This window comes from Macrosteles quadrilineatus, unplaced genomic scaffold, assembly GCF_028750875.1.
Source record: "Macrosteles quadrilineatus isolate MER2022 unplaced genomic scaffold, UCM_ALF_1.0 Scaffold_1__1_contigs__length_201487025, whole genome shotgun sequence".
In the NCBI taxonomy this organism is placed as follows: Eukaryota; Metazoa; Arthropoda; class Insecta; order Hemiptera; family Cicadellidae; genus Macrosteles; species Macrosteles quadrilineatus.
Genome location: NW_026542594.1, coordinates 190,450,335 through 190,594,513, shown reverse-complemented (window position 1 = coordinate 190,594,513; position 144,179 = coordinate 190,450,335). Strand labels below are relative to the sequence as shown.

Genomic DNA, 144,179 nt, shown 5'->3' with positions numbered 1-144,179 from the left:
TGTACCCTGCCCTGCTTGCCCCCGGCTGTACCCTACCCAGCCCTACTGGCCCTAGCTGTACCCTACGCTGCCCTGCTTGCACTGGCTATACCCTTCGCTGCCCTGCTAGCCCTAGCTGTACCCTACCCTGTCCTGCTGGCCCTGGCTATACCCTACCCTGCCCTACTGGCCCTAGCTGTACCCTACCCTGCCCTGCTCGACCCCGGCTGTACCCTACCCTGCTCTACTGGCCCTAGCTGTACCCTAGCCTGCTATACTGGCCCTGGCTGTACCCTACCCTGCCCTACTGGCCCTAGCTGTATCCTACCCTGCCCTGCTCGCCCCCGGCTGTACCCTACCCTGCTCTACTGGCCCTAGCTGTACCCTAGCCTGCTATACTGGCCCTGGCTGTACCCTACCCTGCCCTACTGACCCTAGCTGTACCCTAGCCTGCTATACTGGCCCTGGCTGTACCCTACCCTGCCCTACTGACCCTAGCTGTACCCTACCCTGTCCTGCTGGCCCTGGCTGTACCCTGCCCTGCTTGCCCCCGGCTGTACCCTACCCAGCCCTACTGGCCCTAGCTGTACCCTACGCTGCCCTGCTTGCACTGGCTATACCCTTCGCTGCCCTGCTAGCCCTAGCTGTACCCTACCCTGTCCTGCTGGCCCTGGCTATACCCTACCCTGCCCTACTGGCCCTAGCTGTACCCTACCCTGCCCTGCTCGACCCCGGCTGTACCCTACCCTGCTCTACTGGCCCTAGCTGTACCCTAGCCTGCTATACTGGCCCTGGCTGTACCCTACCCTGCCCTGCTAGCCCTAGCTGTACCCTACCCTGTCCTGCTGGCCCTGGCTATACCCTACCCTGCCCTACTGGCCCTAGCTGTACCCTACCCTGCCCTGCTCGACCCCGGCTGTACCCTACCCTGCCCTACTGGCCCTAGCTGTACCCTACCCTGCCGTGCTCGCCTCCGGCTGTACCCTACCCAGCCCTACTGGCCCTGGCTGTACCCTACCCTACTGACCCTAGCTGTACAATTAATAACTAGCTGATTTTTGGTGTGGTGTTAGTATGTCATTAGGTAAGTATTTTCTGAAAGTTCCCCTCAGTTCCTCCGCTTGCTTCACCCAGTAAAGGGCTAGAAAGGGTCTAAGTGACGTAAAAATACAAAAATCCTTATTGAGAGACACCAGTGTCACCGATTTTAGTGGTTTTAGTCTTAAATCATTCAGAATGAAAGTGGTCATGCTAAATAATTGCCGCAACAATAATTCATAACACTTTAAGGCGTTTTATTTGATATATTTTATTTTTTGTTAAAAAAATATGTAAAAAAATAAATAAAACTCTTGCATCATTTGTCAGATATGTAATATTGGACTTGAATGAATGAATGAATGAATGAATGAATGTTTTTTATTTCTGAAAAATTACAGTTACAACAATACATAGCACAGTTTTTAATACACTGTCATCAACGTAAAGTATAATATATTACACTATTATAAGTAATCTAAGGTTTTTACATTAATAACTTTTTAGTAATAATAGCTGAATATACAGGTTATGAAAATCACTATTAAATAAACTTAGAATAAAAACCATAATTTAAACTATAAGCCTCAATGTAAAAAAGGGCCCTGTTCAAAAATTGAAAGTGATACTTTACTCTAATAACACAAATAAACTAAAAATTTTAACTGTACACACATGTTAATATTTCAGAAATATCTAGGGCCTCCAAGGCAAAGCCTGTGCGTGGAGGTTCCATCAATAATTTCAATAACTTAATCAATAACTTTCTTTACATTAGTTTTTTCAAATCTTATATACAACTAATACTCACATATCAACAAATTAAAAAATAGCTAAGATAAGTTAATAATTTTTCCTGCACATTTCAGAAAAGTACGGATCAGTTTCTTGGGGCGAATTTCAACCCGTCCAAAATAAAGCATATTCTTTACCTACATACAATCTTTCTTGTAACTACAATCCCGCATCAACATCTTCATCATCCTACAGAGATGTGGGAGGTCCATTGGCGCAGCCTCCAAAACAGCGGCTACACATGGCAGAACAAGTTGAGTTTAGATGCCTCTTCTCGTGATAAACAATCTGGCGATGGATGAACAGATGAGTCATATACTAATTTTCTAATGTCTTCCCTAATAATCTGGGCAGCTTCTTCAACTTTTTTCTTGCGCTTGGTCTCCAAATCCGTCATTCTATCAACGTTCCATGACCCCCGTAATAGTTTGTGAGAAATATCACTCAACGTTACAACTGTTACATTTCCCCTTTCCCACCTAAGTTGAAAATGTAATTTTCTCCCCAAAATGCTCGGACAGCTTCCTAACTAAGTATTATGAACTGTAAATTTCCTTTCCTGGTAACAATTCTTCCAATTTTTCTAATAGCTCAGTGACGCTAAACTGGGATTCGTAATTATTTTCAATGTAACAACATAATTTAAAAAATGCATCTTGTAGTGACGTCTTCCGGTCTACCTACACCTTTTTCTGATGGGTTACTAAAAAATGTTGAATAACAGTCACGGCAATACTTTGCTTGGGCGGCTAGTAAATCTCCAACACCGGCTATTCACGATAAAATTAACTGACCCCATTCACCTTTACGTTCTATAGCAGGTTTCTTGACTGAGTTAAATATTGGTAGGGTACGCACTTCATGCACAACCTTTCTATATTTTTGTGGGAGTTTTGTACTGGCACGGTTCAAGGCATCTTTGCCACAAAACAAACAGTGAACTTTAATGTCAAACACCAAATCGATGCTTGAACGAGAGAGAGAGACGACTAGGGCCCTCCTCTGCATCCGAACAGGACGAATCAGATGACTGACGCTACGACGCAATTAGCTGCATCAATGGACGATGGTCGTGTATACTATGTTTGACACTTTTCATGGACCTTTAAGTATGTTTTACCTTCCTAAATATGTCGAACGTTGTCCCCACGCTCTTCACTGGCATGTAAAATAGCAGGAATACCTCGGGTGACGACATTTTGTCAGGTTCCCTGCTTCGAGAAGGCTCTCTCCACCCAAGATGCAGCTTTCCATGACACCAAGCGAAAAATGCGTAGCTTCAAAACTGTATTTTAATTCAAGTCCATTTATTATGAAGTTTGTGTGAAAAAATAGACTTAAGTGATGATCCACGCCATTTTCCACTTGTCAACAATCACAACACCTATATAAAGCAAAATTGTTCTACTACTTATTCACATCAAAAATTGTAAATGAACAATTGTACCACGAGTCTTCTAAAACAACTTCAAACATAATTATGTTTTAGCGAATTTCCCCTATAGGAAATAAGCTATTACCGTAGTACTCATGGTAAGCAAAAACTGGGTTTTCCCAGTTTTGACCCTAAAAACTTAAAATTTAGCATTTTCTTTCCAAAACATTTTGTAGAGCTTAAATTAACAAATAATTTAGTATAAGTTATAGAAGCGTTATTATGCGCCTAATGGTTACGGAGAAAATTCCAAAAAACTGTAAATTTAAAATTCTCATGTTATTCTTATGAAGAATAAGTAAACTGTTGTAGTTTGCTTGAGGCAAATGGAAATTTGCTTAGTCTGCAGGTTTGCTTCGGCAGGGGTATTTTACGTATAAAGCTGTGTACGTACATAATAACAGGTGTGAAAGCATTGTTGGGCAAACATTTTTTTTTCAGAGCTGCCAACCCAAAATATCCAAACTTAAATTTCTCAACACCCTGTAGTTTTTATGATTTATTTTTTCGTATCCATGGATATGAGGGTTTTTAATATTATTATTTACTAGCATTCTTTATGTGAGTTTATTTATTAATTAGACCATTTTAAGTTAATAAATGAGAAATTAAATAGTCAAAAATGCGCGAAGGATTTATACGCTGCGGATCGGTGCTCTTAACTTTACATCTATATTTTGGTCTAACTACGCCCATCCAAAATCACTCTAATGATTTATATAATTGTTTCCTTGATTTTAAAATTGTCTTGAATATATTTTAGGACAAATAACAAATAATAAGTTGGGGTAGTAGCTGTCAAAACTGAAATTCTCAGCAAAAACGCTTTAAATAACCTAAAATTTACTATAAAAATTAAAATATATAAAATAAAACGCCCTAAAGTGCTATGAATTATTGTTGCGATGATTATTTAGCATGACTACTTTCATTCTGAATGATTTAAGACTAAAACCACTAAAATTGGTGACATTGGTGTCACTCAATAATTTTTTTTGTATTTTTATGTCACTTAGACCCTTTCTAGCCCTTTACTGGGTGAAGCAAGTGGAGGAACTGAGGGGAACTTTCAGAAAATACTTACCTAATGACATACTAACACCACACCAAAAATCAGCTAGTTATTAATTTGTTCTATTTTAGGGCATTATTTTTTCTAAAATTCCTGGGCTATACTGGCTCCATCTGCACCTAACGCTGCTCTACCTAACTTTCTTTATCCCCCACTGCCCTCCTTAGTAATTATTTCCTACTGACATACCGCTTTATCCTTGATCTGGTTTTCAGGTTACGCCAGCGTGATCTTGTTTTACGGGACTCCAGGCCAGGAATGGTCTACACATTGCTGGAAGATAGACCCAATCCAAGGTTGCGCCGCTGATGCTTTTCCCTCTTCACCTCTTCATTGAAGATGTTTATTTGGCACAACATGATTGTTCCCATCCTTATGTTGTTATTAATTTTCTGTCAAATAAAACCTTTAAGTTAGATTGATCTTTTGCTTTCCTTGACTCACATTTACTTTTCATGTGAAAATAAACAAATCTATAATATTAAAACGAAAGTGTGTTTTTTTATTTCACGATTCTGAATCAACCACTCGACGGATTTTCATGATTTTTGTGTTGAAAGAAAGATAATTTTGAGAACTAGGGAATGTCGAAGCCATAATTTTAGTTTAGGGTCCCAGTTTTTTAGAAATTAAGTTTAAATTTTTAAAAAGTCTAGCAGCCGACGATAAGATTCTAAACTAGCTTTTGGCATAAAATAATTTGCTTAACATAACAGATGTAAACATTCAGCTTTTGTGTCACAAATTCAGCATTTGGATAAAAATGTAAAAACATACTTAGGGTTGACTTATTTATACTATGTGTAATGCTAATCATTGATACGTTCAATTCTTCTGTAAGAGGATGGCAGATTAATTAAATATACATAGTAAAATACTAGGATGTTCAAATTATTTTTTAAAGCAATCTTTGTAATCTTCGATTTGTTTTAGAGCAATATAATTTGTTTTAACTAACAGCTGGTTAAATATAAACTATGGAACTATGAGGTTATTTTATTTTTGTCATTGATTATAAGAAATATATAAGATTAGTAGATATAATTAGACCACAGTTTAAACCAATATTAATTAAACCACAGTACAAATCGAGGCTCTGTACACGAGTCTTAATAAAAAAGGATAAATGCAAATTATTTTACTGCTCCACTTTTCAAGGAAAGATTAGAAAAATAACAATGTTTACATGTTTTAATTCTTCATGGTAGCTTTTTGTTTACAATTAATGTTTGTCTGCTTTAACTTTGTATGGATTAGGCCCGGAAATATTGATGTCATAAAAAGAAGATCAAGAATAATCAGGAATCACGATTTTAAATTACCACCACAACCTCAGCCGGGTTTTATACAAAGATAAACAGATGGATGACATAGATTGAACACAACGTCAACATTGACCTAGGATACTGCAATTAGACAAACCATCCTTACATAAAATCGTGTTCAGTTGTGGTTACGTTTGGGGGCACCTATATCAGCGCCCCCAAACGTGAAAATAATATCACTTTTATTTCAACTATGAATATATTGCAGTTTAAATTAACTAATATGGGAAATAAAGATGTACATTTATTCAATGAGGGTTTGTAATTATCAAGGATAGAACTGAAAACGGTATAGATAATAAACATTGACAATTACGTCATTAGCTTTACTAGCGTGTTTACTTTTTATATTCCTGCTACATGTGACCAGTTCTTATTTTCAAATGAATGTTATATTTGAACCAAACAGCTGTTTCAAAACAAACTGTTATTGTTTTTACTTTTCTTTGTTTACGCTTATTTATTTAGCAATTAATGCAGTGAAATTGATATAAAGGATAGGTGTGACGATTAGTTTTGATGTTAGGACACCAAAGTTAAATTATGTGTACTGTGAATTTTATCGGATACTATCGTTTTATCTTAGGTCGTTTCTATTCAGACCTACTGGAAATTGTGTATAGTAGTTGTATTGTGGTGATAATAATTATGGAAGAGGCAGATATGCTATGAAAGGTGGTATCGTTGACTAGGTCTATGTCTATACACTTCTCAATTTTGACTATTACTCTCTCTACAATAGGCTACTTATAATCAGTGTGCGTCTGTGCGAATCAGCTGCAAATCTTACTTCAACGCTTTTCACATCGTAAAAATTGCAGAATTGCTGTTTTATTTTAAAATTAACGGATTTAAAATGCATATCGTATAGGCCTATGATGGAATAAAAACATATTTGGTCACACAACATTTGTTTACTAGATGATTTTTTACATTAAAACTGCAAGAAACTTTGTCTTTATATGTGTAAACTAGCTGATCTGAATTGTACACGGTTTTAACTGACTATTGAATTCCCGTACGTAGGACGGGCTAACATCTCGTGTTTATTTAAATAGATTTGAAAAAATGAAACAAAAAATTTACTCCACACCACCATCACATCACAATCTTATTACCCTTGCTGCAGACTAAGCAAATTAAAATTTCCACTAAAATGTTTTCTTAAAACTCTTAGATTTATTACGTATTTAATAATAGGTACATAGTTTAATGAATAAATAGGTTTGCTTCTACAGGCAAGGTAATAAGGTGTGTTACTTAATGAAATATTATTCGCTCAGGATGAAATAAATTTGCCTAATTTTATTAATATACATCCTGCAACCTAGGAAACATACAATAATTTACTGAATGTCCATAAGGGAAATTTAGATATTTGAAATATATGCAGTTTTAGAACTTTTCTATGTAGGCCTAATCGTTTGACGTAAAACATATTATTTTTCCAGCTCTAAGAAACGGTATTGAATCAAATTGCATAGATTTCTGCATTGAGGGTCAAAAATAAAAAGCTCCATTTTACGCCATACAACCCTGCAAATCCCCTTTACTAACGTCTGGTTCAAATTAGTGATGTGCGTATTAATACGTATCGATACAAGGACCGCAAAATATCGATATTTTGTATCGATATGTGGGAGTGTATCGATATGCCCGTATCGATACACCTATAGCCAATATCGTATCGAATATCGTATTGCTTATTTATTGATATAAATCTTATTTTTATGGTAAGAAATTTGTCTTCCCATCTTCCTCCCCTCAAAAGAAGTATTGGAAATGTGATATTTTACCCTAATCTTCAAAAACACTGATAAAACATGTATTTTCAGTGCAAATAACCTCAAAACTAGGGCCACCATTAATGGAAGTGGGGACCCTCATTGTCCATATTATCACGGCCGCCTTTAACTCCACACTATTTAATGTGTAAGTGGCATACCCACCATCATTATTAGTACTTTTTGGTCCAATTAATTATCCCTGTGTAAAAACTAGGAAAACAATAACAAAATGTTTTCCAATTTGAGGGTTTACCGGAATTTGGAGGTTATGTATGTATGTTTGATACAAATAAAAAGACACAGGAAGGTCTTATAATATAATAAGTTATTAATAACCTATTATAACCCTCTTTACAAGCTTGTAAGTAACATAGTATTTGTCTATGCAGCTTGTATATTTGAGATATTTAATTTTTTTTATATAAATTATAAATAAACAATACGATACGATATTTTATCCGATACAGATAAAAATCTATACGTGAGGATACGATACGATACACGTATCGATACACCACGTTCCGATACACAGTATCGATACATTGACCCGTATCGCCCATCACTAGTTCAAATAGCCTAAAAGTAGGTTTACATATTTGTAACAAATTTCATCAAAACCAGCTCATTATCCTGCTATCGGACACATGCTGTATATTATAAAAATGAATTTGAAAGAATGTTTTTTTTTTTTTTAATCTGGGAACCTTGAAACAAAAAAGTCTGGTGTGTCTTACCATGAGACCTACGGAATTGCTTATTCCTTAGAATGGGACGATAAGCCAAATTCTATAAACGGGGTAAAATATGAATGTTCAACAAAGTAAATAAGAGGTTAATTGACCTTGGACGTGTATGAATTTGGTGGAATGGTGTTTTTGGTCTCTGATAAAATGGGAAATAGGTACTTGTACGCTAATATTCCATACATGGAAAATTCGCTAGTTTATATGGTTTTGAAGAAATTGGGTAGAAATGTGTAAATCCGATCATTCATTCTTAAAACGAGTTTGCTAACCAACATGGCCGGAATATGGCAACAGGGTTTTATGGGGTTAAGTGGGTTTTTTTTCAATTTTTCACACTCAAAAGATTAAATTTCACAATTTCTTTACAAACTTTTGTCGAGTCTAGAAAAAAAATAATTATGTATATCTAAGCGTTTTATAAGCTTAATGAGGGAAGTCTGCTTAGGAAAATATTTAGTGAAAATCCAATCGGGCAAATGGAAATTTGCTTAGACTGCAGGATTGCTGTTGCAGGGGTTTTCTTTACCCTTAGAACAGTTCAGTACAACCAAAAGCGAAAAGGGGCATTTTAGAGCACACCATTAAAAAATAAATAATACCTTGTTTAAGCTGTATTTACAATTTACAGTAAATAGTGAAAGTGAATAAACACACTACTGACAATCCAGTGGTATGTCTAGATGTAGCCCTATGATATGTATACATTATTTCAGTTCAATAGTAATCATATTGCTGTGACTTGACTACACAACAGTCACACATTAGCTGGTACAACAAGTCTAGTAACTAAGTTATTAAGTAGCAAACATACCTATGGCGTGTATTCCATTGGCCATTGCAGACTTGATATATAATGAGAGATTGTCTTCAAACGCTAAAGTTGCGAGCCATCCACGCGATGAAGTTGGCCACCTTCTGTATCTTGACTGGGTCTCGCTTTCCCTGGGCAAATTGAATGTTATTTCCAAACATCTTATAATAAAGAATAATTTATTTTATTGGTCATCTGGATACATAACCTATATTTGACAAACAACATTGTGGTTTAAATAAATGTTGAGGAAGTCGAATTACAAAATAATTGTAAGGACTCAAATGAAGACTTTACAAAGTTATTTATGTGAAAATATATAATTTCGAAGTCGTTATTTCTTATATTCAACTCAAATTTAAAAAATAATAAATTTCACCACACAAAGATGTTTTTAGCGGTTTTACAAAACGTTAATTGGAGGCTGGAAGCTATGTAATTGCTGTCCATGACCGAAATGGCAGCTGTCATCGTCATTGGGGACCGATTTGGTTTTTACGGCCCTAGGGTCACAAAACCAGTTGTTCGTTTACTTACTTAAAACATCAATGTATATAAAATAAAATATACAAGCAATATCCATATGCATTTTATGTCATCACTGCCTAGCAACTATTTATTAGTATATTTTTGCTGGTTCCTCTAGATTATTGGTATTTACTCAGGGGAGGTATAGAATAGGCTACGATGAGAGATGTGGGCTTCTTATTAGCTGAGGGAACGCCATTACCGTAACAAAACGATTTGTAGCCATCGGCCTCGGTGGTCTAATGGTTAGGGTGCCGGGCTGATATGCTGAAGGTCCCGGGTTCGAATCTCGCTGGTAGCATTAACTTTTTGTCCAAGATTTTTTTATTATCAGCAAGTTTGGTTGGTTTGGTTCGGTTATGACAGTTTAATTTTATTATTAAGTCATTATATTTTAATTGAGCAATTTCTAGTTTTATTTAATAAACAGAATTATTTTTTCTATTACTAAACTTTTGTTATATTATTTCATTATCAGCAAGTTTGGTTAGTTCGGTTAGGTTATGATAGTTTAATTTTATAATTAAAAAATAATAAAATTGAATTTGAGGCATTTATAATTTTATTTTATGAACAGAACTATTTTTGCGATTAGTAAACCTTCATTGCTAAAGTGCTCTCTACTACAGCACTGTTCACGGAGGAATTTTGAACTAATGCCTCAATCGTACCTCCCCTAAGTCAGACCCTAGATTATTTCTTCACATAACCTTTAAGTTGTAGTTGTGTTAACTGTTTATATGCATTTATAGTGTGAAAATGACAACTTAAGACCCTCAATTTTTGTACAGTGTGGTGAAAAATGGTGTTCGTACCACGGGCCGAAAGGATTTTGCAGCTCTTGACTTGGTCCCGAACTGGTCCTAGGTACGAAACATACTATGAAGGGGGGCGGCACTAAGGATAGTGCCTAGGGGGGAAATATTTATAAATCCGCCTCTGGTCGGGAAGCAGGGTATATGAAGGTGTATTTATTTATGCATAGGTAAGATAGTCATAAATGCCAAAATCAGACGACCATTTAGATAATGGATTTTGTGGTGTTTACTAATAAATACTGAGACAACATGTCGAATAAGCAAATTTATATTTGCCTGATTTGATTTCCACTTAAATCTAGAGATTTAAGTTAGCTTTAATTTCAGATTTGGTTTCCTTCAATTAGTAAACGTCAAACAGGCGATTTATTAGGTTCTGGAATCACACTTGAACTTCAAATTTTTCTTGGCATAAAACAAATTATTCACTTTAGATTGGGAAAATGCCACGTTGTGTATTATTTACAATAAATTCCCAATAACACCAAACCTCATTGATTACAACAATGCATATTAGCTGATCAGCGATGTAGTAAAGTATACAGGAATATCAAAAAATAACTTTGTTTTTGTCATTCAAATGTCTCACAGCACATTTAATTTAGGCTGCACATTAAAAAAACACTCTTTATAAAGGTTTTGTGAAAATGAGAACCTAATTTTAATCCAAACCAATTGATTTTAAAATACATTAATTATTGCTATAGTGTTATGCGTAGCAAATTATTTTTCACTTGTGTTATATGTAGGCCTTTTACTAAATTCCAGGTAATGGTTACGCTACCTATATCAAGTCCAATTTGAATAAATTCAGTTATGATCACTTAAAATTGGACAAAAAATTTAAGAGCACGGCTACCAGTTATGGTTGAGAGTTGTGCATTTGACAGTTTTTTATTATAGCCAGGTCCGAACCATAGATGAAGTAATATAATGAGATAGGCAGCCGCGTGTATAAAACCGTGGGAGTTTTTAGATGGGCCTGCACGATGTATTGCGCGGGCCGTCCGCGGCTCGCAGCACTGTCGTGGGTTAAACGCAGTACGTTGTCTCAAACCGCACTGCGTTACCGACACGCTAACTTATACAGTAACCACGACATTTGCTATTGAATAATGAAAGTATATACTTTAATATGACGTATTATGTTATTACAATAACGGGGCCGATAAGTGCTCGGTTATGGTTAATTATTGGACTTAATAGTTAAACAATATCACAAAGAGACACAATTTATCGATTACGAAAAATGTTTTTATTACAAACAATAAACATTTAATCGCTTAAATAATGACAACCATCTAATTTAAAAGTGTGCAATAAAACATAATTATCAAAAATTAATATGACCTTACTTTAACATAGTTATTCACATGTACATAATTACTTACGTACATAATAGTTATTTACACAAATAAATCCTAAAACCGTTATTTTCGTTCGCCAAGAAATCGTCCACTTATATTTTAACTAAAGAAGCAAAGGTAAAATGTAAAAGCATTAAATAAAAGTTTAAAAGTGAAATTTCCAATATTATGAAGTAATAGAATTAGTTAAATTAGTTTATATCATATGAAATAAAATTTTACGCCTCCTGATCGCGAAAATAACAACTATTTCGACATGTTAATTACGCCAATCTCAAAAGAATTATTATAGGTATAGTTCGGACACACTAAAATTTAGTTATTGAAACCAAATTTAAAGACAATTCTAGACAAAAAGAATAAATGAAATGTATAGGCATTCCGTAAAACCTAACTAAACGTAAACAAAGCAATAAGTAACACATTCAAACACACTCCAATCAAACTAAGCTACTGAACAAAAATAACTTTTTAATATTATAGACAATAACAACAAACCTACAACAATAATATGCAACAAATCGGAAATATAAAAACAGTTAAATGTACTTACTGTGACAACTACATTGGGCAAACAAATTGAAATTTAAAAGTCATATTCAATAACGAACACATTCCAGGATACAATTCGAAAACAAGACATCTATGAAATACAATTTTGCAAAACATCTCTTAAATATAGAAAAATTACCAATTTTGAAGATTACATAATCTACGAAATAGAGAAAGATTGAATGTGAAAGAAGAAATTAATATTAATACGCACTGCAAGAACAACAACAACACAGGAATTTTAAACACATTGATACAAAAAAATTTTTAACGCTTAAAACAATAGCAAACACAACTAAGGAAAGATAAAAAACAAATCAAATAATATATAAATAATATCAATCAAGAATAAACTATTTAACAAGTTGAAAATTTTGCTATAATACGTTATTATTTATTTACCAATTTTAATTTGACTATTGACTCTTGTAGGCCTATATTTAACAGTTAGAATGAGTATTGTTGCATTTTCAATGTGTTTGCTACAGCAATTACATGTGTTGAACTTGTTTTAGCTTATCTTGGTACGATGAACACTGTGGGCGTCTTGACTTTGGTATTCGAAGGTCTTTTGACACCCACAAAACAGTTTTCATTAGTTTTAATCGTACCAAGAAACTTAAAATAAACTGACGATGGATACGACACGGGTTATCATGGTCCAACAAAAGCCATCCTCCCTCAATTTCTTTAGAGGCTAAATCAATTAGTCCACTCTTAACATTACACTTAAACATCATTTTTTGAAAATGTTTCTGGAAGGACAAGAGTATGTCCCGAGTAAAATTCACCATGTCCTGGGAAGGCGCAATTAAGCTTGATATCCCTTCTTTGGTGCCGTAAGACTTGTAAAGTATCAACAATTGGTTCGGCTCTGACAACACTGAGTTCACTGTCAAGTCAACCTTACACGTGGCGCAATGGTACTTGTCCAACACAACCTTGGCGACGTATCCCGCAACGTATCTGTAATATACAGAAGTATACCTGAATGAATTATATAGATAGGCCTAAGCATTGCTCTATTACAAATAATCAACAGGTATTGGCTAAGCATAAAATCAACCTAACCAATAAATATAATGCAAATTAATTAGTAAAAAACAACAAATAATTTTTGGTTTCAATTTCACAATGTGATGCGAAGTTTAGCACAGCGTTTTTGCACTACCCAAAGTCAATGATAAAAGAAAGTTTAAATAATATTATCTGCAGCTGCCTTTGGGCTAAAACCCTCAGAATTTTTACTGCCGCAATAAAAAAGTAGGATTAAAAAAAATTAACAAAAATAGAGTGCATATATACCTCTCTTTATTTATGTTTTAGAATTTCGTTAGAAAAAAATTCGAATTTGATTCACTAGGACAATTAAGCTGACAAACATAACATATGCATTTTAAACCTTACTCTAACTCAAGACAAGGAGTTCAAAGCTTAAAAATTATACCAATATTGTAAAACTAAAACATGTAAGCAGTGCAATTTATCGTTTCCACAAAACTCTAATAATTAAGCATAGTTCTTTTAAGCTTAACTTTAAAAAAATAGGTTCAAAGGCTGGATTAATCATGGTTAGAATCTTAGGTATTTCTCAAATCAATGACAACATTTTTGAACAAATAAATCTACCATACAGTTGTACATATACGTATTAACTATTGAGTTTGTTTAAACCAGCTGTGTGGAATGTGGAAAACAATGGATTTGACGGTTCTGCTTCTTAACATTTTAAATACAATTTGCCTACGTTACAAACATTGCGAGTTTTCTTTTAGTTGCCATGGAGACCAATCAATTTACTTTTAAATCTCTCACCTCATAAAACCTTTGAAAGCCACCGGGGTGGAGCCCTATCCCTATGTCAATATCAAAACACGAATAGCTCTAAACAAATCTCTGGAGCTCTAAGAAAACATTCGTGTATTTCAAAACATATACATCGGTGTATTGTCGTTGTCGTAGTCTTAAGAAAACATTTAAGACTAATTGGTTCAGAGACATACTGCCGGACAGTACCACAGACACCTCTTCTTCTTTATACAGTAACTAGCTGTGTGCCCGTTCTACGCACGGGGATCTTATAGTAGTCAGTTGAAACCTTCTTAAGATTAAGAGCAGCAATTAGTTTGCATATTTGCAGATATGCTGGCAAAACTAGTTATTTAATTTCATTTACGGTTACACTATTAGACTATATTATTGCACTTGCGATTAATTAAATCCGTTATGTAAGAAAAACGTTTTTAATCTCACTTGGTTGGGATTTGCTTTCAAAACGTGATTCGAAATAGTTGCGGTATTTGTAAACAGCATTTGTAAACATGTCATTGACAGCTAGAAAAAATAATCTTGATCCGAACAGCTGTTCGTTATTTCATAGACGATTCTGTGATAAAAATTGAACGAAAATTTGACAAAAATCGCACAAAACTGCATTTTTGAACGTCCATAATTTTATTTACAAAGTATTGAGGCTATATTTAAATCACTAAAGACACTCTCGCCAATCCAGTGAATACATTAAAATGGCTTGGATCTTGATATGTACTCTGGTTTTCACGGAGAAGATTGTCATAATATTGTGAGTTTACTATCAACAATTTCATAATTACTTTGATTATTAAGATCATAAGAAGCTAAGTAACTTTAAAAGATATTGTACGATGATTTCAGATAACGTAAACGTAAATTATAATGATAGGTACGAAACTGAAGCTATGGTGAGTGTACTTACTCAATTGAACAAGTCTCCAGAGTAGGGACGGTCAGGCTTGTGACGGTAACTGCTGGGTCCGCGGAGACAACGATGACGTCCTCTTCGACATCCGAGCCGTCTGCGTCGTCGTGGTCCAAGGGCTGCGTCTGGTCCTCGCTGTCGGCGACATCACAGGGGTCGTCAGGGTCGTCCTCTGTGTCAGTTGGCGGAGTAGCTTCAACTTCCACCGTAGCTTGCTCCAACAAAACTGGGACCATTTCCTCGTCGTCCATCTCGCAATTAGTGGTTGATGGAGGCTTCATCAGCGACACTTGGATCCGGTGCCTCAGATTCTGGCGAAACTTTGTAGCTGACGGATTTCGGTCGAACCCCCCTCTTTGTCGGCACATCGAAAACTCGTTCTCAATTGCATCTTGGGAGAGACGATTTGTCATCAGAAACGTGATTCCCTCGGCATGCAAGATTTCCCAGAGCTTTAACACTGCATTTATTGTCTGCGCAAAGCCATGAAAACTAGGTGGTTTACTAAGTTTTCGGACTGTGCTCCCTCTGACTTTCTTAAACTTCTCTACTTGTAAGTTCTCGATCCATCTTAAAGCACTGAGAAGCTTTTCTTTTACCAACTGTCCTTGTTTGGTTGTTTCAGAAAGCGCACACCGAAGAGGAGTGTTGTCAAACAGTAGTTTGCTGTTCAAACAGTCGAAAACATCGTTAAAATTGCCAATAAATTCTGCTGTTTCCATGGCTTCCTTGGGGAGTTGATTTGTCTGTACAGCGGTTGTCATGGCGGCCTTCACCGAACGACTGAAAATTTGTGTCGCCAGTTTAACTTTCATTTTATCAAATGCATTTGGTGAAATGTGCTTTGATGTTAGCTTGACTAGTGCACGAGCAGTAGTTGACGCTGAATCTATCTCATACAGCTCTTTGATGTGCTGCCACGAGGCCCTTCCATTTTCAAAAAGTATATTGTTTTTCATCAAATTATTCCTAATGGATTTAATCAGATGTGGAGGGTCATAAACAACAAAGATCTGTTTATTTTCGTTTAAGAAAAAAGGCTTTTCTTTACTAACTCCCAGGAGATTTGCAGCTTTCACATTGTTGTTTCCCTGGTCACAAACAAGAGCACGTATATTTAATCCTGTTCTGCCCACCTCTCGAACCACGTCAACAATTATCTTTGACAGCAAACTACCTTCAGTTGGTGATCCACTCAGGTAGTACGCAATGGGCATTTTCCATTTGTGGAATATGCCGCGTACCATAAACATTAGTACATGTGTTGCGACGCGTCGAGATCGCCCGTGGGGTCCTAGGTCTTCAAACCCCTCTACCAAATCACGCTTTTCATTAAACGTCAGGTGTTTTTTGATGACCATTTCGTCGTATATTAAAACCACTTGTTTTTCATTGTCGTTCATGGTCGTTGCTTTGAACTTCATTTTATCTATAAGATCTTGGGAAATTCCAGGCATAAGGTCGATGACATTAACCCAACTTGATATTGTACGACGACTTGGCAAAATAAATTGTTTGTCGGTTATCAAGTTGGTGTATAGTGCTGGTGATCTGTAGTGGAGTTCTACAGCAAGCTGCTTCTCCTTTTCTGACCATTGCGTACCCCTTGTATGCAACATTTGCATTTTCAGTAAAGTTTTAAAAGGTTCGCTTGATATATAACCACAAGCGGTAGAATAAGCCTTATGTTTTGATATACGTTTTAGCTTTTGTCGCCGGGACTTTTCAGAAATTTGGTGAAGTTTACGTTTGCTTTTAAATAGTCTTTTTTTAAGTTTTATTTTCCTGGGCGTATCTGGAGATGCGTGACTTATCAACTTACTTCTTGTGACCGGGGTGTGAACGGCTGTGGGCGCTGATTCTGTCATCGAGCACAGCTTCATTCTTTTGGCAAGGGATGTCGGTGGCGGAGGCAAGAACTGGGGTTCTTGAGACAGAGGCGATGATGACTGTGGTGGTGACGTAGGCAGGAACGGAGATTGTCCAGGCAGAGGTAGCTGTGGCGGAGGCTGTAACGCGAGTGATGATGGACCAGCCCCAACGTGCATCTGTCGTTGTCGGTCGATCCAAGACAACGGCGGTTGACTGTCGGGATCATCAGCTGTTGTTGAGGCTGAGGTTGTTCTGACGACCGTTTGGTGTACTCCGAGGTCTGGATGCACTTCGGTGTCTTGAATAAACAAAGTAGGCACTGCGTCTTTTCTCAATTTACTACTCTTAGACGGGTTGTTGAAGCATAATGGCTCAAAATGTTTCTCGCAAACAACCCGAGACCTGAGAGCAGATAGGGGCAAATCTATAAGCTGGCTGTTAGCACAATTGATAACCCAACGATCACATACTTCCGGATTTCTTACAGGGAATTTAAAAAATCGCAATCCATCTTTTGGTTGAGATGACGTACATGATAAAAACGCACACTTTTTGCTTCCGCCTGACATATCTAAAAGCACATTGCAACTAGTTCACTAAAATCCTGTACAGAACTTAAAAAACTAATAACGATACGTATTTAAAAAAAACTATCACGAGGCACATGTATACTAATAAAAACTAATGTTTAATGAAACTACTGCGACTACATAGAGGCTAACTGAATTGAACCTCTTCAGTCCACGTCCGGCACAACACTAACACAAGAATCACCAAAAAAATGCCCTAGGAGTGGCCAAACTCGTGCAGAAGTGTGAATTGACTTGGTTGATTTACAACATGCCATATAGTTGTATCGGTGTGTCATCCCCATGGACGGTGGCGAGTCACGTACTCCGAACCACCCCGACCGAGGCGGGTTGGTGAAGTGAAAACTCGTCTCGCCTTTGATGCCGCCGGTCGTTTAACAATGGACGGAGGTTAACAAACCCCGTAAACATTATGGATGAAAAAGTTAAATACAGGATCTGTTTATGTGCACATCCTGAGTACGGAATCAACGTTTAGTAAAATGACAATTCCACATTCATTTCTAGATAATTATAACCGATTTTGTCTTACTTTCACTCATTTTTAACTTGTCTTATAACTTGTCACTCTGCACTTGTATGATACCACTAAAGTATATTTGTTATAAGTACCACTAATATAAATACTATTGATAAATTTAGTTTTTAATTATAAACCACGTGCAAAAACATAATGTTGCTAGTTTAAAAACCCCGATATAGTGTCCGTAGTCACAATGTTACTTATGTTTAATTAGTTAAAATTTATCTGTTCAATGAAAAGGAATGTCTTGGCAGGTGGGTGGTGACATTCCATAATTTAAAAAAAAATTTCTGTACCAGATTTTGTGTCATATTTATTCAAATCTTCAAAATAAAACATTTCTACTTTTACTCCAAACTCTTACCCTTTTTTGTGTTAAAATGCGCACAGTTTTAATTTAAAATACCCCTATCGCAGCAAACCTGCTGACGAAGCAAAATTTAATTTTCCCTAATTGGATTCGCACTAAAAAATTTCCATAAACAAAACAAATTTATTTCCCAGTTCGAATAACATAAGATTTACGATTTAAGTGATTAGGTTTGCTGGTATGGGATAAGTAACAATTGTTTCTCTACAAAATTTTTAGTACAGGATGAAATAAATAAGATTTTCAAAATGTTGGGCAACATATTATATCCATAAACAAGCAAACTGCAACAGTTTACTTAATGACATACGAATTTTAAATTTACAATTTTTGGAATTGAAACTCAATCTCATTGAGTTTCTCACGCCCTAAACCTTTAACCCAAATTCCATGAAAGTCAGGACAAAATTAATCGCGTTCACGTACAAAGAAATGCATATAACAATTTGAATCAATAGTGTTTTTAGCCTCTGTGGACATAAAAATTAAAATGTTAATCGGTCCCGGGCCTAAGTCCTACCGTGCTACCTCAATAGCTACTGTACTTCCTTATAGGGAAATTCGCTAGAAATCTAAATTTGGTTAGGTGGAAATGAAAATAAAACGTATGGACATTCTGAATTTTTAACTAGAAAAGTAAACAAACAAAGGTAAACAGAGTTTTGTTGCGTCTCAACCAAGTAAATAATTAAATGTTATTATAACATTATTATTAATACAGTATTATAAATTATAACAGAATATCAAATAAATTGTATATACTGTAGTTCGTTAACATTTCATGCGTACAATAAATATAGCATACTAATTCAGTTAGGCCTAATATTAAAATTAATTAATTAGGTCTAACATTAAAATAATACTTCATTCACATAATATCCACTAGTATAGGTATTAAATATTTATTAATTTAATAATATAAATGGAGTAATAACATTTTTAACGCTAACACGCACACTGCGAGGTTAAAAAATCAAGCAACAGACACAGTAAACTTTATCCATGAGCCGGGAAGCGGGCTCTCGAAGTTGCGTTGGGCATGTACAATGGGAAACAATGCCATTGTTTGCGCTTCCGTTGGTAACGCAGATTGTAGGGCTCGATATTGCCGCTAGGAGCAGCACACTACTAGGCTATAAAAACGCCCACGATAAACTCCATATGGCTGCCTATCTCATTATATTACTTCATCTATGTCCGAACATCCATTTAGCTTAGCCGTGTAGTCAAACAGCCACTGCATTATTTTATATCCCCATTGACAATAATTGCTTTTGTATAAACCTTTTTTCAAGTACAATTTAACATTTCTATGGCTAACCTGGTCAGGAAGGTTGTCAAATACTCCGTCTGTGGCGACCAGAATAACATCTCCATCTACCACTGGGTAATTTCATGTGTCTACTTCCTCCTGGCCTATAACACATTGTGTTTTGAAATAGATTTCAACAATGTTTTATTGTGTTAGCCCAAGATAGGCTAAACAATTATAGAACTAAGATTCAGTTAACATCTTTATTACTACTAACTTCCTAACAAGTGTCACATGAAATAAGACATCCTAATAATCTGGGCAGAATAAGATGTGTTTCTAAGTTCTTGGGTTTTCTGTCCTTATTTTACTGTCGCGTAGGAAATGGGGCATGTCGGCATGTCTTTATGAAAGTAATTTTTATTTTATTTTCATTTATCTTGAAGTAAAATCAATTAAAATAATAATTACAATTTATCGAGGAGATTAAATGTTTTTAAATGTTGGGTGTACAAACCATAAAAAAATTAACAAACAAGATATTAAAATTAGGTAGACTCACCTGGTTACTCTGAGTTTGCGGGTTGGAATCCAGCCTGTGGCTCCTAGGGAGCTGGTGTCAGTGCACTGCACAGGCATGTGATATCGCCATCCTCGAGATAGGCTCCTAGCTGCCAGGAAACCCAAGAAAGGCTTCGGTTTGGCAAGCCTATGCCTTTATAATATGGAAGATCTAATATTATTAATATGTCCTTGTGCACTGCCAGTAAACACCTGTTTTGCTTTATAAGAAAGTCAAAACAAAGTCACTTTAAGCGATTTTAGTTTTTCTTGTCTCCTGAAAAGTACAGTTTTTTACACACAACTTTTTTCACAAACGTCAACGAAACGACAAAAAGTTTCAGTGTGCTATTCTTAATGAGCTATAAGTATACCCATTGTCTAATTACTAGTGTCAGACCATATGACCGTATCAAAATCAATATATTCACTCACCCAATAAGTTATGGACTGCTTATTCTCTAACAGCTCGTAGTAGCTGCGCGCTAGTAGACTAGCAGGTGCAGTGGTGCTGAAACGCCCCGTGGACGCAAGGCATTTACACGTCCTCATCAGGAGACTAGAGACTTTCCAGGGTCGATGCCGTATCTCCTCCAACCAACAACACCGTCCGCCACACCTGAAACACAACACAAGTTGGTTAGTATCATCTTTCACTATTGATAGTACTAGACACAAATGTTAGGTAATGTTGTTGTTAGTTTTTAAAAATAAAAATGAACGTTGTTGAATGGTACCAAGGGTAGTGTGTTTGTCAATAACTAATTTCCATGGTTTACATCAACCTTTTAAACAAGCCAATCTAAAAAGGCATCTTACTGAACACTGCAGGATCTTTTAAATCACAAAAATTATTAAAGAATCAACAACTAAAAGGCAAAATAAAATTTTGCCACTAGTGCACTCTCTGAAAGACTTATTCAACTATTTTCATACAATAAAAATAAAACTGGCAACTAACGGATGAGATGTATATTTTATTTATTTCATTTCAGTATTTAAAGTCAATTGTATCATATAAACAGTGATTTGATACATGTTGCAGTATGTTGGTATGAACAGTCTAACGTATTTTAAATTAAGTTAAATACTCAAATGCAAGAAGGGTAACAATGTAAATTTTGGCTTTTGTCACTACAAAAAATACTATTAGGCTACTGATAAGAGGGTTAGCCATTTGTATAATCATCTGGGCCGTGACATATAAAATGAGAACCGTACAAAAATGAAGTTTTATAAACTTTCTAGGTAAATAGGGAACATTAGCTGGTTTTGTTTCCAGTACCTACCTAGATACTAGGTATAAATTATCGGATCATTACAATAGGACATTTCTTCAAGCCCTCCTTATAAAAATAGGTACCCGTCATAATTAAAAAAGCACTGTTATCCTAGTTTTAGGTAGGTCTAAATAAGCTAAGGAATGACCAAAAATATTTAGAGATGATAATTTTACTAACTTGAAAAATGAAATAGCCTTTTAACAGTCCTAAACACAAAACATTACACACAAAATTGTGTTGAAAAAACAAAAAAAAATTGTGAATTCGGGTCACCGAAATTTTATCCTTCTGGAATTTACCCCCTGGGCAAAGCTGACGTCACTATGACATAGTGACCTGAGTGCTCAAAAATCCCCGCGGATTTGGAAGTCTAATGAAAATAGACAGAGCGTGATTAACAATAAAAACCGGAATTTTACCCCCTGGCCGGATATAGAAATTATTATATTTAAATATTACATTTAACCTAAAGCCACAACACAAATCTTATACTTTTATTAAGAAACAGCTTTGGCACGATAACAATGTTTTGCTCAAAGAAAACGGGTTTTCAAGATATTAAATCGTTAGGCCCCCTTCACACTGGGCCACCATGGTGGTGACACTGGTGGTGACACCATGGTGGCTACGTTACATTAGCATTGATTTAAATGGGACATCTTCACACTGAGCTTTGGTGGCGCGTCTGGCCGCGCGACCAGAAATGCGGTGGCTCGGGGTTGCCATTTTCAGAGACACCAGTCTGGTGGCGCCACCACGTCGTACCATGGTTTCTTATCGGACTGTTCACATTGGAGCGACTGGCAGCGCCACCAGTCACTACCAGCAGGCATTACTCAGTATACTAGTTTACTAATCTTTTGAAGTTGTTAAGGTAATAAATATGGGGAAACGATTTTATTGATATAACAAAATGTATAGGTACTCTATTTCATTTACATCTTTTTGTCATTGCAATGTATACATTGAGTCAAGGTATTACAGTGTTATTAATAAATGGTATATTAACTATGTTTTTATTTAATTTTCCACAACGTTAGTAGCAGTTTCTCTTCTGGAGATATTTTATCTTTCAGACGTCCCAGAAGCTCATCAAAACTTAAAACACTCATTCTTGATAGTGGTCTTGGTAGTGAATTAAAAAAGTCTCTCTGGTATTTATATCTCATAAAAACAGATGAACAAAAAATATGTTTTTTTCTTATGTTTTCACAATTTCAAAAAAAAAAAAACGCTAAGCACCTGCCTCTTCGACGTCCAACTGTGAGCTTTGTGGCTGCAGCTGCACTGGTGGCTGAGCTGGTGGTCCATGCGCATTTTGACCGGCCACCAGTGACGCCACCGGTGTCGCCACCATGGTGGCCCAGTGTGAAGAGGCCCTTACAAGAAATCAAACTGCCAAATAATCAAATTACAGTACTCTCATGAGCAAAAAGCTTTTAGATCCCTTTGTAGAGAAAAGAAACAATTGTACCAAAATAATTTAGTTATCAATTTAAGTCAAACATCAGATTCAAGGAGATTTTGGCAAGTAGTCAGTGTAATTAAAAAAAAGGAAGAGAAGAAGATTGGGAAAATTGCATCGTCAGAGTGGGTTAAACATTTTCACACCCTACTCAACCCACCTTTACTAGTAGATAAGATAAGTTACGCAGAACCTTTTATCGTAGATGCATACCTTGATAGTGATTTCACTCTCGCTGAGTTAACAACCGTCTTGTCCAGTGCTAAACAAAACAAAGCACAGGGTCGCGATAGAATTCCGTAAGGTTTTTCAAAAATGCGCCTCAGGTTTTACTAATTAAACTACTTAAAATCTACAATAATTGTTATAAAACGGGAATAATACCAGAGTCCTTTAAAATTTCAATTGTGTTTCCATTGCATGAAAAAAATATATTAACGGAGTTTCAGGCTGGGTTTAGGAGGGGGTACTCAACAATAGGTAATATTTTTAACCTAACCTGTATGGGACACTTAAGATTAGAGGAAAATAAGGGGAAACTATTTTGTTTTTTTATTGATTTTTCATCAGCTTTTGATTTAATAGACAGAGATGCCCTTACGTTCAATTATCGTGTTTAGGCTTATTAACAAAATTACTAACTATATTTAAGAACTATTACTCGGGAACCACGGCGTCAATATGGGTTCCTGGAGGAATAACCAACAGCTTTAATACCTCCATGGGTTTAAGACAGGGATGTCTAATCAGCCCTATTAATTTCACATTATTCATTAATGATCTGCCAGTGTTAGAAGGTGGGTGCAACTTTGGTGGTCAGAGGGTCAATATGCTGATGTATGCAGACGATATAGTGATTATATCTCCGACAGCTACAGGTCTGCAGCACATGATAAATAGGCTAGAAAACTACTGTGAAATATGGAACCTCAACCTCAATTTAAATAAATCAAAAGTCAAGGTATTTAGGAAAGGAGGGAGGCTTGGAACAAATTGTCAATGGTGGTACAAAGGCAAAACAATAGAGGTAGTAAACAGTTATAAATGTCTAGGGGTCGATTTTACTCCATCTTTGTTGTGGAATTTATATTTCCATAAAAAGAATATTATGACAAAACTAGCAATTAATTCAATATGGGCTAGTTTCATCAGGGGCAGTTAGATTCCGCTAAGCTCTAAAATAGTTTGTTATAACACAGTTTTAAGATCGATTTTATGTTATGGGGTACAAGTGTGGGGCTTTTTGGAATCAAGAACAATAGAGAACGCACAAAACTTTTTTCTTAAAAAATGATTTCGTCTACCTAGAAACACTTCCAATTAAGTGTTATATTTAGAAACAGGTTTCGATAAATTGCGTATTTATACATTAGCGCTACATATCAAGACAATATTAAAAGTTTTATTACTCCCAGAAAATAGACTCCCACATATTCTTGCCAAACAAATTATTTCAAAAAATATTTTCTGGTGCAAGCAATTAAAATCGATTGGGTGCAAAAGAGGAATGACGATAGATTTCAATATTGATGATATAGACTCACATAAGACACGGCTGTTTGGTCTGGTAGAGGTAGAGCGGCGCGCATGGAAGGGGGAGTGCGAGGGGAGAGCGATAACGTCTTTGTACCACCAACAATATCTCTCTCTTGACCTTGAGCTCGGCGACAGACCCTTGCTCACTGATAACTTGGACATTTCCCTTATATCCTGGATTATTAAGGCCAGAGCAGGGCTATTTTCATTAAATTATCAACCTTGGATAGAGAATAAAAATTACATTTGCTCTTTTGCTCTCATATGCGATAATAGGCAAATTGAATTGGTGTTTCATTACGTAGCAGTTTTCCCAATTCTAAAGAATATCAGATATTTTTAGCTAAAAGCAGAGTTTTTGAGTGAACACGAATTCTTTGATTATTTAAATGGAAGAGATTGGAGGGCTTTGATTGGTTTTTTAAGAGATGCTTGGAGTGTAAGATGGGATCTAATACAGGAGTTTAACTTTTAGACAACTGAAAAAAGCAATTAATCTCAAAAAGTATTTTTTTCCTTGTTTGTGACTTTTGTTTATAGATAGATCTTTTAATGTAAAAATGTATTTTATGTTAAGTTTATTATTTTATTTTCAGTCATTTTGTCAAGGAGTTAAAACTTTCTGTTATTTATTTATAACATAAATTAATGTGTCAACCAAACAGACGGTTTAGTAACCATTGTTTTTTGTGTGCACATAAGTATGTATCATTGTGTAATGTTTCCAAATTGTACAATAAAGCACATTTCATTTCATTTCAAGTTAAAGAATGACCAAAAATATTTAGAGAAATGATAATTTTACTAGCTTGAAAAATGAAATAGGCTAACAGTCCTAAACGCAAGACATTACACACAAAATTGTGTCGAAAAAACCAAATAAAAATTGTGAATTCAAGTTTAATTGAGTGATTAGGATGGTGGTTTGGGTAAGTCCAAGTTCTACTGAAGGGGAGGAAGATTATTAGAGAGCAAACAGCAGTTTATGATGCAAAACAAACAAGAACACTTAACAACGTGTAAATAAAAAATTAGTAATGATTTACAACTACCGTTACTGTAATAGCTTCATCCATTTGGATACATTTATCTAATAGGTGATAACTTACAGTATTCAATTTTAAGTTCGCCACTTTTATAAATAGGATAAAAGAATAATATATGTTTCCTGTTAGAAATAGAGACAAATAAATTCTTGCTAAGCCGGGATATAGTGTAGGCCTGTTATAAAATTAAAACTGTCCTAACCTAGCTTAGAACCTGACCTAAAAAAAAACTGAACTATTACTTTCAAAATCCCATTTGATAACAGAAAATGGAGGCAAGGAGGATAGGTCATGTCTTTACAGCTGTGTCACTGCATTAAATCCTTTGAAGTTACCTAGGTTGAATAAGGGAAGGCAAAGTTTAGGTTGTAATTTGTAATGAACCTAGAATATCTCATTTCCAATTATTGGTTTGAGCCGACCAGAATATCGCCTACAGGCTTGAATGCTTAGTCAGAAAATCAAGCTCGAGCCAAGCTTTTGACTATGGCAACGTAATCAAGATTGCAGGACTTGTCTGCAAAGATGCCATGGTAAAAAAATTCATGTTTTCACCGCTATTGGAAATCGTTGAGGTTCATGCAAAAAGTTTTATGTAAAACAACCGTACTTTTCAAGAAAAAAAAAAAACTAAAATCGCCTAAAGGCTAAGCTTTGTTTTGTTGACGTTCTAAAAAAGCAAAAGTCTTACAGTAGGTACATTGTCAGTGGTTGTAATACTGTAATTCCAGGCCTCTCCGCTGCACTGCAGTGCTAAACACAGTTCACTGGTTAAATCCAGCCTGAGGCTCCTAGGGAGTTGGTGTCAGTGGACTGCACAGGCATATGATATCAACATCCTCAAGATAGGCTCCTAGCTGCCAGGAAACCCAAGAAAGGCTCCGGAGTGGCAAGCCTATGCCTTTATAATATGGAAGATCTGATACTATAATATGTTCTTGTGCACTGTCAGTAAACACTCGTTTTGCTTTTGTAGAACGTCAAAACAAATCCTAGCCTTTAGGCGATTTTAGTGTCCCCTTAAGTGGCTTAAATTTAGGGGTCGATTTGTCCCCTAAAAAGTACAGTTTTTTACATACAACTTTTTGCATGAACGTCAACCTAATGACAAAAAAGTTTCAGTATCCTCTTCTTAATCAGCATAAAGTATATCCATCGTTTAGTTACTTGTTTAAGACCATATGGCCAAATATCTAGATCAAATATTAACTCACTCAATACGGACTGCTTGTTCTCTAACAGCTTGTAGTTACTGCGCGCGAGTAGACTAGCAGGTTCAGTCGTGCTGAAACGCCCCGTGGACACAAGGCGATCACACGTCCTCATCAGGAAACTAGAGAACTCTCCGGGGTCGATGTTGTATCTCCTGCAACCACCAACACCAATTGCCACATCTGAAACATGCCACAAGTTAGTGTAGGCCTACTTTTTAGGAGGAAAAAAACTCAAATTTTTTTAAGCTAAGCTTGGTTTTGATGTTCTAAAAATGCAGAAGTCTTACAGTACCTTTTGTCAATGGTTGTAATGGTTCCAGGCCTCTCCGCTGCACTGCAGTCAGTGCAGAGCTTAACACAGTTCACGGGTTCGAATCCCGCCATGATTCTCCTAGGGAGCTGGTGTCAGTGAACAGGCATATGATCGGCATCCTCCGGATAGGCTATGGGCACTTAACACGTTTGCTGTGAGAATATCTTTGGCAGTACCGGTACGGTCGGAAATGTGACACAGCCTCGGCGCGCCAGTGAATCAGCGAACGCATTAGCATTAAAATAATTCAGTCTTGACAGCGGCAAAACAGCGGTGGTGATGGTGCTGGGTTACCCCGAGAGTGGACGTAGTTCATTGCAAAACTCACAAATAGCAGCACTGCCTGGATCCGTAGCCAGTGTCTTTGAAATGGCTTGAAGAGAGAAAATCCCTGAAAACAGGACTAAAAGCGTTGCCAGACGGGATTTTACGGGAAATGTTACCACCAACCTAAACCCAACCGACACTAAATTAAAGTATAGGACCAACACAACATGCTGACATAGTTTGACATAGTTGATCCCCGATAAATGCGGAGGTCACAATAGACCAACTAGTTACACACTGCATTGTTACTCCGACTGTGCCAGTACGGCATGACTCTGATCGGAGTCGTCAGCAGCTAATGTGTTAAGCTGCAAGAAAACCTTAAAAGGCTTAGGTGTGGCGAAACTATGCCTTTATAATAGGGAAGATCCCTATATTATAATATGTTATTGTGAACTGCCACTAAACACTGGTTTAGCTTTTTAGAATGTAAAAACAAAGCTTAGCCTTTAGGTGATTTTAGTTATTTTTTTCCTCCTGAAAAGTACAGTATGACTTTTTGCATGAACGTCATTACATCAACATATCTATGTACGTTCTTATCTACATTCTTTATGAATATAAAGTATATCATATCGTCAAATGACTAATTTCAGATATAATATGACCCAACCAAACAAGAGCAATATTATTATTTAATCAATGCTGAAAATTCACTCACCCAATATGGGCAGCTTGTTCTCTAACAGCTCGTAGTAGAATACACAAGAGTAGACAAGCAGGTGCTGTGGTACTGAAACGCCCCGTGGACACAAGACGATCCACAAGTCCTCATCAGGAAACTAGAGAACTTTCCAGAGTCGATGCTATATCTCCTCCAACCACCAACACTGTCCACCACACCTGAAACATAACACAAGTTGGTTAGTATCATCTTTGACTATTGATAGTACACTAGACACAAATTTTAGGTAATGTTGTTAGTTTTTAAAAATAAAAATGATCGTTGTTGAATGGAACCAACGACAGTGTGTCAATAACTGATTTCTGTGGTACCGTTGGTACCTATTCACTAACTTACCTATCCTCTTAACAGCCAATCTAATAAGATATCTTACAACAATTTAGAGGAACTTTTAAATTGCATTAATGATTAAAACATCAAAAACATTAAAGGGAAAATATTGTTTTGCCACTAGTGCACTCTGTAAAAGACTCATTCAACTATTTTCATCCAATAAAATAACACTGTTAACTAACACAAGAGATGTCTTATTTATTTCATTTCAGTATTTAAAGCCAATTGTATCATGTAACGGTGATTTGATACATGTTACAGTATGTTGGTATGAACAGTCTAGAACCTATTTTAAATTAAGTTAAATACCGTACTCACTCAAATGCAAGAAGGGTAGCAACGTAAATTTTGGCTTTTGTCACTAGGCCTACAAAAAAATACCCAGTTATTAGGCTACCGATAAGAGGGTCAGCCATTTGTATAATCATCTGGACCGTGACAGATAAAATGAGAATTATAGGCTACAAAAATGAAGTTTGATAGGTAAATAGGGAACACTAGCTGGTTTTGTTTCCAGTACCTAGATACTAGGTATAAATTATCGGATCATTACAATAGGACATTTCTTCAAGCCCTCCTTATAAAAATAGGTACCCATCATAATTTAAAAAGCACTGTTATTCTAGTTTTAGATAAGCCTAAATAAGTTAAGGAATGACCAAAAATATTTAGAGATGATAATTATATATTTAAAACAGAGCCATACACCTACCGATATAAAATATAGGCCTATAGCCTAAACATGAGAGTAGGCTTGTATTAACCACAACAAAAACAAATTCAGTCCATCACAGTCTCTAATCTAATCAAATTGTCTATTGGAATTGGATACTAGCATATACTAGGAAGGACAAATTGGGGAAATAACTCCAGAGAAACTGAAAGTACTATGATTAATGTATTCAAATCAAATCAAATCATTTTATTTAGCTAAAATTGACAATACTTACTTACTTACTTGATACTTGTGTGCTGCGTCGTTGACCGACAATGTCGGATAGACTGCGTTATTATATACATTTAAAAATAAACACTACTATTTACATACATATACAAAACAACTTAAACAGGCTGTGGCGGTAAATAAAACGTTTTCCCCATTTGTAATGAAGGCTTTTATGTGACTTTTAGGGGTTCTTTACTCAGCTCCTCCAGTGAGTACAGTGGCCTATCCACCAAGCTATCTCTGATGGCAGCTTTGAAGGAGGTGATTTCCATATCCCGCACCTTATCCGGCAAGGTATTAAAAAGCCGTATGGCATAGCAGGGATAGCTCTTGAGGGTGCGGGCTAATAGGCTACATATATTGCATAAGTCATGGTACAAACAAACAGTATGAAAATTATAGTATTAAGTTAGTATTAACCTATTAACCTATTCGGAATTTGTGGGTGAATGGTGTGCTTGTGTTAGGTGGCTCCTTTAAAGGGCCACACGCCTGAACAGGCAAATAGTGCGTGAGTGTTTAGCTTATTTATTAATTAATTAATTTATTTATTTATTTTTGTTTGTTTATCTTCAATATCCTTGTTGGTAATAATCATTATTTACACTTGTTTTTTTTCCTAGTTTCTTTTCAAAATCACATTCATTAAACTGCATGTTCCTTGTCAATATTATACAAAGTTTTTCATAATTGCTCTAGTCATAATCTGTTATACTTACTTAAGCTAATATTTATTCTCCCAAACATGCCTGTTTTCCTTGTTATTTATGGTTATTATGTAATACGATCGTCTTTGTTATGTTTTTGCTATAATTTATTGTTGTTAATTACTACATTATTGTTGTTAATTACTATATTATTGTTATTTGTTTTGTTGCCTATGTCTAAGTGTTAAAAGTTCACAGTTGTTATTAAATATTAGTCATCTTGAACTGTACAATGTTTCTTTAGTACCACATCAAACAAAATGGAATGTCCGTTGAAATAAAATAAAAATAAAATATAGTAATTAAGTAATTTGTATATCACCAGACACTAGATTTTACCTTAAAATAATGGTGCAAATGTTTCTCTGCAGAGAAAAATTCTAGATAAACTACAATCGTTTGAAATTCGTAATTCTTGTCTGCTTATCTATCTATGTCGTCTGTCACCATCTAAACATTCTAAACATAAACAATGATAATACAGAATTGAATGGAAGTGGATGGATGGTGTAGGAGGAGAAGAAGAAGAAACCAGACAAACTCTTAATATGCAAAGACTACAAAGCGATAAAAGGATTTTCACAACAGAGCGTTGATTATTGTAAACTAATAAGCTATTTTCTAGCCATGCTAGGAAGTTTGATCGGGTTTTATCACGGCCACCTTTAACTACAGACCGCGGCCTGGTAGAATTGGCAACGTCGCAAGTGGTGTTGTTTAGTGACAGACGTTCAATAAGATAACATGGCAGACAGGTGACATCAGCTCATTAATTCGCACACTATTGGTTTAAATTTAAATTTATGAACAAATTTATTGAAATATTGAAAATAAAACATACAGAATCTATATATCTAATTCCGTAAGCCCAAAATTTTACAATGAAATTGTGAGCGAACCGGAGGGCGTAGAAAGCTGGGAGGGGTCTCATTTTAAAGGTCTGGGCATGAAATTTTGGGGAAAATTATTCATTTTTCTTAATTATGCACCAAAAGGTTGTGACAGAATAAAATAATTCACATTTAAATAACATGGGAATCTAGGTCATGTTTGCTTTGTTTACATTAAAACATGTGGTTTAACTTTATTTAAAGCATATGGTAATATGTAATATGCACTGTAATATGTATACTAACCCTTAAGAGAGGTTGAACCTACAAATTGACTATATTAATTTAATTGCACGATCTGGAATGCCACCACACAAATTAGTTTTAAAAGTTGGTTCAATAGTGATGCTCATTAGAAATATGAAGCTAGGGTCTGGATTAGTTAATGGAGTACGATTGGTTGTGTTAGGTATTACTGGAAAAAGTGTAAAGTTAGTAGTAATTACTGGAGTAGGCAAAGGAAACGTATTCCATGCCAAAAATAATACTAATATCCACAGATCCTAATATGCCGTTTAAGTTTACAAGGAAAATTTTCACAAAAATTGGCATTTATTTGAAAAATTTATCTCCATGTATTTTATCTAAGTGAATTTGTCTATATTCAAAGAAATGTATATACATTTAATTAATAGTCATGAAGATTATCATTGAAAATTATCCTTAGTTGTATTATGATTAGAAAGTTTATACTATAAACACACCGCATGAAAAATCCTTTGTAATTTTTATTTTTAACAGAGCAGACCTCAAAGTGCATTATGCAGGTATGTAATAACTATTATACATATTATAATATACAATAATGTTAAACGATAATCAAGGTAGGGTAACCCATGGGACTAATAATTTGTACAAAATAATTACTACAATATATACATAGGGGCTACTGCCCCTACAAGCCACTAGTTGAAAACCTAAACAGTTTGAATTAAAAATCTATATCTGTACATTTTAAGCGAAGTCAATATTGTGATAGTCCAGTACCAAGCTTTCGTAAAGACACAAATTACCACTAGCTGCTTCCAAACAAAACAGCTGTTACAACCCTACTTTTGACGTTGCCACTTCGAAGGCCACGGCCGCCTGGAGTTAAAGGCGGCCGTGGTTTTATCCACGGCTGTTTTGTTTGGAGGCAGCTATTAATGGTTTATATCGTTTTGGTTTTCAGTTGTATATGTTTTATTTTCAATCTTTCATCGGCCCAAAGTTAAAGGTGGCCATGGCTTTATACGCACTAGTGACTTTAAGTGTTTTTGTTTGATAAGGAAGGTAAAGTCAATGTTATAATGAACCGAGGTGTTACCAGCAGTTACTTCCAGCCAGAGTTTGTTGTTGTACTCATAGGCGGATCTAGGCCCAAAAATGTGGGGGAGGGCTAAGCCGGGCTGCCAGGGGTCCGGAATACCCCTTAGTTAACTTATTATTTATCGCTGTTTATATTAAACTAGTGCACCTGTTGCTCGAATTCGAGCAATTTCAATGTATTACAGGCATTATAGCAACCACATTGCAACACTTCTAACAGCCATTAGTATGGCCATACTTTCCGATGACTTAAAGAGACAACTCATAGATAATGTAATCAATCACTCCACTCCAGCTATCGAAACCGAAAACGAACGCTTTTGTTTGTATTATGTGTTTACTTTGACCAGCTGTGTTTTAGTATGCAATTAACACAAATTATTCGTCTGCTTAAGTAAACAAAATCTTTTCTTCATAAGAAATACACTGGGATTTAGATGGCCTGAGGGGCAAAGACCGAGGACTTTTATTGCAGGAATTGGTGAAAGGGGCGCCTACACAAAAAATACTTAATTTTGAGACATCTTTTGTAAAAATCCGTCCATTATTAACGGAGGAATAGTGTTTTGTAGAAATCGCCTTCACGTATTATACAGGGTTAGGCAAAAGTCTGAAACCCCCCAGTTAACTTTTTAACGCGTTGGAGTAGGAAAACCAAACTCTGCACATATTTACAACACAAGAAATCTCACTTTTTCATCAAAGTTACAACTTTGCACCAGCCCCCAAAATGGGGTATTTTTGGGGCAGCCCCAAATTTTAAAATATAAACACCTATCATGTGACCCCTCATTTTAAAGGGTTTCTCAAGACAAATTAAATGGCGCAAACTAGAGGTCAATATCACACCCCTAATCAAAATGGCAGTCATTTTAAAATATCCCCTATTAACTTTATAACAGGTTATAGCAGGAAAACTAAACTCAGGATACCGTTATGAAAAAAGAGAATTCACCTTTTAACAGTATTAAAATATTAAAAGTTAACTGGAGATGTCCAGACGTTATCTTGCTTGCTCATCTTAAAAAATAAAAATGGCTGCCGTTTTGATTAGGGGTTTGATATCGACCTTCGGTTTTCACCATTCAATTTCTCTTGATAAACCCTTTGGGCAATAAGAAAGTACTATAAGTAGACTTCTCATCCCATTGTAAATTTTGAAGCACGTTTTTCGTGTCTAGTTCATGTACGTGACACAAAGGCGCTAGTGTCGATGAGACTTTGTTTCCATTATTTTAGGGTTAATTTCTTGATTTGTGCTTTACTGTTTGGTTATATAACCAGGGGACAAGTTATTGTTTATGATTAGATCGTATTATTTGGTTAAACAAGATTTTAAATGGCTGTAATAACGGGAAACAAATTGTAAACAAAACACGACCTCTACATAAACCGTACATGAACTAACAATAAAATTGTCTTCAGCTGTTCCATAAGGATGAGAAATCTACTAAGGGAGTATGTTTTATCTATGGTACTATATGATCTATTGTCTGTGTACTACAGTACTACTTAACACTTTGATAATTCGGACGGGGACAAGCCTTCATATAGTACTGTAGTGTATAGTAGTTGGTACAGCAAGGGTTGCGGAATCTTATACTCAACTCCATAATCAATTACACAGTCTATATATCTATATCTAAAAAGGAAAGTATGTATGTATATTGTATATACCTTATGGACTCCTTTGACATAAATTGTAATGAAACTTTCAGGCATTTAAGCATTGTTTAAGGATGGTTTTGTGAAGTTTGATGCAGATCCATCAAAAGGCTCTTCGGCCAAGAGGGTTTTAAGAGGTCCAATGTCAGAATTTTGGAACTACGTTTACAAATAAATATAATTTAAAAACAGATGTGCCACAATGTTTCCACAGAATGCAGCACAGAAAACTATTTTACTTTGGATATGTCAAAATATATTTAAGCCCAATCGCAGCACACCTGTGCACTCAAAATTTACATTCTCCACTATTAAATATGTCAACATAAAGAGTAAAAACATTTATCAAAGTATTTCAAACAATAAAAGGGAAGGCAATGCCTTAATATTTTATCTTTTGTTATATACCCCCACAATCTAACATAAGTCATTCAGAGAATAATAATCGTGTATTCGTGTGTGCTATCTCAGGTATTCAAATGCCTCCTAATTTTTCATTAACCCACCACATTACTGTCATTAAAAGAAGGAAATCCAATAATACTATTGTGAAACTCAAATCCACCCAAGCTATGCAACGGAACCAGACTGACAATTTAAAATACACCAAACTTGATCGCAGCAACGATCATCAGTGGTAAGTTTAAAGGAGAATTATTTCATCCAAATTACCCTTTGAATTCAAGTGACTACAATTTCCTTGCATCTTGCTTTTACAATCACCGTTTAAGGCACAAGGGCAATCCCTGACTATCGCCGGTTTAAATTTAGAAAATGCATGCTTTTCACACGGGCAGCTATATATTGCGTGCTCACGTGGTGGTAGGTGCGCCTTAAAACTTAAACATTACACCTAATGAAAAAAATATTGTTTATCTACTGATAACTTAAGCGTTAGAGGAATTGACACTTTCCAGTTACGAGTTGTACATACCTAATACAAAAATCTGCATTAAACTATAACAGCGGATATTATAGAGTAAGTTACAACAGATGAAAACAAACAAACGTTTCTATACAATATTCTCTCGTTGCAGGGCACAGCACAGCAGCTAGTTCCGAACCTATATGTTGATAACAGTAAAGTACAAGACCTTAAAACCCTTTCAGCCCCCTCGGTCATGTTTACTTATAGTTGTACAAATGTTGCAAAAGTTGACTAAGTTTGAAAAGAGGGACATTTTAAATTCATTAGATAATTCACCAAAGTAGATGTTTATTGTTTCAGGTTTTACATCCGCTCTTAATAGTTTAATAATTCTGGTGTATTCTCACAGCCAAATGGTCCTTGTATTGTAAAAACTACTCCACAAATTCCCGACCAGGTAGATTATCTTTGAATTGCTTTATTTTTTTCCTTTTTTCAGCCTTTGACAAACATAATTATTCTCTTCTTTGGTTGATGTTGTTTGTCCATGTCCAGGTTTCTTGATGGTAGGACTTTTTTTCCTATAAATAATACCATGTTTTTTCAGCATTTTCATGAAGGCTCATTCTGTTTTCTATGTCAGAGACAGTATTTCTAATTGTTTCCGCGTTGCGCCTCTTATAGCCCCCTCCGGCCATAAATTTGTATTTCCTCGGCATATTAACAGACACCTGAAAAACACAGCTATGTCAGGTAAACACAGGAAACTGTATATGTATGTATATAACCAAGCATTTAGTGGGGTGAACAACACCGCAATGTTGTTACTATTCACCCCACAAATTCATAAAACCTAATCTTCAAAATAAGAAAATTTGCAGAACTCACTATATTTAAATTATAGTAATAAACAATCCTTTAGCTTTAAACTACTATCAAAGGTATTATTTTTATGACTTCTCACTTATTTATATAGTATACATATTCTATATTCGCTCACCTGAAACGTTCAGGGTTGATGTAAAATATCACATTGACAAAAAAAAATTAAAAAATAACTGAGCAGAGAATAATTCCGGATCCAGTGATGCCAACAAAACTAAACACAATTTCCTAGATGACTGTATAGGAGTTGATTATGTAGTTCAAATAGTTATAAGATTACATATAATTACAAGAATATCAAAGTTATACACAAGTACGAAGTTTTGTTCCTATTCAACCCGTTTTACGGTATCCATAATTTTTCACAATTTTATTTTCCGTTGGTGCACACTTTCTTTAGTTGTGGACAATAGACCGCATCAGGTGTCTGAAAAAGTGGGTGTTAATTATTATACTAGTGGTCGTCCAGTGGTCGAAACTCGACCAAAAATATGTAATGTACTCACTTCTCTATTTTCACCCCACACTGTAAATAAAACATGTGATTGGAGTTTCTTCCATTTGTTTTGATTTTCTGTTTATATTTCGTTGTTATTTCGTCACCAGCATGGCAACGCATAAAATCCATGTTATTTTTTTCAAATTTTCAATCTCATTTTTTGTGCTTATCTTTGAGCCTATTTAAATTTATAAAGGGATTCTGCACACCTACAGGAAAATTGCTTTCTAACGGTATGCGCAGATTTACCCCACGATGCACACAAGCTGAGAAAAAAGGTTTTAAAGAAACATGCTTGCCTATTAATATATAGATAGATAGTGTTTTTATACTACTAAACTAACAACTAGTAGTCTGAAAAATAACAAAACCTACTTGAAACGAAAGACAATGGGAAATAACAAAAAAACGTTAGTAGAAAAGTTTTTTTTTTATTTTGTGTACACTGAAAAATTTGTGATAAAGATTTTTTGCATGTATATTTACATCAAAATGATTTTTACAATTTTACTTGCTGGTGATAAGCGTTATTTACAATACATTGGCAAATAATTACAACACATGAGCTGTACAAAAATACGTATCTGCAACAATACAAACCACGAGGGCAACTAAAGATTACTATAAGCGTAAAAGACGTATTGTCAGGAATATACATTTCAGCAAAAATTGACAAAATACATGTAATTAATGGTTTTGAAACTACAATACAAACTAAGTGCTTACAACAGCACGATTCTACAACATGTACTACGAAAGCACATTTTATATAGTAACTTTAAAGCAATGAGCCACTGTTAATATAACAGTGAAAAATGATCAGTACATATACCACAATACATCCAATAATCCACAAAACATTTATTCTAAGCTCTTGTCACTTAGAGAAAAGTAAATGAAAAAAATATGGAAATGGAAGGAATTCCAAGCAAACGGCCAATACCAATGCTTCACATTGCTTTCTAATTGCTTTTTTTGATGACTGCTAAAATTATTACAAACGTAATACGCTTAGCAGCCACCAAATCTGTTGAAAACTAGACAACAGTCTAATTTATAGAGTAAAGAAGATATTTTGAAACAAAGAAACAATAAATTAATGAATAAAATATGTTAGAATAATTTGATTGTTACTAAAATATATTAGACAAAAATAATCTTGATGATTAACAACATGAGTAGGCCTATCATAGAAGAGAAATATAGTCAAGATGTATTCATGGAGAGAACTGGGACGGGTGACGTCGTCCTGTAATCCAGCTACTAGGTTACGAATTGTGGATATTTATAGGAATGCACTGTGGATGCGATACTCCCTGGTGTGGATTAACGTCCGCACAAGTGAGTACTACGACTATCTGCAGTACTATCCTGAAAATTAGACCAATTCGTAAGGCAAAAATGTGGTTCGGACTCTACTATAAACTGTGGGTCCCTTAGTTGCCATTAGCTATATGGGCTAACAGCTTTGTCTAAGGAATAAGTCGGCCTTAGTCACTATCAAGAATACAAGATCATGCTACTCATCCTACACTCATCTCCATTCATACTTGGCTTAAAATACCTACTTTGTATGGTCGCCATTTCCTTAAAAAGTATTAAAATGTTAACAAATGTATTTAAAAAATAAAACTAACTAAGAATTAGATATAATTATTATAAGAAAATATATTGCTTTAAATAATTTTCAAAATAGTTTCCATAGCTAAAAATGATTGCTTTGCTTAGCATTGAAACAATGATTTATACAGTTTACCAATATTGTACACTAAAAATGTAAATATAATTTTTATAATAAAAAAAATAATAACATAAAGGTTGTGAAAGAAATCTACTCAACTTTCACTATAATATGATATGATATAACAACAATAACAAATACAAAATAAACTTTTCACGGCGTAGGTAACATTTTTCATTTTTGCAACTTTTTTAGTCTAAAAGAAAAAAGATCTGATTTTTTGGCAAGCAAAACCCACATTACTTAAATACCATGGTTGGTTGGAGCTTATGTTAGTTTACCGTTTCCCCAAAATTTCATCACAATCAGATAATTTGTATAGCAGTTATCAAGTGAAGGGATAAAAATACAACAAAGAAAGTTTCCTGAGACATAAAAGTAAAATGGCTCCAGACAATAACTACACTACTATCTAATTCACATAGAAATTTGCTAATACTTCCATATACTTATTAAAATGTATAAACTTAAAAGTAAAGTACACAATATAATGGAAGTTTTGTTTTATTATACTTGAAAAAATACAAAAATTATAAACATCATTTGTACAATCGCTAAGAGCAAAAATCTAAAATCAGAAATGAAAATAAACACTGTAACAACAATTAACTTAAAGTTAATTAGAGGTTTAAAAGTAAAAAAAAAAATAATAATCTAAAAAATCCTCAACCTAACATGATTATCGTGTCACTATGTTTATCAATTAAAGCTAAAAATTACCAACACACTAAACATAATCTTATCCCATAATACAACATAACAATTTTAAGGACATGCCTAGAAATATAAATATACACATAGTCTTGTAAGTACTGTAAATAAATAATCTCAAATATTGTGGTAGTTCAATACTCAACAAAACGTGACAAAACATACATTTAAAATGATTATAAACAAATCAGAACAATATTGATTCAATGAAAAAAAAAATAGTCCAAATAGAATTAGCAACTCTAACATACATGCATGATGTCAGAAAGTGTAATAATACTTGACATCGTCGATTTTGTAGAAACAGATGCAATATTTCCAACAAGAACATATGATTGACATGATTATTTTAAGGACTGATTAAATCGTAAAACATAATGATTTTAAACATTCAATAATGTCATGATAAAAATCAGATTTGGTAATTAAAATGATAGTAGGCCTATAGCACTATTACATTGATTTCATAAGTTATTTCTAGTACAAAACACAAGTACTGTAAGATCTACATTATATGTCATAATAAACATAAATTGTAGATGACGACAACTTAAGTTTTGACAGTTTAAGGCTGTTCAGCCTCTTCCTTCTGCTATTGATTCTGTGTCTGAAAAGAACAAAGGAAACATTAATAACCTTCTGTATCAGGGTGGGAAAAAATCCCGGGACAGATAAATATTTCAAAAAAATATTTAATATAGCTACAAAACTAGGCAGAAAGTTATTGGGCATTAAAATCATTTTAACACATTAATCAGTGATACGCTACCTCCTCAGGGGGACGGACGGCCCACTAGGAACAAATCTCAAATGTATACACAGATTGATATGCACATAAAATTAAAGGTCTTTGTTAGTAAAATACAATGCCGCAAACCCAAACTCGAACGAACATCCGAGTAAAAAATTACAGCTATGCAAAGACTGCTTTTTTCCAAACTTTCGCAGGCGTAGGCCTTTTAGTGGACTTCCACTATTTATCTTGAGGTCATGACACAAGCTCACGATTTTGCCACATCGATGATGATGACTTCGGGAACGCAGAAGCGAGGAAGATGATTGCTAAAGATGTTTACAATTTCACAGCAAAAACTAGGGCCCCTCACTGTTTCAACAAAACCAAGGAAACTGTTCATGATTCTTGTTGGGTTTGTTTAAGGTTTTTAAATTCTGAGGAGGATAATCAATTTTTTAGGGAACGCTAACAATTTCGTCACGATCACAGATGTTAGCGATTTCATTAGGACGACAGGAGATTTGCAAATAATCTGCAACCACAGGAGACGCTCACAATTTTAACGCAATGGCAGAAGACGTTGGTGTACCTGCGAATATGGACAACTTTGAGTAAAGATGGCGGCCATAGGGTGGATTCCCCACAGGAGATGTATCTGATTTGACTACTCACAATGGTTAGCCAATTCCATTGTGTATTCTCAAGTTAACAAATTACATTGTTCAAAAGTGAATTGAATCAATTTAAATGGCTGAACCATCTATACCCTCAGTAAAAAATAAACATTTTTGTTACAATAAAATTTGATTTGACTTGAAATTCAAAATGTTCATCCAATGTTCTTGGATGGGAAAAGAAATAATTTTGAAATAAAATTTGTGAAACTTACATTGTCTGTGTTGTGTTGTTGTGGATGTGCCAGAGTAAGCAACGTGGGCGCCTGAGACACAGTGACGTTGGTGCCTGATGTTTGTATTCTCACTGGAGCTTGTCTCACAGCAATCTGCTGACCCTGCTGTAGCACTGCTGTCACCTGAGCACAAAACAACTGTTAGTTTTTAATTTGATTTTTTTAATTAAAATTTTAAATTCATCTTTCTTGACCTAAGATGTAGGCTCTAGCCAGGAGCTGATTTACAAATACTTCAGTCTAGGCCTAGTGAGCGACATTATCACTTCGGTAAAATCCATTGATGACTGGCGGTATGTGAACCAGAGACCTCAGGGATTGAAGCCCTGCGCTTTACCACTAGACCAGCTTGGTTCCAAGGGAAAATAGCCTAAGCACAGGCGGAAAAGAAATATCTGCATTGTTCAGTTGACATCCGTCAGGCCCAGAGCCAATAATGATACACAATGAATAAAAAATAAGGGGTTTAATAGTAACTGGGTTTATAGGAAATATTGCATATCATTATAATCCTCCCTGCCGACAAAGGTCCCACAACAGTGTAATGAATAAATCAGAATACCTCAGTGAAGCCAACAAGCAACTTTAATTATCTGACCGAAGTACCTATAACCCACAAGATAAGCCGCCGATTAAACCGATTGCCCCTTACTGGAAGTTCCCCAAAAAAATCTCTAAAGAAACCCCCAATTTTCTTATTAATCCCTCAGTTCTAGGGTCTGACTTACGTGAGGTATAAATGAGGCAACAATGACATCATAGTTTAATTCAAAATTCCTCCGTGCACAGCGCTGTAGTAGAGAGCACAGCGCTTAATTTTTTTATAAAATTTATCTGTCATAACCTAACCAAACTTGCTGATGATGAAAAATTTTAATGAAGGTTTACTAATAAAAAAATACTTCTGTTCATAAAATAAAATTATAAACGCCTTAAATTCTAACAAAAGATGTACAGTTAAGAAGTATTCTAAGCAAAATCAAAAAGTTAACGGCTCCGGTGGGATTCAAACCGGCTACCATCAGTTTATCAGCCAGGTACGCTATCCACTACGCCACCAAGGCTCATGGCTCTACTCCGTATCGTTGCGGTAATAGTGTTCCCTCAAGAGAAGAGATCTGACAGCGACAGCTGACAAAGGCTCTTCTATACCTCCCTTGAGTAAATACCCTTAGTTCTATCTTATTTAGCTAAGAGTGTGTACCTGGTTGAGGAGAGCCTGTTGCTGGGCGGCCGAGCCGGTCACTTTGATGGCTCCAGCAGCCATTTGTGATCTGTCGATGGTTACGTTGGGAACGGACGTTCTCACACCACCCGGCGAAGCAGTAACTACCTGTCAAACAGTATAAAAGGTTAACATCTAGATATTCCATAAATATGCATTCTATGTTCAATATTTCTTCACATCTTTCAAATGCAGAACACTATTTGGGAGGACTAAAAATAGACAAGTGAGGTGACTTGAGCTTAGGACCATTTTACTTATTACTCACACTAGGAAGGTGCACAAAGGTTACTCACACAAAGGTTGCAGTTATCACAAACCAAAGGATTTTATTTTTTGGGTTTTATTTTGGATAAAAATTAACATATCGTGTTGAAATACATATATCATAAATACTAGATAAATAAAAACACAATTCTGTCATCAATGGGTTAACGATGAATATTGGACAATAACTGTACCTGGATGGTTTGTTTAACGTTCTGCTGAGGGATGAGTCTAGTCTGAGAGGTTCCTGCTTGGTTCTTGGTGATGACAGTGTGAGATATGACTTGTCCAGAGGTACCTTGACTCACTACAGTCTGTCCTCCGGTAGTTGAGACCTGTCAGCAAAACAGATAAAATTATGGTGAGTGCACCAGAGAATGAACATCATGTTTAGCCTTTTGTTTCGACAGCTCCATCACATACACCCGTAAAAGTAACTTTGGAGCCTGATTAGTGAGAACCTTTTCACTGGCTCCAATTTAAATAATTGCCAACTGTCAATCATACTTATACAACACAAACACAACATAGTGTTCCAACCAGTTCATCATGAAGCTTTTTACTGTAGCGTCTGGTACAAACAAGGTTGGTTGTATTTGTAATGGTTCTTTGATTATTGGTGGAAACTGTGATGTATGTAACTCACGGTAAACTTGTTGAGGTACAATTATGTATTTATTTTAAAATCGAAACCCTAACCAACAATAATTTGAAGTCTGTCATTTACTGAATCACAACTTTTGGTACAACTAGTGAATGACTGCTTTGTTATTAACAAGATTTGAATTGACATTCTTTCAAAGATTTGAAAACTATGAATTCTGATGGAGTACCTGCTGGAAAACACAAAATATCATTAGCAATCATGTAGATGGGACACTATAACCAGAATTTTACCACGGTTTAATTCTATGGTAATTAAAAACCTGATGAAAATTTGTTGTTCACTAGAATCTATAGCAAGCCTAAAGTTCTTAACGTTTGTTAAAACAAAACCCTGCCGGGAAGAGCTAGAGAATCGTGAGAACGTTATATCAACTAAAAGAAATACTAACATGGGCCAGGTGCTGTGGATGGACGTGTTTTATGACTTGCTGTATCTGCTGCATTGTCATGGTGGTGGGGACAGACTTCTGCGACTGAACTATCAGCTGGGCCGGCACACCCTTGTTGGTCACCTGTCACATACAGAATGTGAAATTACTGCTGCTCATGTTCTATATTCTAATTACATACAAATCACAGAAATAGTCGAGGGGTGAACAAGGGTTGTTCCAGGAACTAAGTGACGTTTTGGTTTGGAAAGTAATTATATTAACGCTGCCATGTTTTTAGATAGTTTTTCTATCGTCTTAAGAAAACAAAAACGAAAACGAAGACTACAAGGATGGGTAAAATGTAAGGTCTGCGAGCCAGGCTATTTAACTTCGGGTCAAATAGCAAAAAAGTTGAGTTTCAGGTCTTGGGTTGGGATTAGGTTGCTTGAGAAAGTATTTATAAAAAAAATAATAAAATAAAAATTGTTCTACTGAAATACGTTGCAGCAAAGTCGTGAACATCTTCAGTAACGGTGACAGAATCGTTGATTTTTCCTGACGCCGTGGATGGATAGTATATGTCTCCTGTGGTCATGGGGAAACCATTAACTTCTCCCGTGGTCAGGTCATAATGAAGGAGACCAACAAATGGCACACAAATCGTAAATTTTCAATTGTGTCTGCAAAAGCGACAATATAAAAAATCAATCTTCTTGCAAGCCGCCTGTATATAAATGACATGACCCGACTGAAAATTATTTAATCTTATTTAGTCTGAGCCAGGCTTTTGGCCATTTTTGATGAATTGTGCTAGTATAAAACTAATTCCAATACTTTTAGAGAACATGTCAATGTTTGAGTTACTCTTGATGACTGAAATAAAGGCTACAGAAATAACAGAGAATGTTTAAAATGTAACAATAAGATATCCATGTGACGGCAACATACGTTGCCAATTCAATAACAAGAACTAAAAACAAATCTTTTATAGAAGTTGGGCGATTATTTTTCGTTGCTACTTACCATAACCTGCCCTAGGCCCACCTTCTGGCCCGCCAACTTGCTGCGTTGCTGTGCTAAAAGCTGATTCTGCAGTGTCAACTGTCTAATTTGCTGCGGAGTTGCAGTAGCAGTCTTAACTCCCTGCGGTAAAGCTGCTTTCACCTACGGACGATAAATATTAACAATCTTTATACTGCAAAATATATATAGGCTAAAGTGTCAAAAATACAAATACCCTCACAGCAGCAAACCTGCAGACTAATTCAATTTTCTTCAAAATATTTCTCTAAACATATCAGATTTATTACCAACGGAAGATCTTTTTGGCTACTGGATACATCATGACAACAAAGTAAATAAGCCAGGTCTTACCATGAGACTTACGGTAATAACTTATTTCTTTTACAGGAAATTTGCTAAAAACAAAACAAGATAATTATTAAATAATCATAGTAAGAGCTCCAAAGGGTTGTGCTTGGTTATGAATACATTGCAACAAAACAAATTCAGTCCGTAAAACATTAAAAAAAAAAACTATTAAATTTACAAATCTTTTCATCTCTAGTATTTGTTTTGAACAAGTAAATATAAGTAATTGAGAAGATATCCCCGCTGCAGGCAGATTTTCTTCACTCAACTGTAATAAGATTTATCTTGAAATGGGGTTTTAATCCATCCAAATTTTCAAACTGTAGATGGTTTTAGAGGCAGTGTGAGCTTAATTTTTTCCAAACTAAATCAAATCAAATCATCTTTATTCAAACTGTACATACATACATGAATAGAGTCACAGAAATAAGAACTAACAAGTACATTATGTTTCTTATTTTAACATTATTTTATTTACATACATTGCTAAATCTATGCAATACAATCCTTTATTAATGCTGTGTATTTATGAATGTAGTTAAAACATTTTTTACTCTTTTGGTTAGTTAGTCCTACATAACAAAAGGCTAAAGACAAATTTATTAAATTCGCTCACCAGTCACTAGATCTTGCAATTTGTATTTTTTCTTCTTTATCATTGAAATCGTTTTTGTAAATATATACCTACAACCAGCTCTAGTCATGCTGGTAGCAAATAAGCTTGATTATTGGGTGGATTAATAGAGCTATAAAAAGAAATCTTCAATAGAATAACAAGTTTTATCTTGGAGATATTTTCTTACTAATTTCCTAAATCCCTTTGTGTGTATATTAGTTTTCAGATTTGATGGTAATTTATTAAGAAATTAACATCCGATTTGTGTTGCTTTCTTTGAGAAAAAAGTGAGGTTATGCCGGGGTATATCTATTTGATCTCTGTTTCTTGTGTTATATACGTGTATATCTTTGCGAAACACATACTTATGAATGTTATTTTTGGCAGAGATAATGCATTCTAACTAATGATGATTGTTAACTGTCCGTAACACAGAGTTTAGTTCAAAATTGGTCTATTTTTATACACTCACTATACTAATCCCAAGTAAAAATATAATCCATCGATTCAAATAAAATTAGTGACACCTTAAGTGTGAAATTCCAAAATCAAAAGCAAACTTGATATTGGTGCAAGTGTTGATGAAAATTAAAAATCAGCTTGAGCAAAACCAAAACTGTGTCTTTTAAAAACATTCAAGACATTTTTTGAGTTTGTTTGTAGTTTCAGCAAAATAACTGAAAAAATTTGAAATGTTCAATTTGTTTGAAAAAGTTCACTCCAATGGCCTGAACGTTATAAGCTTCTGTTGTATTTTATCGCCAGGTAGACAGCTGTTCAGCTTCTTGCTCTTTTTCTTCTTGCTTCCATCGTTCTATCTTGGCGTTCCACTACATCATATCCCATTGTTTTCTCTACCTCTCCTTTTCATTCAAAATAACTTGATCCATCAATATTCATTGCAGTTTTTTACTAAATTGGTAAAGTTGTCCAGGTATGTTCTCGTTCTCAATATTCTTAGTCGTTCCAAATATCTTGATACTTTAGACATTTTAGGAAGAGAAAACTCCGCAGATTAATTAAGTAGTTGAGATAAAACTGTTCATATTGCCTTTATAAATTCCTCTTGATGTGTTTTCTTCTTAAACAAAACAACGATTTCATAAAAATTCAACCTTTAACTAATAAATCGTCTTAATTTTTTGCATGAGACAATTAATTGTGCAATAGGTACTCTAATGATGGTAAAAATTATTTGAACAATTAAGTTTAATCGAATCATATTAATAAAAATCCAAATAATAATAAAATGAGAAATTATTTAAGATTATTCAATTTTCAAAAATGTGGAAGAGAGGATTTTTCATATTATTTTGTACTGATTCAAATTTTATATTCATGTTGACCTCTTCTGGATTTACCTTCAATGTATTTTTCACCTTCAAATCAAATTATCTTTATTCACGTCTGTAAATAAATATTTACATGAATATTATTGAATTAATTATTATTCACAAGAATGTCATATATACATCTTCTATCTTCACATATCTGATACATTTTCAAACTTTTGTTTCTTCTTGTGGTTGAATATGATTCTTCAAACGATGAAACACATACTTTCCAATATACAAAATAATTTGAAATATAATTTAAATTGGATTTTTAAATTTATGATATTTCTGCAAGCTAGTAATTTGTTGCATGAAAAAAATGTGACTGCTTGTATAGGATCTTAAATTTCCTTTGGATAATGCCCTTTATTCACATGAGATGTAGTTTCAATGATTTCATAATGCATTAGTAAAGACCAATATTAGAGCTTCTAGTAAAAGTAACAGTAAATTAAATAAATTATTTTTTGATGAAAATTAAATTTGAATTAAAATCTGGGAATCAGCAGTTGGTGATAATTGTCTTCCACAAGAAAAGTTCATTGAATTTAGGAGAATCTTCCAATCGGATAAGTCTTTACTTTTAAGTTTGTAGAAAGACAGCTTTCAAACAATCCAGGAGATATTTGTTTTTTCACTCTTATAGCGAGGGTTTCTTAGAGTTTGAGGTTTTCTTTCTTGTCTTCTGATTAGAGTTTATAATTTTCATAAGCTGTGGAGGTTAAAGTTTACCCTCAACAAGTGCATCAGTTTTTAGATATTAAACAACTTAAATTTAATTTTTTTTTTATTCTATAAAAATATATTACATCACATACAATTTGCGTCAAACTACTGAGATAAAACTAAAATCTGCTGTCTTGTAGCTTGAGGTGTTGATTGTCAAATTACATTCATGATGAGAAAACCACAATAGTGGTAGTCAAAACCAGAAAATTCAAATCTTGATACTTGAAACCAAAACCCAAACTTCCCAAATGCAAATATTATTTTAGTTTCTTGGTTTATGTTACAATAAATAGGCAATAAAATGCCATGCAATAAGAATTGAAAGATGCAATTTTTAAAATTAACTTTAATTACAAAATCAGAACTTGCTCAATAATTAGAAATTGCTGTAATAAATGTGTTATGGTGATAGTAAGCTCATATTTCTCATTGTTTTTCTATTTAAGGAAAATTTGTTAACATTCCTTGATGCAAATATTAAAGAAACGAGATTCCAAATCTCAACTATGTGATTCTGTCTTCATGGGATATTCCTGTGTAGATAATAATTCCAACTGTTATTTATATTCTTTACTGAATATTTCTGAGTCCACTGAAGAATGTAATTATAGATTTTAACTAGACAATTAAATGATATTGAATCTATAACTTATATTTACGTTAACAACAAAAGAGAAACTTGTTGCATGAGCAACAGTAAAACAAAACTGTAATACTTAAATCAAATCATTTATTCAGCCAGAATTAACAATATACAAGTTGTATTAGCTCAGTCAAAATTAAATAAAAGTTGGATTCATTTAAAATTATCCCTTTTGAAAATTATTATCGATGAAACGTTAAGAGGTTCATTGACTATAATGAGAAATCATTTATATGGCAAACATCAAAATTAATCAGTCTTATAGCTGTTATAATCCTTCTTTAAGTGTACATTTTTTTCTGTGTCATTGGCAACCTTATTTTTTAAGGCAGGCGTATTTATTTTTATAAATAAATTCTTTTCTTTTCTTCTTGACTTGTCAGAAAATTGTAAAACAAATTTGATTGAATGATGTCGAATTGTAAATAGAGTTCAAAATTTAAAGAGCTTCTCAATTTTGTTTCTCGATTTATTATTTCCTTCAAGGATAAGTCCAGGGTAGATGGGTATCATCAGCTGGTGTCATTAGAATCAATAGCGGTTTTTGGGGGCAACCGTGTTGTCAGTTGGAGGTTGTTGAGTCGTTTCGTTCTTACAGTAGTCTTGATTAACTGGGGTTAAGGCTACTTTGGGATTACTAAATCCTTTGTCAACATCAAAAAGACATTAAGGAACACTAATAAAAGCCCAAAAACATAATAAGAAAACAGCTGTACTGTATCTACCATTAATGGATCAGTTTGAAACATACTATACAAGAGCTAATTATTTATATAAAAAAGTTAGAATTTTAAGTATATACAATTTTCTGTCTCATTTCTTGGTCGCCAAACAGCGTAGACGACATCATAATTAGTAGCCGGCATTGTCTTCTTTTTTTTCTGCATAGACGGTGCCTTCTCAATTGCGCTTAATCGGTCAATATTCGTCACTAGACTCACTTAACTCGTGTTGACAGTATTTGGTAGGCGTAGCTGCAGATCAAGTCTCACCCTACTCCCAACTCAAATTTGTAGCGTTTTCACCACTGATTCTGATAATGATGCTTGTATACAGATAAAACTAATATATTTACACATTTAGCTCATGCTCAACACGGAACCTCGGTTAATCAAGACCACTGAAGCATGAAGACACATTTGTCGATGTTAACTACGGATTCTAATCGTGTAACTACCTGGGGCAGAGTGAGAGGCAGGTGTTGTCCAGAAGCAGTCTTGACTAGAGCCGCCACGCTGCCACCTTGCGCCTGCAGCCCCGCCTGAGCTAGTATCTGCGCCGGGGTCACAGTCTTGCCTGCCACCGCCTGGCGCTTGATCAGAGCTGCCACCTCACCAGTCCCAACAGTACTCACCTGTTTCACCTGCACAACACAGGGACATTGTAGTCAAAAGGTTATTTCAATTAAGTTAGTTTGAAAAGTGCCCTGATTGGAACCCTTAAGATGTTAACACATCGGTTGTTTCGCAATCGTATCACATTACAATTTCCAGAAAAAAAAGGAAAATCTTTTTTTGGAAATTGTATTTTTTATTTGTCAATATTAGTATAATTTGAAGTTAAAATACTGGTAGGGCTTAATGATCTGCATAATTAATTAAACCTAGGTCATGGCGGCGGAGAACAAAAGTATAAAATGAAACCTATGGCTTATCAATGAAATTTTGAGTGGCTGATTATTAGCTTTGTTAATTTTAAACACACTATGTTCAAATTTTTTATTGAAAAGCATTATTTGGCTGTTTTAGACAACAGAATTCTTATATCAGGATCAGCATTAGTTACAGTGTTAATAAATTACTTTGAAGACAAATATTTTAATAAAAACAATGTTAAAGATAGAGAAATAGATTTTAGATAGTTTACATGAGAACATTTGGAGTCTAGTGAATAAAAGGTAATGACCTCACAACAGTTAAGACATCATGAACTACATACATACAACACAAGACATGCCACAAATTTCACCCTCCTACTACACCGCCTAACGCTTTTCGAGAAGAAACCTTCATACAAAGGAGCGCTCTTCTTCAACCACCTACCCGACCATCTAAGAAGCCAGCCACCCCAACGTTTCAAGAACCAGCTAACGGAATGGCTCCAAGGAAGACCCTACTACTCAGAATCAGAATTCCTGAACACCTGACACAGCGCCGCCGCTGACAAGAGCTCTCTCTGGGCATCAAAATTTTAACTTTGTGTTATCACATTTATAAAAAAAAAAAAAAAAAATCTTGAGCATTGTATAACTTTGACAATCTAAAATCTTTTGTTTTGACGCATGTACTATTCTCCCACGAATATGTAAATAAAGAACATTGTCTATTGTCTATTGTCTATTGTCTATTGACCTAGGTCTAGCCTGAAGTAATGTGAAAAACAACCCCAGGCTCATGTCTAGCGTCCTAGGACAAAAAGAAAAAAAAGTGACCTTTTATTGAACACCTATAATCCTCTCCCTTATTTTCTCAGGAAAGCTACCTCATGTTTACCTGGTGAATCCTGGGCTGGGACGGTGAGGTGACGGGGACGGCCCCAGCTCTACCTTGCAGTGCCGCCGCTCTCAGTTGCTGTTGACGCAACAATGCTTGTTTCTGGTAGAGCTGTAGTTGCGCTGGGTTCAGTTGCTTACTCGGCACGACTAAGCAACAACATAACAACTAAGCAACATGACAACCAACATCACAACATCTGTGCTCAGTGTTCATAGTAGAGAGTATATCCTTAGATTCAAATCATACAAAATTTCTTCTTTTGCATGCTAATGGAGTTTCCCAAGGTAGTGTGTTCGGTCCAATTTTGTTCACCCAAAATGATCACTGTTCCATAAAAGTGTTAAATTACAAAATAAAGTAAATCAAATTTAAGTTGTATTTTAGAGCTATTTTAGATTGATTAAGAGATTTAAAGTACAGTGTTGATTGATTCAGTTGTTTCTTGAGGTTTTGGTTTTTTTTTGTGAAACAAGTTGCATGAAACTTATCAAGGTTTAAAGACTATTATTTTAATGGAATGATCAAGCTTACCTGTGATGAAAGTTGGAAGCTGATTAGAACTGACAGACACACAGAACGTAAAAAATAAATCTTTAACTGCTTAGACTAAATACAGCAATAGTAGTTTTGACAAGATTGACATGAATGCCATTATACATTCAACATTAAAAGTTAACTATCAAAGTAAAATAATATGTAATAGTATAACGTTGTTGAAAATTAATTGATATTACAACTTTAATTTAATCTACATTTTTTTTTAGAAAACAACTGATACAAAAATACTATGAAACAGTTTGTTAAATATAAACAAGGTTTCTAATCTAACCTATCAATGAAATTGAAATGTACCTCTACACTGTTACCATTTTATGATTTTTCAATTGAAAATGTAATTAATATTTTACCGTCACACTAGTCCATACCCTGTTGTGAGAACTTTGGTTTTTTTTACGGTATTCATGCTGCAAAGCTCCTGAAAGTTTATTCCTGTATACTTTGCAATGTAAAATAATGCATGCTGTGTAATAAATAAAAAGGGTGTCCAGCAGAACAGGGAAACTAGGAATTAGCCTAAACATGAATTTCTATGCCCAGGAAAAAAGTTAGTGGAATGTAATGTGCGCAAATTTTGTATGGATCTAGGAATATGAATATTGCCAGTAGCCTATGGCAGTGTGTCCATTCATTAATGATGTTCCATTGGTTCTTTTAAGATTGCTGTATTTTAAGAAAAACACTAAATTGTGGGAGGTGATCACGGCTGGTTCCATGACTGCGGGAAATGGATAATGATGAATGTGTGATGAATGTGGGATAATGATGTCGTCATCGAGTAAGCCACAGTGTTGTGGAAAATGGCTAATTATACAATGATTTATATTATACCATTGACTATTGGATACTGAAGTAAACGTCCCATCTATATGGACGAGCTGTGGCCAATTTTTTGTTAAAAAAGAAAGTAGTTGTGTGAGCTGGTCACAGAATGTGCTAGTGACTATTCCTTTAGTTTGAATTGGCAAAAAAGATTGTGTATTCAACAGAAATCAGTAACTTAGATCAGCACAATTTGTCGGTGGCACCTTTGAACTTCTCAACTACGACGATTATGGTTTAAAAACTGGCTACAAATTTAACATGGGGATGGAATGTCTAGTTGTATTAATAGTTAAAGATTATACTATACAGCATTTCTGGCTAGAACAATTGGGCAATCCAAACTGAGTCCAGATGGGGGGATATCGTAGGTAACTGTTTCTAATGCAAACAGAATTGTATCGCTACCCTAACATTCATAGAACAAAATCAACCAAGAGGAGCGATTGAGGTGAACCTGGACATCCTGGACTCACCTTTGGCAGCTACAGTGGTGGTTGCTTGGCTCACTATGGTGGTGCGTTGTGGAGAGGCGACGGCGGGGCCTGGTGTAGACGCTCTGGCTACTACCTGCCCCCCGCCGCTACCAGCTGCTACCACCAGCTCCTGCAATACCAGCTCATTAGTATCTCAACAATCAAATTGAAGGTTTTACTCTGTTATCCTAATATTAATCAGAATTACATTAAAATGGAAGCAGTACAGTAATATAAGTAGTTTGCAAGCAATACGCAGGTATAGTATTATTTGCTTATTCACCTTGAAATTTATAATTGGTAGGTGTTTAATAATTTCTTATGAGGAGCAAGGTGGTCTAGTGGTAGGTACACAGAAGATGAATTTTAGATCAATGGAAAATTATAAGCAGACAGGTCACTAAATTTTTTATTAAGCTGTATTTATTTCAAAGTGATTAAATGCTTAAAATAAAATAAAAATTGAACGTGCCCAAAATTTATTGAATACAACTAGGGGTGTGCGAAGCAGCAAAAAATTTTCGATTCGAAGCAACGATTCGATTCAAAAGATTTTCAATTCGATTCGATGCAACTCGATTCGAAGCAATACGGTATTTTTCTATTCATAATTGTCAATTGAGTGGATTAACAATAATTAAAATTTATCACATTTGTGTAATACAAATTTTTGTTGATGTGGTATTAGGCCTATTCATACTTACATATGAATTTTAGGTGAAAAAATATTTATTTTCAATCATATGTATTAGAATAACTGCTGGAAATACCAGTGAGCTGCTTTACTTGCCTATTTCATAATTTTTACTTGGAATTGGCTCAACTGCAAGAAAGAAGAAAATATTTTTTTTATCAAGACATTCATTCTCATTTTAATAACTGTTTAAATAACTAAATAGGTACCGGTAGCTAAATTACAACAAATTTGAATGGAACTTAATATAAAAAGACCATTAAGAAATAAATTTACATATCACAAGTTTAGGGCCTGTGGACCGGCTTCAGGACTGCAAGCAAGAAGAAAATAAAAATAATATGTTTCCACCATGCAACATGTATCATTCATTCCCTGCCTCCTAACCTCCTTAGTATAATAACCTCACACTTACATTATTTGTTACATCATCATAAATAAAGAATTATTATTGGCATCAGTAGGCCTACAGCTTTACATAGGCATTATTTTTATAGGGCCTAAAATAGTAATAGGCTAGAAGCAACATGTCAAGTGGAGAACTCATTGAAGAAAAGATATTGTGTAAACTAATTTCCTATAAAACTCAAAAACAGTAAATAACATACAAACATTGTTTATGGTATAATTAATAAGGACTAAAAAATGCATATCATGTCATACAACGGTTACGGTTTCTTCCAAATCATTTAAAACCCATTGGCAACTCAATCAAATTTAAAAACAAATTAAAAAATTATCTCATAGAAATCGCTCCCTACTCCATTAAAGAGGTGTTTCCCCAATTAACCTGATTTTATTTTTAGTTTCTTAGTATTATATAAATTGTAATTTTAGCTTATAACTTTATTTACTAGGTTAGGAATCTGACACTATTCAATGTACAATGTACAATTGTTGAATAAAGATATTGAAATGAAATGAAATGAAATACAGTAGTATAGACCTACCGGTACTGCAAGAGATTAAAATCCTAAAACAACTGATTTTGATAGCTAATGAATGAAAAGAATTAAAAATCCATAAAATGAAGCTAAACAATATCACAACTAATTAGGTACCCGAAAAGTAACTCTTAAATAATATATAGAAGATTAAAATAATATTAAATCAAGAGACAAGAAAGTTAAATGCTATCTTCTAGTGCCCTTGGCAACACAGGTCAATGTTTTTAAACTACCCTCAATGTTTTTGGAACAGCAGGGCCTTTTTCTCTTAAGGAAGGGTAGTAGTATGTCAACAAAAACAATGAATCAGTCTCACCAGCCAGGCCCGGGCAACGATGTGTGAATTCAAGGTCATAGACCCTCCCCCTCCCCTCTTACACCACCCGGTTGCTACCCAGTTGCTTCAATTGCTGACAAAATGCAAGTGATGAAACAAGGAAGTAGAGACAAAGAAATATATTTCTTTATTCAAAAACACAAAACTGTTAGAGATTATTTTCAAAGAAATTAATTCAATGTAATTTGTGAGTCGTAAATATTGTATTGGATCTTAGAAATATATTTTTTTAACCCTATTTAACCAAGATACAGATCTTCACTATATCAGATATTTCTTTTGTTTATAATTTATTATGTAAAATACTACAATATATTTTTAATTAGGTATTGAATGAACAATAAATGATTATACTAGTATGTCTGGATAAATAGTCTTTCTGTATTTCTATTCTTTTGACTTTGTTTTCTTTGCACTGTTAGTGTTGCATCACGGCTTTTGTCTTGTTACTCTTATCAGTAGGACTAGACCTGGCTCTGGCTAGTGGCAGTGCGGCAATTGCTCTGTTGTGTCTTTATTCTTAAAGGTCGTGAGCCAACTTAATTTTTAATTCTCATTTGAACATTTTAATTCCTCTGTAATAGATATAATAATATAAGAGTGTTTCTTTGGAAATAAATTATTCTTTTTTTTTCTTTTGCCCCAACAAAAATTCGGGGACGGGGACCGACAGACACCTAACAAAAATACCAAATGTATCAGTCTATAACATTGATCTTACTAGTTAAGTATTAAGTAACAATTTTTCAGACTTATTTTTAAAATGATTTTGGAGTAACCTACCTTGTTTTGGCTAGGTTCACAGTAGTAAAATATTTCACACACTGCTTACATCAAGACAAAAAACAAAACCTCTAATCATTTGCAATGTCAAAACAAAAAAATATAAAACAATTAAAGCTATATTTAATGCAAAGAATGTATTAAATAAGAACGCCTTCGTAAAGGAAACGCAACAGCAACGCGCTCCTGTATTGCGGGTATTGCATTGACTTTCTGCAGGCGTTTTTTGTATATGGATACTGACTCCCTCGTGAATCGAATCGTTTTTTGACCACCACTGAATCGAATCGCGATTCGATGCATCGAATCCAATCGAATCGAAATTTCGATGCATTTTCGATGCATCGCACACCCCTAAATACAACCAACGTCTCTCTTTGTACCACGTCTACCGATATCTGCAGATTGCTTTCAAAGTCTGCAAATCGCACCCTGTGACTGCCAATCACTGCTCCGTAGAATGTGCTAATAAGCGTAGGTTACCTTACTTGAGTTTGGTATTTTAGTACTTTAAAGACATTTAAAAAATGGTTTGAACCTCAAGACCCATGCCGTATTATCGGGCTAGGCTAATTGCAGTAAAGTGATGGACCATCGGACGGATTAGAGGGAATTGACTATACTGCTTTACCAAATTCCGCACTCAGAATGTGCGGGTTTGAAACATATCCACTCATTTTTGTGTTCACCCCCGTGTCTTGGACTTTTACCTCGTGGGTTTCTGATTGAGAGGGACTAACGCTGTTCTCCCACGTACCTGGACAGAGAGTGGAGCCTGTACAAACGCCTTGGCAGTCGTGGGAGTCTGGGTGGGTGATGCAGTCGCAGCTACGATGGCTTTGTTCATAGCAGCCGAGGAGCTGATAGTCGACACTCCCATCTGGTTACGCAGCAAAGCCAGCTGTTGCTGCTAGAACATCAACATCAACAATGACTAGGAAATAACAAACACGTGGATGTAAAACTGAACAAAGGAGTATTTTATATAGTTTAGTTACTGTAGAACCCATGATGGCTGGATAAACCAAAGCTACAGTAGAACCTCGATAACAAGACTCTCATGGGGATTATTGAATAAGACTTGTTATCAAGATATAAGGGTCTTCTTATTGAGGTTCCACTGAATCATAACCATTTATATCATAGAAATCATTTATACCTATTAATAAAATGTAATCGATAAATTTAGTCAAGAGTAATCCTAGTCTCTCTTTTACCAATTATTGAACTGTTACATAACTTATTTGTGAATTTTAGGAAAGCAGATACCTTAATCTAATCGTCATAAACAGTTTCCACACTCCAGACTGCTCGCATTTACTACTTCTTTCACCACGACCTATTTTCCTCCCTTCCCATAGAATTTTAGGAATGCAGACACCTTAATATAATCGTCATAAACAGTTTCCACACTCCAGACTGCTCGCCTTTACTACTTCCTTCACCACTTCCTACGCCGCGGACCTGTTTTCCTCCCTTCCCATAGAATTTTAGGAATGCAGATACCTTAATATAATCGTCATAAACAGATTCCTTACTCCAAACTGCTCACCTTTACTACTTCCTTAACCACTTCATACGCCACGGAACTCAAGCTATTGTCGTCATTTGATTATATTTATGATCCATACCGTTTCTGTTCTAATATCTGTGGAATAATTCTATCAGCTATTTCTTTATCTACTGCATTCAAAAGTCAACAGCTGATCATATGTCTTTCTTTATGTGTCAAATACTGCTTCCATAAGGATTACATTGAAACTTTGAGACCCAGTGGGGCGGATTCCTGAGAGACTTTTTTAACGCCATATAGATGTTGGCACTCACCGATATGGTCTTTTTCACCATGCAAAATTTGAAAACGATTGATTCAGCCGTCTAGGAGGAGTTTGCGTATTACGAAATGCATAAGAGTCGACGTATAAGAGCTTCGCTCGCTCCGCTCAATAAATTTACAGTTCACACTACAGAGATTGCCTTAAGGAAGGACAATAATGTTTGTACTTCGAATACCATTCCCATTCGATAAATATAAACAAAACTCATTATGGTGAGCTACAAATAAGGTTGTTTACTATTACAAAGAGAAGTAAAAGAACAACTCACCGCTTGCTGAGCCACCAACTGTTTCTCCTTGCTGATTCTCTCAGCCCGACGGGTGGCCACGTCTACAGGTGACATCGGGTTGTCGTAGTCTATCCCACAGCCGGACAACACTTCCGCATGCTTCGGGTTCTTCATGTCCGGCTTGTTGTTGAGTACAGGCTTCATGGTGGGAGTGCGGTTGTTAGATATGGTCCGGATGGATTCGAACTTTGCGTTCATCACTTGGGTGTAAGACATATTCGTGTCCTGCTGGTACATCTGGGATGTTTTCATCGGCCGAGAGCATTTAGTCTGTAAAATACGGTTAGGATAATGTATGGAAGGGTGACTTTTTATAGATGTTAATTAAAGGGAAACCCACATTGAGTTAAAAATACACCAACGTTTGGGGGAATAAACTAAATTACTATTCTACTATCCTAATATCCACTACTAGAGTGAAATAGGCAAGGAAAGAAATCAGATGATCTAAAAAGAGATAAATGACATAACCTCAACCCTCCTTTTATGGTTGAACCACTCAAACTTAAGCTTCTATCATTAGCTTGTAAAACATTGGTTTCCATAGCTCAAAATATTTTGCATTGTGTTAACCTCATATCCATACAATAAGAAATAAAATATACATTCTTTTAAATTAAATTAATGAAAGTTATTTTATTAATCAAAACTACAGTATAGGCCTAGTAAAACAACAAACTAGCAATTGAAAACCAGTGATAGTATTTGGGCAAGTGACTTTAACAGTCTGCAAAAAAATTGTAAAATACTTGAGGGTCTTACCTGAGGCAGTTTGTAGATTCCCTTGGTTTTCTTGGGTTTCTTAGCGTTCATATCCATTATCATCTTGCCTTCTTCCCTGGGAATAATCACACTTTCATACCTGCAACAACCAACACATTATTTTTGTTTTTGAAAACTCAGTACAGAGATCTGAAATCTGATCACATCTTCAGATGCCAAGGAATCTTGGCCATGAATACATTCACACACACAATTGAATATATTGAATATATACACAAATCATGCAATGCTGGGCGATAGTTGAAAATGTTTAATAGCAGTCAAATTCAAAAAGAAAACTCCCCCTGTGAAAACTAAGTTATGGTACTGGTTTTTGACACAGATTATACATTCTTGAATCTGTTCATACACCGTTGGAATTTTATCTGAGAAAAATATAGTTCTACTAAATATTTCTCATTTAGGTTCAGTTGAATTTTTGTAGCTTTCATTTGAAGTATGAAAATGTTGTCCAGATTTTGTAGGCCTACCTGTTTTTGCACTGACGCGGTGACCTGTAGATGTGTGATATCATGTTGACCATGTCGGCCACCATCTCCCAGTTAGGGGTGTGTCCAGGACATACTACCACTAGATTCAGGGTCAACTCCTGCACCTGCTGTACAGCCTGAAAACAATGAAAACAACTGGTCAATACAAGGTCTTTATTTGAAATGCATCTTAGGTGAAGGTGAGTTTACATGACAGATTGTTGTGGAACGTTTGGACATCATTGACTTGACTGATTTAGAGTTACGACTAACCTGCAGTATCGCCCAGTCCTCATATATCATCCACTCAGGTCCGAGGTCCGTCTCAGATTTGACAGGGCGGGGCACCAGCTGTTGTGTCGGGGTCTGGGGTAGACTGTACGTGGGGCGAGCCCCGCCACGGTACTTGTGTAGCCTCAGGTCATGCCTCATCTTGATCAGGGCGGGGGAGGGACGGTCAAACAGTGAGCGGGGGGCGTGCATCAGTGAAAGCTCCTCGCGTTGGTGCCGTGCCGCCTTGATAGGGTTGCGTCCTGGAATGTACAATTGTGTCTTTTAATCCGTTACCTACTTCAAAAGTTTATTGAATACTCAAAATTAAATTTATAAAGTTATCTGAAATACACAACTACTTCTAATTCTTGTTAAACATTAGAATAAAAGTCAGTTCCTGGCAATTGACTTAAAAATAGATATTGTAATACATGTATATAAAACAAATTTATTGCATAGGAATCATACGGTTATAATTATACATAAGGTCAATTGAGAGAGACACTGGCTTGTCTTGTAATAATTTTAGTACCAACACAAATTTTAAAAAATTGGTGTATTTTTTGTTTTCCTTTGAATTAGTTTGCAAAACAGCTGATTCATTGAAGTTTTACTGTGCCCTGCAGTTTTCCTAACCCCCAGATAACAATACATCTGTAAATACATTAAATTAATTCTTACCAATAAAATGTTTTAGATAAACAACAAAACCAAAATTTTAGTATAAAAACAAAGTAGTTATTAATTTATGAAGACGATCAAGAGTATGTAAACAGAGAGTAATTTTCATATGCCAAATTGAAGTTTGCCATAACAAAGTTTTTCCCTTTGCTCTCTAGCCACAAAACATAAACTCAATGTTGAACGTTATGTTAAGGACAAAATAATTTATTATTTGTCACGCAGCCAACTATGTCCTTCAAAAGGTAATCCATATAATCAGCGTTGGGAGTTCGGATAATTGGAATTCTTTTACTTAAGACTGTTTCAGCCCCTCTAATCATTTTACCTTCACTGGTGGACTCGACCCTGGAGCGTTTCCGATCCTTCTTGGTGTACACGGGTGGTAGTTGGGCCTCAGACATGGTGGTTGGTTCGTACAGGAAACACATAGTGTAGTCAATATACACGTCACTGTCGTCTACCGGCGGAGTAGGTGGGCACCACATCTGGACCAATCACAACAGTTGAAATATAAAACAGAACTTTACGTTACACTTGTCTACATGTATGATAGGAAAATACAATCACTGAACGGATAGGAATAGGTGTTTTATAATGCATAGGAACTCATAGTTAAGGTGAAACCTCGTTTAACTTTATTAAATTGAAATACGGATTAACTAAAACATTTAAGAGATTAAAATAATCAATTAGAAATTTAGGTAACTTAAATTATCCCCGTGGTGTATAGTTAATTCAGATTCCTTGGCCAACAGATTGTAAAGGAGCAGATAAAACATATATCATAATAAGATAAAATTCAGAAAAACAATTTTTTGTATTCTGTTTTGGATCTATTTGAACTAACCGAAAAAATCCCAACCATTGAATTAGTTTTTTAGTGAAATGATAGATTGGTTACTATATACATATTACGTATGCAAGTTAGTTCTTAAAGCAATTATTAAAAGTTGAATGATCTCTGAAATTAATATGAGTTTTGTCAAAGATAAGCTTACTTGTTTGTACAGTAACAAAACAATAAAATAATGCCCATATTTTCTAGGTATCTTTAGAAGAAATTAAATGGGAGAACATTTCAATAAATTTATAAGTTACAGTAAAACAGACAACGCTGTGAAACATCCCAATAATAAAAAATGTAGATTGAGTAAAGTGTTCAACCAATCTTTAACTTTAAAAAGCTATAAAAATGTATAAGTTTGCAACTTACCTTGGAAGATCTACGGGAAGTGGACTTGGATGTTCGGGAAGGTTTTGGTTTTGAAGGAGGAGCAGGCCGGAGGAAAATATTGGAATCGTTCATCTGTCAAAGGACTAACTTAGATCTAAGGAAGACAAGGCATTTGGAGCTACAACATCAACCCGACACCAAATTACAGTTAAGCAACATGAATGCCATTACTACTATTTGTCTCAATTTCAAACTGCTCAAAGCGGACCCTAAAAAGCATGGGATGTGTGATTTTATAATATTGTACAAATAACACTTTATAAAACCTCTAAAAATATAGAAACAGAAAAGTAAAATCCATTCATGCATAGCTTGAAGAATCTATGTGATCACTTTTTGAATGGATTTAGGATATTTAATCTGAAAAAAAAAATACAAATATCACAGGAATATTAAGTTATTTACAATCTTTCACTGAAAAAATGAAAATATAATTTTATAATTTAGGGATTATGACTTTGATCAATATCAAAGGGAAACTTGTAAATTATTATGCTGTTGTTAAATTGTTTGTTTGATCAAAGAATTTAACAGTTTTATATATTGTGTGTTTAATTTAGTAAAAATTACTTATTATTGTAAATCATTATAAGACCTTTTTTTACAATTGTTTTTTTCTTAATTGGAACGGAAAATTGTATGGATGACATTTTTCAGAATATGCCATAACAAACTTAATAGTTAAATATTTAAACAAATTATTTAAAAAAGTAATTTCAACAGATCACATGAAATATCAACTTAAATTACAATCCGTGAGGCAGGCGAAGAACTCCAAGGGATTACAGCCCTCACACACACAGAGATACACCTACACACACACACATGAGTCACGTGCCGTGGGGGCACTCGCCAGGCGAGTGCGCGTGCATTGGTGGAAGGGACGTTAATCCCTCAGAGTGCTTCGCCTTCCTCACAGACTATAAAATATAATTTAGAAAAAAGACAAAATGACAGCAAATAAGTTTTTATTAAACAATATATAAAAAAAAAACAGTAAAACTTGCACCAGAAATCAGTGTGTATAAACGTTCATAGTTAAGAAGATGTACTTACAGGCATTTGTTCCCGTCCGTTCTGTGATAGCCAGATCTGAGAAAAGAGAAAACAATAACTAACAAATAAAGACATTGTAAGTTTACTGCAATTCTTCAAACATCTTTTAGATATTTTTACCACTGTTTAGTCTGCCACCTATTTACTGCCTTGAACACATTTTGCTTACAACATGACATTATGATTAGTGCTGATACTTGATTAGAAATTAATCTGTTTGTTTTCTTTCTTGTTGTGTAGATTTCTGCCTCTTAGGCCCCTATTAGACGAGGTAGCCTGGCGACGTCGCCAGCGACAGTAGCTGGCGACGCACTGGCCACCAAACCTAGTAGCCAGTTGAGTAGCTAGAATTTTACCGCCGTTACTCATTTTGTTGTGAGTGTTTGTCTTGTACTTGTACTTGTTATGAGCGGTATGTTTACATTGAAAAGTGAGTGATTATAAGTATCTTCTCACTTTTATCCAATGCTTAGTGCAAGAGAATCGAAAGGGTTATATTACACCCTTTTTGATGAGCTCTGTGCGGACAATACACAATTTTTCAATTATTTTCATATGTCACAATCCAGTTTCTTCGAGTTGTTAGGTCTCACAACACACAGCACAACAGTGTGCAAGTACCCCCGTGATATGAACTGACCGAGTGGCGACGTGATACTGGCGACCTAGTGTAATAGGCTCCATATGCTACAACGCAGCGTCGCCAATATGGGTAGCCAGTGGCTACCGCAGTGGCGACGGGGCTCGGTAGCCAGTCGGTCGCCAAAGTGTGGCTGCGTCGCTGGCTACCCTCGTGTAATAACATCCATAAGAATCAATGCCCCATGACAAGCTGAGTAGCCAGTTTGGTCGCTGGCGACGTCGCCAGGCTACCTCGTCTAATAGGGGCCTTAATGTCTTTTTACTCTACAAAAACATACACAGCACATACAAACGTTGGTATAATTATGAGGTTAGTTTTTCCATTTATACGAAAAACGCCTGCAGAAAGTCAACACAATGTGCAACACAGGAGCGTGTTGATATTGCGTTTCCTTTGCGAAGTCATTCTTATTTAATTAATTCTTTGCTTGTAAATATTGCTTAAATTGTTTTATAACTTTTTGTTTTGATATTGCAAATTATGAGAAGTTTTGTTGAGTGTAAGCAACGTGAGAGATGTTTTACTAATGTAATACAGTAGCTAAAACAAGCCACTCCAAAATCATTCTAAAAAAAACACAAGTCTGTAAAATTGTTACTTTATAATTAACTAGTAATTGATGTATTAGACTAATAAATTTTGTATTTTTTTTGTCTGCTTTGTATTCCTTGTAGTTTGTTTGCAGGTCTGATTCTATCCTCTCATTTTATCAATTTGAACCAATTGAAAGTTTCAGTATAAATCTTGCAAATGTTTTTATTTGTTTACACCAGAACATATCTTTATTTGTAAAATCAATACAATAAAATAGGTAACATGCTAACAATATGATTCTGCAAATAAAAATTATGGAATAGGCAAGTAAAGCAGCTCACTGACATTTCCAGCAATACAGGTTCTTCTAATATATGATTTAAAAAAAATATATCTTTTCACCTAAAATTCATTTATGTCATATGTATGAATAGCCCTAGTACCACCACAACAAAAATTTGCATTACGCAAATGTGGTAATTTTTATCAGCCTACTGTTCACTTTACTCGATGGACAAGTAAAAAATAGAAAAATGCTGTATTGCTTGGAATCACCTTTTGAATCAAATTGAAAATTTTTCGCTGCTTCGCACACCCCTAATTGAAAAAGAATCTAGCCTAATTAGTTTAAACTAAACAGTACAGTCTCATTGTTCTACACTTCCTCCAGGTGTTTGAATATCTAAAAAAAATCACACGATTTCTCCCTGTGGAATAACTGTACGTTGAAAAAACCCCTTATGCTGGCCTTGGGATTTATTAGTTTTAGGGGTGTTTGGCATTGACACTTGAGTTTGTAGGCTTTTTTACCACTGCATACTACACAATCCTTAAACTAATATTATTGTAAAATTTGTGTCTTTAGAATAAAGATGATTTTATTTGAACCCACACATTTAAAATTCTCTACCTACTTGTGGTGGTGAGTTCAAAATTTCAAAACAGAAAAAATTACAAACTCAAAAGGATTGATTAGGACAATAACTTTTACAAAGGTTTTGTTATTATTGTTCATGTAGTACAAACTAGATGCGGTTGATTTAGGTTGGATAGTTTAAGACTGCTAAGTGATAATCAATTTCCAATTTCACTTTAAAATATTTAAAAAACTGTATTCCTAGAAGTCATTGTGACCTATCAAAATTGGTTTTGCTGTTTTAATATGTAATAACTGTACTTAAGCAAAAAAAATATTATTAACTGCTTGAAAACACATTATGCGATGGCTGCAGGGTAATATTTAAAAGGAAAAAAAAAATTAAAATTGGAAAAATAATAAAACAGTCTTTTTATAAGTGATATGACCAACAATTTAGTTATACAAATTGTCCTTGGAAGGCATTCAGATAGTTTGTTCAGAAGATATTCAAGATTTCGCAGCAATGGTTGATGATGATTTATCAGTCCGGTGCGCTATCCACTACACCACCGAGAACTACATGGTTGATGATGATATCTCTGCGATTGCATGAGGATCACGATTACCAAATCTCTCTGCAAACCTTTAGTTATAATTTTTTTAAATATTTGTTTGCCAGATCTTCATTTTTCTTTACGATATGGTATATACATTTATTGTGTTTTACTGTTTTGAATTTTAATTTAGTTAACATTTTCAATTGCTTTTGCTTATATTTTTCTTTTACACCAAAACATTCCATTATCCCGAAATTAAGTACTTTGTGTATGGACATTTTAGACAGGGGTTAATTTTGTAGTATTATCCATAATTTATTGATTCCCTTTTAAACCTTAGAATTTTTTGGAATGAAATATTTTTAAACCTTGTATTTATATTTTGCGATTTCTTTCTAAACCGTTTTGTAGAGCTTAAAAAAAGAAATAATTTAGTATATTGAAGCGCTGTTGTATGCCTAACGGTCACGAAGAAAATTCAAAAATAGTGTAATTAAAAATTCCCATGTTATTCTTATGGAGAAAATGAAAATTGTTGTAGTTTACTTGTTTATGGGTATATATTGATAAAATTTGGCAAATTTATTTATTTCATCCTATACTATTGACGTATGGTCAAAAACACTTTTTACCTTCCCCGTAGCAGCAAACCTAAGCACTCGTTAAATCTAATGTTATTTAAATAGGGAATAATATGTCTTATTTATGGAAATATTTTAGTAAAAATGTAATCAGACGAGTTGAAATTCGCTTAGTCTGCAGGTTTGCTGCGGCGGGGGTATTTTTAGTTAGGCTTGGTTATAAAGTGCAACAATATAAATAACAGAAATTAGTAATTTTCTTCAACATAATCCAACATGTAGTTTGTATTGTTATCCAACTACAATGTAGTCATGTGAATGGAATGTCTAGTTAGACTGACTTTTTCTCTGAAGACTTAATACATTCAAACCACTTTTATGTTAATATGACGTAGGCTATTTATGCTCATAAATTCGGACACCGCTTGTTTGAAATGTAGAATTAAAATGTCAATTCACTTTTCAGAATTTTATCTTACCATTTTTGGGATTCTTAGTGAATACGCATTCTGATATATTCACTGTCAAAATTTTAAGGATTATCCGTATCAAATTACTTTTGATTCATAAATTTAAAAATAAAGGTAGTAGTTGAGCTTATTTTTAATTTTCTCTTTAACCTTTCAAGAAGTCTTATAATAGGACGTAATTCTCAGTTATGTTTTGTTACTTTTATTGTACATCTACATCAGTCAACTAAGGTAAGCGATTTCTATATCGTTTTCAAAATAATCCTTTGATCAAATGTTTTTTTGGTGAATTCCATCTATTTTAGCGGACTTACCAACGTAGCTTTGGCGTCGACTCCGATGCGTGTCTAGCAGCCTAACCTAACCTAACTAGGACAGTAGGAGGGGATTGGACGGGAGACGGGCCTATCAGTCTCGAGCTCGGCTCTCTGTGCGATGCTAATGTCGGTATGACAAGATTGGGCAGTGTTTTGGTCCCTTTGCCACACCCCATACTGTTTTGCTTGCCAGAAGGAACTAAATGCACATTGCAACTTTCAATGTGCAACTGTGACAATTCCATGACAAAACTTGAGTTTTGACATGGATTTATCGCATTCAGATAGTACCTTCTGCCGAGCCAGTATCATACGATATACATAGTGTGGTACAGTTTTAGACAACTTAATCCTGAAACTGCCGATTAGGTATTCCATTGGAACGATATAGACACTTTTATGGGTCATATAAAATAAACACATATGAATTCTTTTAAAAAAATAGGTATTAAATATAGTAAATTTTTACTGTAATAATTGAATTTTTTTTGTTTAAAAATGACACAGCTGGCTACGAGCTGTCAAGTATGCAAACAAAAAAAGAATCCAATCAACTGGAGCAGGATGCAGACCTGACAAAACAATTCTGGCAAGTCAGCAGGATGGCCAACTTCGTTAACTTTACATCTAAGTAAAACTGATTATGAGCTTGAATATAATATGTCAAATACTAGATAGGTCATTTTGTGAGCGTTGGCACTACGGAACATCAGTTATCGGCCATAAAATGTCCAATCGGCTATTCTAGGTTTAATTTTTCCAATATTTTTTTTGATTCTTAAAGTTTTTTAAGTTACCTTTCTGTTCATTTGAATACTATTTTATTCTGTACCACACATCAGTATATGGTATAGAACCGTGCACATACACCACAAAACATAGCACAAAGAGCAAAGTTCGGACGCAAAACAGAGCCCTCTCTGATCCACACCAGGCAATAACAAAACAACACAGAGAAACGAGGCAGTAAGTTTATTCCTTCCACATCCGACAGTTTATATAAAAACTAAGATTAAATCTGGTGACAACATGTCACAATAGTTATATACAATGATTACAACAGTCGCAAGAGCGTTATAATCCGCGACATAAATACTTGTAGAAAACGATAACAATAGGTTTAAAAAATAAACAAAATTTACAAAACTTTGCACGATTGTGTCTCAGTTTCCTATCGAGGACTATACAAGCTATTTACAATAAAGTATATACACGAGTTAAAAATAACTTTGGGCGAACAATGTTCGAACATAGGACACAGTTTACCTTTTGTTAAAATAAATTGTTGTAACAATATGATTGTTTTAATATTATTAATAGCACTAACAGTGTTTGAATACATAATTTGTATTCCATAAATGTTTTAAATATTAAAACCCATTAAAACTAATAGGAATAACATCACAGGTTTTTATTCTTTCTTTGGGATTTTGTATACGCCTAAAGAAAATAAATATCAGTAGAATAATCTTTTTTTTTAATTTGCAACATTTGCGTGATGTACAACTAACTAGAAATTTATTTCAAATATAACCTTTTAAATTCCGATAATACATATTTAGTTTATATCATTTCTAGAATTTTGTTTCTTTTAGCACAAAAAATGAATACCCTTTTTACAACATACATCATGCATAAAAATATGAATTACCATAAGACTAATATTTTGGGGTTCATTTCAAATAAATTAGTAAACAAGCCTAGTGGATAAAATATACTGTGTGAATATAAAAAATTAAATTATTATATATGATATAATAATAATGGAATATGTACAGACCATTCAATATAAAGTTTAAGTTTATATGTTCATATAACTGTACAAAGGAAAAAAACTAAAATTGTTTTCTGTATTATTCTATAAGTATTGAGATAATATTTCAAGCATTATGATTTAAAGTATACAATATTTTGTTACATAAGTAAAGAGTATAAATTTATCTTTTTAATTTTTTTAAGATTTAAAGTCTACGGATATTAAAAAAAAAAAAAAACTGAATAGCAAAGCACAATTATTTTTTATGTTGAGTATTTCAACAAAAGAGGGGTAAAATGTCATTTAACAACTTAGAAAGTTTGTATCTTAAAAACTGAAAATACTTCTACATAATTTATTACAACTTCAAATTATAAGATTGAATTTTGTATGAAAAGGCTGTTTTGAGAGTAGACAACTCACAAACAATTGTTTAGCTACATAATTTAAGGAACTCAAAATGTGAACAATATGAGTCCATACACCTAAAAGCAGGTCAGTTGCAATTATTGTTTTCGCTTAAATAGAACTAATCTGAACTACAAAATCATATCAAGTTAGAATTGTTTTGGATAATGAATACTGTACAAAAATAACACCAGGGGAAAAACTTGAAAAAAATAGTCTGACATTTATCAACATGAGTAACAGTTTTGGCCAACTGACAATGCTGCAGTTAGCGTTTCTGACGAGATCACAAAACCGGCCCGTTCCCTGTCCCCTCGATGCTAGCTCGCTTGGCTCGGTTCAACCTTGCCACTTTTCTACCTACCAAGCACGGGTCGGAGACATGGTTGTTTAAATCTTTTATATCCCAGGACGTTTTGCCCAACACAGGGTTGGAGGAAGCTCTCCTGGTCCTTATCACCAGGTTAGGATTAGAATAAGGTGCAGGGACTTGGGGAGTTGGAACAGGGGAAGACGAATTAATGTTTGAATTAACATTTTGAACTTTCTTTTCCTTCTTCACTTCCACCGGAGGTGGAGGTTTATCTTTTTTGGCGGATGGATTACCAGGGATAGGACTCACGTCCAGGGTCCACAAGTCTATGTGGACCGTGGCTCGTGATCGCGTTCGGTGTTGTGGCGTTTGAGAGTTTGAGTTAGTAACCTGATTTTGAGCGTCTTCACGGGAATACGTCAGTAGTTCCTCTGAGGCATCTGCAGCGTTGCGTTCCTCCTCCTCCTCTTGCATCCGCAAAGCTGCCAACCTTTCCTCTTCCCACTCTCGCTTCTGTTGCTCTATCTCGGCTTCCGCTGCTGCCAACTGCTCAGATGAAAAAGCAGCTTCTGTCTCCTCGATGAATTTCATGGCGTATCGCTCTACTCCACTCAGCTTTAAACACATTGAATTATTGAGTAACACTTTGATGATGAACATTTCAATTTAGTAAGGGACTAAAAATCACTTTTAAATGTAACCTCAAATGTATTCCAAAGACAAATGATTATTTCCACAAAAGAATAGCTTTCTGTAAATCAGTTCACAAAAGATTGCTCCCCTGACCAATATTATTTCTTTCTTACCGTTTCGACTAGTGCGTTGACCTCCTGCTCTGCCTTACTGATCTCCTCGTCCATGTGACTGAACGGGATACTCTCATCAAACTCCGCCAGGTCCGCTACTGCCTCTGCCTTGGCTGTCTTAGCGGCCGCAACGTCAGTCTCGTCCTCCGCCGCGGCCATGGCCGTCTCCAACACTCCCAGCGCTGCTCTCTCCTCACTGCTGCTGGCCCCAGACTGCTGCAACATAGATGTGGGTGTTGTTTAATGAATAGGATAAATAATACCGGTTTAACAAATAGTGTCACTTATTACCTAAATAATAGGTTACTATAACCTAGTCCTACTATTTATCTAACTGTTGGAAAGAGCTAACTATCGTGTCTTCCATTAAAAGCGTGCTCCACAAAGTAATAGTATATCTGTGCCCTAGGTCTAAATGGCAAAAGATACTACGTAAATATTGAAGATATTTTACAGAGTACAATAGTTCTTTACTAGGGCCATTAACAAGGTTGTATATAACATTCATATTGGATTCTGTGGACCTTGTGAAGAAATGTTTTTAAGTTCAGCAAGAGATTTTAACTCCTAGGTTATTGGGTGCAGAGTTTGCAAGACTGTACTATCCTAGGAATTTGAAAAATCACATTACACATTTATAATTGAATAAAAACATGATAATTTCACTATTTGTCTCCAACACATAGCTTATTGGAGATAAGTAATATTGATTTAAGCTGTGAGTTGTAACTAAATTATCATATAATCACTGGAGGAGTGTGAGTCTGAAATATTTATTCAATTAAGTGTAGAAGGTTTTAGAGCATTTTCTTCTGCGATTGTGGAAACTTGGCTACATTAATACCGAAATAATAAATGCTTAACTCAGTTTTCTGACAATGTACTCGAATCAATTCAGCTAAAATATGCTGCTCTCACGCCACTAAATATAAAGATATTATCCATACCTGAGTATCCTCGCTGTTAAGTTGCGCTCTTCTCTCCGCTTCTCTGTCCAAGACTTCAGCCATTCGTTTGGAGGCGTCATTTTCACTCACATCGACATTGAATAGATCTTGGATGGTCGACTGAAAACCACATAATAATAGTATAAATTAGTAAGCGACAAAACTTTATTAGGCTACTATTATAATCACTTCTAAAAGACAACTTAGTTGTTCTTTAGTTTGTACAAAAATAATTGGGCGCTAAAATACAGAAGAATAGTAATACTCACACTCTTGAAATATGCAGTCGTAAAGTTTCCTCCTTCAATGGCCAAATCACCTAGGAGTCTCTTCTGGTTTGCCTTTTTCAGAATGTTTTCTTCAACAGTTTTTTCACTGACTAGCCTAAAACACAAAAAAAATTTAATTTTGTTGCAGCAGGAAGTAAGAAACATCGTGAAGTGAAGCCAACTGAAAACTTCCAGGTCAAAGTTTTGAGTAACTTAAAATCTGCAGTTTTGTAGAGTTTCAACAGTAAAAATTGTAGAAATGCTAATTGCAGTTGGTATTTTCTATTTTGATTGAAATAGAATTAGCGTAGTTTTGGTCTGGCCATTTATTTAATTGATTTACTAGTATTCTGATATCAGAATTGTTTACAGTTTACGAAAAGATGAATGGATAGTGTGTAAAATTATTAAGACGATGAATCAAAAATCATCTGGTTTGTAAACCTTACTTTTTTAGCAACATACAACCGAGTCAAATTTTGCACCATCAAAAAGTTAACTTAAGATCAAACCAACCACCCTTGTTATTGGCGAGACAACGCAACCATCCTTCTACCTGGCTACTAAAAAATAACATTGGAGTTATCTCAAAAATGGTAAAAGTGCAGTTTTACTTCTAACCCTCTCCTATACTGAATAGGCTAGGGTTTGAGTAATTGCTGAATTCCCATGTATAAACGGGATTAAGCCCGAGTATAGTTGCGAAAGGTTTCTTGCACATCACAATAGCAACACACGACGCCTGCATATTGAATGTTACTGGACTATTACCTGTAGATATGCACATCCCTGGTCTGTCCGATCCTATGACATCTATCCTGCGCCTGAGCGTCCATGGTGGGGTTCCAATCACTGTCGTAGAAAATCACAGTGTCGGCTCCGGTAAGGTTGACTCCCACACCACCTGATCTCGTAGACAAGATGAAGCAGAAAATCCGCTTGTCGCCGTTGAACCTTTCCATCAGCACCTAAAAGGTTATCCTAGCTGTTTAGAATGTAACAATTGAAACAAATAATTTTTAAGTTTCTGAATTAAATCACACATGTTACTTGACCATTTTTAATGAACGCAGTGGCTGGTTATGAATTGTTTAAAGGGATAGATTTAAGATAATTTACCTCAAGTCCAAGAACTGATAGATTTACAAATGGAGCAGGCTTATTTGAATGAGTTCACCCTGGCATACAATAGCTTGTAAATTTGTTAGTAACTGAAAACATATTCACTAAAGAAACCGTTTATTAGGCCAGTGTGACTTCTTTTCGATTCAGGGAAGCCTACTACTAACTAAAGTCCCAAAAACTAGGCCCTTATGCTCTTTGTAACATTCCTAAATGTTAAGCTTGTAAAAATACTGGAGTCAGACCTGTTTTTTTGTATGCAAGTGAACTTAATATAGCTCAGAAATGGGACTTAATCAGCAGATTTTGTATTTGTTGTGTTTCAGTAAGGAGTTTAAGCAAACAAATAGAATTTCCGTTATGAAATTTTTGAACATATTTAGTTTTTTACTCAGGTATATAGTTAAACAGCTTAGTTTTTCGACTAACAACTTTTGATTCACAGGTTGTAGGGCAGTAAAAATGCTCACCTCCAATCAACAATCGTACTGAACAATAAAATCATCAAAAGTTAACATGATGCATGATAAACACTCTGTTCAGTGATACTTTGTCACTGTGCAATTAATATCATTTAAAACAGTACTTCAATGTTCCACTTTAGAAACCTTAAAGTACCTGTCAAAACCCACAAAAAGTTACCGCAACCGCTGTATTCTACTCAAGTTACGTGAATATTAACAAAAAAGACGGATAAAATGAGAAATCACCTGTCTCTGATCAACTTTGGTGGTGCCGTCGAGTCGCAGGTAGATGTGTCCGTGGAAGTTAAGGAAGGCTTCTAAAACATCTAACATCCTGGTCATCTGCGTAAATATGAGCACCCGGTGACCTTCGGTCTTCAGTCTCCGCAGCAGTCGGTCCAGAGACTGCAGCTTCCCGCAGTCATACTGTATCAGGCTGGGGTCTGGGAACTGTAGGGAGATCAAACATGTAGTTTAAGGTAGATTCAGGAAAAATATCCTCAAAAAATCCTTAAACCTAGGCGTGAGCTCTATGATACTCCTTTTAATTTTTTTGAAGTTTAAGTCTACCGTACTTAAAAAAATTTCAGAAACACTTGTAAATTATAAAAACTTTGGTAGCATAACTCTCAAGAATTTTAAAATAACCAAGATACACTCAATACTAGTGCTTTTACCAATAAATTTTGGTACCTAAATGTTATTAAAAGTACCCATTGTCATCTAGGTGTCTTAGGTTTTGACATATCATCTTACCAGGGTCATCATAGAAGCCACTATGGGATGCAGACATGCCGCCCTGGGGGAGAGGTCCGCCTCCAACATGGCCGTCCGCCTCTGTTCCTGCCACAGTTTCCATGGCGGTGGATGTGAAACGTGGAACCTTGGCCTCGGGGCCTTCACAGCCGGCACAAACACCACAAACCTGCAGACAAACACGATGTGTAAGTTCCTGCTTATTAAACTATGACTGAGGTAAATGGCTCAGAAAATTGGCTACCAAACTAAAAACCGAGCAAAAAGTCAATGCAGGGTGTCTAGTTTATTTCCATTATAAAATTCAAGACTTTTCAAGACTAATTCCAGATTTTTCAAGACCAGTTTTTTCAACAATTAGTGGGTGTTGATACCAAAATGTATCGATTCTCGATTCTTGATACCGATACCAATTTTTATAGCTTAACCAAATTTTCTAAATAATACTACACCAACCCCTGTCTTTGTCATAAAGTAGTATTATGATAATGTGGTGTTTTCATTCAAGTAAAGAAATAATGCAGCAATAAAAAATTCTAACTAGCAAATTTGGTTTTTTTTATCATGAAATCTTCCGTGTACCGTACGTTTAGACATCATCATTGACTGCAGCAGTTACAGAAACGTGATCGTCGTCGTCCGCGATCACGGCAAAATCATTAACATTTCCCACTGCCTTGTAGACATCAATGACATCATTGTCGTCTCCCGCGGTTTCAGAAACGTCATCGTCGTCGTCCGCGATCGCGACAAAATCATGAATATTTCCTGCGGCCGAGCAGATATCATCGTCGTTTCCCGCGGTCACGGAAACGTCATCGTCATCTCCCGCGGTAACGGAAACGTCAACGTCGTCGTCCGCGATCGCGGCAAAATCATGAACATTTCCCGCGGATGTTTAGACATCACCTTCGTCTCCCGCGGTCACGGAAACGTCATCGTCGTCGTCCGCGATCGCGACAAAATCATGAACATTTCCCGCGGCCGAGCAGATATCATCGTCGTCTCCCGCGGTCACGGAAACGTCATCGTCATCTCCCGCGAACGCGACAAAATCATGAACATTTCCCGCAGCCGAGCAGATATCATCGTCATCTCCCACAGTCACGGAAACGTTATCGTCGACGTCCGCAATCACGGCAAAATCATTAACATTTCCAGCGGCCGTGTAGACATCATCGTCGTCTCCCGCGGTCACGGAAACGTCATCGTCGTCTCCTGTGTAGACATCATCATCATTGGCTTTCGCGGTTACGTAAACGCAAGATGACGATCGCGGCAAAATCATGAAAATTCCCGACTTTGAAATCAAATTTAAGACTAAATCCCGACTTTTCAAGACCGTTTTGAAATTCAATACTAATTCCCGACTTTCCCGACTACTAGACACCCTGTCAATGGAACCTACGGAGGGAAATGTATTCAGAGAATTTGTTATTAGATGATGGATCAGGTTTTGGATTTGGACAAAATATTGAGGTTGGTTCTTCTAGGCTCAAAGAAGATCAGTTTTAAGATGTGCTGACATACAAAACGACTACCTACATAAAAATACACGAACCGAAAAAGAGCAAACTATTGAAACTGAAAGAAGAAGGGAACAACCAGCCACAGATGGCAGCAATGAGTTATTCACCGAGAGATTTCAATGTGTCGTCACAGACAGATTGACGCATTTATGTGCTGACAGGCCCCATGTCTCTTAACTAATTTAACAAGTAAAATAGGGACAATAATTCCGTTGACATGCAGACATCAGCCTTCTGACAGACGACAGCCAATAAACGTGCGGTTTCAAATCAGCAATTTTAAAGATTTTTAATGCAAAGAGTGTTTTTATCAAATCTGCAGGAAACGTCCTTAAGCACTTAAGGATGTTTTCAAGCTTTAATATCTGACTAGTTAACAAAATTCTTACCTAGTAATGAGATCATTGAGTTGCATCAGTCTCTCCTCCACAGATAGGATGGCTTGTGACAGAGCCTCGGTCTGTTGCCAGTAGAGCTCAGGGTCGTCACTATGGGCCGAGGTGCAGGGCGACACATCCACCAAGTCTATCAGTCTCAGCGCCTAACACAACACCAGAGGTCATAAAAACAGTCTCCACGACCACAGGATGATCACAATATTACTTCGAGTTTCGCTTGATAATTAATGTCAGACTACACATAGATGCTCTCAGCAATTGCGATAACATTGCTCATCTCAAAAATTGCCTCTAGTAATCACCCGACTCGAGCTCCACCTGAAAATATTTCCCACCCGAATATATCTAATGGAACAACTATTGACCCAGCCCAACCTTAAAATGTCATAGGGAGTACCACTGAAAATAGGTAAAATACATAGGGGCACTGCCATATTGCTAAGGGTATATTTTGCATTTTAACTTAAATTCAAAACTTATCTCAAGTCCAACATTTTACAATAGTAAGTAAATCACATTGGAATAGAGATTGATGAAAACCCTTAAATCGTAGCAAAACCATTTTCCCATACCTGATTTTTAGCCATGCAAAAAGTTTAGAAATTTTAGTTTGGTTATCATTTAAGTACCATGGGTAATAGCAATGATAGCTAGGTGAAGACCATACATATATATTTTACACCCGTAGAAAATTTGAATACTGTTAAGACAAATACCTTGACCAAGTCCCAGCCGTACAGTGGGTACGCTGAACATCGCTGTTCATTTACTTCTGCTGTTCGTTTCAGTTTCTCCTCCCTCCATTTTCTGCGTTTCTCTTCTAACCTCGGCTGTAAATGTTACAACTATAAGATACGGTAACTATTGTATAACTTTTGTACAACTAAATTGTAGATAATTAATTTTGATAGTAGGGATTTTAAAGTAAAGCTAAACATGACCTAAAGTTTGAAGTAAATACCAAGCAATGAAATTGAACCAAGGGAGATTTTAATAATCTGTCCTCGCTATAGAACTGGCTGAGCTTAGTCATTAAAAAAGCTGTCATATCATTTATTCATCACTTATCGTTCACTAATATTTGCCTTAAAATACACACTCTGGAATGTGAGCGTTGTAATAATCTAATCTAAAAATGATGTAGGGAATAATGATAAATCTATCACTGTTACTGTACAGAGATATCCTATCACTGTAAAACTGAACAATTATAATTTTGGGACTTACAATAACAAAGACGTTGTGGGCAGTTTCTTCGTCGTGTCTCCGTCTCGCCTGCGTGGTGGCCGCTCTGGTTGTCATGGAGACGGATGTTGAGGGGGACGTGGAGGGGGCAGCCATGGACGGGGAGGTGACCAGAGAAGAAGATGAGGGAACACTCACACTGGAAGTGACTAGAACACTACTGGCTGCCGTTGTGACTGTGTGGTTGATCGCCTGGAGCAAACAATAAAATATGTTGATTTTTAAGTATTAATATATTGTAAAATTTATTACACAGCGTTCATACAAGTCCAGCAGAATCTCGTTTACAATTCCCACAAAACCACCATACCATGTATATCAACCACTATAACATGACTGTTTCAATCACAGCAACCTCAATAACAAGTCTAAATCACAATGTAAGCTCAGAACCTCTTTAAGTAGTCATTTTGAGTTCAAGTCATCCTTGATAACAAGACTCAATGGCTGTATTGAACAGTTCCTCCGAAAATGCACCACATTTTATTACTACAAGTCTGGTCTCTAAACAACCACTAGTGAGTGCAACAGACACGATTAGATTGATTTATAACCTGAAATTTATGGAAAGTTTGATAGTATGAAAAGTTACGGACCCATTGGATTTATATAGACCTAAAATTCCAGTTAATAGCCCCTAGGAGTTTTTTAAATATTGTATGATGAAATTATGAATTTAATAATGACTATCACCAAAACTTGCGCTGAACAGCAATAAGAGATTTGACCCAATCTGGGCTTAAAACTACTGTAGTGTCCCGCATTTCCCGAGTGTCTACTCCATTCAGAAAACTCGGGCGGTTTGAGGGGAAGCGATTCCATCCCCTCCACCTCACTCTAACTTTAAAACAACAGCCAACTGCAGATGTAAATCAGGGTGTCCACAGAAATTTTGTCATCAATTTCCCTGACTTTCCATGACTATCCATGACCATTAACCATCGATTTCCATGACTCACAAACTTAACTCAAAAATTATAATATACCGTACACACACAAATAATACTGTACTGCCTAGACAAGTTATTTCACAGAAAATATTGAAATATGTAATAACAGATAACAATGGAGTACAATAGGTACAACAATGAACTAATACAAACTCAAAACCCATAAACTAAGACAACTGTATAAATTGAAATTGTCGTACATTTGTGAAAAATTCTGAAAAATGCTAAAATAGTCGCGGTTACGGCCGACTAGAGCATTGAAAGGTCCCCTGAAATCCATCCATCATTGGGGATTTCCATGACTTTTTGCCTATTTCCATGACTTTCCATGACTTTTTGCCTATTTCCATGACTTTCAATGACCATAATTTTTTTCCATGACTATCCCTGACTTCCAGTATGTGGACACCCTGTAAATATTAAACATCAAAAGTGGTGGGGGAACCTAGGAAACATTACCCTTAAACCGCCTAAATGTTGTGAGTGTACTTAGTTCTATTAGCATAGTTACCAGAGGGCTGGAGACTGTTGCGGCTGTAGGAACTCTGATGACAGGTCGAGGTGGTGACGTCCCGGTAGATGAAGGTGTGGCAAGTCTGGTCAAACCTCCAGGAACAGAACCCAACAATAGCCTCTGTCCTCCTGCTGATGTCATCACTGCAATGGGAAATATACCATTACTTTGCAATAATGATTAGGAATCTTAAGCACTATTTTGCAACGTCTTGCGTCCAGCCGTTTGCACTTCCGATGGCAACGCAAAAATGTTAATCACTAAAACAGAACTGAACTTTGAATACATTTTTTCAAACAAAATAATACAGTTTTGTAGGCTATTCTCACCAGCAGTAGAAGTGCCGGGGGTGGTGAGGTGAGGCGAGGAAGTGAACAGCAAGTGATGTCTGCCTGCACTAGTCTGTACCAGCTGTGCAAAACCAGTGGCCACTGTCAGTCTCTGGGACTGCGCACCTAGCGCCACTGTAACACGAACAACTTGGTAAACCAAAGTATCTAAATAGCTTAACATTTAAGCGGACGACAATAACATTTTTGTGATAGTGGAAAGCAATGATGTCTCCGCAGCTACGGGAAACATTATCATCAAAATTCTTACTACAAACGTAGGAGACGGTGATGTCTACACAACTGGAAGATGCCCAGTATTATTCTGTGACTGTGAGAGACATTGATGATATTACACAACCATGGGAGACAATACTTCAATTATAATTGTGATTAATGCCAACTGCACCAAATTTATGAATACAAATTTAAATACTGCTTTGGTAAATAATTCACAGCATTAATTAAATATGACAAGTATATTAAGACTCAACCCGATATAATTACGTAAAATTTGTTGTACAAAACAAAAACCTCTTCTTGATTGGAAAATCTCAAACTCGCACACTCCTACTATTCTGATAACAACCCTTGACATAACTTGTTACGGGTGCATTGGATCAATTTTGTAATACGTTGATAAACCACACTAAAGGACAGTTTTCAACAATTTCACACCTTTGACAGGAGAGCCGGGTCTCTGTTGGACTAACTGCACGGAATAGCCTTGAAGTTGGCCTGGTTGTCTCGGAACTCTTAGCGTTAGACCTGGAAACAGAAACAACAATTGAAAGAAACCGTATTGCAATGGAGTTGATAGCTTAAAATACTTGTTTATGATGTAGACCTAACCAAGAAAGTAAATCATTTAGATCCGTCAACATACCTTGAGCCATGACCTGATTAGTGAGGGCAGTCCTAACTAAAGTCGAAGGCCCCACTCTCGGTACTAACGTAGGAGTGACCCCAGGCCTAACTGCCGGTGCTCCTAAAACAGTGTTGGCGTTGGGTCTCACTGCCATCTGGAAAAGTGTTCATGTAATAAGTTTTTGGTAATTGATTCCATTCTGTGAAGTAAAGTCCATTGATCTTAAAAACTATATTATTTATTGGTTTACAAATTAAAGTTTTAGTCATAATTAAATCCATTCCATTTTGAAATTGTTCCATTAGTATTACTCCAACTAAAATTAACCTAACTTTTTTCAATCCAAGTAGTGTTTTCACTAGCCAATAAGAGCTAAACCCACACTCTCACCTGAGCCTGAGAGTTGGCCTGTGAAGAGAAGCGTACGTGGACCTTGATTCTGCCCGGAGGACACTTGGGTGGTGGGGGAGGAGCAGTGTCAATCTCCTCTATCAGCCTTACAGGAGTGCGGAACTTGCTGCTACGGTGAGCCATCCACGCCGACATCCACAACTCTAGACTGATCTTGTCCAGGTTCAGGTACTGCAGGTTCACATGCTGCAACATTTACAGACATCACAATAACGTTTCATGGAACCTTGATAACAAGAATCATCGTTAACAAGACAAGTCACCCTTGATAGCAAGTGTAATTTTCATATCCTCTAGAATTGATCTAGAAGGATCGAGTTATTTCTGTCCACTTACCAGCAAACCCAACAAAGACACTATTGGTCACTCCTACGGTCATTTAGTATGTCAAAGTAAGTCTGTCAACTATCAAAGTTCTACTGTACAGGTCGAGAGGTTTGTGATGAAACTGGTCTGGGGGGGGGGGGGGGGGGCGGTGCCAAAGAGAAAGTTTGCGCATGCGCAGAACAATGGCCAAGGGTAACAACCCTGTCAGTTGGGGTCTGTCTCCCTGTGCGGTGACGATGTTTCTGCTTTTCTAAAAACATTGTAGCCTAGTGCCGTTGTGTATTACCAGGTACGCCCTATATAAAAAATATCAGATTTCATTAAAATAAATGTTTACAGTCTGTTTAATACCACTTCGGGACAGTAGCAAAAAAATAATAGAACTTTAAAAACTGTACAAATTGTTTTCGAATACCGTAGGCCTACTGTAATCTTTATAAGAACTTATAAAGAACAGCACTTTTTTATAGGTACCAATAACTTATATATAGAATGTTTTACTTAGGTAGTCATTGGTTATACCTATCAACACTCCATTGAGACCCTCAGGGCAAAATGGAATCTACAAACAAATTCTTGATAGCACCATAACGGCGGTGTCTAAGTAGCATTGGACATATTACTTCATAAGTTCTACTACTGCAGTAAAGGACCAACGTTTGTTGGATGGCTAGTAAAACGGAAGACACCGACTCCGGGGTTGGGACTGCCCTCCCCAACCATCCACATCCCCTCCTACGCCCAGCGCCAGTTTCACCACAAACCTCACGACCTGTACTGATTATTCTTGGATGAGTTAATTACCTTGAAAGGGTCGTAGTCTAAGGCACTCCACACGCACGACGCAGTGAACAACTCCATGGCCTCCATCTGGAACGGTGACACCGTGGGTCTGACCTCAAACAGGTTGGGATGATTGCAGACCTTCCTTAGCTGCATCAGCACGTTGATGACACTGAGTAGATTACCGGTGGCTAGCGTCTCCCTGGTCCTGTCAAACAAACATTCCGATTGGCACCTTGGTAGCGGGTGTTGAAGTTTGTGAACAGCTTTCTTTCCAGTTCAATATTCTTTAGGTCTAATTATTAAAATTGGTTTTTGGAGGAGAGATCGCTTGGCTATTTCTAAATCTGTTAAGGAAGAACTACCCCTTAGGATTCACAACTACCCTTTTAAAGAATATCAAGCAGTTGATAGTGCATAGCAAATTCACTGCACACAAAAGTTGATATTAAACGTTTACACTAATTGTGTTGTGAACTTTTTGTATGCAATCAACTTCCTGATACTATTATCTTACAGATAAGCTTTGTTTTGTGTAACTTGTATTTAGTAAGAAAATAAACACTGTCAAAAACCATACAATTAAACTGTCACAAACATCTTTATCTGTTAAACTTAGCAATGAAACAAAACTAAATTTTTGTACAGACACTAGTAATCATTTAACACAGATCAAAAAAAGATCAAGTAAAAAAATAAATTAACAGTTTATTTTTTAAAAACTGGTCATAGATTTATTTAATGGTTTTATACTTGCCAGTATTTGACAGAACTTACTTGGCTCTGGACATGAAATCGTCGTAGAGGTATCTCTGTCTGTTGGACAGTCTGCACATGACTACATGTTCATATTTCTTTGGCAGTTGTTTCTCTACCTCACACTTCAATCTCCGCAGTAAAAAAGGCCTCAGCACCTGTAAATATTCAAAAAGTCTTCATTAGTGTAAGTAGCTAATCTGACTGAAGAGGTTTTAAGTTTTAATAAAATCAAAGTTAGGAAAGTCTTTTAAAAAAGGGCACTGCCTAGTGATTCATCTGCTCCTGGGATGGACTACGCAGGGCAGGGGAATCATACAACAATACCGGGTATTTTAACCTTTTTACAATATTTGTCAACGTGATTTGGAATAAACAACACAACATGAAGTAAGAAAGTCACCTCGAAGAAAAAATCTCATTTCTCAATAACTTTAGCTGAAACTAAAATAAAGAAGAGTTACATGACAGCAATTTCAATTAACCATTCGCGTGGATGTAGGATTTAAAAGTGAAAATTAACTCAATCGAAGTAGGTACGGTACTTTTACGATACTGACCTTATGCAGTCTCTTGATGATCTGTTCATTATACTCCGAGTTGCCTTCTATCATGCCAGTGACAGGGTTGGAGAACCACTCCTTGAACTCCCTGTGCGACTGGAACACCGAAGGCATCAGGAAGTGCATCAGCGACCACAACTCCATCAGGTTGTTCTGAAGTGGAGTACCAGTGAGTAGCAGCCTCCTGAGAAACATAACAGACATTGAGTGACCTGTCTGCCAACCTACTAGTGGCGGTTGTTATTCAACGTAGCATGATGTCCCAACTACACCGGATTGTAATTGTTCTACTGCAATCAAATCTTGATAACTTGGCAAAATCACAGACCTAAGATTGGATTAAAAGTTGTTGAAATGTTTGGAAAGTTTTTCAGTTCAATTTTTTTCACCAGCAAAATCTGGTAAAAACAAATAACTGATTTGACATTTTTCATCGCTTCTCAGTTTGGACAATTTTGGCAAAAAACAACTGCCTAACACTTTTGTAAACTACCCATCCCCAGTTTGTTATGCTAGGATTGTGTTTAGTGTGAATGAATAGTGTTACAATAATTACAATTAAAATGCCAGCATATTATTCGTTTTGAGCTAGGCCAGGGAATGATGAGCAGTCATTATCTTTTAGCGAATTTCCCATATAGGGAATAAGCTATTACCGTAGTACTCACGGTAAGACCTGGACCCGGGACCGATTTTTTTTTTTCGTTTTGAGGTCCCTAGAGGCCAAAAACACCATCCGTTCAAATTCATATATATATATATATATGTGTCCGTTAGCGCGATAACTCGAGCAAAAATGATCCGATTTTGATGAAATTTGGTACAAATGTGTAAACCTACGTTTATTCGAACGAGTTTGCGAACCAGCATGATCGGACCATAGGAACGGGGGATTATGGGGGCTTTTATGGGGTAAAAATGGGAATTCCCATTTTTGACCCAAAAAACATAAAATTTTGCAATTTCTTTCTAAACTATTTTGTAGAGCTTAAAACAAAATTAATTTAGTATATTGAAGCGTTATAATGCGCCTAATGGTTACGGAGAAAATTCCAAAAAATTGTAAATTTAAAATTCCCATGTTATTCTTATGGAGAATAAGTAAACTGTTGTAGCTTGCTTGTTTGTAAACATATTTTGCCCAAATTTGGAAAATGTTTTTATTTCTTACTAACTATTAACATTTTACACTTTTACCCTCCCTGTTGCAGCAAACCTAAGTACCATATGTTTTAAACTGATTCTATTTAAATAGGGAATAAATGTGATATTTTTAAGGAGACATTTTAGTGTAAATCCATTCAGGGAAATGGAAATTCGCTTAGTCTGCAGGTTTGCTGCGGCGGGGGTATTTTTATTCGTTAAAATGCATTTATTTAAGAACTACATTGTATTTACGAATAATCATTACAAAAACAAACATTACCTCTGTGTTTGGAAATTCAACAGTAGCTGCCACCTCTGGGATTTGAAGTTCTTGATGTTCTGAGCCTCGTCAAGAATGAGATATTTCCAGCTTTTCCTTCTAAAACTCTGGTAATCCTGGATGACCAGCTTGTATGATGTGATGCAGATGTGAAAGGCATTCGGCTTGGACCAACCTACAAACGGATCACAATGTGAAACAAAAACAAACCACAACTCTGTTAAAATAGAATTAGCTAATTGGACAATGTTTGGAACTTTTCATGTTGGAAAGAATTTGTCAACACTTACTTTTTGTTTAAAAATGTTACATGCAGGTCCCCGAGCAGGAAAAGTCTAAACAGAAAACAAAATAGTGCTTCGTTGGTAAAAGTTTGAAATTGTTTCCGCCGTGTGTTGATTTCTTCATGAGTTAATGAATGATTAACCTACAATTTATCGTCAGTTTACTTCAAATAGAATAAACAAAAGAATACACTAGAGACATTTTAAAACTGAACACTTGTCACAAATAAAACATTTTCATCTCGTCAACTCACAAGTCACAATACAGCTTTGTAACTTTTTTAACTATCTTACCTGTCCGCTTTAGTTTTCTCTCTTTTTGTGAGCCGTAGTATGTTAATATTTTGAAGGCGGGACACCATTTTTTGATCTCCATTTCCCAGTTCAGCATCACAGATGTAGGGACTACTATTAGATGCGGACCCCAGGTTCCTGAAACAAATTTAGTAAAATGTTATAATTGCAAAAGAATTTGTTTACTGAATATAATAATTTAACATATACCTACATAGAACATTTTGGAGATGTTAGTTGAGTTTGAGTAATTTGTTTCATAGTTTATGCTCATTTAGATTCCAAGGCTTAGTTCTACGTTAAATACACATGCCTTCAAAAATTGAAACAAATCGATAAAAAAAACTTTCCCACAGATCAGCATAAAAAATATCTTGTGATTCAGAAAATTTACAACTTCCTTGGTAAAATCTGAATGAATTTAACAAATTATGACATTTTTAGAAAGATTATAAAATTGTATGGGATTTAGGGACATCCTGGACCTAAATGAAATATCAAGAGACTTTTGAAAGAAGACACATACCCTTCTCACAGGCTAGGTGAGCTAACACGGCAATGGTCTGAATGGTCTTTCCCAGACCCATCTCGTCAGCCAAGATGCCGTTGAGTTTACGATCGTGCATTGTAACCAGCCAGTCCAGCCCAATGTGTTGGTATTCTCTCAGCGGGTGCTTCAGCAGGAACGGAACTTTGGTAACAACCTGGAAATAATATCCTTCAATATCTCCTTCGTATTCATTACGGTTTAGAAAACTTTGTAAGTGAAAAAGAAATGAAAGAAAACCATGAGCTAATACTATACAAGACCTGTATAATGTCAACTGGACCTCAAAAGATAGCTATCGTATTGTTATATTGTAATACAGGACCCAACCTCTAATAGAGCTCATCCCGTGTTCGAAGTTATAATGGCACCTTTAATTAAATAACATCCTTAACAGAGATTTGTTTCAATATAATTTTTGTTAACGTTCAATAGATACAGAGAAAGGTGTTAACATTTTACAAACAAAAAATCATCTTCGATTGAATCAAAATGTTATAAGAGTTTTTTTTCTATATAATGTACCATGATGATCCCTACATTTTCTTATCTTAGATTTTATCCTTGAGCTTGATTGACACAGCTGTTACTTTATGGTTTCTGGGTTTCAATAATTTAGACAAAATTAAATATCCTAAGAATATAACAAGATTGAGACATCATTCTCGGAGAGATACAAGTAGTTAATGACTTACGCTGGTTGAAGACAGAGTGTTCCCTTTCGGTTGAATACTCTCAGCTATGGCTGCGACATCGTGTATTTCCGACTCTTTCTTATCCACCTGAAACAAATTCAAATCAGACTTAAAATTATTATATTATGTTCATGGCAGTGTAGCCGTTTTAGGTCAACTGATTACTACTGATTGATTGGGGGTGTAAAACTAAATTAAGCGTGCTGATTCTGCTACCAAATTAATTAATGGAAGACGTGTTGGGGACCAGAGGACGGAGATCTTTTACCCAGACCGGAAGCTTGCATAGCCAGCTTTGATTTATGCTAATACAACTAATTTACTAAAAACTATCCTTCCAAGACTTGTGACCTAGAAAACGACTGTTAATGAAAGATTGGCTGGTGATTGAACTACTTAAATAGGAAATACCTAACAATTTATTGAAAAGAACTATGGAAACTTCTGGGGAAAACGTGTTGCCCTAATCCTGTTGCAGATGGTCCGAGGCTGAAGGCCTCGAACCGTAATTGTTAATTCCTACATTTTATCCTATGTCGGGACGACCCTTGTAGGTCTCCCCCGTGTTTGTTAACTAGCCTGACATATTGCTCAACCGCTAACTTATCTAATTATTGTAAACTTAGCCATTAGTAGGAATTCTAGACGAGCAGTTTCTTCTTAGACAGTTCTCGTTGCAGACCGGGAAGAAGGGAAGAAGGTTGGGAAAGGTAGGTGGGGGTAAGCCGTTCGCTTGCTCGCGGTGGGCTGACGAGTTCGCCATGCAGCCCTGCCACACGAAGGTCTGACACTATAAGGAATATAGCGTGCCGCTATGCGTCACAGCAGGTAGATTTTGGAAAGTGTATCCATTATTATCAAATTACATGGATAATAAGTCACAAGAAAATAATATTAGGTTGCAAAAGGTGTCTAATAACATTGTTGTTACCTGCCGTTAAACCTATCCATTACTGAATCCTTAAATTGTCCACATTCTATCGACAACTTTGATACAGATTTACTTATAACAATAATAGTAATAAATTTACCTGCTGCGAAGAATTGTCGCCTTGTGAAGATGTTGGCACTTCCTGAGTCAAAAGCGCAGACAGATCTTCTGTCGTTGCTTCTTCCTCTACTTCCATCGGCTCGTCCTCACTTGTGCTTTCACTGTTTTGTTCTTCTTCATCTTCTTCCACCTCTTCTTCACTGTCAGACTCCTGAGACTCTGTTTCCATTGGGGTTCCGTTTGTCTGGGCACCTCCGTATTTAGCCCTCAGTTCTTCGATGCTCATCTCTCCTTCCGTCTGAAAATAGCTTATTATGAAAACACTAACATCGGACTGGCACTATTTATATTATGTAAATATGACAACAAACTTTGTAATTTAATCGAAAATGCACAATATACTAATAACAAATAGCAATCCCAAGAAGAGAAAGAATGTTACAATAACAAGTGAAAACAGAACTGTACAAAATTTAAATAAGAAACATGGAAATAGAAGTCCAATGTCTAGATTAACGGCATCAGAAGAATTGCAGTAATCAGTAAGGAATCATGAGAGATTAGTTTCCTGTGGTGTACAGAATATACTTTAGGATAGCAAGATTTATAGTCCACTACTATTATTTCTCTTAGGCCCCTATTAGACGAGGTAGCCTGGCGACGTCGCCAGCGACCAAACTGGCTACTCAGCTTGTCAGGGGTCATTGATTCTTATGGATGTTATTACACGAGGGTAGCCAGCGACGCAGCCACACTTTGGCGACCGACTGGCTACCGAGCCCCGTCGCCACTGCGGTAGCCACTGGCTACCCATATTGGCGATGCTGCGTTGTAGCATATGGAGCTTATTACACTAGGTCGCCAGTATCACGTCACCACTCGGTCAGTTCATATCACGGGGATACTTGCACACTGTTGTGTTGCGTTCTGTTGTGTTGTGAGTGGGTGAATTGTTCACTTCAGTTGATAAAATGTCTATATCATCCTTTATGAGACCTAACAACTCGAAGAAACTGGATTGTGACATACGAAAATAATTGAAAAATTTTGTATTGTCCGCACAGAGCTCATAAAAAAGGTGTAATATAACCCTTTTGATTCTCTTGCACTAAGCATTGGGGATGACCGTATATTTTTCTCTTTCTTTGCCTCCTTTTCTTCAGAAGTAACAAAAGGAGAAGATGCTTATAATCACTCATTATTCACTGTAAACATACCGCTCATAACAAGTACAAGACAAGCACACACAACAAAATGAGTAACGGCGGTAAAATTCTAGCTACTCAACTGGCTACTAGGTTTGGTGGCCAGTGCGTCGCCAGCTACTGTCGCTGGCGACGTCGCCGGGCTACCTCGTCTAATAGGGGCCTTAGACGATTCTTGAGATAAACAATATATTATCAGTTCATCTCACTTTTAAGTCGTCCAGCTCCTGTTTATGGTCTACTTTCCCCTCGGCCTTTTCTTGTTCTTGGATTGTCTCTTCGTCGTCACTTGAATCCTTGTCTGAGGCTCGGAATTCTTCATCCTTATCCTATGAATAAATCATTTGTTTAGTCACAATGTTTAAAAGGAGACCTTGATGTAAAGTGTGTTCGCAATGTAATTGGGGTTATCAACGAGGAAAGGTTAAAGTTGGAGACAAAACTAAAGACTAGGATTTACCTATTAAATTGAAGAATGGGTTTTGTTTAAACTGTAAACAACCTTTAAAGCGCTTGAATTTTCCATAATATTTGTAAAAGAACACTGACAGCTTGAAAAATGTAGTAATTGAAATGTGTCCTAACTATTTATGGGCTATTCTGATTTAATAGAATCATCAATCAGAGATTTACAGAGAGGCAATTGTTAACATTCAGCATTTTAATTATCACCTAGAACATATTTTTTTCAACACCAAACTTACTACTGAACTTCCTTCTTCTTCATCCTCATTTTCTTCTTCGAGTATAATATTTTCTCTATTATCTAAATAATCTCTTAACAAATCTTCTAGTGGTAACTCAGATTCTTGCGTAAGCAGTTCAATTTCTTTAGCATTGTCTATTCCACCTTCCTTTTCATCTTCTGCTTCTGCTTTAGCGATCGTCTCCTCGTCATCACTAGAAGTTCCGCCAGGCTCAAATTCACCTGAAAATTAAAATGTGTTAATTGATGCAATGATGCCTCAGCTATTAAGTAATATTCATGAATTACAAAGTTAGATTTGATGAATGTTGTTTTATTACTACATTGGTTATTTTGTATCCACAATAAATGCAGCTCAATTGTGAAACATAACCTACATTTTTTTTTACATTTTGTTATTACAACAATAGGCAAACTGAAGATTTTTTTTGTTGTCACCTAAACAACTGTAAACGTAAACAAAACATAATTTCTGGAGATGGCTTAAGTCTCGAGTTTTTAATTCGATAATTGACACAGGAGGTTAAAAAGGTGGCACTTTGCTCGCGAATTGCACATTGTATTTAGTCCACAGTTTTTGGTAACAACTAAAAAATTATAAGAGGCACAAACAAACTTCGTTACACCATTGAGGTTAGGGTGTTTTGTGACCGAGCTGCAATGTTGAAATAAAAATATAAACAATGTCATTGCCAACTTCAAAACTAGGAAAATGAAAAATACTCTTTTTAGATATGCTCTTATAATTTTCTTACATGATTACTATTTGTTTTCAACCAAATTTTACATACAAATTAATTTAATCTAGGCTACAGAGGAACTAATTACGGTTGATTATAATAATTTAAATTAAATAAACTGAGCTTAAATAATGTTATACGAGTCAGTTGTCATTATGAGTGAGAAAAAACAGTGGACAAGTAAAATATTGATAAATCAGCTGATTGGCGAACTAATTCCAGTAAACAAGATGTGCAACTTGACAACTGTAAACAAATATTTAAAAACTTGGAACGCACCATCAGAAGCATGAGGCTGAACAGAAGCGGCTGCAGGGGTGGGGGAAGGTGCGCGGGAAGACACCAATGACTGAGAAACGCTCTCGGCTCCTGTCTTGTTAAGTCCTTCGGCTACCAGGGACGAGTACTTCTCCGTCTGGTCTACGATGAAGCTGAGATGCTGGTCCATCGCCTTCTTACGCTTCTCCTCCAACATTGTCTGATGTTTGTATTCAACCAGCTGCAAATATAATAAAATTTAATCAACTTTACTTTGCACACAAATCTAATATATAAAATTCTCGTGTCACAGTGTTTGTCTGCAAACTCCTCCGGAACGACTTCACCAATCGTTATGAAATTTGGTGTGTAAATTCTGTAGGTATGCGAATCGGACGTAAACTATTTCCCGTTTCGAAATTCTTAAAAGGGCTCCGCCCCAGTGGCTCTGGAGTTTCCCATGTTAACCTTATGAGAAATGGAATTAATGAATCTTAACAGCTGTTTCAATTAAACAAGTTGGTTCTGTTCTATGATGTTCAATAGCATTAAAGTTACAAGGATTACCAACAGGGTGCAGCACTATTATTTCTTTTACATTTATGACAACAGCTAATTTGCAACCAAAAGGTGAGTGAGCGTAGCGAACGAACTTCAACCTGGAGGCGAGTTAGCGTAGCAAACGAGCTAACCTGAAGGCAAGTGAGCGCAGCGAACGAGCTCCAACCTAAAGGTGAGGCGAACGAACTTCAACCAGGACGTGATTGAGCGATGCGAACGAGATCATCTTGAAAATTAAACGTAACGGTACTTTCTTTCCATCGGTCTGTCTTAGGGGAAACCTATAACTTAGGCGATACGAAGTTCGCCGGGTCAGCTAGTGTATATATAAAAGTATCTAAATTCTTGGCAAAAAAACTAAAACTTCTTCTGTAACAAAAATATACACTTATTACATGAATGTTATTTAACTTGCAAATACACTTTTTCACAGCCATTACTACAAAGAAAATAAAGCCAAATTTACCTTTTCAGCGTTTGCCCAGAAATGTTTTATTTCTTTAGCCATTAGATTGGCAACCCTCTTCAACTGAAGTTCTTGCGATTTGACAGCTTTTTGAGCCATCAACTCCTTGTCTTGGAAGTACTTCTGAACCATTTTAGCACACTGAAATGAAATTTCACTTTGTTAAACTTGATAAGAATGCACACTACTATAACCAGCAAATATGAAAAGGGCTCTTTCATCAAACCAGAGCTTAAATTAGAGTGAAGAGAAATTTTCACTTTTTTTTGTTTTTGTTTTTCAAGTTAACAAAAAGTGTGATTTAACAAACGTCAAACTCCCCCACTTGGTGCATGGGGTGCTTGCACCTAGGAGGATTAAACATCAAGGAGAGGACACGCTGTAGTTTCGTTGAAGCCAGCGTACTGGGGACTGAGGAGGGGGGGAGGCAGCACTACTCTCCCGCCCCCCTCTCATACTGCGTTGTATGCGTTACCGGAAGATTTGGTAACAGAAATATCAATTAACTATTTAAAAATTAGACTTCGTCATGCTACGAAAAATAAAAAGTTAAATTCTAACCGTAATATTAGGAACCTATTAAGAGGAAAGTCATATTTATGAACCAATAGTACATTCAAAGGTGAGTAATTTACAAAAGGATTACTTATTTTTTGGAATCTGTTGTCCTTGTTTTTATTTTTTGGAATCTGTTGTCCTTGTTTTTTGGAATCTGTTGTCCTTGTTTTTTGGAATCTGTTGTCCTTGTTTTTATTTTTTGACATACTTGTATTGTGTATTATTTATAATACTCTAACCAGAGCGCGGGACTCCGGTTCATGGGGTCCCGGGTTCAAATCCCGCCATATCACCAATGGATTTTACTGTTCATAAATTAAAACTCAAATCATGAGTAGTACTGTATGTGTATTTGAACATTTTCTTAAAGAGAAATAAAATAAGTTTTAATCCTTTAAAAGAATGATAAACACACTTTGGCGATCAGAAGACGATTGTTGAACATTTACACTTTTTACTCGAAGTTTCTTTGGGCAAACAGATCAAATATAGTTCAATATGATATTAAAAAAATCAAGAATTTGATTGCCAAGAAATTGTTTTACTTTTTTTTTATGTTTGTAATTTAATTGTAAGTTAACGGCTGTTGGTGTAAAAAAAGTTAGAGCGGCTTTGCATTTTTTCTTAACTTTGGCTATTTAAAATCACCTGCCTAGCACATAAATGACTTAAAACTAGTAAAAAATGATAATAACAAATCGAGAAAACTATGAAAAATGCAAACTTAAAATGTATTTCACCACCTGAATTAAAATTTTGATTTTAACCTATTATTAGTAAGATTGTTTTATAAACTGGAAAAATTAAAAAAAAACTTTATTGTAATTATTTTTCTAAATACCACTTTTAAATATAGGTAAATATATATTTTTTATTTTGAGAAACTCTTAAGGATCACGAATAAATTGTTAATTTGTGTAGATACATCATATTTTTTTTCAAAAACGTAATTAAAGTAATCATATGTTCAAAGTCCAGGTCAATTCTTTCAACTTTGATCTTCAATAATAAATAATAGTTTTTATAGGAATGATTGACACCGTTCGATAGGAAATTTAATTTACTTTAAGAATGCCATCGGTGAATAACACAGGTGTTTTAGTTTAGCGGGAATTTTAATTCGAAACAGCGCGCGTCGCGTTTTTCCCTATCTCTCCCATGTTATAGCCGAGGCTTTTTGCCACTCTACGGCTCCGCGTGCCCCTCTAGTGTTCTGCTAAAGCTGGCTTCACCGCAACACGTGTATTCCTATTCGCGTGCCCTCTCCTTAATGTTTAATCCTCCTAGGCTTGCACAGAGAGGTAAGGTACAGAGGAAACACTTGGTGGTGTCTGGGGCAAAGTCCCACCCCGCCTTTGTCCTCATCCTAACGCTTACATTGGAGGAAGACCCTGGGCGATAAGAGGTTCCGCAATGTGCTCACTGTTTGGGCTGTTCCTTGCTCCGTCACAAGTATATTTCTGGCACAACATACTAGAGCTGAAAGCACACAGTTGTCCCCTAAGCGTGTTTCCCATGTACTTAACTTATTTGTGGTCCGTATAAGATAAGCTATTGTGTTACTCATCCTACTCACTAAACATTTCTCAAAATTTCCCTTTATAATCTAGTGGCAACCTAGATATCATATCATCATCCCACCCATACACGTACCACACCATGTCCTAATCGTTAAGAACAATTTCTAAAAAAACAAACGAGGTACTGAGTGTCCTTACTTTCTTAGCAGCAGCTTTCTTCCACTTGCGTTCCTGGGCAAAGTCCGCTGCTAGCCACACCATCTCCTCTAACAAGTAGTCCCAATGTGCCTTGGTCCTCGGAGGCTCTTGTACCTTGGGCAGCCTCTTCTCTGTCCACAGCCCTTCCTTCTGGAGCTCTCCGATCCTTGCCATCACCTGTGCCTCCTGTAAGCAAAATAGTAACAAAATAATTCACTGTCACTAGTGTCACTCCAGACCTTGCTGTACGAATTTTATTTTAAGCTAGCCAGAGACAAAATTGTAATTACAGTTCCCTATGATGAACCAAGAGTTGAGCCCGTGTCCTAGCATTCTGTTTCATAGCCAGGTATTGTTCACCAGTGTGGCAGCTGGTCCTATATCACTACTGCTCAACTGAGTTTTTAAGGACCAGGGAGCCCAATAGCAAAAAGTAATTTTCCTCAATATTACATAACTAAAACTTTGTCTTAAAATTTCTGTAACTTTCTTATCAAATTTCACAGTCAACGTTTTCATATTTTATTTACGTTTCCATATTAGATGGGAATAAAAAAATACAAAAAGGTTGACTGAATTGCATGAAATTTTGAGAAGTAAAAAGGGAACAATAGATAAACCACAATATTACTTTCTATTACGTTCTATTTGTATAAGAAAATTTCTTGCAACATTATTGGACCCCCTAGTCCCCTATTGTGTGAATTCAAATGACAGTAATAAGGACCGGCTGCTAGTGCCAGAACACAGGCTCGTGTGCTCCGCGTTACACCTTTAAATTAAAAAATAACACTACAACAATGAAACCATTCAACATTACCTGTTTGGCTCGCTCCACGATCTGCTCCTGACTACATATGGAGGTGTCGTAGGGGGACTGTGGCGTTCGCTGAGGTGTCGCCGCCTTATTGTTGCTGGGAGTGCTACTACTAGGTGTTGCAGGGCTGCTCTTCAATGGCGACAACAGCCTCTTCTCCAGTGCGGACGTAGACTGCGTCTCGGGCTCTGGCAGGGGAGAAGCTGGATAAAATAAGAATTCCTCGGTTAGAAACATGCAAAAAAGTAGTAGGCTACGGTATCAATTCTTTAACACTGTGACGCACATTTTAGTGTGTATTAAAAACTGAGTGTAGAATCGAGTGAGATGATCTGTGTAGCTTTGTTACTGACTAAGATCAGCTGTTTAATTAGTCAGGATCATTAATTTATCAAAGGCTCAATGATCAATGACACCTGGGTCCAATTTTGAACTGTAAAAGATCTATTCCCTTTATTGGGATCAAATTTAGCTTTTTGATTGTTCGGAACAGTACTTAGCTAGCTGTCCTTGATCATTGGGCCTTTAATAAATGATCCTGATTGATTAAACAGCTGGTTTTAATAACAAAGCCACACAAGGCATCACACTCCATTCTACACTCGTGATTGGGTTAAAATACACATAAATAGGTGGTGTCCCGATCTCAACTTATAATTAAAAATGTATAACCTTTTGATAAATAGTAAAAAAAAAAAAAACACACACACTCAGCTACCCATCCAATCACATAAGTAGACTGAGAGTTTATCAACCATTAGAAATTAATCGGCTTAAGAAAGGAGAAAAAACGGTACATATTTATATTTTTTTACATAGGCTAAATATTAATTTTTTTAGATTTATCTAAACAGGTAAAAACACTACTGTAAATTATCTTATGACAACTTATTATTGCCCACACTACCAAAACATACAAAACTTAACTCTGGTCTATTTAATCTAATTAACTATTACGGCCTGAAACTTAACTCTAGTCTATTTCATCTAAATAAATCTAATTGACTATATGGCCTGATGTGTAATTCCTAATCTATTGGTAAACAAACACTATCATTAACTTTAAGATGAAGGCTATTTCTATTATCGCTACCAATTTATGTGCCAGACTACCTACATAAAAAAAACATTTGAGGTAATTTCTGTGAAAGAAACTACAAAAGGCATTAGTAATTTGATAGTGAAAATACCTGGAACAACAGGTTTGGCAGCAAAAGCTGCAGCTATTGACGAAGGGATACCCGGTAGAGCGCCAGGCGTCTTAACCTCGGGTTGTTGCACCACTGGCGTCACATACGAACTCAAATCTTCACCCTCGTCTGTAGGATTCAAACGGTTGTTCTTCAAGTAACTGATAAGCGCCGAGGTTGAGGGTCGTTTGCGGTAAACATCTGCCAAACCACCTCCTTCCAGAGTCAGCATTTCTGACACATGTTCCACATAGTCCTTCTTCAGACGCTTTAACCGCACAGCTTTGTGTTCGGCAATCCTCTTCCGCCTTGAGGTTATATCCTCCCCCATGTCGGAGAGCTTGCGTTTACGCAGTCCGCTCTCCAATGTCCTCAGCGGGGACGCCAGGTTCGAGCTGCTGAGCAGATCAGCGATGCTGCTCCTGTTGTCAGTCAGCATGCCATTGCTGGTGCGGACGGTGTTGGGATGTTCCGAGGACTGGGATATTCGAGTCATCATAGAAGAAGTGGAAGCTGTCTGAAAACAAAATTAGAATATATTAGATTAGCTTATATTTATACAACGGAGTGTTGAATGGAAATGGTAGCTTTCTACTGGACTGTTTCTATGGCCAGGATCATTTAACACTATGAGCCCTAGTCTTTTTTAATATGTGAATACATGTCCATATTTATCCAAAATAAAGGGAGGGGGGAGAAATGGAAATCGGTGTCCTAATCCTCTAAACTAGATGTAAAACGATTCAAAACAGGTGTTGTGTGCAATCCCTATTAAAGTCTATACTTGCTTAATGCCCTGACTTCCACCCAAGCCGGATATTATTTATTTAAGGTGGGCCCTCTACACCAGCTAAGCCACACATTATAAATGTACCGGTATTGCACATGAACAGAATTTGAACCCTCTCTAAAAAGACCTCAACGCTACACTCATCAGCCAACTGAGCTACCATGCCACCGTCGGCTGAAAGTGATTAATGTCGCTATTCGGGCTCCGTCTCAATGATTGATAATTGATTAGCACAAGTGCACACAGGTGAGATTAAATGAAATAATCACCTTAAATAAGAGTTTAAGGCGCTAAGCCAAATAATAGTGACTGGCTAAGATCGGTCCCAGTTTTATTTTATTTTATTTATTTATTTTTTTTTTTTTTGCTACCTGGTTATATGGCTTACCTATAAAATGTAAAACCCAAAAAAAATAGGCTTAAACTTATAATTAGAGCAAGATGATAATTCAAACTTATCCTCAATTTTTTGTTACTTTCTTGTTAAAGGGAACATTCATTATTATCAATGATTTTTTCTTCGATAGATCAATATTTTATTTTTCGATCCAATATTAACTAATTGAAACATACTAGCTGACAATTACAATAAATAAATATTGCTCAGTATCCACAAACAAATTATATTGAAATGAAACTATTCTTAACTAATCTAATCTAACCAACCAAACGTGCTGTAACATTTCAAAACTCCATTGGATAATTCCCACATGCCTTCTTTTTTATGCAGCAAGTTTGGTTAGTTTAGTAGGTAACCTATAGTGTTATTTCTTAATCCATGTACTGTATTATTTTTGCTTAAACAAGATCAGTTGTCGATTTGCAATTTAAATGTGTTTGAAGATATTAAAACTGAAGGAATATGGATGGTAGGCCTAAAGGAAAAAATATATCGATATACCTATCAGAAAAAATCATGGATAATAATGAATGTTCCCTTAAACTGGATTGCCTACAATTATTTTCAAATGCCTAAGAGTGTTTTATTCAGGATTTTAAAGTACCGTACCCGTACAAAAAGTAGTGCAAGTTTAGTACTAACAATTTTAAGGCCTATTTTACATAAAATCATGATTAAAATTAAATAAACAGCACTTGTACACACATATCGCAAAAAATATATAAAAACCGTATAAGAATAACATTTAAAAAACATTGTCAGCGGAATTGGGTTGAAAGTTTTGCAATACTAACTAAAACTGACTTAGGCTAGGTAACGCCACAGAAAACATAATACTATAACCCAGAATGCCAACCACATGGTAAAAACCATTAAGTGTTTTGAGAGAGCTTTGCCTGTCAATCCGTAGGCAGCGCCACCAGCGTTGCCATGCACTCAGCATAGCAACGCTGGTGGCGCTGCCTATGAATTGACAGGCAAAGCTCTCTCAAAACACTTAATGCTTTTTACCATGCGGTTAGCATTCTGGGTTATAGTAGTATGTTTTCTGTGGTAACGCTAAACAAATTAACTTCAGTCTCACAATCATCACAGTAAGTTCAATCAGCAATTTTAACAAAATAGGCCTAGTTACTTCCTACAAACAGCTGATTGTACTTACAGAGGAAGACCCGGACGGTGGAGTTATGGCGGAGGTGGAGTGTTGTGTTCCACCAACTCCAGCCGCCTCTCCTCTGCTGCCACTCATCTTACTTCTGGAACAAACATTGTAAACACCCATAAGTTCAAGAATATGATTTAAAAATAGGAAATTCAAAAATAGGACTTAAAATCATGAAAACAATGTGCCATTTCTATTACAGTAGGCCTACCTCGCATCTTACTGAAAAAAAATATGCAACATTACTTATGTAAATTCAAGATTATGATAACAATGTTGCTGCTTATTTGAAACACACATTCACATACAGTAGAACCCCCGTAATCCGACCTCGGCTAGTCCGACTTTTTGCTTCCGACCATGGCATTGCCTATGGGTTTCAATGTTATCCTGGTAATACTATGACCATTTCTTCTGGTTGTGTGGACATCATCAACATCTCCCACAAAATCTTGTTAACCCCCCCTCAGTTACGGAAACATCATCATTGTCTTTTGCGATCATCCCAAACGATCGTGGCAAAATCTAGGTTATCTCCTGGGGTAACGGATTTTTATCCTCATCTACTGTAATCACATAAAATACTAGGCAAATCCTGTGGTCATGGAAACAACTTTGTCTTTGACGGTCCTGGCAAGATATTTAACATCTCCCAAACTTTCAATGACATCATCGTTGTCTCCTGTAATCGCAGCAAACTTCTGAGTATCTCCTACAGTACGGTAACGGAAACAGCATCGTCTCCCAATATATTAAGTCTCACGCAGTCACGGGAACATTATCATTGTCTTTTGTAATCATGACAAAATCCTGGATATCTTCTACGGTAATGGTGAAAATTATCATGTATTCCGTTCATGTGGAAAAATCCGAAACATGCTGCTCTTCGGATAATCCAACCTTTTCATTGATCCATAGTCCAGGTCCTGAAGGTGACAGATTAGCGGGGTCGTACTGTATAAGCCAACAGTGCAAAATACCACGAGTAAAATATTGGCGATCATAGTCTGGGTCTGATTACTTAAATCAGAAATTTTCAAAATTAGGCTATTTACTTAGATTAAGATTTATATTGTCTTTCAAGAAAATAAGACTTTTGTTAAGTAAAAATAGACTTTTGTTAAAACACGACTATAATTAAAACATTTAAAATTTTAAAAATTGCTTCAGTAGGATTCCAGTAGACTTAAGCTTAATTTAAAATTTGGGCCTTTGTTGTTTAGTTGTTGTAGGCTTGTAAATCACAAATCATCAACAACATGCAACACGGCAACCAAAACATTGACTTTTTAAAAACACCTGGGGATGCACACAAGTGTAAGGATTCTGTAGGACTGAGTACCAGGCTCGTTGTAAACCTTTGTTTTGTGAGTTGCAGATCATGACTGTTATCAATGTTTATATTTTTCAGTGTCTCATGGCCATTTTCAGATGTTTTGAGGAAAAGACAATGTTTTGGTTGCTGTGTTGCTGTATTTTATTACTACAAGTTATTTTCTTTGTTAAAAAATTGGTCTTTAGGCATTTCTGTTTCAAGACTACATGATACAAAATAATCAAGGATGACTAACTTAAGGATGACTGGGACGGGTGGCGTCGTCCTGTAATCCAGCTACTAGGAGGTCACGAATTGTGGATATTTATAGGGATGCACTGTGGATGCGATGCTCCCTGGTGTGGATTAACGTCCGCACTAGTGAGTACTACGACTATCCGCAGTACTATCCTGATAATTAGACCAATTCGTAAATTACAAGGAAAGATGTGGTTCGGATTCCACTATAAACTGTAGGTCCCTTAGTTGCCATTAGCTGTATGGGCTACTAATTAACAGCTGTGTCTAAGGAACATGTCGGCCTTAGTCACTAACAAGACTACAAGATCGCGCCACTCATCCTACACTCATCCTTCACTCATATTTGGGTTAAAATACGCACATAGTAGCGTCCCCATCTTAAATAATTGATAATTGATAACTTAATGGTTTAATGTGTTTGCAGTAATGTTTTGAAGGTTATCTGTAATGTCAGTAAAGTCATTGTAATAGGCCTAGTGATTGTTTTGCGACTATTCCTTTATCAATTTAAGACTCATGGATATCCTAAAAACTAAGTGTTAACAATAATAAGTACTAAAGTTCATATTTTCTTTTTTGCTACCTACCTATAAAATTTAGAAATAAATGGCTATTTCTGATGTTTTAACTTACCTAATTTATTTACCTACTCATAATTACTCATAAAAATAGGGGAACGGACATTTTTTTCATACTTTTATTTTGTAATGTTCATCTTTTAAAGTACTTTTAGCGAATTTCCCTGTAGGGAAGTAGCTATTACCGTAGGTGGCACAGTAAGACCTAGGACTGGGACCAATTTAATTTTCCATTTTGATGTCCCCAGAGGCCCATAAAACACTTTCTGTCAGGCGGGATAAACTTGAATAAGATCGCGAACATGGGAATGTTGTGTGCTTTACAGGGGGTTTTATGGGGTAAAAATTGGGTTTCCTCATTTTTGATAAAAAATGATTTGACAAAAAATACCTCAAAACACAAAATTTTCCAATTTCTCTCTAGATCTTATTAAAGAGCTTAAAAAACAAATAATTTAGTACATCAATGTGTTTTTGTACAACAGTTATTGGTAGGCCTATAACAGAGAAAATTCAAAAAAATTTACAGTAAATTTAACATTCCAATGTTAAATTTTTACTTATGGAGAATATTGTAAAATGTTGTAGTTTGCTTGTTTATGGAGGTACCTATATTTTGATCAAACTTGGCAAATTTATTTATTTTAACTTGCTAGACTATTGCATTAATATTTTACTAAAGAAAAAAAAACATTATTAGTTTCCTTCTAGCAGCAAACCTAGGTACTCGTTATACCTAATGTTATTTAAATAGATTTTGAAAATCAATTCAGACAAATGGAAATTCACTTAAGTCAGCAGGTTTGCTGCGGCGGGGGTATTTTATCATAAAATAGTTATAAAACCCCATTATTTATGCTGAATTACAAAAAATTACTGACACCAGGAGGAACCTGTGTCACTTCATGACTTCAAATTACGTGATATTTATAGTTGATAGGGGTCAACACAGTAATTTGTGTCTCTAATATCCCTATTATTTTTCATTGTCTTTGCGATGTCCTAGAGCAAGGCCACACTAAAAAAAAGGGCCGTAATGCTCGTCAAGCATGACGTCAAGATAGAAGACGGCAATGACGTAATTTTGCCGTTTGTGATCAGCTGCTTGTTTTAATCTTTCAGTGGAAAATAAATAAATAAATACTTATACGTCATAGCCGTCTTCTATCGTGACGTCATGCTTGATGAGCATTACGGCCTGTTTTTTTAGTGTGGCCTTGCCTAGAGGTATCTTAGAAAAACCACAAATAAGTAGACCTACTAATGAAACATAGGTACTAACGTATGAAAAACAAAAAATCTAACGCAAGTCATTTTTTTCTTTAAATTTGACACAAATAACATTAAAACATTTTACTTGAATTCCCTAAGTTTACTCTCAAGCGGTATATTTAAATATACCGAGTATATCACTTCACATATTAACCTATTTCAATGTAAATATAAGAATAATTATGCTACACAATGTAATAATTGTCAAGAGCAATAAATAAATACATTTTGTTATATTTAAGTTACCAATCAGATTTTTTAATTATTTATATGTGCATATATATAGGTTATATATATATAGGGCCTATATATATATTATAACACAACTCAATGAACTCAAAATAATTTTTCTAAATGTACAAATTGTGCACAATTTCATTAGGAAAAGAATGATATACGGAAATACATGTAAGTTAGCCTACCTTATTCCCTAAAAAAATTACTTCCATATAAATTTAGGCCTAACGGTTTTTGTTACCATACATAACTTATTTGTCGTACAACCTACACGAATACTTGAAGCAAAACATTCAGGTCTAACTTCACACAAGATATAATTTATAAAATACTCAAGATATAATTTATAAAATACTCAAGATATAGGGTAGAGTGGGGGAATTGGGACCCGGGGGTAATTGGGAGCTATTTTTTAAAATTTTAAAATTTTTTATTATTTATTTTTTAAACAAAATTGTAAATACGTTAAAGTTTAGGTATACTAAAGGGGTTTCATCATAAATTATTGGATAATTGTAATCTTGTGTTTGATGTATAAAAAATAAAAAAAATTAAGCTGTGTTTTTTTCCGAATGTTAAACATGTGGAAAAACTTTAGCGTGGTAGTATTTTGAGTTATTTTTTATATATTATAGGAATTAATAATCATACCAAAATGTATTTTTTGACACATTAAAGGTTTAAGCAATAGTTTGTTGGGGCTTTAAAATTTTTTATAAAATTAAAAATTAATTTTATACATTTTTTAAAAAATGGGTCCCAATTACCCCGGTGTGGGGAAATGGGACCCATATTTTTTTATCCCACATATAATTAATATTAACATTATAATTAATCCCACATATAATTAACCAATAATTATATGTGGCTGCAATGGTGATTATCATGTATTATGTGTAAAAACAGAATTTTGAAGTAGGTCCCAATTACCCAGCATGGAGTAATTGGGAACCAGTCTCATCGCGTGGCTACATCGGGTTGGAATCACAGATGTACAGAAAAGTAAAAAAATTATTTTACAACCACTTGAATAAGAACCTAGGGCCTTAAAGAGTGAGCTAAGCCCATAATTGGCCTATTTTAACTTATATTTGGACTGATAACTACCATTTATTAGAAATTCTTTCGGCTGAAAAAGCGAAATTCCGGAAAGTTTGCATATGACCAGAAAAAAAGTTCGACATAAAATATACTTGTAGTTTTTTTTTTATTTAACTATGCATGTCTTTAACAGTTTAAATCTAAATGTTCTGGCTGTTATCTGCTCTGGTTAATTTTTCCTATTTTATTAAGAAAAAGGTGTAATGTTTTGGAAAAAATAGTTTGAACTGTTGTAATGTCCTAAAAAAAAGTTTTTTTTTTCAATAAAAGTATGTTGCAATTTGTTTATTATGTTTTCATTTTTAGAACCTATTACCCCCAAAAATTAATGTTAGGTGCTTATGGGTTTATAAGCATAGGTCCCAATTACCCCATGTGGGGTAATTGGGTTCCAAATTATTATTATTATTTTTTTCATAGTAACATTTATTTAAAAAAATGAAAAACATGTGATAAGAAGACAAATTACAGTTGGAAACCTTATGCATGCTCATATTTTTATTTTTTCTGACAATAAACATATAATTGAAAAAAATAAAAACATGGGTCCCAATTCCCCCACTCTACCCTATTACTACCTTTAAATAATCCATTTCAATTCAATTCATTTCAACTCACATTTCAATAAAAAATACGCCACTACACCGAAACTAACCAAACAACGCGAAATAACAACAGACGCTTAATAAGTTAAGTGACTGCGTCATCATGACAATGTCGTTAGCTGACTCGTTATTTTCATAGAGTTTTAAGTTATCCGAAAGGCGTCCAAATAGCCAAGTTGAAATGCACATCAATTGACAGATAATTCATTTCTGAACCGTATAAATACTGTATTAGGCTAAGTGAAATTTGTTTCATTTTAGCGCAAAAATCTGCGATTTCCGTGACGTTGACATATCGGACATCTGTTTTGACGTAGGCCTAAACAAATGTAAGTTAGGTAAATTTGAAAAGTTCGGATGATTGACAACAGGATTCAGCACAAACTAAGTTAAGTTAAGGATATAATAGGCTATATTTGGTTTTCCGTTGAATGTTTTAATGGTTCCATTTCAAATCTTAACTGGCTGCACTTTACTTTACGTCCTACACTCATTCGAATGAAAATATCGATCAATATATTGATTATTCGATAAGTTATGGGTATCGTTTGGTTAGTTAGGTGAGCTTAGCCTAACCTATAACTAACCAAACGATATATTGAATGAAACAATCGAACAATCTATATTTTCATTCGAATGAGGCGTAAAGTGCGGCCGCTTAACTTATTAAACAATAACATAAACGTAAAGATCTTGACTCAATGGCAATGTTTACATTAAAATAAATAACTTAGATAGGCCTAGCCTACAAGAAAGGCTATTGTAGAAACGATAGGAGTTAAGTTTAAAATTCACCCAAATCAAAATCAATAAGTTAGCCTACAGTACCTATAAGTTACTTAACCCTCCAAGTGTCTCTAGTTTTGGTCTTAATGTTCGCCCATTTATTGCGCAATCACAGGGTTATATTAAAATGTATCTTAGAAACTTAAAAACAATGTAAAGTAGGCTATAGGCCTACTGTTTTATATATCTTTGTTTGGAAAATTATGGGCTTCAATGTAACATATAAAACATTACAAAAAAAATGTTCAACAATTTTTGTGGGGTTAACATTTCTCAATAATTATAAAATAAATGAAAAAAAAAATTATGCTTGCGCTCAATAAATTGTTAAGTTATGATTTATAGGCCTACTTTTAACTTTGTTCAGAATTTTATGAGGATTCCAAAAATATAATAATATAAGGAAGTAGGTTTGCAAATAAATAAGTTATGGGCAAAAAACTGATTTCGGTACATAGCGTTAAGCTAAGAATGCATAGCCTAACCATAGCTAGGAATCTGGCTGATAATTTACATCAATATCACTACCTAAGTACTTCTTCAGGATCATCAACCAGCCCTTCAAAATCACTTAAATCTTCTTATAATGCACCTTGTATATCACTACTTTTGATTTTTAACACTAAAACAATGATAAACGTAATCAAACACATCAGTTATCGGTGCGAGGTTAACCAAGCTGTTTACAAATACGCACGTCAGCTGTCTGCTACAATATTTTCGGAACTAAAATGAAAAGCGTAAAGAAACCTAGACATCAGGAGAAAGCTCTGAATCTGCTGAAAAAAACGGTGCGAGGTTAACCAAGCTGTTTACAAATATGCACGTCAGCTGTCTGCTACAATATTTTCGGAACAAAAATGAGAATTTCTGCGGAGCTGTACTTATTCAAGGCCTAGCCTAGGACTAAGTACCGGTAGGTAACTTAAGTAATATTTTTTAAAGAGGTTAACCCTCCAAGTGTCCATAGTTTAGGCCTTAATCTCCACCTATTTTTGGCGCATTTGCAAGGTTTTATTAAAACGGATCTGAGAAGCTTAAAACAATGTTAATTCTAATGTTCTATATACCATGTTTGGAAAATCATGGGCTTCAATATCATACATAAAACATAAGGAATATTTGTTTAAAAAAAAAATTTTAGGTAAAAAAAAATTATTTTGGAAAAATTGAAAAAAAAATAAGTTTGCGCTCAATGAAATTGTATAAATTATAGGCCTATAAATATATGAAAATAGCCACTTTGTTCTAAATTTTATGAGGATTACAAATATATAATAATATAAGGAAGTAGATTTGCAAATAAATAAGTTATGGGCAAAAAACAGATTTCAGTACATAGCGTTTAGCTAAGAATGCATAGCCTAACCATAGCTAGGAATCTGGCTGATAATTTACATCAATATCACTACCTACTTCTTCAGGATCATCAACCAGCACTTCAAAACCACTTAAATCTTCTTATAATGCACCACGTATATCACTACTTTTGATTTTTAACACTAAAACAATGATAAACGTAATAAAACACATCAGTCATCGGTCCGAGGGTAACCTAGCTGTTTACAAATACACGCACGTCAGCTGTCTGCTACAATTACGATCGGCTCAGAGAACATACAGCGCTGAGACAGACCTCTGGAGAAAGCTTAGAATATAACGGAAAGAACGATACCGTACCTAACTCGATCCAGTTCAATCCCATTCAGTCAGTCATAGAGCCTTCGCCGTAAACGATGTCTGGGTCATTCCATTTCAAATCATCCAATAAAAAAATAAAATGTCACCCATGACCTCAGATTTGGCTGAAATTTTTTTTATTTGTTCATTTGACCACTTTAATAAGATACACCAAGTTTTAAAAAATTATCTTGAATAGTTTTTGAGTTATGAATTTTTGAAATTTTGCTACATACACTTATAACGGCGCTTCCGAGGCGAAAAGGTTCGGTGACGTTCTTATATACAAAAATCCATAACTTCTACAATATTTAACATAAAGCAATAGTTTTTTCACCAAAATGTTCAGAAAAATCAGAGGATTATAGAAAAAATACATTTGGCTAGTTATTTCTTCACATTTATATGTAATGCATTGCTAAATTTAAATTTTGAGTTATTTTTTAATTTACAAACAAAAAATCTTTAAAAGCGATTATTGACCAAAGGCATAGCAGTAACCAAAGCAATTTTTTTTTTAAATTAACCCTAAAGATATAAACTAAAGTAATCTGGAATAAAATTAATGGTTTTTTACCAGCTAATATTTTTTTTATTCATATAAGTTACAATATGGGTTATGGCGAAGAAATCCTATGAAATCGATAACTTGACTTTGCTATCCAAGTTTAAAACCTATAATATTCATCCAATTGCAAACAACATATTTTAATTAAATTACAATGACTTGTCAATAGTCAATACTTAAAATGTATGCACTAACCCTTAGATATTAATTGTGAAAACATGTGTTTTTAACTGTTACCGGTACCGTATACTAGGCTGTACAAAAAATTAAAGCTGCAGTAAATGATGGGCTATACCAATTGTACTTACAAAGAAATGTATTTATTATTTATACAAGGGCTTATTGGATTAGAACATTTTTGTGATAATCATAAAGGCCTTTAACAGTAGAGGAGTTACCTTAGTTTTGGATATGGGTGCGTGTGAGCCTCAACATTTTCTTACAATGCAAGTCAGCAGCTTGAACTTCCTTTTCAGGAAAATAATACATCCTCCTTGAGCCTTTAGTTGTAGGTGGATTGACACTTGAAATTATGTTGCATAGGCCAGTAAAATGATTTTGCTGGTCCGTGGGGATGTAGAAATTTAACTTTAATATAGGTACTCAATGTCTTTTTTTTCTCATGACTAATCCGAAACACCAATTGTCATCATAAATGCACAATGTAGGCAACCAAGCTATTGTCCTGTTAGATTTCAGCAAAAACAATTCCTATGTAACCTTACTAATATAAATGTGAAAGTTTGTGTCTGTGTTTGTTTGTTTGTGTGTTTGAAGTTCAATCACGCATAAACCACTGGACGGATTGGGCTGAAATTTGGCATGATGATAGCTTACATTCCCGATTAACATATAGGCATATTCTTACCTCAAAAATCCTTTCGGGCTCCGCTCCAGTTTGGTTGAGCGAAGAATATGCCTATATGTTAATCGGGAATGTAAGCTATCATCATGCCAAATTTCAGCCCAATCCGTCCAGTGGTTTATGCGTGATTGAACTTCAAACACACACACAAACAAACAAAGACACAAACTTTCACATTTATATTAGTAAGATTACATAGGAATTGTTTTTGCTGAAATCTAACAGGACAATAGCTTGGTTGACTACATTGTGCATTTATGATGACAATTGGTGTTTCGGATTAGTCATGAGAAAAAAAAGACATTGAGTGTGATATTAAAGTTAAATTTCTACATACGGACCAGCAAAATTGTTTTACTTGCCTATGCAACATAATTTCAAGTGTCAATCCACCTACAACTAAAGGCTCAAGGAGGATGTATTATTTTCCTGAAAAGGAAGTTCAAGCTGCTGACTTGCATTGTAAGAAAATGTTGAGGCTCACACGCACCCATATCCAAAACTAAGGTAACTCCTCTACTGTTAAAGACCTTTATGATTATCACAAAAATGTTCTAATCAAATAAGCCCTTGTATAAATAATAAATACATTTCTTTGTAAGTACATTATTGGTATAGCCTATCATTTACTGCAGCTTTAATTTTATGTACAGCCTAGTATATGGTACCGGTTACAGTTAAAACACATGTTTTCACATTTAATATCCAAGGGTTAGTGCACAAATTTTAAGTATTGACTATTGACAAGTCATTAATTTAATTTAAAAGATGTTGTTTGCAATTGGATGAATATTAGAGGTTTTAAACTTGGATAGCAAAGTCAAGTTATCGATTTCATAGGATTTCTTCGCCATAACCCATATTGTAACTTATATGAATAAAAAAAAATATTAGCTGGTAAAAAACCATTAATTTTATTCCAGATTACTTTAGTTTATATCTTTAGGGTTAATTTAAAAAAAAAATTGCTTTGGTTACTGCTATGCCTTTGGTCAATAATCGCTTTTAAAGATTTTTTGTTTGTAAATTAAAAAATAACTCAAAATTTAAATTTAGCAATACATTACATATAAATGTGAAGAAATAACCAACCAAATGTATTTTTTCTATAATCCTCTGATTTCTCTGAACATTTTGGTGAAAAAACTATTGCTTTATGTTAAATATTGTAGAAGTTATGGATTTTTTTATATAAGAACGTCACCGAACCTTTTCGCCTCGGAAGCGCTGTTATAAGCGTATTTTGCAAAATTTCAAAAATTCATAACTCAAAAACTATTCAAGATAATTTTATAAAACTTGGTATAGGCTATCTTATTAAAATGGTCAAATGAACAAATAAAAAAAAATTCAGCCAAATCTGAGATCATGGGTGACATGACCTGGATGAATGGGCATGGAATGACCCGTCTGCGTGTCGAAAAATCGACAAGTAACACTACACAAAGTGTAAGTGTGTGTGTGTGTTGTCGAATTTTCGTCAAGTAACACTGGGAGGGTTAACTTACAAAACTCTGATCCTAAGTTACTATTTTATGGGGCTAAGTTAAGCCTAAGTTAAGTTTGCTGCTACGGCCTGAGCTCTAGTCTGTGCTAACTTATTCATAAAAATATTTAACATAGGCCTAGCCATAAGTTAGGCTGTCCCTTGGTTAAGCCTAGGCCTCTCACTCTTAATAAGCACAATGGTTCGCCTTGGTCGTGATAATTCAAGAATTTAATAACTTAAGTTAAAACTTAAGCATATTCACTGCTCAAAACAAGAACAATTTTGTTCCCGCTCTAAAACCACTCCTTGGTCAGGTTAACTACCTTTTCTGCTTGTGGTGAATGACTTTCTAAATTAGGCTAACTAACATTTTAAGAGTTAAGTTTAAAATCATATAATAATGAAGGGAATGTTTCTAAAGTTATAGATTGATAAGGAACTTTACAGATATAAGCAGCTTTAGAATTAAGAAATTTCCAGAAAATAAACTGTATTACGAGTTGGGTGATGAAATTTTGAGGAGACGCATTTTTCCGTCTACTACAGCTCCGCCATATTGAAATGACAGGGATCGTAATCATTGAGGTACTCACCATTTTTAGTTTACAATTCCCAACGTAATCCTGAGACGAATGATTCTAAAAATTGCACTACGACACTATGCACGACATGGCGAGCATTTTGTTACTTGAGAAGTACGGTAAATTGAACTTTTTAAAGCTAGAGAACGGAGCAACGAGATGTCGTCTTCAAGGACACTAACAGTATAGAAACATGGCGTCCATTCCATCGTCGATTATCGTCATCGTCTTCACTCTTCCCTCTCCCTCCACCGGCTTCACCTTCCACTTCTGTCTGCAGCAGCAGCACGTTGGACAACGGAAATGACGAGGAACAAAGTGTCCAACATGACGGAGAAAAAGTCACTATGAAAGACCTAAATAAAGTTTCCCATTATTATAATAACTATAAGTACGTTATTAAATATACAGTATTTCGGTCTTATTCAGTCATGCAGTCAATGTCTGAAAATATTTTTTTTTCATTTTTATCATTGTTATTGAGATAGGTGAAATTGTTCTACTTACTTTACTTCTATCTTCTTCAACCTTCTTCAACACTAAGTTAAGTGAATAACTAATTTTGTAGTCCCCTTAAATCCCTTCCCTTTCAACTCCTGTGTTTATTCTTCAAATGAACTCTATACCATTTATACAGTCAATGGTCGTCTATACCAACCAGAATTATTGATTATTTCAAGTAGGCCTAGGTACCGAAGTTGTTTATGTTTATTTGTACAATTAATTAATTATTTAACGTGCAGGCAAAATATTCAATACTACACACTGCCTTTGCTATTTCATGTTCGGTTGAGTGGGTTATTTCAAAGAATCATTTAAAGTACATAATAATATTTTTATAGTAGTCATTATTCTAAATGATCTTAAAACGGTACCTGGTACAGCAAAATTTGAAAAATATACATTATTTTCTTTCACAATATCAAGAAAAGAAACACATAATTAAAAAATGTGCCGTCCACATATTACGTACGGTAATGCGATTCATCATTTTAAACCTCTCCCTGCCCCCTGTGACGCTGCATAACGCAAGCCTAAACCATTGACTATATATACCTCTGTAGGTATATGTAGTCAATGCCTAAACCCACCCCCTACCCACAGTAACGCGGAACGCTGTCAGATATTTTCTTAAACAAAACCAAGTTGTGTGGTATGAAATCTCAGAGACGAAACTTTCTCCTTAATTCAAAACAAGTTTTTAAATTGGTTTTTAAGTAATGAACGTTATGGTAACTCTAAGAATTCTCAAACTCCAGTCAAATTCTTAGGTGTGATGATACAGAGCAACCTAAAATGGTTTTCCCATATTGATTTTATCGCTCCAAAACTCTCCAAAGGAATTTTTATTTTAAGAAATTTAAAATCAATTGTTTCTCCAGATTTATTGTTAACTGTGTATTTTAGTTATGTTCATTGTCATTTAGTATATAGTGCCATTCTCTGGGCAAATTGTAGCCATGCCAACATCTTGTTTGTTTTACAAAAAAAGAACCATTAGACTGTTAAGTAATGCTCCCCCACGTAGTCATTGTAAGCCTATATTTAAGAAATTGTCTGTGATGCCCTTAACCTGTATTTATATTTTTCAATGTCTGTTATGTTAAAAACAACTGTGATATTTTACTTTGTAATAAGGATGTGCACAAGTATGCCACAAGGAATTGTAATAATTTAAGAATAGATCAGTGCCTTTATGCCACCACTCAAGCTAGCTTCAAATATACCGCTACCAAATTGTACAACAAGTTACCAGTTAAAGTTAAAAAGTTACCATTAAATGTTTTTAAAGTAGCCATCAAGAGAATTCTTCTAAAAAACTGTTTTTTATAAAATAGAAGATTATTTTGCCTCAACCTTAGATTAGTTTTAAGTTGTATTATATTGTTGACGCAGCCTATACACTATTGTACTTTTCACAATTTGTGTCTATGGAATAAAGATGATTTGATTTGATTTGATTTGAATGTTACCATTATAAAATAAACATTGTAAGAACAAACTTTACAGTTTATTTAACAAAACATATAAAAACGTCAATTATTTTGTATACTAAACTAAACTTTAACATAAAACTCAATGTGTGTTCAATCGTATTCAACCTAGGGTGACCGAATCCATTTTTGATGTCTTTATATCAGAGAACATTTCCAGACCAATGCGAACAATGGAACAATACAAATTATGTGGGGTGGGTTCCATAATATCGACAACCGTAGAAATTGATCGAAACTGAATTATTCCCAGTTTGTCGACACTGGAATATTCCCACTTAACCGACATCCCAAATAACCGACGTCGCAAATGATCGACACCACAAATTGTCGACATCCCATATTGTCGACAATGAAATAGTTTCACTATGTCGACACTGAAATAGTCCCAGTATATCGACAAGCTCCCGTTCTTCGGAGCTACTCTTGAAAAGGAGTTGTTCTAATTCATCGTTCAGTTCCTCAACTCACGAGTCGCAATATTTAATTCCGAATTCCGACGGACAATGAATAATGATAAGCTGGAATAATGATAATTTTAAGTTATTATTAACCTAACTTTTATATTGTAAATATTTATCTTTTTTATTTCTTTCCTTGCTTACAGGAAAATTTGTGACTCGTGTGTTACAAACAATAGTTTTTAAAGGGAAAAAATGTGAAATAATTTGTATAGGTAGGTTATGTAGGCTAATCAACATGATAACAGACACTTTAGGTTATTTCCCAACAAGAAGGTAAAGTAAGACACCAACAAGAACTTAAGATACAGCTTATTCGTAGGCTAATTCTGAATCATCAAGCAATATTGTAGCAAATGTTTGAATAGGCATATCCCTAGGCTAGGCCTATTAGGATTGTCTCTTATTCCCATTGACCCAGTGTCAACTTTAAGAATTTGTTTATGTAAAAATATTCCGGTGCACTTTAGTTTATATCCTTTATTCATTCAAATGAAAGATAGACTATTTAATGTTTTAAATATTTCATTCCGTTAGTTAGGTTGGGTTTCACCCTAACATTACCCAAAATTGATATAGCCTAGGCCTAAGTTTATCGAATGAAATAATCAATATGACTGGGACGGGTGGCGTCGTCCTGTAATCCAGCTTCAGCTACTAGGAGGTCACAAATTGTGGATATTTATAGGCATGCACTGTGGATGCGATACTCCCTGGTGTGGATTAACGTCCGCTTGAGTGAGTACTACGACTATCCGCAGTACTATCCAGATAATTAGACCAATTCGTATATAGACCAAGGCAATAATGTGGTTCGGATTCCACTATAAACTGTAGGTCCCTTAGTTGCCATTAGCTGTATGGGCTATTAATTAACAGCTGTGTCTAAGGAATGTCGGCCTTAGTCACTAACAAGACTACAAGATCGCGCCACTCATCCTGATCCTACACTCATTTCCATTCGTACTTGGCTTTAAATACCTACTTTGTATGGTCGCCAAGTAGTGATGTGGGCCGGGTAAATACCCAGTGGGTAGGTAAATATAAATTGGGTATTTACCCCAGGCCCGGGTAAATACCCAAAAACTGGGTATTTATAATTTTTATTAAAGTTAGAGAAGATTGAGATGTTTTTTTGCAATTATCATCCTGTAAGGATAGTAAAATTATGATAAAATGTGTTAAACAAAATTTCATATGGTCACTACTAGCATTTTACTTCTGGGTACAATCGCCATAAATACCCAGGTCTGAGCATTAAGCATAATCGGCATAAATACCCTGGTCGCATGGTTGCACTGGTCCTGACTACTTATGATTTTTTAATTTCTATGATAGATGGATGAATTTATTTTATTGAAAGTGAAGAAAAATAATTTGCAAAGTAATAATTATTATTTATAAATACATGAAAATTCAATCTGTAGGATGGCAGGATTTAATAATATTTTTGTTCTAGATCTTTTGGTGGTATCAATGGTATCAAAATAAAAAAAAAACTAATTTCATAAACTTGTGATACAAAATATTTAAATCTATAGCACAATAAATCTTTCAAAATTATATTAAGTTAAACCAAAAAACAGGTGATACATTTTTTTAGTAGGTTTATCCAAATATATTATTGTTTCCAACTAAGCGGTAACACAGAAAAGTTTACATTAATTAGTTTTAGTATACTGCCATTCTGCCTTAGGTTTCTGTCTAGCCTTCCAAGCCATTTATACGATACAAAATTTTAACTATCATAATTTAATTATTTAATAACAGTACAGTAGAAGTAGGTTTAGGTTCACTATTTCTCTGATGAGGTGTTGTCTTGATAAAAAAGGAAACCCCATTCTTATTTAAAAACTTTATGTTTTATTTTAAAAAAAGTGCTAAATCATTAAATAAAAGGTACTAGCAAAGCTTCAAGTTACTGTAAAAGGTGTTACGGTATAGACTATCATAATTTTTCATGTAATGATAACAATAACATATTTAGGGGTGAATATAAATGAATTTCAATCGATTTTATAAATACCCAAAATACCCGGGTATTTATGGATTTTGGGTAGTTACCCGGGTAAATACCCAGGGTATTTACCCTGAGTTTTAAATACCCGGGTATTTTACATCACTATCGCCAAGTAATAAGAAAGAAAGTATTAAAGAAATATATTCATTGGAATGAGTGTAGGACGTAAACTTAAGTGCTGTAAAATATTCTAGAGCTGTTTGTATTTGGTGTAAGACTAGACTTGGATTATATCATTCATTGCTGATGACATCAATGTTAATTTTATAGATGATCCTGGAGCAAAGGCTGTAATTTGACCTGAACCCAAATTGGTCTCTATTTTAAATATTGTCTTGAACCAATAAGTTAAGAGGACTAACCTTTCTGGACGACATTGCCATCGACATCACAGCAGATGAGAGAGAAAGAGAGACCAGAGTTGTGGACCCTGGAGGCAATTACCATACTGCCGTGATAATGTTCCTTGGTCTAACCATAACTTAAGTGAGGTGAGTCAACATTCTTTCCCCTTTTGTGATAGATTCTAGGCTATGTTTGTTAACTAAGTTATTCAAAGTTCAAATCGGTACTTTGGTAAGTGTTATCCGGAGGCTACAGATAGGCTATACAGCGCTTTGTGGCGGTTATGTTAGGTTGGATTATCATAAATGGAAAGAACATTTTTATGTCCTAGGCCTACTGTCCATATTTGGGTGGGTTCCATATTATCGACAACCATAGACACTGATCCAAACTGAATCATTTGCATTTTGTGTTGAACAGAGTTTGAACAACTAATTATTTATATGTTTTATGGTAACTGTAGGGTAAATATAATGTGTAACACAAGTGCAAACTGCCATTGCTGCACTCGACAAACTTTCCACACTCGCCTACGGCTCGTGCGTAAACATTTCTCTCATGTGTAGCAAAGTGCCACTTCGCCCACTAGTTACCTACACAAATAAACTATTATTAATAGTTTTTGGTGGAACATAAGGATAATTAATCTTTATGCAAATTTATAGTTTTTTTATAAACATTCAAAACTAGGCCCCTACTTAAAATGCATTTGGATTACATCTCGAAACATGTTGTTTGGAAATGTCTTAATTAGGCTAGAGCTTGCATTTTTGCAAATTGGGAAATAACAAAGAATTAATGTTGAACACGTTCGCTACCGAGCGACGCTCATATGCGTCGGTCCGGTCACTCCTACAGACCAAAAGAAATGATCATGACGTTGCTTACAGACCAAGTGATATAGGAATAACATTGCCAACAGACCAAAAGAGAAATATCGTTTAAATGGGCTAATTGACTTAATATTGACCTTAAGTGAATTAGTAAGCTATAAATATTGTTTTTATTTATCGTTTTGAGCAAATTTTAAAACGCCGCATATATGCGTCGGTCAGTCTATTTAATAAAATCCAGATAAAAAGATTACCTACATTTTCGTTTCAATAGACCAGGCAACGCACGTTTAAGCGTCGTTGTAAATTTGGTTGTTTCAAGCTTTTACTCAAACAAATAAAGAAACTCCAAACACTCGCCAAAACTGCAAAGGTTATAACGTTTACATCTGTTCTGAGATGTCGCGGAATGCACAATGTAAACAACAATGTTGCCAACTGTTGTGTGACGTAACCAATCGTCATATCCACAGACCAAGCGACGCACATTCGCGGCAGATATCCCTCTAGACTGATACGATAAAATCAGGGCTTTAAAATAGACCGTTGCTAAGAAATACGCTGATTAATAACATTGAACACCGACGCAAGTGTGTGTCGTTAGTCTATTTCAATATGATCAGCTGACGCAAATATGTGTCGGTGGTCTATTGTGAGAAACGAGTCGACGCACAATTGCGTCGCTGGTCTATGCGAACGTAAATTTTATATAATTGTGGTAGCGAACGTGTTAAACCAATTTATTTTGTCTAAACCAAATTATTGTTACAAATTATAATATTTGTACTAACTTGACCCAGATTTGCTCAAACATTTTCCTATTAGCTGTACCTATTTGAATATCACAAATATAGAAAGGAGTGTACAGACTTGTATTATTTGTTGGACTCAAAGTACTTGTATAACACTATTTTTTGCAATATTTCTGTACAGAACTGAAGCCTACCAGTAAAATGGGGGCGTTGTAATTAATATCCTCCGACATTGGAGAATACAGGGGAGAGGTGTCAGAGGAAGAGGAGATGGAGGATGGGGCGAAGTAAAGACTAAGATTGAAGAGAAACTAACTAATGGTAAGTTTTGCCATTTACTTAAATTTAATCTATCTATATATTAATAGGCAAGCATGTTTCTTTAAAACCTTTTTTCTCAGCTCGTGTGCATCGTAGGGAAAATCTACGCATACCGTTAGAAAGCTATTTTCCTGTAGGTGTGCAGAATCCCTTTATAAATTAAAATAGGCTCAAAGATAAGCACAAAAAATGAGTTTAAAATTTGAAAAAATTAACATGGATCATATGGGTTGCTATGCTGGTGACGAAATAACAACGAAATATAAACAGAAAATCAAAACAAATGGAAGAAACTCCAATCACATGTTTTATTTACAGTGTGAGGTTAAAATAGAGAAATCTGTACATTACATATTTTTGGTCGAGTTTCGACCACTGGACGACCTCTAGTACTTATAAATCCAGGGCCGTGTCCCCAAGCCTATGTCGCATAACCCTCCTGAATTACTAGTATTTAACCAGCATTTTAACTGGAGATGTGCCCAAAAATTTGCTTTTGTTTTTTTAGGAAATGTAGGCGGGTAGTCGTAAATTTCGATCACGCAATCTTTGCAGATGCTTTCGGCTATCATGAGAATACAAGACAAACTTGGATTATTGTACCCCCTAATTCTAACAGATTGTGGGAAAATTTTCCAAGAGAAAAAGCATTCTTTTGAGGCCCCAAGTGAGTCCCCTTCCCAGGCCGAAGCCCTTGGCAATCGCAGTGTCCACCGTTAGGGGAATACGGCCCTGATTTGGAGGCCTATGTTGGTGTGGGGCCTGGTGCAAACCCCCCCCCCTCAGTACGCCACTGAGTACATTAAATAATGATAGAAGTATGCATAAAAAGATTCTTGTTCTGTTCAGAATACTGTTTTAAATATTAATTTTTGTTCTGTTATATCCAGGCCTGATGACAGGGTGGATGGCGATGGAGGCATGGAGGTTGGGGGAGAGGAGGCTGAAGAAGTGGAGACAAATCAGTTTAGATCCATTATGTTGATTAGTTTAACATTTATTTTAAACGTCAGTATTTAAATTTTTTTCTCATTTAGATTATTAAATTAAGATAATTTTATTGTTTTTATGAAGATGTTTTCTTACATTTTTAATATTTGTTTGTACTTCTGCCTGGTAAAAAAATACTGTTTTCCTACAGTTACCTAACAATGTACATGTTCTCTCACTGATTTGAGAAAGCAAAGTGGCCAATTCGCTCATCAGTGAGACAATGTTAACATTGTCTCACTCTAATTACTTTGTCTCACTCCAGATTTGCAACGTGAAGGCACAAAATAGTGAGCGCGTAACATGCAGACAAGGTCGTATGTGCGCGAAATACGTTGGCAGCACTGGCTGTAAATCAGCTGGTCAGCTGTTTTACTGTTGTATCATTAAATGTCATATTAAAAGTTCACTTCTGTGTAAAAATATATTACGTTTCTTTACCAATTTATTTGTTTTATGGTAACTGTAGGATAAATATAATGTGCAGCTCGAGTGCAAAGTGCAATTGCCTCACTCGAGAAAACATTCCTCACTCGCCTACGGCTCGTGAGTAAGTATTTCTCTCGAGTGAGTCAATTTATCACTTTGCTCACTAGTTGCACAAATAACTATTATTATCTTTGTTAAAATGATTACTTTCACTAACTGACCTTGTCTTGGGTAAAAAGAGATATCTTGATATTTAACTAGCAGGGTGCCTGTTCTATGGGCGGGGATTGTATAAGTCAGTAGAAACCTTCTTATATTTCGATACTTGGTAAATTAATCATTTCCAACTTTATATAGTATAGATCGCTATTCCTGTATTGATGTACTGAAATGAATAAAATTATATGAAATGAAATGTTGTTTTTTTTACATATTTTGATGACACACTATTAAAAAGACATAGCAATATTCTAAAGTTTATAACAGCTTATGTTTGTGTTTTTATTACCGTAATGATTTATTGTGACTTTTGAGTGATTGAAGGATTTGTGATTTGGTTTTAAGGAGATTGATGTACCTAATTTTGTATCTATACTTATTAAATAGGTACGCAAGCAGGTTTTTGTGACAATTACTTCTCCGAAATTACTGAACCAATTGACATGTTTTTGGTGTCATTGGAAAGAGCATAACGTGAAGTTGTGCAAGAAACTTTCTTTTTAGGGAAATAATTAGAGAGTGAGGACCTGGGGCCTTTTAAAGTTTCGTATTTCTCCATAAGATTAACATGGGAAACAAATATTGTTATGAAACTCCAGCTGTTGTCAGAAATTTAAAGTGAGAAGAAGAACATATGTTAATTGTAAAATTGTGACAGAGAGGTTATGCAGAAAATCAGGTAGTTAATGGTTATTTGGTGCTATTAAAATAAAGACTGAAATTTGTAAACGTACTGGCGACAATGGGTGATACCACGCAAACTGCATTATCATTGACAAAGACCAACATGGACAACCTATTGTGGCTATAAGTGGGAAACATTTCTACAACACACTAAAAGCCTATGGTGGAAGGAAAAAACATAGGTGTGCTATTCCCGTCATATTCTGACGTCACTTGGATTGCAAACAAAAGATCACCTGATTGTAACTGTCAAATTAGTATGTAATTGTTTTGATTTGATTGTTAATGTTTTTTTATAAAAACATACATTATAAAAACAATAACAACCAAATCAAAACAAATACATATACTAATTTGACAGTTATAATCAGGTGATCTTTTGTTTGCAATCCAAGTGACATCAGAATATGACGGGAATAGCACACCTAGGTTTTTTTCCTTCCACCATGCTAAAGCCAGATCAGCTTTTGAAACATGATAAAATATTTATAAGAAATGTTGATTATGTTGAACTGGTAAGTTACATTGTGAGTATTATCATTAGTTACGTAATCTTTGAGTTGACTCTTTTAGACTCATCGGAATTTATAAATTATATTTGTTCTTAAACAAGTTATTTGTTTTTAAATAACTCCTTTATGTACTTCTTTGCGATTGCTCGATTTCAAGCAACATATATACCTAGTTCAATTTATGGGTCAACTTTTTTTTATAAGAACCGGGTTTTGTTATTCATGTAACTATTGGAACACTTTTTATTATAGTATCCATAATAGGAGTAAAAAAATTAAACATAACTAGAAAACACCAGGTAGGATTCGAATCAGCTGCTTGATATTGACATTTTGTGGACATTGTGTGACTATCTAATATATAAAATTCTCGTGTCACAGTGTTTGTCTGCAAACTCCTCCGGAACGACTTCACCGATCGTTATGAAATTTGGTGTGTAAATTCTGTAGGTATGCGAATCGGACATAAACTATTTCCCGTTTCGAAATTCTTAAAAGGGCTCCGCCCCAGTGGCTCTGGAGTTTCCCATGTTAACCTTATGAGAAATGGAATTAATGAATCTTAACAGCTGTTTCAATTAAACAAGTTGGTTCTGTTCTATGATGTTCAATAGCATTAAAGTTACAAGGATTACCAACAGGGTGCAGCACTATTATTTCTTTTACATTTATGACAACAGCTAATTTGCAACCAAAAGGTGAGTGAGCGTAGCGAACGAACTTCAACCTGGAGGCGAGTGAGCGTAGCGAACGAGCTCCAACCCAAAGGTGAGTGAGCGTAGCGAACGAACTTCAACCAGGACGTGATTGAGCGATGCGAACGAGATCATCTTGAAAATTAAACGTAACGGTACTTTCTTTCCATCGGTCTGTCTTAGGGGAAACCATATAACTTAGGCGATACGAAGTTCGCCAGGTCAGCTAGTTTTTATATATATTTCAATCTACTGATGAGGGAATTAAATTAACAACAATTTATTTAGTATAAGTTTGTTAGTATATAGTTTGTTCTTGTGTCTGATTAACATGGATATGGATGTCACTGAAATAGCCACCCTGGAAAATACATCACACAAACTGACCTTGTGAAAATAGGGTCAGGAAAGAAAAAAACCTGTCATTGTTAGTGTCAGCCCGGTTTTCTGGCTAGTCAAACTAGCCTATAACTGAATAAGTTACACACACTTACCATGGTTGGAATATGCAGGCAACCTTGTGTTTGCATTGAACAGTGTGACAGAACAAAAACCAATAACTTTGTGGTAATGCAAACATCTATACAGTAATGAGAATTGAATTGAGAATCAAAGATTCATAATTATAATTATAATTAATAATTCAGTAATAGAGTAAACAAACAAACAATAAATGTTCATAAATAAAATTAGAGTTTTGTCTGTAAATTGCTCAGAATTATATATTAAAACCTTTTTATTAGCTCGCTTTCTTGTCTGGTACAAATTTTGCAATCAATTTTATACTAAGTTCCCAATGAGCTATAGAGACTTGAAACTTGAAACATAGCTCACAAATGAATAACAATGCAATATTATTTAATTTTCATATTTCCCTTGTGCTACGCCCCATGGGCATGGGCTTGTTTTTATTAGCTCGGTAGTCGCTTTCCTACAAATTTTGATATTAATTTTAAACAAAGTTCCCGATGAGCTAGAGACTTTAAATTTGAAACATAGCTCCCCAAATGGATGACAATGCAATATTATATCATTTAATTTCACATTTCCCTTGGGCTACGCCCCATGGCCTTCCAAATTTTCCATGTTTACATTTTGAAAGAATGTAAATATATCAATTAATTTAAGTCATCTGTATTTTTTTTTAATACTAAATAATATAATTCACAATTTTGATATGGAAAAATAATAAAACATTTGCTATTTAAATTAATAAATAACTGGTACTCCAGCCCCATCTTCAAACTCTCTAAGGGTCCTCCACTTCTTCCTTGTCCTCCTTAGACATATGCTGCTGGCCCTTAACGTCGCACAAAAAGGTTTCTTCCATTTTTCTGTTAGGCGTTCTGCCATTGCTCTGAGCAAGGTCTGAAACTCTTTGCCCAGCATTACGTCCACAGACGTGACTAGTGGGGTAGAAGATGCATTTCTGGTTTCTGTTATTGTTAAGTATTATTTGCTCTTCTCTCTTTCTGCATTCTCCAACACTTTTTTGTATGGGAGGTTCAAGTACGATGGAGCATCAGTGTCAACGACACGTACATCGAATAATGCTTCCGTCTGAACCTCCCATACACCCCTACAAGCCAAGTCTGCTTTTAGTGCTGCAGTATCAAATGACCCTTGCTCAGAGATCATTGGTTCTCGAACACAGTTTCCCCATGCTAGCTCCATCAAGCTTCCAAGGGTATCCCTTACCTCATTATGTCTTCTTATTATCAAACCACCTGTACAACATTTAAGGGGATGTTCCATATTGAAGTTTTTGCCACAGCCATCACATGAAGAGTGGAGGTGTATAGGAGTTTTCCCATATCTTAATGCAAGAGCATCTCTGAACTCCAGTGGAGAAAGATCCAAGTTAAGTTTTTTCAGAGGAATGCATGACAGCCATCCACTGTGTTTCGCTTTAGTATTTGCTCCTCGCAAGATAATTTTTTGTTGTTTTAGAGGAAAATTTTGAATAGTCGATTTCAAAATGTTTTCTTCTCCTTTCTCTCCTCTTTCAAGTCCTTTTTTGTGATAATCAAATGTTCTTCATGTTCTTGCATTCTTATTTTCCTCTTAGTTTTTAGGGAGTCTATGATGAATTTACAACATCTCTTTGAAGCTCGGAACAATGCTTTTCCCTGAGTGGTAGGATCCACTAAACCAATTCCTATCCATTTTTTACTTGCAGATCTAATATTTTTTGTTCATCTTGGTTTAGGTGAGAGCCAAATAAAGCAGGAAATAGGTTTTGTTCTATTGAGTTTTTTACTGGATGAAAATTAATGTCTTCACTTTCAACAACTCTTTGAAAAAAAAAATCCATTTAGCTTGTATTGATTTTGTGGCAACAGTGTGTTCAGATTGTGGGTATTTTTCAGCTACATTCGCCAGACTTACCGAATGACTATTCCACTTTTCTACCTACTTTTTAATGAAGACATCTTTTTCAGTTTTGTCACATCCAATAAATCCTCCTAAATAACTACTCCCAGTAACAATCTGTAATCCTGATATGTTGGATAGGTCTAATGTTGATGGTTCAGATCCAACAATCAAACAGGTTTTGTGAGCTTGTGGGTAGTAACCATATTTAGGCCCAATTTCTTGTAATTTCTCTCACCATTTCATCACATTATAAAGTTTTTCTTGACATGAGTCATCCGCATGCCATACTTGGTTTGTATCTGTGATGGTTTTTAATTCATTAATTAACGGCAAAGTGGCTAATCCATATAATATCATGGATAATGGGTAATGGGATAATGGACACTTTTGAGATTTTACCTATTAAATAGGCCTACCACTATCATCGCTTACCTATGATAAAGGTTGTTGACAAGCTAATGGGAGAAAGTATGTGTCAAATTGCTGATACCGTTTATTTTGCATGTATGAGAACAGCTAATTTGAACTAAGCAGCAAAAAAAACTGTAATAGTAATGAGAAATGTCAAAGTAGGATTGTGTTATCTTTGCGTTTCTAATTTCATGAATAATTTGTGATATTTGTGGATTTTTATAATTTTTTTCTCTATTGTTTAGGTGAAGTGGTAGAACATAATGGCTATGTTTATGTAAACTGTAAATTTAAAGAAGCAAATTTTATCAAACTGTGTCCTCCCCATTGCATACGCAAAGCTTGAGTATAACTCTTGATTATAGTCTATACTCCTTTTATCTATGGTATAACTACAACAAGCATTTTATACTTATATGCCAACCCCATAAGAAGGACGGGTACTCTTGGTATATTTATAGTTAGTAGGTAGGCCATACATTCAATATAATACATAATTATATGAAAAGAAACTCAAATAAACCTTAGATTTCCCATCACATGCCTCTGTCTTAATCTGATATAGATGCTTAATAGATTTAACATCCAAACACATTCAAAACTAGAAAATAAATTATAAATATGTGGAGAGTATAAATACTTAAGATTTAAAACGAAAAACGTTGGGTGCATGCAATTGATAATAATACATTAGTTCAATAGGTGGAGGTAATTGAAAATTTGTCTATTTTTACATTTCATACATTAAAGAAGCCGAAACAAATCAAACAAGTCTTATCTCAATGGGAGCGTTGAAACTGCCACGACGTTTTATGATCGTAGTCCACACCGAAACTGCCACGGCAATTAGCAAGGATTATAAGGGTGTTTTCGAGAGGGGTAGAAACACTGAAACTGCCACGATGGATTCCCCAGGTAGACGGGGAGAAACGGGAGACTTATAATTCCCATTTCTGTCCCAACCTTTTACGTTAACAACCTAATATCTCTTTAAAAATAATGCCATGATTGAAACAAAATAAGCGTTTGATTTGTGGAGTTATTTACTATGTTAATTTAAGTATTGGAATTGCGTCTGATAGAGTATTTACTTTTTAGTATTTATTTCGTCTCAAAGTGAAAACATGTACTTTTCTTTTAGTACTGCATTTAAATTGTATGGTTTAATAGTAACTATAGGTTGCTCAGTGGTAAAAGAACATGACCGAAAATATGTAGTGTGCAAACATCTCTATTTTTACCCTACGCTGTAAATGAAACATGTGATTGTAATTTCTTCCATTAGTTTTTATTTTTTGTTTATATTTCGTCACCAGTATGGCAACATATGAGGCACACGATAGTTTTAAAATTTTAATTCATTTCTCGAGCTTATTTTTGAGCTTATTTTAGTTTATAAAATGATTCTGTACATCTACAGGAAAATCTATTTCTAACAGCATGCGTAGATTTTCCCTGCGATGCACACGAGCGGAGGAAAAAGGTTTTCAAGAAACAAGTTTGCCTATTAAATATACTGTATACGATATTTACTAATGAACAAGCAAAGTAAGGTGTACTTAATGACATGAACCTGTACCAAAAACATCTAGGAACACATTTTGCACAACAAAATTGAGTTATTTTGAATATAAAGTAATAGAATACTTTAATTACTAATTGTTTACCACCAAGCAATAAGATTTGTGTTCATTCACCACGTATATAATACTTTATTTCATATGATATGTTCGAAGCTTTTAATATACCATCACTTCTAATACATGCTTGATGGTTGACAAGTTGCGTCTAGTGGCAAAAAAAATCTAATTACATAATGTAAAACCGTGATAATAAAGAATATTTTTATTTGTCCAAGACGGTAGGCTGCAGAAACTACTGTACCAACCTCCATGCCTTGCGGAGGGGTGGTCATGTGGAATTTCAGTGGAATGCCCCCCTATTGGCTCGACTCGTGTAAGGGTATATATTTTGCAAATTCGGGATTTATCAACAGTTTTGCGCTATCCTTCAGAGAGTCACTAGTACGAGTGTTAGTTAATTTTCTTTCGATGGATGTGAAGATAGTTGAAACGGAGAGAGGGTGTGCGGCGTTGATGGTTGACGGCTATCGTTTCGTTAGACAAAGTGTGTTAAAGTGTGGTGTTTCCAAGTGGTTTTGCGAGAAGAGAAGACGGGGAGGATGTCAAGCAAAATGCTTCACACTTGGTAAGTTGTTTTATTATTTATTACAAAGACCTAACCTTTGTTGATGTGTGTTAACTAATAAGTGGACTGTAAAATATTACAAAAAACAATATAGTGGATAAAAATACTATAACGGTTTTAATTGAAGGCATCGTGCAGAAGAATGGAATCTAAATAAATTAGATAGCCTATGTTAATAATTAAACATCCAGTAATTAATATTTATACTAACGCCTGGAAAGCAAAGAATTTTAAAAATATAATGAACGGATTTGTTTTAAATATTAAATAAGTACTGAACAATTGTAATGATTAAATTTCTTACGTAAAATAGAGCGTCGTTGTTTGCTAAATTATTTTATTACTTTACACTAGAAAGTAGACTTAAAACCCAGCCTATTATGGACCTAGGGCGGAGTAAGTAAAAATGCCAAGTTATCAAGAATTAAAAAAGATAGAACGCAAAAACAAGCAGAATGTATACACAATCTATACCAAACAGATCGCTTCATAACCATTTTTAAAAGATAATTTTTAGACCTTATTGCATTTTCTTGACTTTAGTGGTAACACTGTGAACTCTAGCAAAAAACATTCCCACATGTATGTGTTATACAAATAGCATAAATTAAACATCTAATAGGCGCAAAACTATGACACTTTCTGTACTTAAATTTTAAAAAAATATAGCTACCATACGAAAGATTGTAATAAGACTATTACACTTCAATACTGACCATGGGCTTTGCCCCTTTGGCTTTAAATGTTGGTGAGGATTTTAAAAGTAAATATTAATTGATCTCTATGGCTGCAATGAGAACACTCACAATTTACATTTGCTAACCTTATACGCGGACCAACAGTTACCTTGGACTTGAATGCAATTTACATTTGCTTTACAAGTTTACATTTGCTTTGACATTTCAATGTTAACAAGAAAAACTGTCAAATTAATATTTCACTATTTCAGACAGCTGTTCCAAAGAAATTAAATGTAATACAGCATTTTACACAACTATGTGGTAGGTATGTTTAACATGTGTTAGGTTAACTTAAACTTGCACTTCACATTGACTGTTTTAGCGACTTTCCCTATACGGAAGTAGCTATTACCGTAGGTGGCACGGCAAAGCCTAGACCCAGGACCGATATACTTTTTCATTTTGATGTCCAAAAAAACCGATACGTTCAGATTCAGATTGTTGTATAAGTATCTACCATATATGTATATAGTACCAGGGAACCGAGCATTGCTCGTGGTGATTAACTTGTATGAGACGTTAAAAAATAAACATAGGCCTACATATGTACAATTTCCATGATATTACAAATTACCCCCACAGCAGCAAACCTGAAGGCTAAGCGAATTTCAACTTGTCTGATTACATTTTTACTAAAATATTTCCTTAAATATGACATAGTTATTCCAAATTTAAATAACATTAGATTTAACGAGTGATTAGGTTCGCAGCTATGGGGAAGGTAAAATGTGTTTTTTGACCATACTTCAATAGGATGATATAAGTCTGCCAAATTTTATCAACCTATATCCATAAACAAGTAAACTGCAACCGTTTTTATTTTCTACATAAGAATAACATAGAATTTAAATCACATTTTTTTTTTATTTTCACCGTGGCCGTTAGGCATACAACAGCACTCCAATATACTAAATTATTTCTTTTTTTAAGCTCTACAAAATGGTTTGGAAAGAAATTGCAAATATTTTTGTTTTTAGGGTCTAAAATATATATATAGTATATAAATACAAAGTAAATGCAGTATCATGATGCATATAAAATGTTCCAAGTCTTTTGTCTCTGTCTTTTTCAATTTCTAATATTGTTAAGTTTTCTTCGATCTTAGTAAACTTATGTTTGGATTTTAGTAAATGATCTGCAAAATTTGATTTCATTGATGTTTTGTTCTTCGATTTATATGCCTGTATATGTTCGTTGAATCTAACTTTAGAAATTTCGATAGGTTTGTCCAATGTAGTAGTTGTCACAGTCAGAACATTTAATTTTGTAGATACCAGATGCATTGTATATGTTTGCTGTATTGTTTGTTATAGGATTGTTGGTTTTATTGTGTATGATTTTAAAAATGTTATTTTTTGTTCTGTAGCTTAATTTTACTGGGGTATGTTTGAATGTTTTCCTGATTGCTTTGTTAAAATTGTTGTTGTACGGGACGCACATGAATTTCTTTTCTTCTTTGTGTTTCGAATTGTTTTCTAAGTTTGATTTTAATTCAATTATAAAATAATTAAAATATTTAACAAAAATAACAAATCAAATATTTTAAATACAATGATTCCAAAATTGAATAATCCATATGAAACAATTGCAAAATTGAGAAAATATTAATGAAAATAAGTACAACACATCATATAGTAAATAAATTAATCAATGAAGACAAAATTATGTTTTTTCACGCGGTAAAATGTAGCCTATTTTCACGCTGCTTGAACTCCCGCTGTTATATGCCACACGTGCTTTTTTTACGCAGTAAATTATTTTATATTTTTATGGTAAAATTTTCATAAGATCTTTGAATATTCTACTGCATAAATGTATCTTTAAATTTGTTAGCCCAAATAAATGCCTTTCCTTTAGTGACAAATTATTAAGTGGTCCAGTTAGGCCGAACTATGTTTAAGATAAAACGTGTAGGCCTAATGTGTAATTGGCTAGACCCAAAAATATTTTACGCTATCCTGGAAAAAATAGATACATTTATCCATATTTTAACTTGCTAGGACGACTTGATCAAAGCAGCGTGTTGCTCCCGCGCGTGTGGCCAGGTACAGAGCGTGAAAAGCTTAAAAAATGCACCCGAATCCATTCTTCTGTGGGCCCGCGGCGGGTGATTTTGCAGACGCGCCGCATCTGCGTGAAAAACACTGCGTGTGGCATACCTGATTACATTTTTATGCTGCTCATATTTCTCGCTTTTTTTACGCTGCAATCTTGCGTGAAAAATGTCTGTGGCCGTTGCCTTACAGCTTATTCCTTATATGGGAAATTCGCTAAAAGTATAATTTTATCTGCAGGTTTCTTGGCTTTTTTTGCATTTCATATTAAACAATTTTGGACAGGCCCGAACTCAATTCTGTGTATTCTAGTCATCGCAAAATATCTCATACTTGGAAGCAAATTCCTAAGACATTGGAACGTAGTGCGCGCAGTATTTCCAACTCAGTTATGAAAACCACATATTCATGGTATTTCCAACTCATTTCTAAAAACCATCTGGTAAAGACATTTGAACAAAATTTCCTACTTATCTCATACTTGGGCGCAAATTCCGATCGCGTTGGAACGTCATACGCCCGGTATTTCCAACTAATTTCTGAAAACCAAGGTTTCATGGTATTTTCGGTTCATTTCTAAATACCACCACCCCGGCACAAATGTTTAGTTGTATTTTGATTTTTTCGTAACTATTAATTGTAAAACAACGTTTTATACAATTAAGCTCTTGTACAGAAAAAAATTGTGTATTCCCTATTTAAATGACATTATATTTAATGAGTACTGCAACATTATATTTAAAGTGTGCTGCAACGGAGGAGGTATTAAAGTGTATTTGTCGGCCTAATATTAATATTATAAGATGAAATAAATCAATTTTCCAAATTCGATAAAAATACTGCGTAAGCAAGGAAACGGGCCTTTTCTCAATAAGCTTCAATACTTCATTACTCCCTACACCTTCAAGCCTAATTTCATCATACCGTTTAAAAGTTGCAGTAGAAATACAACATTTTCTGTTGTAAGAGATAGAAAGATAACTTAAATACGTAAAATGTTTGATAAAAAATTACCTTTCACGTGGTATAAAATTTGTTATTTATGAAGTTTGAGATTTCAGCTTTATTTTATTGTTTAAATTTGAGAATTTTTTAAATTAGAAAATAACATGGAAAATGCCCTTACTACAACTTATCTTAAAGAGTAGCTCAAGAATAAGCTTGAAAGAAATTTGGCGCTGTTCCGTTCTAGGGTAATACGGTATTTAACTTCAAAGTCTATTTTTAAAACGTTTTGACCCACCCTGTAAAGACGGTTAAATTATATAACTACAATTTTTTTTTTTTATCCAAAATGATCGGGCTGATTAGACCTTTAAATTGATGTGTTACACAACCTATGTTTACATTTGAAAATTACTAGGACTTATTTAATCTTTCTCTTCTAGGTGACTCGTTGGATCTGCAAGATTTTGATCTTTTGCACAATCACGAACCTGACGTAAAAAAATACACACGACAAGCCATATCAAATCAATGCAAACGTAAAGCAGAGGAAGATTTATACAGCAGACCCAGCAAATTAATGAGGGGTGTCATGTCATCTATGTCTGACGTGGAAACCGTCAGCCAGACGGATGTGCATAAAATAAGAGCAAATGTCCGGAACGCAAGGAGAAAAACATTGCCCGGTCTTCCTAAGAGCCTCGAGGAGACACAAGATCTACTGCAGAACATGGAAATAAAGACCGACCGACAAGAGCCATTTCTTCTGGAGAATGACTATGAAAATAAAATTGTTATGTTCGGCTGCAGGACCAATGTGGATGTATTGAAATCATCTACTTCCATATTAGTTGATGGGACATTTGATTATTGTTGTCGATTTTTTAAGCAACTGTTTACAATATTTGTAGTCAAAAACTGTCACTTCATACCAGTGCTGTTTTGCCTTCTGGCAGACAAAAAGGAATCTACCTACACCTGTCTCTTCAAGAAAATCAAAGTCATGATGGGCGACAATGTTTTGAAGGAGGTAACGGTCGATTTTGAAATAGCGATCCATAACGCATTGAGGAGAGTCTGGCCAATGATAGACATATTTGGATGCCGGTTTCATCTAACCCAAAGCTGGTAAGTGTTGTAAACTGTATAATGTATATTAAATAAAAACAACAATTACGTCACATTCAACACTAATTATTCGGTTTTAATATTTTCATTGGAATTTTTATATGATTAGACATTATTTTACTTAAAATTAAATGTATCATGCAAAATCAATTGAGAATAGAATTGAATATCTTAACAACTGATTTTATGTTCCATTTCAGTTTCCTTAAAATGTAGAATTTTCTTTGTCACGTAACTTCTTTTTTAATATTTTATAGCACTTAAATAGCTTTAACCATGATTCGCAGCATTTGTTATTAATCTTAATAAAATTTCTGTAATAAAATCTGTGATAAAACTTAAGTACAATCTTTTAATTAGGATTTGCGTCCTCAGGGGAGGATTTATCGGAAAACAAATATATTTGCAAGAAATTTCTTCATTCAAGAATACGACTGATATGTATTCCTTATGGACGTTACATATTTATATTTAGCCTCTGATTTTTCACCTTTGAATTTGTAAATTCTAATGTGGTATTTACATACTTTCTAGCAAAACATATCCTTAAATAAGGAACCATATATAACCTCTTAAATTTTAACGTAAAACTATCATTTACAAATGTGACAACAAAGTTATGTTAATAACGCACGTTGAGACGTATACACACACACATATATATATATATATATGGTCAATAGCCTATTTTAAACTTGGCCTATTATATTACACGTCTTAATTGCCAAGGGAATGATGCGTTGAAATATATTTCCACTTATTTGATTTAATTACCTCCTCTTTATTTAAATACTAATTGTAATAATTGTATATTGTGAATAAACTAGCGTGATTGTTTACCTGTTGTCAAGACAGAAGAGAGGGGGTGTGATTATTAAGCAATAAACACAGCATTTTCTCATACATACTACTCTACATTAGCATAACCGCATAACTGAGGTCGAGTCAGTACCTATCCCGCGGAAGTTGCAGCAGTGCAATAAATTATATGAATTAATTAATAAAATAACCAACTAATTAAGTTATGTATAATGGTTTATTTAACTTTATTTTCGCCCAGTTCAAACATAGTTATTATGTCTCTACAACCACGGAACTAGCATCGAAACCATGGTTGTAGGGTACAACTATTTTTGAACTGGGGCAAAAATAAAGGTACATAAACTTGTTCAGGCGCAATCCTGAGGCCATAAAATTGGGTAAAATAAATTAATATGCAAACTTACATTTTGTGTGGTCATTACAGGTTCAGGAAGATCCAGAGCTTAGGCTTGGCGGCAGTCTACACAAGCCCGGGTACGTGCGATGGTGAAATGCAGAAGTCAATGTGGCTGAGGGGACTTTTTGGACTAACGTTTTTGGACCCTGAAGACGTGGGTGCTTCATTCGTCGAGGACTTCATGTCTAATTTGCCTGTTGGTATAAAGTTTGAAGAGTTTTCGAGCTACCTAGTCGACAACTATATAGAAAATGACTCTAAGTTCCCGCCAAAAATGTGGGCGTCCATGTCCAAATGTTCAACTACCACCAACAATCCCTGTGAATCCTTTCACGCACATTTCAGGAAACACTTCTACCACCCCCATCCTGACATCAATGTTTTCCTAAGAGCCCATATTGAAACACAGACTTATGTGTACATTAAAATCAATTCAATAGGTGAAACTCCTAGGGCAACAGGTGGTAAATTTAGAGAGGGCCAGCGAAGGCTGGAAAACACTAAGATGCTGTATATGCAGGGTTTAGTATCGAGGAAAGACTTTGTCATGGAGGCAAGTAAGCGATATAGGAAATGAACAAACATTTTCAAAGTATTTGACGTCTTGCTTCAAAGTAAGGATTTTTTGAAGGTGATTTGAATTTTGAAGGTGATTTCATTTTGTTGATTTTTTTAATGTCAACTAGGTACCTTATGTGAATCTGTCTCATTATTGTATACATAGTTCCGGTGATTTGGCTTTTGATTTATTTTCATATCTACATATTTTATCTTTCACTTGTTCTTTACGTAGTTTAATTGTTTTATTCCAACATGAATTTTATTATTGCATGGATTTATTTGCAGAAATTTTATTTTTGTATATATTGTTTTGAATGTTTATAGTTTTTTTACATATTACATCATAATCTATTTCTTAAATTTGAATTTTCCATGTAAATATTGTTTAGCGTTTTTGTCATAATATACTGTATATACCGTAAATATATAACACTTTTATTCCAGAACACCAATTTTGTGTTTTATTTATACATCAGGACACGTAACCTATTATATGTGTTACATGATATTATTGTGTAATTTTGACGATGCCTACACCTACACCTTGCTATATTTTTAAACTTACAATTTAGAAAATAAAAGGTAACTCTCAAGTCTAATGATAAAAGATAAGTTTATCAATTTTTTAAATGCCAGTAATTCACTGTAACGGGTTAAGAAATTTGAATACATTTAATAAGAACAATTTGGCGCTCGTGCCACGTAACCCAATTTTACTATCCACAACAATCGTAATCCTCCAGTCCAGCCAGAACATCATTCATTGGTAAATTTAACTCCTTTTTTATTGGTACTTCATTTAAATACAAAGTTAGTATGACTTATTCGGTAGGAAGTGAGATCAACAGCATTTAACTAAGCTATGAGCAATGAAACGTGTTTTAATTTTAAGTCCTCACTGTCGTGAATAAGGGGAGTACGGGATTTTATCATTCCCGTTTCTCCCTGCACGTCACCAACCTGACCTCCCCTACCTGAGGAATCCGCCGTGGCAGTTTCAGTGTTTCTACCCCACTCGAAAACACCCTTATAATCCTCACTAATTGGCGTGGCAGTTTCAGTATGGATTATGATCATAAAACGTCGTGGCAGTTTCGGTACAGCCATCTCAATTGCTGTCTATCTCTCCAGCAGTATACAATGCCCGAGCGGAAATGCCGGAAATGCCATTGATATCATAAAGGCTCGTCCAACGATGTGAGCCTCCCAACGGCTACAGTTGCGGTCAACCTAGTACTGTACTTTTATGATTCAAATTGTCTAGGTAGGTCAATGCGGAACTTTCGCACGTTATTAAAATAATACTTGTACTGTAATAATCATTTCAAATATGTATAAATAACAAATCAAAAATTATTTGATATTTACTTTACTTCAAACAGAGACATATATTAATAACGTAATTAATTATTGATTTCCAACCGAAATATTAATTTAGGCCTAAACAACCTAGGCCCTTTCGAGGGTGCGTTTTAACTGCGAGGCGCAGTTCGTATGAAAAGTGTTTCCCGATTTTTGTGAACAGAACTCCTCCCTCATTTTTGGACCGATTTGTATGATTAAAGTGTCAAAAGAATGGCCCTTATCTGTGGTTTTACAAAGTGTTTTTATTTTTTTGAAATCTTTATTAGTTCGGGCTGGATCTTCCATCAAAGTTGGGTTTTCTCCCATAAGATTAACATGGGGGAATCTAAATATTTAATTGGAAACTTTGTCTCCACTAATTTGAGAGAACGGCTGGGCGTAGAAACTAGGTAGAGGTGTCCTAAGAAAGGTCTTTGTCTGTAGATGAGTTATCAAAAGAAAAACGAAGTAAATTAGCTTAGGGCTCTGCCCCAGAAACCTTTTAAGATCCCTCCACAGATTTGTTTACATTTTGGCCATGTGAATAATACTTTTTAATGAAACAGCTGTTAATTTTTAAATTGATTGTATTTTAAACAACACACGTTTATTGGGAGTTACTGAACTGTCCAAAAGAAGTATTTGCAATATTATTTTCTGATTTTAAAATTGATTTTATTCTGTATCATGTCATGTTTTGCAATATAACGTTTCATTATGAAATCTGTTGAGAATCATTTTATCACTTTTGAGCCGTGTCCATATTTTGTTAAAATAATAGTAGTTTACAGCAACTGGATAAAACATTTTACAATATTTATGTAGAAACTATTGGCTTGTAGGGACATAAGTCCCTAAAATGCTCAATAATATAAAACAAATTATTCTAATATTTAAACAAACAAAGAAATGTATTATCTATGTGTCAGAATATATATCCCTGTATATATGCCATATCTTTTGTGTAAAAAACAGTTTGTTGTTTGTCTTTGTTGATGTTATTTTCAATAAATCATTCGAATCACTACATAGATTTAACTCTGCTAAAGCAAGGCCACACTATAAAGGCAGCAAACATATAATTGGTTGTGAATAAATACTGATTTATTAAGGTAGCTCGTTAATTATTTATTCAATGTGGTTATTTCTTGTTAAACACAAGTTTGAAAAGTTTCACAGTAAAATAATATATTTCCATATTCTATATAACGTAACTAAAAAGTCTTAATTATTATAGGTAACGTTATCCCTGGTTTTATATAGTACATTGCTGAACTTACTGGCAAATAAGTATAATCCAAATGTTAACATTGCGTACTGGCTTGATGATAAATCACGATCAGCTGTATGAAGTAAACAAAAATTAGCAGAAAATGGCTTCTAATGCTATTCTTATGGAGAACATTTTACGTTATATCTCGTTTTCTGGTAACTTTATGGAAATTCTGCTATTTTTCCCGAGTCCCTGGGTTCAAGACCTTTAATTTAAAACCCCTCCCACTTTTCTGCGACTTACCAGACGTCCAAAATTTTCTGGTAAAGATTTTGTCTTACAGAATTATATATATAGATATGTGCATGATTTAGAAAGTCATTAAGCTAAAACTGCAATATATTGCAGACTTTTCAGAGAGGTTACTTCGATGTATTCATTTACTAACGAAAAGGGTTATGCATGTTTACTAGCGCTACTCAGCAACAAAAACCATTTAATTTATCTCTAAAATATATTCTTAAGGTGCACTGAGCAGCAGCCTAAAAATTCGATGTAACTTACCCATATAATATAGTTACAAAATGCTCATACTCGCATTGTGACATTTATAATTCGGCTTATAATTCTCCAACAGAAAATTCATCTGCAGAAAAATTGTATTGTACTCTTACCGTTTCTAATAACATCCAAACACAGAAACCTTGCCTAAAATGGTACCTGTCTTGACAAATTATTTTCAGTGGCCTATATTACGGACCGTGGCCCACTGGGTTGGTAACATTATTGAAAATAACACGCCGATTTTGGCTGTAAAATAGCCCATTGAGTAAATACTATTCAAGCAGCTACTGTCATGACAGAAAGGTCATATTCCTTTTAAACTAGATCACACCATCCTTTATAAGATACGTTGATTAACAATGCATGTAAACGTAAATATTTACGTAACAGCCAATTATCATTATTTTTGCTTTTTGGAAATGCCACATTACTGTGTCATTCGCATTATTTGTTGCCAATGAAGCTGCACGACACTATAATTGAGGAGGCTCCTAACAATCCGTAGAGAGATTATATTGACAACTTTATGTAACTGATAAGGCTGAGACAACTAACTATGACATCCCCCATGTCAAGGAATTCCAGCTTTAACAGTAACCTCACAACCAATTTCTCAAAACTGTGCTAGAGGGTTATTCATTGGCACAGAAGTACGATATGAACTGACGCGACGTGACAAAGGAAATCAAACTTAACACTGTAACGGATATACCTCCATTTGGAGTTAGAAAGTGTCTTCCCAACAAACAGATATTTTTTCAAATAAAATCGTAGATTAATCTGCATTATACTGAAATCACGGAAGTGTTTGAAAAGAAAAGATTCACCAATACGATTTTAATACTATTTAAACGTTCTTCCAAAGGAAGAGATACCAGATAGCTTAATAACAACTCCGATGACGTAATGTATGGGCAATAATTTATTCATTAAATGATCGACCATATCTAACGCAATTAATATCATTATTGTTTTTACACTTACTAATCTTTAAACAATGCTAAATGCTCGAAATATGTATAATTTCACTCAATTTTTCGCAGTTAGACAAATTAGCGTAAGCCTTGAAAGTAAGTAACCTAGTTTATAATATTAGTAAGATATATATACTGTATTTAATGATAAATGTCCTTGCCGTACCAGTTTAATTCAGACTTAGAGGGGTTTCCTTTGCCAATCATCATAAAGTTAAGTCCATGTTTCCTACAAAATAGTAGCACTTAGTCTAACATTCTTGTTCATTGTTTGTGGAAATCTTCATATTGGTGCTGTAGGTGTTCCTCATTATATAGGTTGATAACGATAGTACTTTTTTATCTCTGTTTCTCCTACTTGGTGGCGTTCTATGATTTTGCTATGTTTCCATGGTTAACAAATCGGTTCTTTCAATGATTTCTCAAGAAATGCAGTAGTATGTCATTTCATTTTTCTTATTTGGTAAAATAAATCAAATTGTCCAGGCTTTCTCGGTTTTTTACATTGTAATATGTACGAATGTAAATTTAAATAGTAAATATTTAATTTCAACAAAATCAGTAAATGTACCCAATGCGTTTCATTGAATTGAAAACTAAATAACAGCAATTAAATTATACAGCTGATCAAAATGTAAACAATTATGTTCTTCAAAAGGATAACATGGGATCCTTGACAGCCATTTGGGCAGAGCCCAAGAGACTTTTTCAAAAATGTAAGGCCAGTTTGCAAATCTACGTGACACGCTCTTTCCAATGAGACGTCAATGGATAAAATCGGTTAAGAAATGGCGGAGAAGTTCAACCGACAAAGTTTCATGTAGCGTATTAATTATTTAGATTTTAAATCCATTTTGTGCTTATTTTTGAACCTATTTTAATTTATAAATACCTTCTTTTTTAAGCTCTACAAAACGGTTTAAAAATAAATTGCAAACTTTTTGTTTTAGGGGAAAAAACTGAAAACCCCCATTTTTTACCCATAAAACCCCCCGTAAACCCCTGTTCCCATGGTCCGATTATGCTGGTTCGCGAACTCGTTAGAATAAACGTAGGTTTACACGTTTTTACCAAATTTCATCAAAATGGGATCATTTTTGCTCGAGTTATCGCGCTAACGGATAGGCTACACATACAGGGTGATCAACTCAAGTAGGCCACCATTGGGATATCGGAAACGGTGAATTAGTGAAAACTTTAAATGGGGGACATTCCTTTATTTTTTGTGGCAGTTCAAAATATGAGTTAATATTTTGAAAATGGCGGGCAACTTTGAAATTTCTAATGGAACACCCTATATTTTATCATGTTTTCGGATAGAACATGCAATTTAAAAAATTTTTTATTATTGATATTTTTCGATAAACCCACTCGTTTAAGAGTTACGGCCTATGGAAAAAAGACTTCCAGTGTACATTTTACATCATATAGCAGGTCCGTGAAGTTGGCGTACCCATATTAGCGTATCCACTTTTGATCATTCCAATCGTTAGTTCATCGTTAGTTCTCGATAGTTCCCAAATTTTGTCGTTAGTTCTCAAAAAATAAAAAAGTTATAGCCGATAATAAGTGGGTACGCTAACTTCACACTTCCGGGTTCTAGCGCACGCCGTTTCCTGATGAGAAATGTTTACATCTATATATCAATCGTTAGTTCTTCGTTAGTTCTCGATAGTTCTCCAATATTAACGTTAGTTCTCAAAAAATAAAAAGGTTACGGGGCATACAAAGTGGGTACGCCAACTTCACAATTATAGAATTTCCAGCGGGCACACTTTTTTGAATAAAAATGCTTACATCTATATACCAATCGTTAGTTCTTCGTTAGTTCTCGATAGTTCTCCAATATTAAAGTTAGTTCTCAAAAAATAAAAAAGTTACGAGGCATACAAAGTGGGTACGCCAACTTCACAATTATAGAATTTCCAGCGGGCACACTTTTTTGAATAAAAATGCTTACATCTATATACCAATCGTTAGTTCTTCGTTAGTTCTCGATAGTTCTCCAATATTAACGTTAGTTCTCAAAAAATAAAAAAGTTACGAGGCATACAAAGTGGGAACGCCAACTTCACAATTATAGAATTTCCAGCGGGCACACTTTTTTGAATAAAAATGCTTACATCTATATACCAATCGTTAGTTCTTCGTTAGTTCTCGATAGTTCTCCAATATTAACGTTAGTTCTCAAAAAATAAAAAAGTTACGAGGCATACAAAGTGGGTACGCCAACTTCACAATTATAGAATTTCCAGCGGGCACACTTTTTTGAATAAAAATGCTTACATCTATATACCAATCGTTAGTTCTTCGTTAGTTCTCGATAGTTCTCCAATATTAACGTTAGTTCTCAAAAAATAAAAAGGTTACGGGGCATACAAAGTGGGTACGCCAACTTCACAATTATAGAATTTCCAGCGGGCACACTTTTTTGAATAAAAATGCTTACATCTATATACCAATCGTTAGTTCTTCGTTAGTTCTCGATAGTTCTCCAATATTAAAGTTAGTTCTCAAAAAATAAAAAGGTTACGGGGCATACAAAGTGGGTACGCCAACTTCACAATTATAGAATTTCCAGCGGGCACACTTTTTTGAATAAAAATGCTTACATCTATATACCAATCGTTAGTTCTCGATAGTTCTCCAATATTAAAGTTAGTTCTCAAAAAATAAAAAAGTTACGAGGCATACAAAGTGGGTACGCCAACTTCACAATTATAGAATTTCCAGCGGGCACACTTTTTTGAATAAAAATGCTTACATCTATATACCAATCGTTAGTTCTTCGTTAGTTCTCGATAGTTCTCCAATATTAACGTTAGTTCTCAAAAAATAAAAAAGTTACGAGGCATACAAAGTGGGAACGCCAACTTCACAATTATAGAATTTCCAGCGGGCACACTTTTTTGAATAAAAATGCTTACATCTATATACCAATCGTTAGTTCTTCGTTAGTTCTCGATAGTTCTCCAATATTAACGTTAGTTCTCAAAAAATAAAAAAGTTACGAGGCATACAAAGTGGGTACGCCAACTTCACAATTATAGAATTTCCAGCGGGCACACTTTTTTGAATAAAAATGCTTACATCTATATACCAATCGTTAGTTCTTCGTTAGTTCTCGATAGTTCTCCAATATTAACGTTAGTTCTCAAAAAATAAAAAAGTTACGAGGCATACAAAGTGGGTACGCCAACTTCACAATTATAGAATTTCCAGCGGGCACACTTTTTTGAATAAAAATGCTTACATCTATATACCAATCGTTAGTTCTTCGTTAGTTCTCGATAGTTCTCCAATATTAACGTTAGTTCTCAAAAAATAAAAAAAATTACGAGGCATACAAAGTGGTTACGCCAATTTCACAATTATAGAATTTCCAGCGGGCACACTTTTTTGAATAAAAATGCTTACATCTATATACCAATCGTTAGTTCTTCGTTAGTTCTCGATAGTTCTCCAATATTAACGTTAGTTTTTAAAAAATAAAAAAGTTACGAGGCATACAAAGTGGGTACGCCAACTTCACAATTATAGAATTTCCAGCGGGCACACTTTTTTGAATAAAAATGCTTACATCTATATACCAATCGTTAGTTCTTCGTTAGTTCTCGATAGTTCTCCAATATTAACGTTAGTTCTCAAAAAATAAAAAAGTTACGAGGCATACAAAGTGGGTACGCCAACTTCACAATTATAGAATTTCCAGCGGGCACACTTTTTTGAATAAAAATGCTTACATCTATATACCAATCGTTAGTTCTTCGTTAGTTCTCGATAGTTCTCCAATATTAACGTTAGTTCTTAAAAAATAAAAAAGTTACGAGGCATACAAAGTGGGTACGCCAACTTCACAATTATAGAATTTCCAGCGGGCACACTTTTTTGAATAAAAATGCTTACATCTATATACCAATCGTTAGTTCTTCGTTAGTTCTCAATAGTTCTCCAATATTAACGTTAGTTCTCAAAAAATATAAAAGTTACGAGGCATACAAAGTGGGTACGCCAACTTCACAATTATAGAATTTCCAGCGGGCACACTTTTTTGAATAAAAATGCTTACATCTATATACCAATCGTTAGTTCTTCGTTAGTTCTCGATAGTTCTCCAATATTAACGTTAGTTCTCAAAAAATATAAAAGTTACGAGGCATACAAAGTGTACGCTAACTTCACAATTAATTATAGAATTTCTAGCGGGCACCGTTTTCTGACTAAAAATGTTTATATCTATATACCAATCGTTAGTTCTTCGTTAGTTCTCGATAGTTCTCCAATATTAACGTTAGTTCTCAAAAAATATAAAAGTTACGAGGCATACAAAGTGTACGCTAACTTCACAATTATAGAATTTCCAGCGGGCACCGTTTTCTGACTAAAAATGTTTATATCTATATACCAATCGTTAGTTCTTCGTTAGTTCTCGATAGTTCTCCAATATTAACGTTAGTTCTCAAAAAATATAAAAGTTACGAGGCATACAAAGTGTACGCTAACTTCACAATTATAGAATTTCCAACGGGCACACTTTTTTGAATAAAAATGCTTATATCTATACATTAATCGTTAGCTCTTCGTTAGTTCTCGATAGTTCACCAATATTAACGTTCGTTCTAAAAAAATAAAAAAGTTACGAGGCATACAAAGTTGGTACGCAAACTTTACAATCATACAATTTCCAGCGGGCACAGTTTTCTGACTATAAATGCTTATATCTATATCTACATGTGTCTACACACATGTGTTGTTTTCCCACCAACTGTTCGTTTCGAGAATGGCAAAAATATTCCTTCACTTTGATGTGTGCAAAAATACCGGCAATGAACGGAAATCATGAATCATCGTAAATCATCGTTTGCTCAGCATTTGGTCGATAAAAACCATGATATGAACGATATTAGTAAAGGCCTTGAAATCCTACATGTTTGCCAAAAGGGAAGCAGACTTAACACTCTCGAAGAATTCGAAATTTATAAGGCACAGGTTAATGAGAACAACAATTTTGAGAGCGTAATTCTGAACGAAAAACTTAAATTCAAATCCCATCACATTTTCAATAGCATATTAAAACAAAGGCAGAGTTCGACGCCCATTGGTCAGCAGTCCACATCAGCTGATAAGACAACACCGACACAACTAGTCCAGTCTGCATCCTGACCTTGACAACGGTGTGCGTGCGTCCTGCCCGTGTATTCAATAGGCCTATTTAAAGTATTATTCGTTTTTCGTAATGTGTTCGTCCCGTCCGTGTGTATGTGTTTGTGTATGTACTTTTAGTAGAAAACAATGACAAGGATTTCACCATCCAACTGCGATGTTTTGACAATGGCCGATACAAGCCGAAACATGTAAACGACCTTCAATTTAAATGAGCTGTTTGTCGGATTTATAAGGTATGTAACCTATTTATTATATTGAATACAACAGCTCAGGAGCTAGAATGGAAATGAATTTTAATTTGCCTACCCACTTTGTATGACTCGTAATTTTGTTTTTGTTTTTGAGAACTAACGTAAATATTGAAAAACTATCGAGAACTAACAAAGAACTAACGATTGGTATATAGATATAAGCATTTTTATTCAAAAAATGTGCCCGCTGGAAATTGTATAACTGTGAAGTTAGCGTACCCACTTTGTATGCCTCGTAACTTTTTTATTTTTTGAGAACTAACGTTAATATTGGAGAACTATCGAGAACTAACGAAGAACTAACGATTGGTATATAGATATAAACATTTTTAGTCAGAAAACGGTGCCCGCTGGAAATTCTATAATTGTGAAGTTAGCGTACACTTTGTATGCCTCGTAACTTTTTTATTTTTTGAGAACTAACGTTAATATTGGAGAACTATCGAGAACTAACGAAGAACTAACGATTGGTATATAGATGTAAGCATTTTTATTCAAAAAAGTGTGCCCGCTGGAAATTCTATAATTGTGAAGTTGGCGTACCCACTTTGTATGCCTCGTAACTTTTTTATTTTTTGAGAACTAACGTTAATATTGGAGAACTATCGAGAACTAACGATTGGTATATAGATGTAAGCATTTTTATTCAAAAAAGTGTGCCCGCTGGAAATTCTATAATTGTGAAGTTGGCGTACCCACTTTGTATGCCTCGTAACTTTTTTATTTTTTGAGAACTAACGTTAATATTGGAGAACTATCGAGAACTAACGAAGAACTAACGATTGGTATATAGATGTAAGCATTTTTATTCAAAAAAGTGTGCCCGCTGGAAATTCTATAATTGTGAAGTTGGCGTACCCACTTTGTATGCCTCGTAATTTTTTTATTTTTTGAGAACTAACGTTAATATTGGAGAACTATCGAGAACTAACGAAGAACTAACGATTGATATATAGATGTAAACATTTCTCATCAGGAAACGGCGTGCGCTAGAACCCGGAAGTGTGAAGTTAGCGTACCCACTTATTATCGGCTATAACTTTTTTATTTTTTGAGAACTAACGATAAAATTTGGGAACTATCAAGAACTAACGATGAACTAACGATTGGTATGATCAAAAGTGGATACGCTAATATGGGTACGCCAACTTCACGGACCTTCATATAGCTCCTAAACAAGTAGGCTTATGCCTTATGCCTCTTTAGCGAGAATGCGAAGAGTAAATAAGTCAAATAAGTCTTAAAATTGCATCCACATTCCAAAAAGACCATAAAATTAGTTAAAAATATTAATTCTATTATTTCAAAAATGGCGGCCATTTTCCAAAATGGTGACAAACTTGAAAAGTGGAAAACTGTGCATTTTATGGTCTTTATGGAATGTGGATGCAACTTTGTATTCTGTGTTCGCTGGTATTAACAGGAAAAAGTTGGATCAACAATTAAAATTGTCAACTGATCAGCTGATTAGTTGACGTTCGAAGCATTACAATTTTACTTCTTTTCTCTCAATCCTTGAACCTCATTGGTCCGTTGCCTGTGTTGTTATGAGAAAAACTATGCTGTTGTGAAATGAAACTATGCTGTTATGAAAGTAAACAGCTGTTAAGTGAAACTTTTCAATTCTAAGAACTAAACTGAAATGGCTACTTTAAAAAACTGTCGTATTTAAAACGGTAGTAGGTAATAGTATATTTCATTACTAGGACCGAAAGTGGCATTTTCCGTCGCGCGCTCAAGTTTTTGTGTGAGGCGAAGCCGAACACAGGGAACCCCAATTTCACCTGCGAGGCGAAGCCGAGTATGTGAGAGCTATTTTCACGTACGAGGCGAAGCCGAGGTCGGGAATAATGGAGCAAGTGCCGGATAATAACTTTCGGTACGAGTTATGAACGATACTTTTCATCACGACGCAAAAATACACAAACACAGATTAGCAGACCTCAGTAATATTACAACTAGGGATTTCTCAATTAATTTGATTGAACATCAAAATAAAATAAAATCTTCTAAAAGAAAACCTACGTATATTTCTCAATAAATTTGGTTTAAACATAAAAATAAAAGAATAAAACATCTTTTAACAATACATACAGCTGATTCAAATCATTAAATACCGTAACAAAACACTAGCGCGCGTAGTGAATAAATGGAGATTCGAACTAATTGAGAGCGAGGGAAAGTAAATTTAGAGCGAGGGAAAATCAGCTGATCGATTTTCCCTCGCCCTAAATTTGAGCTTGCGAAATGATTACTTTCATTGATGTCAGCCGTTATCGAAAATACGGAGTGACGAAAAAACATTTTGGTGAATGTTCCATATAGGTAATACGCGTATGCGAAAAAATCTCTCATGGCCTCATGGCAAAAATAATACGATCCTGATGCAATTTGTAAAAACGTGTCGTGTAAACCTACAACCTACAACGAATGAGTCCGCGAACCAACACAATTGGAATACGCGAAAATTAGTTTATGAGGGTAATAAGAATAAGGTAAAGATTTTTACATGGGCATAATGAGTGAATTTCTAAACAAAATTAAAAATGTTAACCAATTGCAAATAGCTTATGTAACTTATGGCATGCAGGATAAGGAATTTTGTATATATTTTATGTATTTCTGTAATTGACGTAACCAATGCATAACTTATGTAAATCTAGATAAATAAATGACTTATGACTTTAGAGTAAAATACTCCCGCCGCAGTAAACCTGCAGACTAAGCGAATTTCCATTTGCCTAACTGGTTTGTTGCATGCCTACCGGTTGAGGATGTATAAGAAGTTCCCAAGTTCTTAAGGATAATAACAAAACTTTTTTAGTTTTCTTGTTCTTGGATTTTACTTAATCAAATTTGGTAATCTTTGTTTATTTCATTTTATTTAACAAAGAAATAATCTGACATTTTTAAGAAAATACGAGCTGCTATAAGCAGGTTGTTTTGTTCGTGGTATGTCTATATAGTAACCGAGCTTCACAACGGGAGGAGAACGTGGTTAGAGTTGCAAGTTTACATATCTAGGCCTGTTATGGATCTAAGATTAAAAACTTAATTTTAACACCTAACCTTGTGTGTAATAAAATTCTTTACATCTTACTACACAGAAACAGGTACTTTTCCTATTCCATCCATAGGATGGGAAGTTACCCTTTGCCATGCCTAAACACGGAAAAGTAAAGTAATGTACTTTTACGCCACACTACATTATTTTGACGAACTTCCCACGCAAGGATTTAGTCAAGAAAACAGCTGTTTGCTGCCAGCTTATTCAATTGGGGTTTCATTGCGATTGCGTACTGTACTACTATACTGTAATGAGTGTTACCGGACACCAATCAGCTGATTATACTGTATTTAGGTGGCAATGAATGGTTATAAACAAAAACATAATGAGCAGTGATTTTTAGTCCTTTAGTTGGTGGGAATATATAAGGATTTGTACAGATTTATTAGTATGGCGTAAACTAACGTACGTAGGCCTAACTCGTCCAAAATGTGTGTACCGGACACGTACCGGACTCGTATGGTAATCCCGTACTCGACTTCGTCTCGCACGAGAACGACCACACTCGTCCGGTAAACACACTTATTTTCAGGACTAGTAACGTAATATACTATTACAGTGTACTTAGTCAGCTGTTGAAATAAACAGCTAATTTCAGCGGCCTATTTTATTTTCAGAAAAAAAATCTAATTTATGTTCTGTCCTAAATAAATTGTGTCGCACGAAAATCCCGTACTCGGCTACGCCTTCTATAAAACACCTTACCGCTTACCTGGCTAGTAACCTAATTTAATACAGTAGGCATATACTATTTTTTTATACCTACTGCATTTAGATAAGGTGTTTAAGTTTCTTAAGCAGCCATTACAGTTTACAGGTGGTTCTGATGTGTGTTTGTAAACACTGTAACTCTATGATTTATTTTAAATACCCCCCGCAGCAAACCTGCAGACTAAACGAATTTCCATTTGCTTGATTGGATTTACACTATCTCCTTAAAATATCACAATATTATTCCCTATTTCAATATAGCATTAGTTTAACAAGTACTTAGGTATGTTGAAACAGGGAGGGTTTTAAAGTTTTTTTTTAAATATTATTACATGTAGGTAGTTTAGTATGAAATAAATGCATTTTCAAATTTTGATCAAAAGATGTTCATAAACAAGCTAACTAAAACAGTTTACTTATTCCCCATAAGAATATCATTGGGATTTTAAATTTAAAACGGTTTGAGTTTTCTCCGTAACCATTAGGTGCATAATAATGCTTCAATATACTAAATAATTTGTTATTAAGCTCTACAAAATAGTTTGGAAAGAAATTATTGCAAAATGTTATGTTGTCATTGCTTTTTATGGATCGCCATATTGGCAATGGAAAGGTTAACAAAAGAATCAAAGCATCTGCAGTTTGTTTAGGCAAATTAACGCAGTTTTTTAATTTCCTCATTTCTGGTGTAAGTTGCTGATACAAATGTACTACAACTCATTTAATATTTCAAAGTGTAGCAATGAACAACGTAAATTTGTTATCTGGATTAATCTGTTTTAACATTAAGCTAGCAAGTTAAATGAAAAAACTATGTACACCCCTACTATGTCATTATATAAACATATATTTCAAATAAATGTATGATAAAAAAACTTTGATGGATACCATAATCATCCTCTAGCAAAGTTTGGCCTAGGTAGCAAGTTTTAACTACCTTCTTACATGAAAAAAACAGTTAATAAATCATAATACAAGTGCGACAAATAAATGTCAAATTATTTTAAGCCTTCAAACGGCAGAACACATATTATATACACAAGATAGTTGAGATAGCATTGACAAATTTGAAGGAGACTGCAAGCGCAAGCTGCAAGCGCCGTGAATAGAAGTCGTTCGGAGTTAAAAAAAGAACGACTCTCATTATACTCAACCGATCTGTTCAGCAAGAGCTGTTCACCTTCAATTTGAATCTCCCGCTCTTTGTCGATCTGTTTTGCTTGTCGACATTTTGCGTGTCGATAAAGTGGGAAAATTTACACAAACGTCCCACATAACAGACATCCCACATAACCGACATCCCACTTTACAGACATCCCATATTACCGACACTGTCGACATTTTGAGTTGTCGACATAGTGGGACTATTTCAGTGTCGATCTTTTGGGATGTCGATAAACTGGGACCCCACGATTATGTGAACTGATATAATAATGAATATTTTTACCTAAAAGACTGTTTATAAAATAACTTTATCATTTTGGCACTTTGGAAAAAATAGATTTTAAGTGTGTTACCGTAACGAACTTGAAAACAGAAAACCCCCTTCCCCTCCTCGTAATGCTGCGTAACGCTAAGTCAAACCCCTACCTCCGATCCGTCCTTAAACGTTACGTAATATGTGGTCATTTTAGAACATAACACCATAGATAAACCAAACCGCACTCCTTGAGGTACGTTATTTTGTGGTATGGTATCTTTGACCATGGATAAAACAACCTTTATATGGATCAGCAGCTGAAGACAAGTTCAATAGCTTCGCAGAAATAATGCACGGGGATTTTATTTCGTGTACCATTCCATCTATGTTACTTATTTTAAATTTCTTATGTAAATTTTTTTTTTCGATATTAAAGCTAGCGTTATAACCGAACCATAGAATATGAATCATAAAATATATTATAAAACCAAAGAAAAATTACCTTAATATTAGCGTAGCGTACTCTAAAATTTCGATCACAGAACATTCATACAAAGATCAGACGAGAATATTAGAATGAGAAATCTGCTAGCACAGTTGCAATCGATGTCAAAATCTACTGCAATAAATTCTATTTACTAATCTTCCTTTATAATCAATGCTGGGGCATTTTTAGCAGCAACCGCCAATTTGTTCACATCGACCGTGGTATTTCGAAACAGTTGGCAGCAATGGACGTTTAGTTACCGAGCCGGTCACCAGGA

At 35.1% G+C, this 144,179-nt stretch overlaps 1 protein-coding gene and 1 long non-coding RNA gene across 5 annotated transcripts; one reads left to right on the top strand and one right to left on the bottom strand.

Annotated features, from left to right (window-relative positions):
* Nucleotides 1-36,548: 36,548 nt before the first annotated feature.
* LOC128992543 (helicase domino) lies at nucleotides 36,549-107,035 on the bottom strand. 4 transcript variants are annotated; one of them, XM_054416173.1, is made up of 48 exons: nucleotides 106,821-107,035; nucleotides 95,471-95,564; nucleotides 93,119-93,635; nucleotides 91,932-92,131; nucleotides 91,112-91,297; nucleotides 88,836-88,976; nucleotides 87,830-88,049; nucleotides 86,809-87,032; nucleotides 86,314-86,433; nucleotides 84,940-85,197; nucleotides 83,909-83,995; nucleotides 83,193-83,370; nucleotides 82,667-82,804; nucleotides 82,089-82,263; nucleotides 80,660-80,846; nucleotides 80,121-80,257; nucleotides 79,365-79,551; nucleotides 78,213-78,419; nucleotides 77,841-77,976; nucleotides 77,633-77,722; nucleotides 76,955-77,089; nucleotides 76,623-76,768; nucleotides 75,144-75,353; nucleotides 74,633-74,746; nucleotides 73,908-74,059; nucleotides 71,990-72,158; nucleotides 71,480-71,683; nucleotides 70,419-70,615; nucleotides 69,648-69,762; nucleotides 69,379-69,498; nucleotides 68,432-68,647; nucleotides 68,016-68,240; nucleotides 61,188-61,223; nucleotides 59,223-59,382; nucleotides 58,214-58,473; nucleotides 57,941-58,077; nucleotides 57,450-57,549; nucleotides 56,667-56,957; nucleotides 55,318-55,470; nucleotides 51,800-51,929; nucleotides 49,941-50,089; nucleotides 48,626-48,811; nucleotides 43,779-43,919; nucleotides 42,774-42,896; nucleotides 41,913-42,053; nucleotides 41,431-41,559; nucleotides 40,206-40,349; nucleotides 36,549-39,187 (listed from the first exon to the last, which is right to left on the bottom strand). In XM_054416173.1, the coding sequence occupies exons 2-48, from the start codon at nucleotides 95,555-95,557 to the stop codon at nucleotides 39,173-39,175; spliced, it is 7,773 nt and encodes a 2,590-aa protein (XP_054272148.1). In that variant the 5' UTR covers nucleotides 95,558-95,564; nucleotides 106,821-107,035; the 3' UTR covers nucleotides 36,549-39,172. The 4 variants fall into 4 exon arrangements, 3 of the variants coding, with proteins under 3 accessions (XP_054272148.1, XP_054272165.1, XP_054272156.1); XM_054416190.1 differs by having other exon boundaries at nucleotides 55,318-55,467; XM_054416181.1 differs by having other exon boundaries at nucleotides 68,432-68,644.
* Nucleotides 107,036-109,459: 2,424 nt separating this feature from the next.
* LOC128983376 (uncharacterized) lies at nucleotides 109,460-113,516 on the top strand. Its single transcript, XR_008489835.1, has 3 exons — nucleotides 109,460-109,520; nucleotides 111,554-111,774; nucleotides 113,395-113,516. It is a non-coding gene; the product is annotated as an uncharacterized LOC128983376 (long non-coding RNA).
* Nucleotides 113,517-144,179: the final 30,663 nt, after the last annotated feature.

Bases quoted from the DNA above. Each gene is read 5' to 3' on its own strand.
- LOC128992543 (XM_054416173.1), bottom strand. From the start codon at position 95,557: ATGAGTGGCAGCAGAGGAGAGGCGGCTGGAGTTGGTGGAACACAACAC. The intron at 92,132-93,118 runs GTATTTTCACTA...TATTTTATCCAG, and splicing joins TGCCAAACCTGTTGTTCCAG to CTTCTCCCCTGCCAGAGCCC. The intron at 43,920-48,625 runs GTAGTTACACGA...TATCGTCCGTAG, and splicing joins TGCCTCTCACTCTGCCCCAG to GTGAAAGCAGCTTTACCGCA.